At 59.5% G+C, this 134,618-nt stretch overlaps 5 protein-coding genes across 15 annotated transcripts; 2 read left to right on the forward strand and 3 right to left on the reverse strand.

Moving 5' to 3' along the window:
* The first annotated feature begins 4,963 nt into the window (after positions 1–4,963).
* On the forward strand, positions 4,964–13,309 carry PLD4 (phospholipase D family member 4). 2 transcript variants are annotated; one of them, XM_036841835.1, is made up of 10 exons: positions 4,964–5,666; positions 8,084–8,280; positions 9,031–9,214; positions 9,397–9,517; positions 9,957–10,084; positions 10,677–10,877; positions 11,565–11,704; positions 11,869–12,034; positions 12,109–12,205; positions 12,636–13,309. In XM_036841835.1, the coding sequence occupies exons 1-10, from the start codon at positions 5,640–5,642 to the stop codon at positions 12,836–12,838; spliced, it is 1,464 nt and encodes a 487-aa protein (XP_036697730.1). In that variant the 5' UTR covers positions 4,964–5,639; the 3' UTR covers positions 12,839–13,309. The 2 variants fall into 2 exon arrangements, with proteins under 2 accessions (XP_036697730.1, XP_036697731.1); XM_036841836.1 differs by lacking the exon at positions 4,964–5,666 and adding an exon at positions 7,374–7,717 and having other exon boundaries at positions 8,077–8,280.
* Positions 13,310–16,002: 2,693 nt separating this feature from the next.
* Positions 16,003–49,228, reverse strand: AHNAK2 (AHNAK nucleoprotein 2). Its single transcript, XM_036842075.1, is given in 13 exon segments — positions 16,003–22,341; positions 22,343–24,607; positions 24,610–24,923; positions 24,926–25,008; positions 25,010–27,006; positions 27,172–27,353; positions 27,742–27,892; positions 28,756–28,839; positions 29,604–29,702; positions 29,818–29,876; positions 45,386–45,752; positions 47,716–47,779; positions 48,744–49,228. Coding segments are annotated over 13 exon segments (12,015 nt in total). The 3' UTR covers positions 16,003–16,476.
* A 295-nt stretch (positions 49,229–49,523) lies between these two features.
* Positions 49,524–58,650, forward strand: CLBA1 (clathrin binding box of aftiphilin containing 1). Its single transcript, XM_036842076.1, has 9 exons — positions 49,524–49,562; positions 50,108–50,206; positions 50,294–50,347; positions 51,689–51,928; positions 52,242–53,021; positions 54,150–54,295; positions 55,791–55,920; positions 56,900–57,004; positions 57,912–58,650. Exons 1-9 carry the CDS (start codon positions 49,524–49,526, stop codon positions 58,074–58,076), a joined length of 1,758 nt encoding a protein of 585 aa, XP_036697971.1. The 3' UTR covers positions 58,077–58,650.
* Positions 58,651–59,890: 1,240 nt separating this feature from the next.
* On the reverse strand, positions 59,891–72,722 carry CDCA4 (cell division cycle associated 4). Of its 10 annotated transcripts, none has more exons than XM_036844092.1 (4): positions 72,668–72,683; positions 68,049–68,164; positions 65,809–65,868; positions 59,892–63,755 (listed from the first exon to the last, which is right to left on the reverse strand). In XM_036844092.1, exon 4 carries the CDS (start codon positions 63,747–63,749, stop codon positions 63,075–63,077), a length of 675 nt encoding a protein of 224 aa, XP_036699987.1. In that variant the 5' UTR covers positions 63,750–63,755; positions 65,809–65,868; positions 68,049–68,164; positions 72,668–72,683; the 3' UTR covers positions 59,892–63,074. The 10 variants fall into 10 exon arrangements, 9 of the variants coding, with proteins under 9 accessions (XP_036699985.1, XP_036699984.1, XP_036699986.1 ...); XM_036844084.1 differs by lacking the exon at positions 72,668–72,683 and adding an exon at positions 68,264–68,280; XM_036844086.1 differs by lacking the exon at positions 65,809–65,868 and having other exon boundaries at positions 72,668–72,699.
* Positions 72,723–72,842: 120 nt separating this feature from the next.
* GPR132 (G protein-coupled receptor 132) lies at positions 72,843–87,149 on the reverse strand. Its single transcript, XM_036842077.1, is given in 6 exon segments — positions 72,843–72,988; positions 81,633–81,810; positions 83,301–83,492; positions 83,839–84,002; positions 85,654–86,988; positions 87,146–87,149. Coding segments are annotated over 6 exon segments (2,019 nt in total).
* Positions 87,150–134,618: the final 47,469 nt, after the last annotated feature.

Below are 134,618 nucleotides of genomic sequence, written 5' to 3' on the forward strand. Positions count from 1 at the left end.
AAACCGCGACAAAGGCACTTCTGCACAGTTCGCCCCCTGCCTTGTGACCGGCCCAGCACCGCCCTGGGTGCCCCGCGGGGCAAGCTGTCCTCTCCCCGTGGAGCTGAGCACATAGGTGCAAACTACCAGGTATAAAATGAAACAGTTACAAAAATGTGATGTACAACACAGGGAATTATAATAACTTTATATGGAGTGTAATCTATACAGATATTGAATCACTATGTCGTACACCTAAAATTAATATAACATTGTAAGTCAACTACACCGCAGCGGGAAAAAAACAGGGAGACAGACCACATCCCTGAAGATCTCTATGCCCTCAGCGGGAGAGGGGGCAGACGCCGTCTGGGAGCTCCCACCGCAGGGCCTCCTGGCTGGGTAACAGACTCGTATTAAGAGTTTCTGGGTCCAGGACTCGATGTCAGCTTGTTCTTTCTTTAATCTAACTTGGAACTGTTGCGCCAGCATCTTCCAAACCTACAGAAAGAAAGAAGAGCCTTGAGGGCCACCCACGCGTGTCTCTTCTCAGTTTCCTTTGTGTCATGTGGGCCTGGGGCTCAAATTTATATATACAACCCCAGATGGGTGAAGAGCCTCCAGGACAAGTGATGTGTTCAAAGTGGTTCTAGGTTGATCGCGATCCTAGGTTCCCGCAGAAGCCAATGCAAATCATGTCTGGAGAAAGGCCTCTTCAGCCCAGGGCCCTCCACTGCCCCACAGTACGTCTAGCCCAGGACGAGTTCCTGGTCAAATGTCATGAAACACACCATGAGCGACACCAGCATGAAATAACAAATAAAATTGTATTGGAGGGCTTCCTTGGTGGCGCAGTGGTTAAGAATCCACCTGCCAATGCAGGGCACACGGGTTCGAGCCCTGGTCTGGGAAGATCCCACATGCCGCGGAGCAACTAAGCCCGTGCACCACAACTACTGAGCCTGTGCTCTAGAGCCTGCGAGCCACAACTACTGAGCCCGCGTGCCACAACTACTGAAGCCCGCGTGCCTAGAGCCTGTGCTCCACAACGAGAAGCCACTGCAATGAGAAGCCCGTGCACCGCAACGGAGAGTAGCCCCCGCTCACTGCAAGTAGAGAAAGCCCACGCCCAGCAACGAAGACCCAACACAGCCAAAAAGTAAATAAATAAAATAAATAAATTTATAAAACAAAACAAAAAAAAAAAATTTAAAAAAAAAAAAAAAAAAAAAAAATTGTATTGGAATTTCCCTGGCGGTCCAGTGGTTAAGACTCCGTGCTTCCAATGCAGGGGGCACGGGTCTGATCCCTGGTAGGGGAACTAAGATCCCACACGCCATGCAGAGTGGTCAAAAAAAACCAAAAAAAAGATTAGAAAGAGCAAAAGAATATAAACTATAGCCAGAGTTGGAAAAGCATCACACTGAGAATGATAATGACTCAAAAGAAAGCTTTGTAAAAACCTCAATAAGAGAATTAGGGGCTTCCCTGGTGGCGCAGCGGTTGAGAGTCTGCCTGCCAATGCAGGGGACACGGGTTCGAGCCCTAGTCTGGGAAGATCCCACATGCTGCGGAGCAACTGGGCCCGTGAGCCACAACTACTGAGCCTGTGTGTCTGGAGCCTGTGCTCCGCAACAAGAGAGGCCGCGACAGTGAGAGGCCCGCGCACCGCGATGAAGAGCGACCCCCGCTCGCCGCAACTAGAGAAGCCTGCGTGCAGCAAAGAAGACCCAACGCAGCCAAAAATAAATAAATAAACTTATAAGAAAAGAAAAGAATAAGTCAATGATGAGAAAGACGAGAGGAAGTTATCCAAATGCAATGCACAGGAACGTGGAAGTAGAAGCTATGAGATGGGTTGATGGCAGAGAGGATGGAGCGACAAACTGGAACATATCTACTTGGCGTTCCTGACAAGGGAAAGGGAAGAACAGGGGAGAGGACGTATTCACAGAGAGAACAGAGAGGAATTTTCCAGAACTGGGAAAGACATGTGCTGTGGGTTGAATTGTGTCCACCAAAACGATGTTAAAGTCCTAACACCCAGGACCTGCGAATGTGACCTTATTTGGAAATGGGGTCTTTGCAGATGATCAAATTAAGATGAGGTCATTGTGATGGACCCTAATCCAATATGACTGGTGTCCTTAGAAAAAGGGAAATGTGGACACAGAGACAGATGTGTGCAGAGGGAAGATGATGTGAAGACACAGGGAGAACGCCATAGACAGGCCAGGGAACCCCAGGGGCCACAGAAATTAGGGGAGAGTCTGGTCCAGGCTCTCCCTCCTGGCCTCAGAAGGAACCAACCCTGCCGACACGCTGATTTGGGTCTCCTAGACTTCAGAACTGGGAGACAGTCAATTTCTGTTGTTTAAGCTGCCCAGTCTGTGATACTTTGCTACAACGGCCCTAGCAAACTAATACAACATGTATCCACGGCTACAGGAAGCATAATGTATGCCAGGATAAAAGGAAGAAAAGAAAACTACACCTGGTTACATCATGGTAACACTAAAGGATAGACACAGACATCGACAGTGAGAATCTGTTAAAAACAAGCAGAGCAAAGGAGTCCTTACAAAGGTGTGACAGCAGGTCTCCCAACAATGATGGAACCCTAAAGATTTTGGGGTTCCAGAGAAAATGACTGTCAATTAAGAATTCTGTACCTAGAAAAGTTCTTTCAGTAATGAAGGAGAATTAGAGACATTTTCATGTTACTAAAAACTGAGCATTTGTCAACACGCTCCCAGTTCATGGAAAATAATTGGCAACTGAGAATTTTATCCCCCGCTGAACGATTAGTGAAGTCTGCTGACGAAAATTCAATAAACTATCAAGTTAAGAAGAAAAAAAGGGAACTTTATTCAAGCCAGCTGAGGATTCTAACTGGGGAAGCAGATTCTCAGAAGCTCTGAGCACGGTTCTGCCTGCTCGGAGTGGAAGACACAGCCACGCACGTTTTCGAGACAAAGGATCGTACATCACAATGACATGCGGTATTTTACCTTAAGGTCACCAAGGAGGCACAGCCCAGGGAAGCACGTACAAAGTGGGCAGCGGGTCACCGTGACCCCTACGGAGCTGGGAAGGAACGTTATTCTCGCGTCAGAAGAAAGGAAAAACCATCTTCCTGGGGTGGGGGGGCAGGCACGCCCACCTGTGAGGAGCTCTGGCTAAGGTGTGACGCAGATGCACCTGGCACACAGGGAGGGAGGAGGCCCAAACAAACACAGAGAGAGAACTTTACGTTTAATTTTTTTCTTGTCCTGCCTTAAAATAATCAATTTTATATCAAGTCCATTCTAAAAGATTATTTCAGGAGGAAGGACGGTGACCACAGAGGGAAGCTCTGAAATAAAAGAAGGAAAGATGAGTAGATAAAAATCCATAAAAGTGAGTAATTCTTAAACACCACCCTGAGTGCATAAAATAATTATAAAATGCATAATTTGGGGGGGGGGGTTCTTTTTTTTGTTGTTGTTGGCTGTGCCGCACGGCTTGTGGGATCTCAGTTCCCTGACCTTGGATTGAACCCGGGCCATGGCAGTGAAAAGCCTGGAATCCTAGCCAGTAGGCCACCAGGGAACTCCCTTTGGGGTTTTAAAATAATAATAATAATAGTATTACAAGCTGGAATTTTTTTAAAAAATGACAACAGCAGAATATAAGGGGGAGATCACTGGAGTTTGAAGTATTCAAACGCCCTCACATTATTCAGGAAGAGGGAAAGATGTTTATTATGTATATACCTTCTTATGTCTGTGGGGCAAAATTTTAAAGATAAGCTGAGTAGTGTGGAAGCACACCACCTCCTAACGTCAGTGGATCAACACAACCGAAGAATAGTTATGCTGATGGAAAGTCTGCTGCGGATCAAGCCCGAGGAGCTCTCCCATCGGGGCTGCATTGTCAGAGCCCAGAACAGACAGGAGGGAAGAGTGGTACTTCCTACACCCAAGATTAAAGCTTCAGAAGAGAACTGACATAACGCCCCTTCACTCACAGTGCATCGGTCAGGACCTGTCTGGTGACCGGCCGGACCGCAGGGTGGCCGGTGACCTGCCGGACCGCAGGGTGGCCGGTGACTGGCCGGACCGCAGGGTGGCCGGTGACCTGCCGGACCGCAGGGTGGCCGGTGACTGGACCGGCCGGACCGCAGGGTGGCCGGTGACCTGCCGGACCGCAGGGTGGCCGGTTGACTGGCCGGACCGCAGGGGTGGCCGGTGACCGGCCGGGACCGCAGGGTGGCCGGTGACCTGCCGGACCGCAGGGTGGCCGGGGCAGAGAATCCTCACCCTGCGTCGAGTGGTCTATGTGAGTGTCCATCACAAAGCATCATCCCCACAGCCTAGAATTCAGGGAACAGGAGAAAATGGAACAAGAAAAAAAATCCAGGGGCTTCCCTGGTGGTTCAGTGGTGAAGAATCCGCCTGCCAATGCAGGGGACACGGGTTCGAGCCCTGGTCTGGGAAAATCTCACATGCCGCAGAGCAACTAAGCCTGTGTGCCACAACTACTGAGCCTGCGCTCTAGAGCCCGCGAGCCACAGCTGCTGAGCCCACATGCCACACACTACTGAAGCCCGTGGCCTAGAGCCTGTGCTCCGCAATGAAGAGTAGGCCCCTGCTTGCCACAACTAGGGAAAGTCCGTGTGTAGCAATGACGACACAACACAGCCAAAAATAAAAAAAAATAAATAAATTTATTAAAAAAAAAAAAAAAAAAAGGAAGGAATGAAGAGAGCAGCCGAAGGGAGGAAAGAAAGCCAAATCCAAAACAAAAACAAAGAGAAGGGCTATTCTAAAGGCCACTGTCTGCGGGGGGGCAGGGGCATGGGTTAGGGCTGGGGGTGAAAGGGTCCTGTATTCAGAGAGTCCTGGTCCGGGGTGGTGGTGGGATGGGCAGGCGGAGGCAAGAAGTCCTTGCTGGGGACCCAGGCTGAGCACTAGCAAACTATAGCCAGGCCTGCCTTTTCAGGAAGCCCAGTAAGCCGCCCACCTGCATTCTCCAGGATGGGGGTCCTAGCTGCCTCCATTTCCCAGCCTCCCTTGCAGCTAGATGCAGCCATGTGACTAAGTTCTGAATCATGAGACATAAATGGAAGTGCCCTGTGGGACTTCCAGGATGTCTCCTCTGGGATATCCCTTATGCTCTGCTAGGAACATGAGGTGATGGCTGAGCTCCAGACAGCAATTATGGGGCCATGAGGCTGCCAGTCCAACCTAGGGATTGGGAGCTGAGAGCTGGAGGACTGGCTCCTGATGGCCGTGGAACCAATACCATCCCTAGGCTGCCAGCCCAGAATCTGGTCCGGTGTGTGATGGAGAAAAACAATGTTCAAGCCCTGGTTCCTTCAAGTCAAGAGTCCTCGGTGGTTTGCAACACAAACTAACTCAGATGCATAAGCCTGTGACTTGGGGTTGGATGGTGGAGAGGGATTTTTCTCTGGATGTGAAAAGTTTTCAGCCCCCACCCCCTGGCTGGCCCCACCCAGCTCCAGATGTCTGTCAAGGGCGCGGAGGGAGGTACTCAGGAAGAGAAAGGAAGTGGCCAGAAGGGGAAGCGAAAGCGGCAGGCTGCAGAGAGGAGGCAGGTGGGACCTGATCGGGCGCCTCGCTGGCGAGCTGAGGGCCTGCGTCTGTGGCAAAGCCAAGATGAACGCCAAGGCAGGACCCCCAGAGGTAAGTGCCAGTGAGGCCGGATGGGAGAGTCAGGCCAAAGGCCCTGAGAAGGGGACTTTGGTCCACTGCCCCCTGGCCCCGTGCTGCCAGCAGCCCTGGGCCCAAAGGGTCATAAAGTCTCCAGCTGGGCCTGCAGAGCACCCATTCCTCCTCCGGTTTGTGCAGCCAGGACCACCAGGGCCTCGGGGTCTCCTAGAGAGTCAGAGCAGGCCCTCCCTCCGCCCAGCCTGGGCCGGGCAGCTGTGCCACATGCCCTGCACGGCAGGAAGTCTCACCCTTCACCCATGACCTCCGATGCCTGCAGGGTCCCACGGCTGCCCAACACAGGGCTGGGGGGGAGCTCAGAGCTGTCGCATGGGAGTCTCCCAGCCCGTCACGGCCCTGAGATGCCAGCGCTAGTGGGTCATCCTCGCCCAACAGCCAGCCCCACCCCTGGACATACAGGGTCCCCAGGGCTGCAGCTGCCCAGAGCCCCCCTGGACGGCTGGCCTCCCCAGGCCCCTGTAGTTCCCAAGGGGATGGGTGGCCCGGCAGGTGCCTCGGCCGTGCTCCGAGTCCCAGATGGGGCCGTGGGGGCAGGGCTGCCGCGCTCCAACCTTCCTGTCTGCCTGGGGCCCCGGGTGGTGCAGCAGGGGCAGCGTCTGTCCAAGGATGGCCCTGGGGCCCCGCCCAGGACTGCATCCCGATTGCCTCTCCTGCGGGTCAGTGAAGGGGCCTGGGACCTGTTCACCGTGAAGGCCTGATGTGGCCCGGAGCCCTCCCTGGGCAGGGAGGGGAGTGGCAGGCCCCCAAGAGCTCCTCTGCGGCGTGCGGGTGGGGAAGCACCCTGACTCCCCTCTATGGGGGCTCCTGGCAGGGAGGGGTGCCGGGCCTCGGGCACTCTGCCTGAGTCCCCCCTCTCACTCTGCTTTCTGGGGCCCCCGCCACCCGGTAATGGTTCTGGCTCAGGGCAGACGCAGCCCCCGGGCCCAGCTCTTGTGGCCGCCCCTTCCCCACACTGAGGCGGGCCAGCGGTCCTGTGGAAGGACACCTGCTCCCTGGGCCCCAGTGCCTGGCCAAGCTGCACTCGCAGGCAGGCAGCGCAGCCCCAGGCCCCAGGCTGCAGGGGGCCACTTCCCACCAAGGCCAGGAGGGAGGGCTGCACCCACCCCTCACGGTTGGCTGGCCGGGCGGGGCGGGGGGGGATCTCTGTCGCTGCGCGTGGGCCCCTCCCTGCACTCCGGGGCGGGCGTGCTGAGATCGGGGGCATCCCCCTCACGGCGGCATTGGAGGTGCTTTGGGGAGGAGCCCAACTCCAGCCGGGGCCCAGCCGGCCTGGCTTCCAGACTCCTCGTGGAGTGACCACTCAGAGGGGACGAGACGCATCCTCCGTCCCCAGCTGGCTGCAGAGTCCTGCTTCACAGGGAGAGCCCCGCTGCCAGCATCAGGGGTCCCGACTCAGCCCCAGCCCCCTGAACAGCAACACTCTGTCAGTGCCGGGTCTCCCCAGCCAGGACAAGGGCTGCTGCCCGGCGCCCAGGAGGGGCTGCAAGGGGCCAGGCCGGGGGGGCCCAGCCCGGGAAGGGAAGCAGCTATTTATAGGCCAGCCTTGAGAGGGCCAAGCTGGAGAGCAGAAATGGCATCAGACTCGTTGAGGTGTGACTGAAACAAGGAACTGAGATTCAGACACCCACATGCCCGCCGAGAGGGGTCCAAGAGGGAGAACAGCGGGTCACGTGTGTCCCGGGAAACCGACCGGGGGCGCACACACACACACATGCACGCACACATGTACACGCACCAGTGATGGGCAAGGGACTCGCCAGCTTCAGGCCGGGCTGTGGTGAGGGTGCGACCGTGGGCAGGAGTGGTGGCTGTAGGGGTCCCCACGAGGTGGTGGCCCTGGTGCCCAGCTGCCCAGGCACCGTGGAGCCACTGCAGCCGGGCCTGGAGCTGTGGGTGACGCCAGGTCACCCCAAGCAGGTGCAGAGGCCTCTGCAGAGCGCATCGGTGACTCCTGCGTGGCCCCGATCCACGCCACCCCACAGCCCACGGGACAGGGAGGCCCGCACAGCAGGACTTGGGGACCTGACGGAGGGGGCTCAGCAGCCTCACAGGACCCCTGGGCCAGAGTGGCAAGGACAGAACTAGCCACGGGGGAACTGGGGCACCTTGACGGGTGGGCTGCTCGGCACCGGCCACATGCCCTGTCTCGGGGGACCTGGGAAGATGGCCAGTGACCGTGCGGGCCCGGGCTGGGCCCCGGCGGTGGGCTCGGGCCTGCGTGGCCCCATCCGCGCCAGCCCCGCCCGGCTGCAGGCCTGGCCTCCCTGGCAGCAGGGACGGCCTGTCTCAGCACTGGAGAGGCCGTCAGGCCCGCCCGGAAGAGCGCGGCCACGCCCCGGGGACCCCGTGGTGACGCCCTCCTCCGGTTGCAGGTGCGGGGGACTCTGGCCCTGCTGTGCCTGAGCGCTGTGACCCTCACCTACGTGCTGTGGCAAGTGCTCTCTTCCTCCACCTGGCGCCACGTGCGCCCCGAGGAAGGGCCCACCGCGTCTTGGGGCCTTGGCTCCAGCCTGGCCTGGGCGCCCCTGGGAGGGGAGGCCTGGCGGCGTCAGCAGAACGACTCCTGCCGGTGAGTGAGCCGCGAGGTCTCCAGGGTGGCCGGCGCGTCGCTGCTCCAGGCCGCCGCCTGCCTTCCCCCTGGGGCGCCCCACAGGGACCAGCATCGCCCTCTGCCACCTCCTGTTGGAAGAGGCAGGTTCTGGGGAGGGCGGGCTGTGAGGCAGGGGGCGTGGTCGGGGGAGGGGGAGAAGCCCCGAACTGTACGGGCCGGAGTCGGGGCGGGGGACGGGGACGACTTGGGGTGCTCTTTGCAGCAAACGCAGGCGGCCAGCCAGGGACTCCAACAAGGCCGCTAGCCCCGGTCCTACCTGGGCCGAGGTGGCACCATCGCAGCCCTTCCACCTGGGGTGGAGTCGCAGCGCCCGCCCCTCCCGCCCCGCTGTGGGGTCCTGGGATCCCAGCACACCCCCAGCCTACCCCCAACCCCCACTGGCCCAGCCCTCCCCTCTGGGCCAGCCCGGGCGTCTCCAAGGGCCTCCACAGCTGCAGGAGCCCAGACCCAACACCTCTGCCGGGCTCCGCAAGCGACAGCCCCGAGCAGACAGCGCCTGGGCTTGGGGGGGCCTGGGCCCCATCTGCCCTGCTCTCAGGCCCCCCACTCAGGCCCCTCCCCGGGGCGCTCCTGGGTGTCCGGCCTGCCCTGCCCGGTCTGGCCTGCGGCCCCCTCCCTGCACCCTCCCGCTTGGCTGGGCGGGGTGGAGCAGGTGATGCGAGGCTGGCTGGTGGCTCCCGCGCTCACACCTGGCACCTCCCTCCGCAGGCTTGTCCTCGTGGAAAGCATCCCCCAGGACCTGCCGCCTGCAGCAGGCAGCCCGTCTGCGCAGCCCCTGGCCCAGGCCTGGCTGCAGCTGCTGGACGCCGCCCGGGAGAGTGTCCACGTGGCCTCCTTCTACTGGTCCCTCACGGGGTCCGACACGGGGGTCAATGACTCGTCTTCCCAGCTGGTGCGCCACCCGTCCCCCGAGTCGGAGGCTGTGGGCCGTCCAGGGGCCAGGCACACAGCAAGCCCGGCGGGCAGCGCATCTGTCTGACCGAGCTGTGGGCAGTCAGAGGCGGCCTCCTGGGGAAGACTGGGCCCTTCCTGGTGGGATGGGGCTGGCCTCTCACCGCTGGCCTGCTCTCGCAGGGAGAGGCCCTTCTGCAGAAGCTGCAGCAGCTGCTGGACAGAAACGTTTCCCTGGCTGTGGCCACCAGCACCCCGACACTGGTCCGGAACTCCACCGACCTGCAGGTCCTGGTGGCCCGAGGTAGGTTCCTGCCGTCCTGGGCCTGGGGACGGGAGAGAGCAGTGGGGCTGCCCGGGAGGGGGAGTCCGGGAGCCCAGGGCTGCAAGCGCCTTCAAGTGGGCTTCCCCGGGGGCCAGTTCCAGGGAGCCGGACGTGTCATTTCCCAGGGGGCAGAGCACAGGGTGGTCTCCGGGCCTTGCTGAGCCCAGACGCTTCAGCCTGTGGGTGGCGGCTTGGCCTGGAGCCAGAGGCAGCAGGGACAATCCTCACAGAGCCGGGCTGCCTGGAGGGACCCCCAGCTGGTCAATGCCTCAGTTTTCCCACCTGTAAAATGGGAATAACAACATCAACTGAGTAGGACTGCTGTGAGGAGAAAGGAATCCACCCACCTGCAAAGAAAGAGCTGAGAATCTGGCTCAGCACGAAGCGAGTTCACCACACTGTCCTGCACCCTCGTCAGGCGCCCAGGTGCGACATGTGCCCATGGGAAGGCTCACCGGCGGCGTTTTGCACTCCAAGTTCTGGGTCGTGGATGGGCGGCACGTCTATGTGGGCAGTGCCAACATGGACTGGCGGTCACTGACACAGGTGAGTCCCCGAGCCCCGAGTGGGGAGGCCCCATGTCCCCATGCGGGCAGTCACCCTGGGGGAAGTGGCCATGTCTGTAACATCGCTGTGGTAGAAACACCCAGAGACTGGTTACCGGATTCAAACGGCACTGAACTCCTGCTGCGGAAGGCCATTTAACCGCCCGGAAAGATGCTCAGGTCACCTTATCCGGGAAATCATGCAGACAAAGCACGATCCCTTCTAGGGAAAGCAGTGCTTTAACCATGAGTCAAAACGGTGACAGCAGCTGTCATCTAGCAGTGGAGAATGATTTGTTTTTTCGTTCTTCTCTGGGCATTTATGCGTTTTCTATTGTCTTTTGGTAATAAACACGTATTGCCCTTGGAATACAATGTTCAAGGAAAACAGGGACCCGCAGGGCACCCCACCCCATGGCTTCCCCCAGCGCACCATCTGCCACGGATTCTCGCGGGGGGGGGGTGGGGGGGGGGTGTATGCTGCTGTGGGCCGGCTGCCGAGCCGGGGGCCGCACCTGCCCGGCACCCCCGGCCCGGGGGGCCCACACGGCCCCAGAGGGGCCCCTCCCGCAGCGCTGCCCCGGTCCCTGCAGGTGAAGGAGCTCGGCGCCATCATCTACAACTGCAGCCGCCTGGCCCAGGACCTGGAGAAGACCTTCCAGACCTACTGGGTGTTGGGGGTGCCGAAGGCTGTCCTCCCCAAACCCTGGCCTCGGAACTTCTCCTCCCACATCAACTGCTTCCAGCCCCTCCGGGACTACTTTGACGGGGTGCCCACCACTGCCTACTTCTCGGTAAGGGTGGTCACAGGGGCCGACTGGAGCCCCTGCTCTCCTGGCTGGCCAGAGGCACAGGGAGCCCCGCCCACCCTGGGCCTGGCCTGCAGACACCTCAGAGTCTGCTAGGTCCTCGGGGCCACGGCTCCGGGAGCCAGCGCCGTGGACGGCACTGCGGCCCCAGGGTGAGGGGCAGGCCCGGCCCCAGGAGAGGACGCGGTCATCATCATCCACGAGAGACAGGCAACCTGAGTGCTTGTGGGGGTCGTCCTGTGGCCCTGGGGGCCTCCAAGCACACTGTTGGATGGGGTCTGACTCAGGCCCAGGGAGGGTGGGGGGAGGACCCGTGCATCAGGCAATTCTGTCACTCTGCGGGGAGGAGAGGGGGACTGAGGGGCGGGCAGTCATGCCCACCAGCCACGACCCTCCCTCAGGGTACACGGCAGCTGCCCCAGTGCTGGGCTACAGTGGAGACCCTGCCTCGGAGGCAGGGACGCTTCCCCAGACGTGGGGGCCCAGGCTGAGCCGCGCGGGCAGCTTCCTCCGGAGTCAGGCCAGCCCGGGGCCCCTGTTCAGACCCGACGTCTTGTCTTCCTCCTGGTTCCCAGTGCTGGAGGGTGGGTGCACCGTGGCGTCACGGGTCCAAGAACCCAGTGGCTCAGAACCGGGTGGGCAGTGCCCTCAGGGACCTCTCTGCCCGCACAGGCATCGCCGCCCGCACTCTGCCCCCACGGCCGCACCCGGGACCTGGACGCGCTGCTGGCGGTGATGGGGGGCGCCCGGGAGTTCATCTATGCCTCGGTGATGGAGTATTTCCCCACCACACGCTTCACCCACCCCGCCAGGTAGGCCGGGCGGGAGCCGGGCAGCCCCGGACGGGGGAGGCCCCTCTGCCCGTGGGCAGCTCCTGGCCTGTCTCCTCGCCCGCCAGGACCCCTGCCCACTCGGGGCGTGTGGGCAGGGCCCGGTTGACCTGAGGACCCTGACCCTCCCCCGCACCCCTCCCCAGGTACTGGCCGGTGCTGGACACGGCGCTGCGGGCGGCGGCCGTCGGCAGGGGCGTGCGCGTGCACCTGCTGGTCAGCTGCTGGCTTAACACGGACCCCAGCATGTTCCCTTACCTGCGGTCCCTGCAAGCCCTCAGCAACCCCGCGGCCAACGTGTCCGTGGACGTGGTGAGGACCCACCCCCTGGCCGGGCCGGGAAGCAGCCTCCCTGTTGGCTGACACGCCCTCTCTGTTCCCCCAAGAAAGTCTTCATTGTGCCCGTGAGGAACCACTCCAACATCCCCTTCAGCAGGGTGAACCACAGCAAGTTCATGGTCACGGAGAAGGCGGCCTACATAGGTGAGCAGGGGTGAGGGCTGCGGGCAGGGGCTCGGGACCCGAGTCCTTGTGGGCTGCGGAGCGAGCGGACACCAGCAGAGGGCACACAGGCCCGCAGAAGGGATCGTGTCGCCCGGGCGGTGGCCAGGCCAGGGTGCTGAAGGGGGCGCTGTTCTCCGTCCAGCGCGGACCCCGGGCGGGGACCTGCTGACGGGCTCAGGCCTTCCCCCATGGAGGCAGGTGGGGACCCCTGGCACCGAGCCCCCCGAGCACTGAGTCCGTGGGCTGCTGGGGTGCAGTCCCTCACGTGAAGAGCGGGCTGCACTCGGCGCCAGAGAGGCTGCAGGGCTGGAGTCGGACCACGGCAGAGTGGCCGCTGGGGCCATCGGGCTGGGCCAGGCAGCAGAGGACCCCCCCGTGCGGCCCAGTAACCCAGCGTCTCCGCCCACAGGCACTTCCAACTGGTCCGAAGATTACTTCAGCAGCACCTCGGGTGTGGGCCTGGTGGTCAGCCAGAGGGCCCCCAGCACCCAGCCAGGGGTGACAACCGTGCAGGAGCAGCTGCGGCAACTCTTTGAGCGAGACTGGAGTTCCCGCTACGCTGTAGGCCTGGACGGACAGGCCCAGGGCCAGGACTGTGTTTGGCAGGGCTGACGTCCAGCCCTTCCTGGCTGCGGAGCCCCACTGCTCCCGACCAGGCTTCCCTGCCTGGCCCCCAGTCTGGACCCCGAGCAGCTCCATCCACACAAGCCCTGGTCAGGGACAGGACTGCCCAATGCAGGGCAGGCGCAAACTGTTTGCTCTCCAAATCTAGACCCTCTTAAAGCCCCACCTCCTCCAGGGAGCCCTCCAGGATGCCCTCCCTGGCTCCCACAGAGCCGCAATTCCTGCCCACACACGGAGCCTTTACAATACTGTGTGCCTCCCTGTTTCTCCTGTGAGTCCTGGGTCAGGTTGCGTCCCACCTTCTCAGCCCCAGGCTGGAGTTCAGCCTCTACCCACCTGCGAGGCGCCTGTGTCCACGAGGCCACATTGAGGCGGGGCTGGGCTTCCGCCATGCGAGCCCCTGACTCTTGCCAGCATCCAGCCTCCTGCCCACAGGAACCCAGAGACAGAGCAGGGGGCGGGGCTGGGCCTGGGGTGGGCCCAGGTCTGATGGGTGCGGGGCTAGTGCCTGGGGTGGGCCCAGGTCTGATGGGGGCGGGGCTGGTGCCTGGGCAGGGCATGGGGGCGTGGGGTCGGGGGGAGGCCTGATGGGGGCAGGGCTGGCGCCTGGGGTGGTGGGCCCAGACCTGTAGAGGCCAACCTGCTCGTGGCACCCAGTCCTGGTGTATAAGGGGCCAGGAACCGGGCGGTAGAGTTGTAGAGTGGAGAGGACCTGGGTTTGAGCTGGCAGGAGGGTGACACCAGCCAGGATGGGGTTTGGATGCAGCCCCATTGGAGCTCACCCTCTCTTGGGACTCGCCCAGCACCTGCCCTGCAGAGGCAGGAGCTGAATCCTGGTCTGACAACTTGGTTCTGCTAGGAATGCTGGGTCAGAAGCCTGTCTCGGCCCTGGCCTCGCCACTTCCTGGTTTCTGACCTCGGCTTCAGAGCCCACCTGCCCTCGCAGAGGCCCCCAGGGCACCCGAGGCTAGAGCTGGGGGCTGGCTCAATGTCCAAGAGACCCTGGCCGCTGAGGGAGCTGAGTGAGTGGACCCCAGGCCGCTGCTCCCCTGCCCCCACGTCATCTTGGCCCCAGAGAGACCTGGCTGGGTTACTGTTGGACGCCTTTGACATGAGTGTCCTCGTCTGCGAGGAAGATCCCCAAACCCAGCCTGTCTCCCTGCCCAGACCCGCGGGGATCTGGAGAGAGTGCCACGGCTCCAAGCGGCCTGAGAGGCGCCCAGGGCCTCTGGGAGCTGGTCTGTGCGTGAGCTGCCCCTGGCGGCACCCCGCTCCCACCGCAACTGTGCTGCAGGGCAGCACCCCAGCAGCAGCAGACCCCAGGCCCTCTGCTGCTTAGGCTGATCAGCCGTGGTCCAGGAGGGCTCTGTGCGCCAGGCTATGGCGGGGCAACAGGGCGAAAGGCCGCAGCCAGTGCAAGGCCCACTTCACACACTGTGGGTCTGGGGTCCACACCTCAGTGGCAGCCTCAAAGGCCTCCAAAGCAGACCCCCATCACAGGAGGCCCAGCTTGATGAGGCATGAGAGGCCCCAGGGACCCCTTCTGGGGTGTGGGGGACAGACCCTGCCTCCTGGGACCCTGGAACCCAGGCCCTTGTGTGACCCCTCCCTCGAGGGAGGGCACCAGCTACCTCGCCTGCGACAGGTAGAATGCAGAGGTGGTTATGTGACATGAGGTGGTAACAGCATCTTGCGGGGGGCCGACCCTTGCTGGTTTGATGAAGGAAACTCCCGTGAGCTGTCCTACGGAGAGGCCCGCAGGGCAGGGCCCCAGGAGTGGCCTCCAGCCTCCAGCCAGCAAGAAACAGGGCCCCAGGACGCACCCAGCCTGCACCCAGCAGCCTTGTGAGTTTGGGAAGTGGTTCCTTCCCCCGTTGAGTCTGGAGATGAGACGGCAGCCCGGCCAGTGCCTTGATGGCGGCCTCACAGGACCCGGCTAAGCTGTGCTTGGACTCCTGACCCACAGAGACTGGGGGATCATAAATGTGTGTTGTTTCAAGCCACTCATTTGCGGTGATGTTGGCACAGTGCAGGTGGCTCACGCACGTTGTCACACAGAGCAGGGGCCACATGGAAGGTGGAAGGGCCTGTGCTGTCAGCGGCTCCCCACGGGCTGACAGCTGCCTGCTCGGCCCCCAGCCGAGGCTACGGTATCTCATGCCTTGACTCTGGGTTCGGAGAGGAATGACACCCACGGAGCCAGGCGGACCCCCACCGCAGTGCTCCCAGGGGGCTGTGCTCCCCACGTCGCTCTGATGGGCAGGGCGAGGCTGGGGCTGCGAGAGGCTGCTGCGGCCTCCTTGACTGCGGGACCCAGTCCCCACTGAGCTTTCCCTCCCCCCGCCCCGCCTTCCAGAGGGTTCCACATCCCCTACCTCGGGGGACCCCCAGCCGGCCACGGGAGATGGGACTTCCCACGGTGGCCAGGGGGAAGGACCCAGCCTCCCAGGCTCTCTCAGGGCAGCACGGGGAGGGGGGTTGGGGGGGGCAGCCTTGGCAGCAGCAAGATGCCCTCTGGGCCCAGCGTCCCCCCCCCGCCGCCGCCCCCGCCCTGCTCTTCTTCCTGTAGCCTCAGCCATGAGGGCAGCCCCTCCTCTCCGAGCAGAAGGGAGGTGGGCCAGGCTCCAGCTCCCCCTCCGAGCGCCTCATGCCCACGGGCCCCTGAGGGGCGTCTGAAGGCAGCCGGGAGGAGATCTGACCCCTGGAAGTTTGTAGGAAACTCCTTCAACCTTGTTCTGAATCTGCTTCCCGTGGGCTGCTTGGGGAGGAGGGCCACCACGGCAAAGGAAGCCTCTGAGAGGGGCCCCCATCGTGGCCCAGGACCCAGCTACCCATCCCCCGCCCCCGAGGCCAAGGGCCCCTCTGCGTGCTGTCCCTGCTCTGCCCACCACCCACGCCTTGCGCTGCCTCCCAGCTGGGGGTGGGGGGGGGTGTCTGTGTCCCCGGCCACACTGTGGACTCCTGGGCCCTCGCCTTCTTCCTCTTGGTCTCTCGCAGCCGCTGGCTCAGAGGAGGGTCTGGACAGACAAACGGATGAGTGAGCCGCCCTTGACTCTGCTTTCCAGAGCAACCTAGGAGCGTTTAGGACAGAGCGCGTGGGGGGAGAGCGGGGCTGAATTCCAACGCAGAACAGAACACCTCGCAGTCATCACTGGGGAAGCAGCACTTCCTTTATTGCCCGTCCAGGGTCCAGGGAGCAGCCAAATAAGTCCCGTCTGCAGCCTGGCGGCGGCGGGTACACTGAGGGGCCGGGCACGTGGGGGGGTGCCGGCGGGCAAGCGGACGCCCACAGACGTCTCGTGGGAACTCACGGCCGTCTGAACGGCCTCTGCTGGCTCGCCCGCCCCCAGCCCAGGGCGCGTGCATCGTCACACAACCCATCCCAAAGCTTGCGCGGCGAGACATCCAACAGCAGAGTGAGCTGGTTCTAAGCGAGCAGGGAAGGGGGTTTCCTGGAATATGCCGGACTCCGCCGGAAACAGGGAAACTACCGTCCCCAGGAAGCAGCAGCAGGACAGGAGCTGAACCCCAAACGACTTCTGCACCCACAGCCGTCACAGCCCCTTCTGCAAGCAGCAGCTGTGTTCGCGAGGGCCTCGCGGGCCGGGATCTCGAGGAACACGTGTCTAATGAGGACCCTCAGGAGCACAGGGCCTCGTGGGGAGTCCGGACGCCGCCTCTGCTGCCGAGGTTCTGGGGCGCCGGCACGTTTGGGGCCCCGCTCTGGGAGGGCTGTGTGAGGGTGGGGCCCCGCCGCACTCAGGCACCTCTGCTCCGCTCTCGGTGCTGTGAATCAAGGTGGACACACGCGCCCTCACGGTGGCGGCTTCGCAGGGCCTCCTTTCGTCTGTCCGTCTGTCCTCACTTGGTGGTGGGCCCGGGTGCAGGTTCATCCCGCCCTCTGGGTCCTGCTCCAGCAGGCCCAGCTCCGTCCTTGCTGTGGACGTGGTCACCGCTCTGGCGCCTGGCCTGGCGCCCTCAGTCTCCGCCGGCTCCCCGGCCCCCTTGTCCTCTGGGGAGAAGCTTTCTGGGGCATCGAAGAACGTGACCGCTTGTTCTTGGAGTTTTTGCTCTGCCAGAGCTGCCTCGTCTTCAGAGCTTTTGCTTTTCTCGGTGTGAGAGGAGGAGAACCCTAATTTGGGAAATCGAAACCAGCCCGCCTTCTCGGGCTTCTTAGGTGGCTCTGCCTCGGGCCGTGCCCCAGGCTGTGTCTGGACGGGAGCCGACCAGCGGGCTTCATCTTTGGAATGAGCACGTGTCTCTTCTGCAGAGGAAGAAAACCCAGTGCTCGGAAGCCAGAACCTGAACAGCCCGGAAGATCTTTTACCCTCTGGTTTCTCTTCTGGAGCCCTGCCTTCCTCTGCCAGGGAGGCAGCTGCCTCCCGGCTCTCGTCTTCAGGGGGAAATTCGAGAATTTCTGCAGCCTCCTCGTCGTCCGAGCAGCTGTCGGCACCCTGGTGGCCAGAGTGCACTTTGGGCGTGAATGTTGGCCGTCCAGGCACGTTGACACTGGACGAGATCACTTCAAACGGTTCTCCGGTGTCCGGCTGCAGATCTCCAGAAGCGGGGTCTGCTCCCGGGGTAGCTTGTTTGGAAGCCTCCTGCAGGCCCTCCCTCAGCCGGGAGTCTCGGACACGCACCTGCATGCGGGGCTCCGGCATCGTCACCTTTAGCAACGAGAACCCATAAGAAGCCGTTTGGGTCTCGGAGGCGGGGATCTCCAATTGCCGCACGACCCGGGTGGAAATAGCCTCGGGTCCTGAGAGGTCAGCCAACTCTGCCGTCACCCCGCTGTGGACGGCGACCTCGGGGCTCTCGCCCTGCGCGTGCTGAGTGCGCATTCTGACCTTGGAAATGGGGGAAGCTTCCGGGGAGAAGTCAAGGGTCATGGGCTGCTCCCCGGGGGTCCCAGCACCTGCCTTCAGGATGCTGGCACCCCAGACTCCCGGGCTTTCCTCGTGCAGGGCGTGGGCAAGGCTGCTCGCTGGGCACCGCACTTCTGTCACGGCGGGGATAAAGATGTCAGCCTCGGAGCTGGGGTCAGGAAAGGCGAACCTTGGCACGCTTATCCTGGGCAGTTTGGCAGTTACCACGGAGCCTTCCCAGGGCTGACCCATGTTAACGACAGAAACCTGGGACGGCCCGTCGGTCCTTGACGCCTTCAGTTTAATGGGGCCTTCAGGCTGGGAGGACCGTTCCTCTGCCCTCCCCTCCCCCGCAGCAAGGTCCAGTCCTGCAGGCCCAGCAGGAGGAGCCGTGCCCATTTCTCCCAGTGGAGCCTGGGTTCCTGAAAGTCTGCCGCTGGGCATCTGAAGAGGCAGGGAGCCTTCGCCTGGACGGACCCTGACCTCGGAAGGGGAAAGGTCCGCAGCGGGCACCCCTGCAGCAGAGAGGTGCGGCTCTGAGCCTTTTTCCTCAAGGTTTCTCTTTAGAATGTCTGGGTCTGCGTAGGACACGAGCTCCGCAGCTGCCTCGTCTGCCCCTGCCTCTGGGGGCTGCAGGGACATAGCTTCTTCCACCTCTGACCCAGGAACCCCCTGACCCTTGACTGGAGCTGGCCTTTCTCCTTCCCTCAGTGCGCTGGCGGCAGGCGCGGGCACTGGCGCCCCCCGAGCCCCAGCCGCCCCCCTCTCCTTGGCGGGGCGCCGGATGCTGGGCAGGCGGAGCGCGGGCATCCTGAACCAGCCCCCAGGCGAGGCCGCGGTCTCCACCGCAGGAACGTCCACATTTGCTGGGCTGCAGGACGGCTGCTGGGGGTCTCCTACTGAGGGGGCCGTCGCCTCGCCGAGAGGCTGGCTTGCCGAGCCGTCCCGAAGCCCGTGCCCTTGGCTGCTGTGTCCCAGAGACGGAGGGCCACCAGCAGACGAGCTCACCCCCACCTTGGCCTTGCTGGGTCTGAGGTCGGGTCTGGCAAAGTCCAAAAGGGGAGCGGGGGCCTGTGGCAGATGGAGGTCCGCGCCCGCTCCTTCTGGGGGGCCGACCACCGTGCCGGTGCCCCCAGCACCAGCTGCACCACCAGCCCTCTCTGTGGCACGGGCGCCACCGCCCACCGGGGGCCTAGAGCGTGGAGCAGCGGGGTCTCCCCGTGGCAGGCCGGGCCCTCCCTCTGGAGCGGGCACTGTGGGAGGTGCGTGTTCCAGCACGGCGCAGCCAGGCGACTTCATGCCTCTCCCCTCTCCGTCCTTGTCTGGAAGCGCGTCCACTGCCACCTCCGCTGCAGACACAGGATGCCCAGGGGGCACGCCCTTGGGACCCGTGTCCACAGCCACGCCGAGCTCTGCGGCGTCCAGGCTGCGTTCAGGGTCCCCTGGGGGCACCGTCCCCTTCTTTGGGGACCACATGAATGACGGAAGCTTGATCCACGGCATTTTTAAGGGACTGTCTTTCCCTCCACGTTCAGTATCTTTAGCTGGGGTCTCACCTGCAGCCACTGCCGACGGCCCCGCGCTGCGCGGCACAGCTGTGGAGTCCAGGCCCCGGGCAGGGCCAGTAGTGGATAGAGAGGGGGCACAATCCCCGGCACTGGCCTCCACCTCTGCATCGGCTGCTTCTGGGACAGAAAACCCGAACTTTGGTGGATGAAACTTAGGAAAACTCACCCGACCGTACGATGCAAGAAACATGGGGTCCACAGGGCCTGCGGGACGGTCAGTCTGGGACACTGCAACTCTCTCCTGGGTTGGGAGACGGGCAGAACTTTCTGTGCTGGGAAGATGGGCATCGTTCTGGGAACAAGGGGCTGCTTCCAGAGGGAGCTCCGGGGGGACGGCGGCTCCGGGGAGAGTCACCTGGTATTTTGTGAGTATGATGCCCTCGGCAGGAGACAGAGAGGCAGGCTCGGCATGGGTACCACTGAGATCAAGGCTGCCAGAAAAACCAGGCCAACCCAACCAGGGAAGAGGCACGGACGGCTCCCTGGTGGCCGAATCCTGCGTCAAAGATCCACCACCACTAAATTCTGAGAAGGTGACAGAGGTACTTGGGGGCAGAGAAACCCCAAAATTAACATCTACTGGTGCAGAACTTTTGAAGGATTTGCCAGATGAAGAGAAGAATTTGGGAATTTTAAAATGTGATTTTTTGATTTGGATATTACCTCCGCCTTCCATTTTAATGTTTCTAACTCTGGCGGCCACCTCTTTGTCTCCAAGGGACACGTCGCCCTCCAGCTTGCTGCCCGCGGCCTGGGTGTCCACCTCCATGCTGGGCAGTGACACCTCCACGCCGGGGGCCGTCACCTCGCCCTTGTCATCCTTCAAGTCCACTTTGGGCCCCTTGATGTCCACCTGGGGGGCCTTGATGTCCACCTTGGGCACCTTGATGCTGGGCATCTGCACCCTGGGCAGGTGGCCCTTGAGCCCGATTCCCGTTGCTGCTTCCTTGGGCTCCGCTTCGGGAAGATGGCCCTCCGGGAGCTTCACGCCCACCTCAGCAGCCTTGACGTCCAGCTCGGCGGAGGGCTGCTCGATGCTGAGGTCACTGGTCTTCACGTCGGCCTGCAGAGAGGGCCGGGTCACTTCGGCCTGGGCCTTGGGCACGGACACCTCCACGGCGGCCTCGACGGACTTGCTGGGCGCTGACACCTCAAAGGACGGCATCTTGAACTTGGGCATTTTGAACTGGCTGTCTCTGGCGGCCACCTCCTTGTCCCCCATGGACACGTCGCCCTCCAGCTTGCTGCCCGCGGCCTGGGTGTCCACCTCCACGCTGGGCAGCGACATCTCCACATCAGGGGCCATCACCTCACCCTTGGCGTCCTTCAGGTCCAGTTTGGGCCCCTTGATGTCCACCTTGGGCACCTTGATACTGGGCATTTGCACCTTGGGCGGGTGGCCTTTGAGTCCAATTCCTGCTGCCGCTTCCTTGGGCTCCGCTTCGGGATGGTGGCCCTCGGGGAGTTTCACACCCACCTCGGCGACCTTGACCTCCAGCTCAGCGGAGGGCAGCTCGATGCTGAAGTCACTGGTCTTGACGTCGGCCTGCACCGAGGGCAGGGTCACCTCGGCCTGGGCTTTGGGCACAGACACCTCCACAGCGGCCTCGACGGACTTCCTGGGCGCCGACACCCCAAAGGACGGCACCTTGAACTTGGGCATTTTGAACTTGCTGTCTCTGGCGGCCACTTCCTTGTCCCCAAGGGACACGTCGCCCTCCAGCTTGGTGCCCGCAGCCTGGGTGTCCACCTCCACGCTGGGCAGTGACACCTCCATGTCGGGGGCTGTCACCTCACCTTTGGCCTCCTTCAGGTCTAGTTTGGGCCCCTTTATGTCCACCTTGGGCACCTTGATGCTGGGCTTCTGCACCTTGGGCATGTGGCCCTTCAGTCCAATTCCTGCTGCCGCTTCCTTGGGCTCTGCCTCGGCAATGTGGCCCTCTGGGAGCTTCATGCCCTCCTCGGCGGCCTTGACCTCCAGCTCGGCGGAGGGCAGCTCGATGTTGAGGTCACTGGTCTTGCCGTTGGCCTGCACCGAGGGCAGGGTCACTTCGGCTTGGGCCTTGGGCACGGACACCTCCACGGTGGCCTTGACTGACTTGCTGGGCGCTGACACCCCAAAGGACGGCATCTTGAACTTGGGCCTTTTGAACTTGCTGTCTCTGGCAGCCACCTCCTTGTCCCCAAGGGACACGTCGCCCGCGAGCTTGGTGCCCGTGGCCTGGGTGTCCACCTCCACGCTGGGCAGTGACACCACCACGTCGGGGGCCGTCACCTCGCCCTTGGTGTCCTTCAGGTCCAGTTTGGGCCCCTTGATGTCCACCTGGGGGGCCTTGATGTCCACCTTGGGCACCTTGATGCTGGGCATCTGCACCCTGGGCAGGTGGCCCTTGAGCCCGATTCCCGTTGCTGCTTCCTTGGGCTCCGCTTCGGGAAGATGGCCCTCCGGGAGCTTCACGCCCACCTCGGCAGCCTTGACGTCCAGCTCGGCGGAGGGCTGCTCGATGCTGAGGTCACTGGTCTTCACGTCGGCCTGCAGAGAGGGCCGGGTCACTTCGGCCTGGGCCTTGGGCACGGACACCTCCACGGCGGCCTCGATGGACTTGCTGGGCGCTGACACCCCGAAGGACGGCATCTTGAACTTGGGCATTTTGAACTGGCTGTCTCTGGCGGTCACCTCCTTGTCCCCCATGGACACGTCGCCCTCCAGCTTGCTGCCCAAGGCCTGGGTGTCCACCTTCACGCTGGGCAGCGACATCTCCACATCAGGGGCCGTCACCTCACCCTTGGCCTCCTTCAGATCCAGTTTGGGCCCTTTGATGTCCACCTTGGGCACCTTGATGCTGGGCATCTGCACCTTGGGCAGGTGGCCCTTCAGTCCAATTCCCGCTGCCACTTCCTTGGATTCTGCCTCGGCAATGTGGCCCTCTGGGAGCTTCACGCCCACCTCGGCGGCCTTGACCTCCAGCTCGGCGGAGGGCAGCTCGATGTTGAGGTCACTGGTCTTGCGGTCGGCCTGCACCGAGGGTAGGGTCACCTCGGACGGGGCCTTTGGGCATGGACACCTCCACGGTGGCCTTGACTGACTTGCTGGGCACCGACAACCCGAAGGATGGCATCTTGAACTTGGGCATTTTGAACTGGTTGTCTCTGGCGGCCACCTCCTTGTCCCCCATGGACACGTCGCCCTCCAGCTTGGTGCCCGCGGCCTGGGTGTCCACCTCCACGCTGGGCAGTGACACCTCCACGCCGGGGGCCATCACCTCGCCCTTGTCGTCCTTCAGGTCCACTTTGGGCCCCTTGATGTCCACCTGGGGGGCCTTGATGTCCACCTTGGGCACCTTGATGCTGGGCATCTGCACCCTGGGCAGGTGGCCCTTGAGCCCGATTCCCGTTGCTGCTTCCTTGGGCTCCGCTTCGGGAAGATGGCCCTCCGGGAGCTTCACGCCCACCTCAGCAGCCTTGACGTCCAGCTCGGCGGAGGGCTGCTCGATGCTGAGGTCACTGGTCTTCACGTCGGCCTGCAGAGAGGGCCGGGTCACTTCGGCCTGGGCCTTGGGCACGGACACCTCCACGGCGGCCTCGACGGACTTGCTGGGCGCTGACACCCCGAAGGACGGCATCTTGAACTTGGGCATTTTGAACTGGCTGTCTCTGGCGGTCACCTCCTTGTCCCCCATGGACACGTCGCCCTCCAGCTTGCTGCCCACGGCCTGGGTGTCCACCTTCACACTGGGCAGCGACATCTCCACGTCAGGGGCCGTCACCTCACCTTTGGCCTCCTTCAGATCCAGTTTGGGCCCTTTGATGTCCACCTTGGGCACCTTGATGCTGGGCATCTGCACCTTGGGCAGGTGGCCCTTCAGTCCAATTCCCGCTGCCGCTTCCTTGGGTTCTGCTTCTGCAATGTGGCCCTCTGGGAGCTTCACGCCCACCTCGGCGGCCTTGACCTCCAGCACGGCGGAGGGCAGCTCGATGCTGAGGTCACTGGTCTTGCCGTCGGCCTGCACCGAGGGCAGGGTCACCTCGGCCTGGGCCTTGGCCACGGACACCTCCACGGGGGCCTTAACGGACTTGCTGGGCGCCGACACCCCGAAGGACGGCATCTTGAACTTGGGCATTTTGAACTTGCTGTCTCTGGCGGCCACCTCCTTGTCCCCCATGGACATGTCGCCCTCCAGCTTGCTGCCCGCTACCTGGGTGTCCACCTCCACGCTGGGCAGTGACATCTCCACATCAGGGGCCGTCACCTCATCCTTGGCCTCCTTCAGATCCAGTTTGGGCCCCTTGATGTCCACCTTGGGCACCTTCATGCTGGGCATCTGCACCTTGGGCGGGTGGCCTTTGAGTCCGATTCCCGCTGCCGCTTCCTTGGGCTCCACTTCGGGAAGGTGGCCCTCTGGGAGCTTCACGCCCACCTCAGCGACCTTGACCTCCAGCTCAGCGGAGGGCAGCTCGATGCTGAGGTCACTGGTCTTCACGTCGGCCTGCACCGAGGGCAGAGTCACCTCGGCCTGGGCCTTGGGCACGGACACCTCCACGGCGGCCTTGACGGACTTGCTGGGCGCCGACACCCCGAAGGATGGCATCTTGAACTTGGGCATTTTGAACTTGCTGTCTCTGGCGGCCACCTCCTTGTCCCCCATGGACACGTCGCCCTCCAGCTTGCTGCCCACGGCCTGGGTGTCCACCTTCACGCTGGGCAGTGACATCTCCACGTCGGGGGCCGTCACCTCACCCTTGGCGTCCTTCAGGTCCAGTTTGGGCCCCTTGATGTCCACCTTGGGCACCTTCATGCTGGGCATCTGCACCCTGGGCAGGTGGCCTTTGAGTCCGATTCCCGCTGCCGCTTCCTTGGGCTCCGCTTCGGGAAGGTGGCCCTCCGGGAGCTTCACGCCCACCTCGGCGGCCTTGACCTCCAGCTCAGCGGAGGGCAGCTCGATGCTGAGGTCACTGGTCTTCACGTCGGCCTGCACCGAGGGCAGAGTCACCTCGGCCTGGGCCTTGGGCACGGACACCTCCACGGCGGCCTTGACGGACTTGCTGGGCGCCGACACCCCGAAGGATGGCATCTTGAACTTGGGCATTTTGAACTTGCTGTCTCTGATGGCCACCTCCTTGTCCCCCAGGAACACATCGCCCTCCAGCTTGCTGCCCGCGGCCTGGGTGTCCACCTCCACGCTGGGCAGTGACACCTCCACGTCGGGGGCCGTCACCTCACCCTTGTCGTACTGCAGGTCCAGTTTGGGCCCCTTGATGTCCACCTTGGGCACCTTGATGCTGGGCATCTGCCCCTTGGGCAGGTGGCTCTTGAGTCCATTCCCGTTGCTGCTTCCTTGGGCTCCGCTTCGGGAAGGTGGCCCTCTGGGAGCTTCACGCCCACCTCGGCGGCCTTGACCTCCAGCTCGGCGGAGGGCAGCTCGATGCTGAGGTCACTGGTCTTCACGTCGGCCTGCACCGAGGGCAGGGTCACTTCGGCCTGGGCCTTGGGCACGGACACGTCCACAGCGGCCTTGACGGACTTGCTGGGCGCCGACACCCCGAAGGACGGCATCTTGAACTTGGGCATTTTGAACTTGCTGTCTCTGACTGCCACCTCCTTGTCCCCAAGGGACACGTCGCCCCGCCAGCTTGGTGCCCATTGGCCTGGGTGTCCACCTCCACTCTGGACAGTGACACCTCCACTTCGGGGGCCGTCACCTCGCCCTTGGTGTCCTTCAATCCAGTTTGGGCCCCTGATGTCCATCTTGGGCACCTTCATGCTGGGCATCTGCACCTTGGGCGGGTGGCCTTTGAGTCCAATTCCCGCTGCCACTTCCTTGGATTCTGCTTCCGCCAATGTGGCCCTCTGGAGCTTCACGCCCCCCTCGGCGGCCTTGACCTCCAGCTCGGCAGAGGGCAGCTCAATGCTGAGGTCACTGGTCTTGACGTTGGCCTGCACCGAGGGCAGGGTCACTTCGGCCTGGACCTTGGGCACGGACACCTCCATGGCGGCCTCGTCGGACTTGCTGGGCGCTGACACCCCAAAGGACGGCATCTTGAACTTGGGCATTTTGAACTTGCTGTCTCTGGCGGCCACCTCCTTTTCCCCAAGGGACATGTCACTCTCCAGCTTGGTGCTCGCAGCCTGGGTGTCCACCTTCACGCTGGGCAGTGATACCTTCACTTCGGGGGCCGTCACCTCGCCCTTGGCATCCTTCAGGTCCACTTTGGGCCCCTTGATGTCTACCTGGGGTGCCTTGATGTCCCCCTTGGGCACCTTGATGCTGGGCACCTGCACCTTCGGCAGGTGGCCTTTGAGTCCGATTCCCGCGGCCGCTTCCTTGGGCTCCGCTTTGGGAATGTGGCCCTCTGGGAGCTTCACGCCCACCTCGGCGGCCTTGACCTCCAGCTCGGCAGAGGGCAGCTTGATACTGAGGTCACTGGTCTTGACGTTGGCCTGCACCGAGGGTAGGGTCACCTCGGCCTGGGCCTTGGGCACGGACACCTCCGCGGCGGCCTCGACAGACTTTCTGGGTGCTGACACCCCAAAGGACGGCATCCTGAACTTGGGCATTTTGAACTTGCTGTCTGTCTCTAGTCCATCTTTGCCTTTTACGTCTGTCTCTGATGTTACTACTGTGGTGCTGCTTTCCTTTTCCTTCTCCATTTCCTGGAGTTGTGTCACTTTGTCTCCTTTTGCCTCCTTCGCTGGTGACCACCCAAAGGAGGGCAGCTTGAGCTTTAGCATTTTCGTCTTTCCCTCCTTCTCCTCCGTGTGCGGGTCCCCCCCCTCGCTGTCCTCTTCTCCCTTCCGGGCTGCATCTTCCTCCGTGTCTCCTCCCGCTTGTGCTGGCAGAGCACCCTGATGGACTGGGGGTTGTCTGCTCCTGTGCGCTGCTGCTTCACCTGCGTCCTCCCCCTTGGCCTCCGCGTCCTCACCAGAGACCCTTCTCTGCCATGGTCCCCCCTGGAGAGCTGTCGTGGCCCCTTCTTTCTCGAGCGCTTCTTCTTTGTAAAGTCCAAACTTGGGTGGCTTTAAAACGGGTATGCGGACGTGGAATTCTGGCTGGTGGTTTTGGTGGCTGCCTCGGCCTGCTGAGTCTCGCAGAGACAGTCTGGCAATGCCGATCTCCAGCGCCTGCGTGCCTTCCCTGGGCCCCTCCCCGCTCTGTCTTGGGGCTGGGCCGGCCCCTTCCCCCGGGGCTCCCTCACTGGGGAGGCCGGGCTCCATGGTGGGCTCGGCCTCCTCTGGCACCCCTGCCGTCCTGTCCTCTCTCCCGCCATGTGCGGCAGCCCTGGCGGCCTTGTGCCCGGCATCCCAGGGCCCCGTCTCCACCAGGACCCCAGCCTGGACTGTCCCACCGTGGGCTCCCCTGCCCGACAGCCCCTTCCCTGAGCCCACCCGGAATCTCAGGTTTGGGAAGCTTCTCTTCCGCTGGCTGCCCGGCCCTGCTCCCGGCACCTGCTCCTCTTCCGTGAGCTGGGCCTCCGTGTCTGTGCTCGTGGGGGGCAGGTCAGGCACGTCCCCTCGCTCGTAGGCCTCCGAAGAGCTGTGTGACCTCCGGGGCCCTGGCCCACGCTTGCTCTTCAGAGCTTGGAATTTGGGCCAGGAGAGCCGCTCCCTCTGGGTCTGCCTGCCTCTGCCCTCCCTGGGCTTGGAGATGAGCCTCTCCTGGTCTCCGTCCTCCTGCAGCGTCTTCGTGGGGGTCTCCGTGCACCCGTCGGCGATATCCTGGTCCTGAAACAGGGAGAGAGAACCTTTTGGCCCCCCGTACAGGGAGTCGGAGGCAGGGGCTCGGGAGATGGGAGCGTGCAGTGGGGGTCCCACTGAGGCATCCCAGCCTCAGCCTGGGCACAGGAGCCCGGCCAGGGCCCAGCTTTGCGGGGCCACGCAAAACTCACCTGCCTCCTTGCTGTCCCTTGAGCCACGCTGAGCGCCGCCGGAAGCTCCCTCCTCGTCCTCCCTGGCAGGAAGTTTCCGTTTGATTGTGAACTGAACCTTGTAAGGCTCTGAGTACTGAAGGATTTTCAGAGCATCTTCATATTTAATGTCGTCAAAGAAGATGGTTGTGCTGAGCAACTGATCCCCTAGACAAAGACAGAGCGGCCCCCGCCCCTTAGTGTCCCGGACCTCGTCGGGCCTCACGGGAGGGGTCCACAGGGGTGCGTGACCGAGAAGGCGACCCCCGCTCGGGCTGCCCGGCCCCTTCCTCCTCTTGAGCCCCGGGTGGGAAGGAGCCCCCATTTCCAAGCAGAAAACCTGTTAGAGCGAGTGGCCCCAGCCTGGACACAGCTAAGCAGTCTCTAGGGGCTCATCTGAGTCCACTGTGGCCTGTCCCCCTCCAGGCCCCCCTAACCTGATGGGACCACGGGGACATGGGGATGGGGCCATGCTGAGTCCACTGTGGCTCGTCCCCCTCAGGCCCCCCCCCCATCCTGATGGGACCACGGGGACACGGGGATGGGGCCATGGCACCTTCTCTCAGGCTGAAGAGCTTGGCAGCTGAGGACTCCTTCAGCACTTGCTTGACAAAGATCCCCTGGTCCCCGCCGCCCGTGACAACGTAGCCACTGGCTCCGGCCTCCACCTTGGTCTTCAGTGTCCCACCCGTCGCCTCCTGCGTGGACTAGGGCGGAAGCACATCAGGCCTTAGTGAGCATACGCCTATCCCCCAGTGGACGTGGGTGCTGGGAGGCTGCCTCCCCTGCGGCCAGGGGCCCCAGAGTCCTCCCATCGTTGGGCAGCTGAGCCCGGGTGCAGGGTCCAGGCTCCGCGGGAAGCCAGCCGCAGCCGCCTCAGTTGGGAGCAGCCTCCCTTGTCCCCGTCCCCACCTGCCAGGACTCAGGAGTAGCCCGGCCCCGGCCATCCGGGCCCAGCGGGGCTTGGCAAGCAGAGGGGAGAGTCTTCTGCGTGCACGTGGCCAAAGCGTTCCTTTATCAGCTCCTGGTTCACCAGCACACTCACTCCAAGCACCCGTCACATACAAGGCAGCCGGCGCTCAGACCAAGGCGGCTCATAAATGCCGAGGAAAATACCGGAAACGGCAGGGCCAGCCTGACCTCGGACACGACAGCTCCTCTGGGTCTGGGAGAGCGTTAGAATTGCTGGGGCCGCCATGACAGCAGGCGGCGCACCCTCCTGGCTGGGAGCCTACAGGACGCAGCCCCTTCCGTGGCCTTGGATGCAGCAGACAGCAGCCGTACCCACTGTACAGCTGAGAACACTGAGGTCCGTGCACCCAGGTCCATCTGGTCAGCAGTCTGGGCCCTTCACCATGAGAGTAAAGGGGTCTGGGGGAGGCCTGGACCAGTGTTCTGGAGCCCCTACACACCCCCAGGCCTGATGAGGGAGGTGGCACGCCCTTCCCCAGGGCACAGGGGCACGCTGCCAGCTTTCCGGCTCCTCGCCTTCTCGCTCTGGCCCTGGCTTCCCCCGCTGGAGCCCGTGTGGACAGGCCGCCCCCCCCACATCAGCTCCCGGCACACCCACCTCCAGACGGCTCATCCTGGAATGCGTCTGTGAATCCCCCGAATCCCGCTTCCACCAGGACCTCCGCCTCCTTGGCGTGTCTTCCTGCAGCAGCGACAGACAGCGGGTCACCAACCTGCCCCAGCCCAGGGGACGGGAGGGACTCGGGGAGGCCCCAGCTCAGGGGCTAGATCCCCCAGAGTGCACTGTGTGCAGGGGGAGCTGAGTTCCTCCAGGGGGAAGGTGACTCTGGGCCTTGGTGAGTCCCACAGGGCCCAGTCCTCGTGTCCGCAAGTAGAGGGGGCAAAAAGAAACAGTACAAGAATGAGCCCTTTGGGACTTCCCTGGCCGTCCAGTGGGTTAGGACTCTGTGCTTCCACTGCAGGGGCCGCGGGTTCGATCCCTGGTCAGGGAACTAAGATCCCACATGCCGCACAGCATGGCCAAAAGAAGTAAGTACGTAAACAATTCTGAAAAAAGAATGAGGCCTTTAGTAAACACACCTGGTCCATGCTTTCCCCCAGGTGTCTCCAGAGGCGGCCGCAGGACCCTGTCTGTGTCTCCTTGTCAGAGAGGGCACATGTGTGCACGTATCCTGTGCCCCGTCGCACACAGGAGCACAAGGTCTGTTCCCCCCACACACACACGTGTGCCATCTCAAGTGTGTCCTGGCCAGCTGATGGGAGGGCTCCAGTGAAGGACCGAGGAGTCAGAGAAGACAGCCGAGTGGACACCGCCGTGGCAGGGCAGTGTGGCTGCACAGGTGCGTGCGTGAGTTGCCCACACAGGGGGACGCAGGAGGCGTGGTCACCTGTGGCCGCACACCTGAGCCTTCCCTAAGCCTGTGGGTGTCTGTAGAGCAGGCTTACCGGGAGGCCGAAGCTGGCACCCTCAGTCACGTACTCGTAGACAGGCGAGGACCCCTGTGGCCGGGGCCGAATGATCTCATCCACAGACCCTTCAGTCACCTGGCAGGAGGAGAGAATCAGGTCACCCTCAGCCACTCGGGCTCTGCTCAAGTCCAGGAAAGGAGGGGGGTGGGGGCTACGAGCGGGGCACACATGCTCCCTGGACCTCACTTACACAGTGGTCCTCCTCGGTTTCTGCATCTGGCTCCTCAGGCTGCAACTGCCGGCCAGACACTGCAAAGGGAGAGGATGAGTCAGTGGGGCCTTGCAGGTGGGCAGAGCAGAGGGCGGAGCTGGGGGTAGGGGCCCAGGAGAGGCTGGATACCGCAGCGGTGGTGTAACCCTGGACACTGGGTCTGGGAGCACATGCAGGGGTCGGGGGAGGACCCACAGCCACTGAGCCGCGGGGGCTGCGAGATCAGGTGTGATGGCAGTGAGCCAGGATTGGGGGGGGCCGGCTCAGACAAGGTAGATGACTTCACAGATTTAGTCAAAGAAAGTTACTAAACAAACACACAAATAAAACAATAACTACAACCCTAACGGGGAGTCAGAATCCAGAGTTACTATAATATATAAACTATAATGTCCAGCATTCAACAGAAAACTACATGACATGCAAAGAAACAAGAAAGTATGATCCACACTGAGGAACAGAGCAGTTAATGGAAACAATCTTTGAATGTCCACAGCTGTTGGATTTGGCACAGACTCCAAAGCAACATTCATAAATTTATTCAAAAAAGTGAAGGAGACCATGTTTAAAGAATTAATGAAAAATATGATGACAAGGGCCCAATGAAGAAAGAATGTCATAAAGAAACAGAAATTATATTAAGAAAAAGAAAAAAAAAAGCCAAATGGAAATTCTGAAGTTGAAAGTTTACTAGAGGGACTCAATAGCAGAGCTGAGATGCCAGTGGAAGGAAGCAAAAAACTTGTAGATTAGGGGAATTCCCTGGTGGTCCAGTGGTTAGGACTTGGCACTTTCACTGCCAGGGCGCAGGTTCAATCCCTGGTTGGGGAACTAAGATCCCTCAAGACACACAGTGCGCCAGAAAAAAAAAAAAAAAAGACCAAACAAAACAAAAAACCTGTAGATTGATAGAAATTGACCAATTTGAAGAACAAGGATTGAAGGAAAATGAATAAAGCCTCAGAGATCTGTGAGATGACATTAAGAACACCAATATATGTGTAGTTGAAGTCTCAGAAGGAAACGAGAGAGAGAGAGAGAGAGAGAGAGAGGGAGGCAGAAAAAATGTTTGAAAGAATAATGGCTAAAAACAATCTACGGATCTCAGAAGCTCAACAAACCCCAGTAGGATAAACACAGAGGGATCCAGACCTAGACAATCACATCAAAATGTTCAAGGGAAAGAGAAAATTTTGAAAGCAACAAGAGAGAAGTGGCCCATCACATTTAATAGTACAGCAATACAATTACTAGTCGACACCATGGAAACTAGAAAAAAGTGGAACAATATATTCAAATTGCTGAAAGAAAAACTTTGTTAACCATGAATTCTATATCTAGCGAACTGTCCTTCAAAAATAAAGGCAAGATAGGGACTTTCCTGGTGGCACAGTGGTTAAGAATCTGCCTGCCAATGCAGGGGACACAGGTTCAAGCCCTGGCCCAGGAAGATCCCACATGCCACAGAGCAACTAAGCCCATGTGCCACAACTACTGAGCCTGCGCTCTAGAGCCCACGTGCCACAACTACTGAAGCCCGCGCGCCTAGATCCCGTGCTCCACGACAAGAGAAGACACTGCAATGAGAAGCCCACGCACCACAATGAAGAGAGTAGCCCCCGCTCACCGCAACTAGAGAAAGCCCCTGAGCAGCAATGAAGACCCTACGTGGCCAAAAATAAGTAAATAAAATAAATAAATTTATTAAAAAAAAAAGATGAAAAAGATGTGTAGCTAATAAGCCAATAGTGGAAATAAAATGCAATACTAAAAATACACATTGTTTTTATACATATATATAATGTATATAAATAATTTACATTAATATATAAATTTAATATATAATTAATTATAACGTATACATCTATATTAGTTTATAAATACAAAATTTATATTTATATATGTAATGTATGTTATTAAGTAATTATATACCTGTGTATATATTTAATTAATTCTAAAACAAGATAAGGAACCAGGGAAAGAGGAGCAAAGGATGGATGGAATAAAATAGAAAGCAATTAGCAAGATGGTAGGATTTAAACCAGCCATTTTGACAATACATTAAATATAAAAGGACTTAAAATTCCAATCAAAAAGGTAGAGATTATCAGATTAAATTTAAAAAGCAAACCCTGACTACATGCTATCTAGGAGAAATGGACTATAAATATAAAGAAGTTTAAAAAAGGAAAGAAAAAAATACATACAGTGCAAAAACTAATCCTTTCATAATAATAAAGGGCACAATTCATAAAAAAAAATAACAAACCTAAGTCTGTATATACCTAATAACAGAGGCTAAAAGCACTGAAGTGAAAGCTGGCAAAAATGAAAGGACAAATAAGGCAAATCCATAATTACAATAGAGATTGTAACATTCCTCTCAGTAATCGATAACCTTACAAAACAGAATAGGTAAGAACAGTGATCCACCCATCAACCAATGAGACCACAGTGCAGATCACTCCTCCTGACAAGAGCAGAGTACACATTCGTCTTAAGTGCACATGGGACATTCACCAAGATAGATCATATGCTGGCTCATTTAAATGTCTCAGTAAATTTAAAATAATTAAGACCATTTCAAATCAAGTATGTATTTTCTCTGACTCTCAACGGAATCAAGACAGTATGGTATAACCACAAATATCAGTGAAAACGAATAGAAAGTCCAGAATAGTCCCACACTTTGTAAGATCAATTAATTTTTGACAAAGTAGCCAAATTATTTCAATAGAAAAATAATAGTCTTTTCAACAATGGTGCTGGGACAAGTGGATATTTATTTGGGGAAAAAAACCCTAGACCCTTACAACATAGCACATGTAAAAATTAACTCAAAATGAATCATAGAGCTAAATGTAAAACTTAAAACTATAAAACTTCTAGAAGAAAACAGAGGAGAAATTCTTCACCACCTTGGGGGAGGCAGTGTTTTCTTAGGCAGGATACAAAAGGTGTGAATCATAAAAGAAAATCTGATCAATCATATTTCATCATAATTAAATACTTCTCTTGAAAGACATTCTTTAGAAAATGAAAAGGCAATTCAGTATATCTGACAAAGAACTTGCATCCAGAAGAATTTCTGCAAATCAATAGAAAAAGACAAAAAATAAAAAAACCTCAATTAAAAGTGGGCAAAAGATTTAAACAGACACTTCACAAAAGAAGGTGTACCAGTAAGCACGGAAAAGATGGTCAACTTCTTTAGTCGTCAGGGAAATGCAAATTATTAATAAAACCAATGGCACAAAACAAAGGTCCCGGAACCAGACTCATACAGATATAGCGCTGTGGGAAAGTAATGATCTTTTCAGTCAGCAGTGTGAGGTCCACTGGAAATTCACAAGGAATAATATTGATCTCGACCCCTAGGTCAGACCCAGGAAGTATTAATTTCATGTGGATTGCAGATCCAAAGTTTAATGATACAGTTTCCAGAAGATAAACAGAAATGACACTGGGGATAGGGAAACAATTCTTAACCAGGACACAGACAACACTAGCCCTAAAGGAAACAACTGATTAATTGTTAAAATTATTAAATTAGGGGCTTCCCTGGTGGCGCAGTGGTTAAAAATCCGCCTGCCAATGCAGGGGACACGGGTTCGAGCCCTGGTCGGGAAGTAAGATCCCGCATGATGTGCAGCACCGCCAAAAAAACCAGTAGAATGAAAAAAACTTGGGAGTCTCTGTCCGATGAACTGCATCCACAGACAGTGTGGGGGAATTTCACAAACTTAGTGCGGCAGTAAAGCTAGACTCAAACAGAACCCGCTGCACGCGGTTCACAGGTGCACTGGTGTTGGAAGTCCTCTGGGAGGGGGCAGACCAGCGGGGAAGAGGCCTCTGGTGGGGGTAAGGGGTACTGGTTCCACCAGTGTGTCCACTTTGGGAAAATGCATCCAGCTACACACACATGATTTGTACCTTTCTCCCAAAATGTTTAAATTCTACATAAAATTGAAATGAGGAAATTATAAACTTTATGCCAAAAAAATCTGAAAATGTAGAGGAATTGGACATATTCCTAGAGAAACAACGCTGCAAGCACCGCACAAGGAGAAACAGGCTACGTAAATAGTCCTGTGATGGTTCAACAACCAAAGCCCTTCCTTAAAACCGGTCCACAAGCAACTCCAGGCCCAGCGCCCCCGGAACTGTACTCAGTACTCCAGGAGAAGCAGCCCAGGATCTCACACTAGGTCTGGCCCTGGGCTCAGCCTCAGCCTCTGTGGCTGTGACTGCATTGCTGGTGAGGAGGGGACACGGGTGCCCACTCCCAACCCACCGCAGCCAGCAGGGCTCAGAGCCGGGAGGGAGTCCCTGCCCCACAGGCCGGGCAGCCGGCATGGGCACCAGGCGCGTCCCTGTCCCCGTGCAGCACGCGGGGAGCCCAGTCCTGGCGGGAGTGCAGGGTTGGCTGCTCCTCTGGCCAGTTTGCTGTGTGACCCTGAGCAAGCCTGTCCCTTCTCTGAGCCTTGATTTCCCCACGGATGTCAGAGGGCTACTCTGCCCACCCGGAAGCCCAGAGGGACTGCGGGGAGTGGGGGGGCGGCGCGGAGAGGGGGTTGTGGAGGAGGCGGGGTGGGGGCGGAGCGCGGCGGGGAGGGGGGAGCGAGTCCCAGGCTGATCCAGGCCCCGCCCGCGGGAGCGGTGGAGATCAGAGCCTGTTCCCCACCGAGCCCGCTGCCCTGCGCGGGAGCCAAGGGCAAGGGCAGCTGACCCCACTCTCTCCGGCCGCAGTTTCCCTTCCAGTTCTGCCGAGACCCTCACCCCCATCCGCAAAGTGGGCGCGCTGTGGGTGAGCGACGAGGAACCTGAGGCTGGGGGAGGGGAAGCCACTGGCCCGAGGTGGCTCAGCCCGCGGGGCGGCGCGGGGACTAGACGCGGCGGGCGGAGTCCAGGGTGGCCGCGCTCCCACCCCGGCCAGCCCGGGACCGGTCATTGCGGGGCTGCCTCTCCCGCCCTGTGCCCGGCTGGGGGCGTCGGAGGGTCCCCACCGGCCTGGGCTCGGGGCTGCGGCAGCCGGCAGAGGGGCGGGGAGGTCTGCGGAGCTGCGGGGACGCGCCCAGAAAGGCAGCCCGGCCTCCCCTGAGCCCCGCAGCCTTCTCTGAGTCACAGCAAAACAAGGCCCGGACCGCCCTCCGCGCGGGGCAGGCAGGCGTGTCCCTGGGGGCGAGCGCGGCGGTCCGGGTCCGCCCAGACCTGGGGAGGCTCTGGACCGCGGCTGCTGGAGGAGGGGACCCCGAGCGGGTGTGCGGTCGGGCCAGCCAGCGGGGCCTTGGGCCGGGCGCTGTGTGCCAGGGGGGATGCGGTGGAAGGCCCCGAATTCGGGCGGGGACCCCCGGGCCCTGAGAAGCCGTACCCCCAGATCCGCTCCAGGGCAGGGGTGAGGAAAGGTGTTAACAGCCGGGAACCTGGGGGCGGGGGAGGCTCAGCCAGCCCTGCTCCAGCTGGACCACCGCTCCTGCCTCTGGGCCCCCACCCGGCCCAGTCCTGCCCTCCCAGCCACCCCCTTGGGTGCAAGAGCCCTACACCCAAGGTAGGAACAAAAAGCGGGGCTCAGGGAGGCGGGGACAGGCCTCGCCCAAGTTCAGACCGCTGGGAAGATGCCCGGCTGTGGTTTTAAGCTCAGGGTCCCTCTGCACCCTTAGGGCAGAACCCCAGGCTGGCTGGAGCCTGGCCCAGAGATGCACAAACAGGAAGGAGGAAATCCTGCCTGCCACGGGGCAAGGCCGCCAGCAGCCCTGCCAGCCTCAGACATGCCCCTGGGGAGGGAAAAGGAGGCACTCAAGTACCCCCCAGACCACTGGCCTGCGAGCCCCCATGTCCTGGGGCCCCACCCCGAGTGCACGGGAGGTGTCCCAACAGCCTGCCTGGCCTGGCCTTGGCCCCGCAGTCGCCTCGAAGAATGACTAATAAAATAAGGTCACCAAAGCCCCACTTTACAGAGAAGGATGTGGAGGTGACATGCTGAGCCAGGCCCAGCAGATCCCGCTGCTGGCACCTGGTACTTCGCCAAATGCCCTTCCCCCTCCTCCTCGAGGCTCAAGGCCCTGCTGTGGCCCCAGCCCCTCACCCTAACTCTTCCATGGCCTCAAACACTACCTAGCGGGGCACTTGGGGGAGGGGGGTTGGCACCACGTCAGCTGAAAAGCTTCACTCCCGGGAATTGTAATATTCCGGGGTGGGACCTCCGGGAAGTGAGTCTACGGAGGGGGCAGAGCCGAGGAGATGTGCGATGCTGGCTGAGGGGCACCAGGTGGAGGGGGACGCAGGAAGGGGGCATTTGCCTGGATGACTTCCCCATACTTACCTTGCCCTTTGGGCCCCGGGCTGAGTTGGGGCCTCTCCCGCCAGCCCACAGCCAAGTGCGGCTTCTTAGGGGGCCCAGAGCAGGGCCACTCGTGGGTGTGGCAGTTTTGCTTAAACAGAACCCAAGTTTGCATCCAAACTGGCCGCTGCCAGGGCCCAGCTCCAGCCTCCAAGTGGGGCCGGGTGTGGGCGCAAGTTGGGGTGTCACGAGGGCCACGGTGGGACTGGGGGCTGTGAGAGCGGTGGGGAGGAGAGCTGCGAACAAAGGAGGGCCCTAGGTAGCGGCCTGAGTGTCCAGCCTTGGGTGCGCGCGCGCCCGTGCGTGTGTGTGTTTATGAGCACGAGGGCCTCTGCTCACGGGGTGTTCGTGCTTGTGCTGGGTGTGTGTATGAATGTGCACAGCCGCAGCTGAGGCCCCCGGCCGGCCCAGGGAGCCGAGGGGGTGGGAGCCCCGGATGTAGGCTCCCTCCTCGGGGGACGCTGCCCTCGGGCTTGGAGCCCGGTGCCCACAGCACACGGGACGCTTGGCCTCACCCCATCCTGGAACCCCACGAGGAAAGTGCCGAGCTCTGCTGACTCGTCACGAGACTGTCAGACTTTCTGAAGCAACACCCACAGGCTCCTGCTCTGCCTCCAAGGCTTCGGGAAGCAGCCTCAGCCCGCCCGGGCCTGGGGGCCAGGACTCCCCACCCACCCCGCAGCCGCTGCCACTGCAGCCACCGCTGCGGCCAGGAGGTTTTCCCATCGCCCTCTCCGGCCTGTCGGTCTGCCTGGCCCGCCATCATCGGCAGCCTCCCCGGTCTGTGCCGCTGCTGCCTGGGCCCCAGACCTTCGGAGCTGACCTCCAGCGCAGGCTCTCGCCCGACCTCTGTCCCTTCCACACGCAGTTTCCTCCGCCATCTCACGGTCCAGCTTGGCCACCCTGTCATCACCTCTGGCCACTGCCTGGTCCCTGGTCCTTAGAACATTCTCACAAACGTTCAGAGCCCGGCACCCAGTAGGTGCATGCTAGTGCTGGGCATAGGTGGGCAGAGGAAGGGAAGGTGAGTCCCGCCCAGCCTGAGGGTGCAGCGGGGTCTCGAGGGCTGGGAGGGCCAGCAGGTGGGCCCGGCGCTTCTCCTCCTGCACCTGGAGACACCGAGACCTGAAGCAGGCACTCCAGTCCCCCACCTCCATGGGCCCGGCAGCCGAAAGGGGCGTCCCCACCTCCTGCCCACCCCAACAGGACCAGCGGGCCCGAGTCTCTTTCTGTCTGGGCTGAAAGGCCAGCACCTAGATGCCCAGCACAGTGTGACCCTGTGACAGGGCGGCCCACCACCACGGGCCCCCACCACCCACCTGGCACCTGCCCGTAAGCGTGTCTCAAGCGCCCTCCCGCCAACCCCCAGGGTTCCCAGTGCACCAAACGGCCATCTTCTGAGGACCCCCTGCAGGCCACACGGTCCAGCCTTGGGGATCTGCCTGTCCTGGGACTGAAATGGCCATGCTGGTGCCCTTGGGCACCCTCCAACATCGGCTGGAGCTGAAGCAGGGCAGAGTCAGGGAGATGCCCGGCCCAGCTCTGCCACCCCCCAACCCTGTGCCCCCACCCTCCACCTGCTGGGTGGTGAGGTGGTCAGGTGCCCCAGGGCTAAACCCAGGAAGAAGGCAGGCGACAGGGGGCAGAGGGTGGGTACAGAAGACAGCGCAGCCGCTTACCGAACCCGACGTCCTCCCAACTTGCCCCGAAGTGAAGATCCCAGGTTTGCAGCTCCCTCTGGCCGTCCTCCCCACTCCTCCCCTCCACGGCCCCTCCCTCCACTGCCCCGCCCACAGGCCCCCTTCTCCGCGGGGCCCAGAGCCCGCCAAGCCCCCTTCGCCCTACCAGAGGGACTGGGCGGGTCCCCTTACAGGCCCCCGCAGCGGGGCCAGGCCCCCACCCCTCCCCCAGAGCGCCCCCCCAGGCCGAGCAGCTGACTCGGGGAGGAAACACCGCCCAGCTCGGGGATGTGTGAGTCACTGCCACCGCCCCGCCCGGCCCGGTCCAGTCCAGTCCTGCTGTGTGGACAGGCTCAGATGTCACACAGGACCGTCCTGGCAAGCTGTGCACGAGCCTGGGACAGAGGCTGAGGGCTGTCGGGCTGGGGGTGCAGGGGAGGGATGTGGAGGCATAGCCCAAGGCAGGGACGGAGGCCCTTCCAGGAGGGACCCAGGATGGGCACAGGCTACTGCTGCCTCTGGAACCTCAGTGCTGCACGGCCCCTCAGGCTCTGCTGAGACCACTGCCCAGGGCACAGCCAGCCCCTTCCACAGCCAAGGCCACAAAGGCCAGAGCAGGGCCAGACCAAGCCCACCCATGTCCTGGGCCAGTGACCTTGGGGAAGGTGGCCTTGGCCACTGCCCCCCTGCCCATGCCCCTCGAGGGCAGCCTGACCCCAGCCACCTTCTAGCCCTCTCAGCCAAAACTCATCCCTCAAAGTTCCAGGGCATCTGATGAGCTGAGTGCGGTGGGTCCCCGGAACCAGCAGCTTTAACCAACCCCTCCCCAGTCGTTGGATATAAGTGGCAACTGAGGAACACGTGCTGAAGACCCCCAACTCCCCCGCTCCCCAGACGCCACCTGCCTGGCCTGCCCCCTCCTGTCACCTCACCCTTCTGCCCCCCAGGACTCCCAGCCCCTGCCCTGGGGGACGCCTGAGGGGGGCGGGAGAACGCGGATTCTGGCTCCAAGGCCCCTCCCAGCTTCAGGAGCCCGGGCAGGCCCGGCAGGCCCAGGCAGGACCACGGGCTGGCCTATCTGCAGATCTGCTGCTGGCCCTGGGGCGGCCCCGCCCTGCACCTCACAGCCCCGTGGGGTGGGGCCCAGCTGGCTGCGGGCACCTGCATCCCACGAGCAGGTCGGAGCAGGCCGGCACAGCTGAGGGGCCCAGGCTGGGGTTCAAGGGCGGCGATGGGTCAGCCCAAACCTACACCTACACCCCCACCAGACGCACCAGGCCTGCAATGGTGGCCGCAGAGCTGAGGGCTCCTTGCGTAACTGAGGGCAACAGGCACCAAAAGCAGATGCCGGGAGGCCGGGCCCCCACCGGGCAGCGGAAGCCCAGAGCGGCCTGAGGTGGGGTGACAGCAGGGGGAGGCCCCTGGCCGCTCAGAGGGCCCCCGGGTAGGCAGAGGGCTCCACCAGCTCGAGGCAGCCGGCACTGCTGGGAAAACTGGGTGAGAGGCCTGAAGGAGGAAAAGCACCAGGGCCCTCCCGGCCTGTCCCCCCTGAAAACCTAACGGTCATAAAAGACTCTAGTCACACTGAGACAGGAAAACCGGCCAGGCCTGCTGGTCAGTGGCCTCACCTACTCCACCGGCCCACACAGTTCTCACCTGGGAATTCTTTGTTTACTGCCCGACACCCCACCAGACTGTTACCGACACCCCCAAATCCCCCGCCCCCACCCCCCCGCAGGGCCGGGCGGCTGACTCAGCTGGGAGGCGGGGGTAGATGCTGGCACGCAGCAGGGTCACCCTGCCTCGTCCCCTCCTGAGCCTGGACGCTCCATCCCAATCAAGCCGTCCCCCATCCTCCTGAACCCTACGACCTCCCCCGCGGCCACCCACCGGGCCCCGGACCATTGTGACAGCCTGGCCGGGCTCCCACCTCCTGTGGCCAGACACCCCCCGCCCACTGGCTGGAGGGGGCCTCAGCCACACTCTCCCCGACACCCTGTGCTCTGACCCCGCCCCCCACAAGCCCTCTCCAGACTCCAACACCCCCCCGCCCCGGCTCAGACCCTGGACTCGCTCCCTCAGGAGCCCGGCGCCAGCAGCCCTTGCAGTGCTGTGCGGGGGCAGCTTCAGGGCGATGGGAAGTGGCTGGGAAGGGAAGGAGTCAGCTGCTGGCGCGGGGCTCCGGGTCGGGACCACTGAGATCCGGTAGCGGCGAGAGTCAGGCGGCCACTCCCCACCCCGCCCCTGGGCTGGCGTCAGTCCCGCAGGCGGGCACCTGGCTCCCCAGCAGATAAGGGCTCTGGGTGAGGAGGCCCTGTCCGCCCGCCTCGGCTCCCGGGGACCCCACCTGCCGGTCCCCTGGCTCCAGGCAGGTGGTGGGCCAGCTGAAGGGACGGTGGGCAGGGCAGCTGCTGAGCTGCCACACCTCCAGGCCTGGATGCCAGCTGTCCAGCACGTGTCCGCCGACCCCCGCTGCACAGGCAGCCGTAGCTCAGAGCCGCCTGGACTCCGGGCCCTTCCTTGGAGTCACCGTGGGAAAGGGCATGGCAGGGCCAGGGGCAGCTGATAGTGAATCAGCTGGCGAGGAGGTGGGGCAAGCGTGGCATTCTCAGGGGCTGTGTCACGGAGGAGCCCGCAGGTGCTTCTGCCACCCAGGAGCAAGGCCTGCCGGGGCGGGGGTGCGGGGGGAGCCGCCTGGAGGGGTCCCGCAGTCAGGTGCCTGGTGGGGGGCCATCCTCTTCCCGCCTGGAAAGGTCTGGCAGCGCTGGCAGCTCTTGGGAAACAAGGGCATCAGCCAGGGTCGGGGGAGGTGTAGGAGGAGCGGGGCACCCAGAGCCCAATGTGGGCCGCTCACGGTCTGACCCCCACCCTGGGGTGGGCAGCCAGCCGGAGGCTTGAGCCCCAAACAAAGTAGCCTTGACCTGGCCCAGTGGGGCCTCACCTCCGGGGCCTCCAGCCCACGCAGACACCGGCACCTGGGTGGACCCTCCAGTGGACAACGGGGCTGAGCGAGCCTGTCACCCCACTGTTGTGACAGGGAGGCCCAAATAAGAACCCCGCCCAGGTATCCTGGGCCGCTCCTTTCTGAGCCTCGGCCATCCTCTCGGCAATGGACACCCACATCCGGTGCTGTGTCCAGGCAGGAGTCCTTCTGGGACCTTCCCGGGACTCCTGGCGTTCAACCAGCTAAGAAGGTGGAAAGCCCGCCTCTGCTGGCGGCTGGGAGCCACAGCTCCGCCTACCGCTCCACCAGCAGCCCTGGGCGCGACACGCGGGCGAGTCTCTGCCACCAAGCTCTCTGGGGAGGGGCCCAACGTCGCCGCCCCTCACCCTCAGGTACACACACTGGGTCCTCCGGCTCCCCGCAGGGCAGGAACCAGGCAAGCAGTGGGCACAGTGGGACGCCATCTCCCACCCCGCCCCAGCCCCTCAGGCCTCCCGGGGCCAGCTCCATCTTTCCATTTTAGAAAGTGCTTCTGACTATTAAATATTTATCCCAGCGAGGTGGACCTTTAGCTCCCGGCCACCTGTGCCTCCAAAAAAAGAAAAACAAAGGGACACCTGGAGGAAGAGGCAGGGCGGGCAGGCAGGGCCTAGAGATGCCCCTGAAGGCACCCAGTGTGACCAGACCCCGGCCAAAAGGGGCAGCTGCCCTTAGAATGGGGAGGGGGCTCAGGGGCGCGTGGCCAGCTCTCGTGAGGCTCCCCGTCCACCCTCCCCGCTCTCAGCCTCAGCTCCTCCGGTGCCCCCTCCTCCGCCCGACTGGGCCTTATCCCTTCCCATGGGACCCGCCCTGAAGCCCTCTGAGGCTCCCCGGTGCCCTTGGAACACAGCCCTCCCTCCTAACAGCATGGTCCCCACCCCTCTCCACCCTTAACCCCCACCCCCAGCCCCAGACCCTCCCTGTTAAGCTACTTGCTGCTCCCCAGTCAACATTCTCTCCAGGCCTCTTGCACACGATGCCGCATCAGGCAGCCCTTCCTCCTGGAAGCCCTCCCTGACTTCCCTGTGCACCAAGGTGGCACTGATGGCAGAAGCCCTACCTGTCTCACCTTTGATGAATGAACACTGGTGAATCCCTGCTCCCCAATTTGTGAACATCTAAGGCCCGGGGCCCCTGGGATGCACAGATGGATGGGTGGGTGGACAGGCAACCCCGCTTCGCATTAGCCCTAAGCGTAGGGTCTGCCTCCTACTGCCCCTGTCCAGGCAGAGGGCCAAGCTGGGGAAATCTGGGCTTTTCACCCCTGAAATGGGTGGCGGGGGCCCCCAGATGGCCCATGCCCCACCCAACCTCCCTGGGGTTCTCCTCGCTGACACCTCCACTTCCCCACCCCCAGGCAAAGCAGCCCCAGGCTGAACCCGAAACACAGCCTTTCAGCAAAGGCAGTCACAAGAGAAGATACAGAGAGGGTCGGAGTCCGAAGGAGAACAATCCAGGGGGCTTCCAGGAAGAGGCAGCTCCTGGCTGGGCCCAGGATGGAAGAGATTGGCCAGAGGGAGAGAAGGCCGTGGCCTTCACAAGGGCAAGGCCTTGATGAGCCCCAGGTGGAGTGGGCACACAGGCGGAGGCAGGTGGTTTGGGGCACTGGACCCTCCTATCCACTCCTGGGCCCCACCCCGCTTCCTGAGGCTGGAGCTAGGCTATCCAGTGTTTCTCCACAAAGAGAAGGAGTGGGGGTGTTGTCGGCAACACGTATGCTGTCACCAGCGGTGGCTTTCAGAATCGTCCTCATTAAGGTGTCAGGAGGGTCGGTACTCCTGCCCAGGATGGCCTCTGAGGCCTCCTTCTCCGTGCCCGCCCCTGTGGGCCCCCTGCCTGGGGGGGCAGGGCAGCATCAAAGCGTGTGGCATGGCTGATCTGGCCCCTGTGGAGGCCAGAGAGGCTCCACTTTGGTTCGGGGCTCTGTCTCACTGCTCTGAAACTCAGTGTCCCTGTCTGCAAAATGGGGACACAGCCCTCCACCAGTGTGGACAACCCAGGCAAAGCCACCAGTCTGGACAGCTCACTGGAGCCACCCCTTGGCCTCCCTGGCTACACAGCTCTACCTCTCTGCCCTGCCTGGGCCGTGAGCAGCCATGGTCACTCCTGTTCATAGATTCGAGATCGAGCCCATAGCCCAGAGTCCAGGCCTGTGCAGAGGCCACTGGCCCTGTTCAGAAGGGTGAGGCCACCACAGGGGATGCCCGACATTGCATTGCTTTCGGGAGAGGCCCCAGTGTTGCCGCGGCCCCCTGCCAGGGAGAGACCACCCAGATACCCCTCATGGTGCCATCTGCACCTGGGGCTCTCTGACCCTTGTGGGGGCTTCTCAGGGTGGGTGTGGGAGGGGCCTCAGGCCAAGCCAGGGGCTTGAAGCTGCAGCGCAGAGCCCCAGGTGGGGAGCTGGGGGCTCCCTATCAGTAGTCTAGCTGCCTAGGACCCAGCTCTGCCTCGGGAAGGAACCAGCTGCCCCTGGGATAGGAAGGGGGGGGGCCCATTCCAGGTGGAGTGGTTGGTGCCTGCATGAGGGCGGTGCGCCCAGACGGAGATCCCTTCCCCCGCGGGAACGGGGAGGTCGCCTGGGAAGGCAGTAGTGGGGTGGGGGTGAGCGGGTGCTACTCAGACTGGCCAGGCACAGGGAGGCTAGGCGGGTCCTGTGCTGGTGTGTTCCCAGCACAGCCACCAGGGGGCAGCCTCCGAGTGCAGGCTGGACCAGACCTGGCTCCCTCCCCCTGGCCCCTGTCTGGGGCACCGACAGGATGTGGGAGGGGTCTTCAGAGGACCTGGAGGGGCTGGTCCAAGAGGGCAGGTGTGGGCTGGGCAGAAACATGAGGGACGGGGAGGGCCTGCCCACCTCTGGCCTGCTAGGAGGGAACTGCAGCTGGAAAATGCCTGGACTGAATCCCCATGGTTCTTTATTAGGAATGCATGTTCCCTGGCCTCCTCAGAAGGATGGGAAGGGCCTGGGAATCTGCATGTTGGACACAACCCCCAGGGCCGGGTCTCCTGCCAACGCCCCGTGAAAGCCACTGATCTTGTTCCCTAAGAGGGGATGGTTTTGCAGGCTGGACACAAGGAGGAACTGCCCCAGAGGTCAGAGAACCACACGTCAGAGTAAGAATGAGGGCCTCGGCTGGGGAGGTGCTCCCAGCACAGGCTTCTGCAAGGCAGGAGGGTGGAGAAGGTGGCCCGAGACCCTGCAGCTTGGGAGTCTCCAGGCGGCGGCTGAGAGAGGAGAAGGCCATTGTGGGATGCGAGGCAGAGCAACAGCCACAAGTCCTTTGGGCCCTGCTCCTCTCCCTGTGACGCGGCAGATTCCCAGGGATGTGGGCCAGGCCCGCCACAGTCAGGAGGAGGGGGTTGGGGACCCATCATTCTCCCGTTGGCTGTCCAGGGAGAATCGGGGTGCCTTGGGTTCCCACCTGGGCAAGGGAGCCCGAAACAGGAGGTCAGCTGGGCTTCAGTGCTAACCAGATGAATGGGCAACAGGAGGGACCATGGGGGCTCCTGCTGCAGCTGAAGGGGAGCCCCACCCCCTCTGCATCAGCAGTGCCATCATCATCGATCTCTGCTTTCCCCAGGGAGTGGGGTTCCGCCTGTGCTAATGCAGTGTGGCCCCAGCCCCCCTTGCCGGCAGCTGGCCAGGTGTCCTGGGTGTGGCCAGGCTGCGGCATTACTGACCCTGGGCTGGAAAGACTGTCCCTGCCCTCCACGATGCTGAGACACCCAGGCCCTGGAGCCAGGCCCAGTGCAGGGACAGACAGATGACAGACAGACAGAGCACCTGGTTCTCATTCTGCGGCCAGAGGTGCAGAGGGAGGGGGTCCTGCCCCATGGGGAACCCCCACCTACCCTTGCTCAGAACTGGGGGAGCTCTGACCCCACTCAGGCCCCTCACCAAGCCCCAGACCTCAGCCACCACCTAGCCAGGGAGCCAGCACACAGCAGCCGCACGCTGGACCCAGCCCAGCCCAGCCTAGCAGTCCTGGACCAAAGCCAACAACCCTAACTCCTGGTCCAGCCAGGCTGCTCTCCCCAAAAGCAGATCAGAGGGCAGTCCTGGCGGCAAGTTCCCACCGCCTGGTGACCCACGGCAGTCATGCCCCACTTACACGTGCGGCCCTCCCAAGGCGGCTGCCTCTAGGGACAGCACACGTCCCAGAGGGCTACAGCAGGGGTACAGTTGACAGAGAGGGAGAGACAGACAGACAGTGAGTGACAGAGAGAGAGGCGAGGAGTGACAGAGTGGTAGAGACGAGTCAGCGACCCAGAGAAACAAAGTGAGCGGCAGGGATGGAGAGGGGTGGGAGGCCGAGCGACAGGGACAGGTAAGAGGCGAGACGCAGGAGGAGGGACGCACAGACCCGAGCAGCCCCCGAGGCGCAGAAACGCGCTCGAGACCGCGGGCCGGTCCCGGAGGCACCCCAACCCCGGCCGGCGCCGCAGCCCACCCGCACTGCGCGCCCCAGGACCCGCCCGGCGCGCGCCCCGCGCGGAGCCCACCCGCCCCGAGGGGAGCGGGCTGCAGGCGGGGAGGAGGCGCACCGCTGCCGGGGGCTCCGGGCCAGGTGGGCAGCACCATGTGGAAGCAGTCGCACATCTTGGCGGCCGGGCGGTGCTGGCCGGCGGCGGCCCGTCGCGTCCAGTCGCAGATCCCGGCTCCGCCGCGCGGGCGGCCAGGGGGTCGGGCGAGCGCAACGCTCTGCCTCCGCAGCCCCGCGATGCCGCTGGCTGCAGACCTCGGACTGCGGGCGGAGCCCGCGCCCCCAACCCCGCCACCGCCAGGACCCCGCCCCGGCCAGCCCAGCCCAAGCCCAGCCACTGCGGAGCGAGCGCGGGCGGCGCCGCCGGCCTCATTCAGCCCATTGGCTGCTGCCCGCCAGGCCCCGCCCTTAGTGGCCACGCCACGCCCCTGTCCAGCCGGGAACCGGCGTGACCCAGGCCCTGCCCCCTAAGGCCCCGCCTCTCAGTCCCGACCCAGCCAACGTCCCACCTCCAGTCTGATCACCGGCACAGGCTCCGCGGCAGGCCCGCCCCGCCGCTAGATGGGCCCCGCCCCGCGCCCCAACGGAGTCCTGAGGATTGACTTTGGACGCCTGCCAGGGAGGGGTCCCCGGACGCCGCGCCAAGACTCCCGGACTTGACCTGCGCGCCGCAGTCTTGCCTCCCAGTCCGGAGACAAGACATTTCAGTCACAAGCTGGGGAGCGGGGCACCCTGGGCGAGGGCGTGGGGGCAGCGGGAGCCCAGGGAGGCCACGGCATGTGATCTGACCCCCACTAGCCCGGCCCTGGGGGCTCCTGGTCTGGAGGTGTGCGCAGCGGGGTAGCATGGTGCCACGGTGGGGGTGGGTGGGGAGGGGTCCTGGAAGGCTCCGGGCGGACAGTCTAAGCTCCGACTTCAGGAGTAGGGAACAGCGTTCTGGACCGAAGCAACGCAGTAGTGTGTGTGCAGAGGACGGACGGAGTAAGAGAGCCGAAGCTGGTTCACGCCGCTGAAAGTTAGGCTCAGTGGGGTTGGGGGCAGGGGGCAGCAGGACTGACTACCAGGTGGCTGGGGGATGTCCCTAGGGGCGCAGTGCTGGAGGTCAGGAGCCCCGCAAGAGGGTGGGGGCTGGACCAGGGCGGGATTGTGATGAGGGAGGAGGGTCCTGGATGTTCTGGAAGCTGGCAGAGGGAACTTGGAAGACCACTGGGGAGGTTTAGGGGCCACCCTGGGCTCCAGCTTGGGTGTCGTTCAGCGGGTGGCACGTCTGGGGGGTGTGGGCAGGGAGTGGGGATGCCTGGTAGAGTTCTGTTTCTGAGAAAGTAGGGGGTTACCTGAGGCCCAGCCTGGTGTAAACCTGAGGAAGGGCCCCTTGGGGAGTGCGGGTCCTGCAGGGGTTGGGGGTGAGGAGCCGGGGCCACAGCATTCCTGGGGGCTGCCCTGGAATGGTGCCGGTGGTGCTGGGACAGATGAAACACACACAAACAACTTTTCCTGGGGCAGAAAGGGGCCAGGCTGAAACAGGAGGACCACACAGACACACAGACTTGACACAGACACAGAAACACACATAGACACACACATGACACAGACACACAATCGCTTGCAGATGAGATGTCACACACTGACACCAATACACAGACACAGGTCTACTTGGATATGTCCGCATGCACTCAGAGACAGGCACACACACGCGCGCACACACACACACAAATGCTTGGGAACACGCTCATACACATGCACCCACTCAGGCCCACATGCCGGGCTGTGCACAACAGGATGCAGACACACACAGGTGCACACACAGAGCACACCACTTACTCCTGGGCTCACTCAGGGATACGCACAGCCGGCAGGGCCCAGGTGAGCCTGCCCAGCGGGACGGCTCATGCCCGGCAGTTCCCGTTAGCTGGGCTGCAGCCGGGCGGCCTTCCAGCAGACGGTCAGACAGACACACACATCACTGCCGGGAAGAGGCCCTGGCAGCCTCCCGTCTCTCGAGCCCATGGCGTGACGGGGCACAGCCCTGTCCTTTAGGTGGGGACACTGGGGCTTGGGTCTCACCCCTCCTGCCCTGGTGTCTTCTCTCGGGCCAGGCAGCGTTGCCCTGGGGCCTGAGACCCTGGCCTGCTCTGTCCGGATGGGAATCAGTTACTTGTGGGCACAGGGAGACAGCTGTATGTGTCCCTGGGTGTGTCTGGCATCTGCTCGGGCCTGTCGGGGGGCTCAGCCTGCCTGTCCTCTGTGTGTGTGACTCTGGCCTTGCGGGCCTGGGAACAAGGGGCAGTCTGTGCAGTCAGCACAAGCTCTCTGTCCCCCTGCCCTATTAGGCATGGGAACTTGGATAAGTCGTGTGGATCCTGGGCCCCCGTTCAGCTGAAGTGGCCTCACCCTGTGCGACATATCCTGATTGTCCAGCATGGTGCACACAGGGCTGTGGTGGCTCCTGTCAGCTCTGTGGGGAGGGGGAGGATGGCGCCTTGGGTGGGGAGGCCAGGGGGCTGCCCCACCTAAACAGAGGCCAGGAGGAGGGGGTCTCACGTGGCCACTGAGGGAGAGTGGAGGCGGGCACCGCTGGCCCCTCTGGGGACAGTCCCTGGGCAATTGGGGGCTCCCTGGGAATCCTGGCCAGCCGGGGCCTGGGGGAGGCTGAGGCAGGGACCCTCCCTGGGGCCACTTCTGCCTTTGGGCTTGGTGAGGGTTGGGTGGGCTTACATTTTCCTGCTGGGGCCGAGCTCGCTCTGCAGCCAGGGAGTTGACTCAGCACTGGCTCAGGGCCCCAGATTCAGGATGAGGGTAGGCAGGGACTGCCCCCCACCCCCAGCCAAGGGGTTGCCCCTTCCCCTCTCCTGTCTCCCCTGAGGCAGAGGGCTGGCCTCACCCGCTGTGCGCACCTGTGCGCACCCCCACGTACCACCTGGGGCCCTGTAGGCCCATTTCATCTCCGGAAGGGTGTGGTCCCTCAGGCAGTATACCCCACACACGGCGGACTGCAGCTGTGTAGAGTGAGACTGCCCATGAGTCCGCCCCCAGGCCAGCCAGGCTGGGCCCTGCCTCCTCCTACCAATCCCTCCCCCAACCCGTGGGGGCCTTGGAACCCCAGCCTGGCCCCGGGGTCACAGCGCCTGATGGGGAGAAGGCTGCCCGGGTAGGACCTGTGAGGCCCATCTGTGCCTGACCCCTGCCCTCCCTACCACCCAGCCGAAGCCTGGCCAGGCGCCTGCCGCAGAGCCCTGCGCAGCCAGGAGCTCCTGCCGTCACGCTCCGCTCCAGCCCCGTCCTGAGGTCCCCCTCTGGGGACAGACGCCCCGCTGGCGGAGGCCACAGCAGCTGGCATGGCTCAGGAATAGCTGCCCCTCAAGAAGCATGGAGACGCGGGCTGACTCACAGCCACCCTTGGCACACACGAGGCCCCGCACCGTTTCTGAGGGTCACCCCTGCGGGGGGCAGCCTGTAGGGGCTGTGAGCGGCCCGCGCTCTCTCCTGCTGGCCCGCACTTGCTCAACCTCCTCCCTAGGACCACCGTGCTAGGGAGGCTGGCGCCACACCCCAGCCCTGGCCCGGCCCGCTGGTCGCGGGTCTCAGGCTGGGTTCCCAGGTGCTGGGGCTGGCGGTGCAGTGCACTGGTGGGGACAGCGTGAGGAGCCAGGGCTGCCGGCGGCCGTAGCTCCTCGGGCCCCAGCTCCTCAGCAGAGCCCCAGGCCTGCCCCACCCGCCTGGCTGGCTGCTGTCCGTGCCACTCCGGGCAGGCAGGGATGCCCAGAGCATCAATGATTGATGCCTCCTTGCAGCAGCCGCGGCAGCATAAGCAAAAATAGCTCTGCCACTGTCCCTGCCGTAGCCCAGCCCAGCTGGAGGGGCACACCAGGGTGCTGGGGGCACCTGGGACGTCCTCCACTGCCATCTGCCCTCGCACCCAGTCCTCTGCACAGAGGCGGGGGGAAGGGCTCCACGTCTGCTGGACCCCGGCCTCTAACTGCCTCACTCTCCCCCAAGCTGAGTGCCCACTCCAGGCCTGGGGACTCACCCTAAGGACTCGGGGCTGAGGAGCGGAAAGCTAGGTGCTTCCTGGAGCGGGTGACCCCTCCCCATGGCTCACCAGGCGATGTGCACAGTTGCTAGGATACTGCGGGGCTCCAGGCGGAGTGGCAGCCGGCCCCTTCTTCCTGAGGCTGTGTCAAGGGAGGCTCGGCTGGGCAATGGCAGAGGAGAAGCTGCCCCCACCGCCGTTCCGCAGGGCTGGGGCTCAGGGGCTCAGGGCTGGACCGAGGTGTCGAGAGAGGAGTAGCCTGGGAGGGCCACATGGGCTCTTTCTCCTGACCACACTGTGCCCACCCCGCACAGCACCTCGGGGAGTCGTGGCTTGTGTGCCCTGCGCCCCCACTTTAATGGGGACCTGCCCCCTCTGGCCAGTCTCCCCCAGCACGTGAAGCCTTTTAAACTTCAACAGCTGCCTGCCCTGCCCACCCGCCTGGAGGCCTGGCCCTCGGCTTCTGCCCACGTCATGCCCAGAGCCCCCAGATGCCGGCCTGAGGAGCCAGGGGCCACCTGTCAGCTCCTTGGGCTTCCCCCACCCACTCCTGCGTCCAGGGCACGGCACCCAATGTCGGGGTCACCTCTGCTGCCTCCTCTGAGTCTTGGCTCCCCCAAGGCAGCACCTCCTTAGAGGGGTAGCCAGGGGTCAGCCAGGTGTAACCACACTCACACACACACACACACACACACACACACACACACACGCAGAGGCAGTGGCTTAAACCAACTCTCATTTATTCCCTTACAGTTCCGGGTGTCGGCAGGGCTGCATTCCTCCCGGGGATCTGTTTCAGGGCAGATCCATGTCCTGGCCTTCTTCAGCTTCCAAGGCCACCTGCGCTCCTTGGTTGGTGGCCCTGCATCACTCTGACCTCTGCTTCCGTCCTGCCATCTTCTCTCTCAGACTCTGACCCTCCCTCCTCCCTCTTGTAAGGACCCTTGGGATTACATCGAATTCAACGGCGTAACCCGGGACCCTCTTCCCATCGTGAGAGGTGTAACTTGATCATGTCTGTAGAGTCCCTTCTGCCTTGTAAGACATCAAATTCACAGGTTCTGGGGATCAGCAGGGGCTCCTGCAGGAGGCTTTACTCAGCTACCACACCACATAACGCAGAGCAACCCACCCGCGGGCCTGTGTCTTGTCGGGTCACCTCATTCTGTCCCCTGAGGGTCACAGTGCCATCCTCACTCTTCACTGAGGTCCAGACAGCGCGTGGGGAGCTGCCGAGGGTCTGGAGAGCCGGCTCCAGCCCCAGCAACACTTCTTACTCAGGCCTTCGTGCCTGGGCGTCAGTTTCCTCACCGGGACACGAGGACAACACCCCTCCTACCCCTTTCCAGCCCCTGGACTGTAGGGATGGCAAGGACAGTGGATGAGGGGGTCCGAGCAGTGGGTGGACAGCACGGGACCGTTCTCCCTGGGTGACGTCGAGGCAGGAGAGAGCCGGTGTCTGGTCACCTTCCTGCAGGGTCACCCCGGTGTCTGCCCAGCACTGGGCAGTCTGACTGCATTGCTCCAACACTGCATTGCTGGCCGTTGTGCCCCTCGGGAAGCAGGGGACGGGGCAGATGGCTACGGTCCAGGGTTCAGAGAACGATCTCATCTGGTAATTTTTAAAATTGAAATTTTCGGTAGCTTAGCTGTGAAGGACCATTAAGAGAGCAGGTGATTCATGCAAACCGGACAGGGCCCAGGGAGATCCCCAGGAGGTCCCAGGGTGGAGAAATCTGAGCACGGAAGTAGACTGGGAGACCGCATATGGATCAGGGCTTCAGCCGGGGCCTGATGGCCGCATCTGTGGAGGGCTGATTTAGGCAGATGGGGAAAGGCCTGGAGCGCCTGGGAAGGGAGCTAGCAGGAGGGCAGGGCTAGCCCATGAGTGACCCTTGTCCTGGGGCAGGTGGCAGCAGGAGGGGCTGGTGGTCCATGGCCCAGACTGGCCCTGCTCTGCCTTGGGGCTGGCTGGTGACCAGGCCGAGAATCAGGGCACTACGTGGGACCCGAGAGGGAGGGGGTCGCGCCCCCGCTCCTGCCTGCCAGGAGACCCACGCTTGGAAGTACTAGCTTCTGGGGATTCAGGATTTGGCAAGACAGATGGCACAGCTACAGACATCCCCACTGCGGCGGGGCAGGGGCACGAGAGGGCATCCAGGGCGGCCCGGGTCGGAGGGCTGCAGCTGGCCGCCGGGGTCGGGGGGAAGGACGTTGGCGGCAGCACGCGCCTGCTCACTCCCGGCCGCGGGGAGTGTAGGGCGCCCGCTCCACGTTGGGGGGCAGCACGAGGAGTCGTCTAATTAACCAGAGCCTCTTCGCGCGGCGGCTGAGAGGCGCGGCGGTGACGGGTGCCAGCAGGCCAGTCCGTTCCCTCCGCGCACAGAACTTCGCCGGCGCGGGGGCGGGGCCTGGCGCTGCCACGCCCCGCGCGGCGCCGGCGCACTGACGCCAGGGCGGCAGACGACGGAAGCTGGACAGTCGCGCGTCGTTGCCGGGCAACTTTCCGGCGCAGGCCGAGGAGACCCCCGGCAGCCTGCTGCGCCCGCGGGCGGAGGCGGAGACGTGGCCGAGGTGGGTGCGGGCCCGAGCCCGACGCCGGGGCCCCAGCGCGCCCCAAGTCCGCCCCTCGGGAGCCGTAGGCCAGGCCCGATCGTGGTCCTCAGCGGCCGCCTCGGACCCCCGCCCGCCCCGCGAGGGGACTACCCGAGCCCCCGACCCAACTCTCGGGGACCCCCGGGCGCCGCCCTCCCGCGGGCGCCCGGACTCTCCCCGGCTCTGCCAGACTGGGCCTCGCAGACCCCTGCCCACCGCGGCCGAGGCAGGACCCCGCAGTTCGTCCACCCTCCCAGGCAGTGCTGAGCCCCAGCACCTGGTTGGTCTCTAGGACACGCCCCTGTGCTGGACCGTTCGCCCAGACGCGTGGAGGAAGAAGCCGGGCAGCGGCTCCGGTCACTTTTCCCTGGGTGACCAGGCTGTGTATGCGGTCTGTGTCCGTTCCACAGCGACAGTGGACCCACACCAGGCCATCCGTACTCCCGAGGGAGCCGCCGGCAGCTGCTGGGCAGTGGGCGAGCAGGCAACCCCCTCGGGCCCTGTCCAGCCCCGGGCAGCTCGCGCCCAGCAGTGTGCATGTCTCCTGAACATCTTCCCATCGCGTCTATGCGGGCTTGGCGGCACCAACATGCAAGGCCAGCGGGAGCTGGGGGGAGCACCTGGCCACATGCCCCCTCGCTGCGCGTTTCTGAGTGACCTCGCAGAGCAAGCAGGCGGGGTTTCCTTCTGCCGGGTTTCTAAAGACAGCGGTGCAGGCTCGGCACCTGGGAGACAGAGCGGTGACGCTGTCGAGTGGGCGAGTCCCCGCTCCCTCCTTCCCCCGCCGGATGGCGATGGGGAAGCCAGGATCTCTGGGCGCAGCGGAGAGGGCTTGTCTGCCTCCGCCAGTGGTCCAGACCTAGGGGAACACAGCGGTGCCTGGGGGGAGTTTGAAGGCTTTCGGGAATCCTCAGCCAGGTCTGAACAATTCTCTCAGTCCTTTGAGCTCCCGGAGAGGCCCACAGAACCTCAGCCGCCGAGAACCATTTCTGCCCAGGAGGAGCGTGGTTCTCGCCAATCTCACCAGGGTGGACCTGGGGTGACAGGAACCAGCGCCATCACACCTTCTGAGGTACTTCTAAAGTACTCGTCTTTGCCATGTTGCACAGGAAGTGTCTCCTATGTTTTGGTGGGCTGGCCAGGGAGGGGGTCTGCTTCTCTCCGGGTCTTCATCCCACCCCCGCCTTCCTTTCCCTCCACCTTCCTGAGGGGAGCGTCTGCCCACTCTCCATCAACCAGGCTGTGTTTTCCTGGCCCCAGTTTAGGGCATGGGGTGAAAGAGCATTTCGTCTGAGTTGTCAATCTACTTATTTAGAAAACCTCACCAAGAGTCACATTTCAGTGTGCGTGCACTGACCGGGCACTGGAGGTGGCCTGGAGAGCCCAGGACTCGCCCCCTTGCTCCGCCCACCCTTCCTGCCCTGACCTCCAGGGTTTCCCTTCAGTGTGGCTTCCTCTCAGCCTCCTCTTTCTCTGCCTTCTCTTCCCAAACGGTTTCCTCCGAACACCGAAAGTGAGACAGACAAGGGAGGAGACGATGTGCTGGTTCTAAGGATGGACCGTTTGTTTTCTAAACCAGGACCTCTGACAAGATCCAGTCTTCGTACAGTTAGCTCTGCTTTAATGCTTGTTTTGAAGGCAGGACTGTCTTCCAATGCGATTATTGTATCGGGAACAATTGAAGCATAATGTGAACTTTGCAGGAAACCCCAGGTGAATGCAGAAAACCACACCTGCTGAACTGAGGCCCATGTGAATATACACCACGCACACGCCCACCTCTCCCAGCCACCTCGGTCTACCAACACCCACCCTGACGTCAGACAACCCACCTTCCAGCACTTCACACTAATTCACAACCTGCAAACCTCTTTTCCAGGAAGGGCCATGTTTATTGTAATAGGAATGGATTTCTCAACCAATTAACACGTGGGAAACAGTGCTCATATTTTTATTGTGTGCATATCTTTTTTCCATGTGCCACCGATGAAGTTTATGACTATTGTCCCCTAATCACACTTTTCCACACACACTGGTTTCCACTGCACGATGCACAGTGCAGTGATTTTTAAGAACAAACATGTCATGTTTTAGTAGCAGTAACGGTATATAATCATTTACAAATTTCATTTGTACCAAAATTATAAATTTGGAATAAGGTGACATGATGTGTGTATTTCTCCTAATTCTTCTTTTTCAGCCTATTGTCAACTATGAGAAGATTTTTAGGTTCGCTTTTCAAGAAGTACCAGTCCCACAGGCAACTGAAGATGTTTCCACCTTCGACCATTTCTTAGAAACAAGCAATGAAGAAAAACTTGGCCTTGAATCTGTGCATAAACTGTGGTAATGAACTTGAATTGGTACTCACATTTCTTCTGGCAGCTCCGCATTTATGCCTTTGGTTGATATGGTGGACGCATGGGGTCTTCCGTTTTTACCTCTATAGAGAGCTTTATCCCTCCCGAGGTTCCGTCACCTGTGGTCCAAGGGTCGAAGGACCGGGTGGCACAGGTGCAGCGGCTCCTCCTTTTGGAACCATGTCCAGCCCCCCCCCTCGCCCCCCACCAGCTCACCCGGAGCAAAGTGGGCCAGGGAGTGCCAGCTCCTCGGGTCTTGGTGAGAGTGCTGGGGGTGAGGGAGGGACCAGTGGGCTTGGGTGGCGGGCACAGGGGCTCCTGGGGACTGGACCGAGGGACCCCCTAGTACCCTGGAGACACCCCAGCGCCCTGGAGACATTCTAGGCCCACCACAGGGTCAGCCCACCACTGCTTCTGGGGCTGCCAGCAAGGCTGACACTCCCAGGGCAAGGTCCCTAAGGGAGATCGCAAAGGCACTTGTTTGTGGATGGCCATTTTCTAAGACACCCTTTCACTGAGCACTGAGTGAAAAACCAGTTTAGCTCGAATGGATAAAATAGCAGCTGAGCAGGCTGGGACCTGCTGGACCTAGGCCGCAGAGGGAGGAGGTGGAGGTGTGTGGGGGCTGACTTCCCTGGTCCCTGTGCGCTGCCGGGCAGGCGGGCAGGCGGAGACTTTGTCAGACAGCTCTGCAGGTGGGCTCTCCTAGGCTCTGGCGGGGGTCCGAGCTGGGGTCCCAGCCAGCGCCTGCCCAGAGCACTCTCCCCCCACCCCAGCAGAGGCCTGGGGACAGAAGCCAGAGCCTGGATGACCAGGACAGCCCAGGTGGCTGGTGTGCCCTCTGGGCATGCTGCTTCCCCAGGTCGTGGTCCAGGGCAGAAGGCGGGCCGTGTGATCCTGGGGCACCCGCAGGCACAGGTGGTCCTGAGTGTCGGGACCGGGCCGGGCTGGACGCTGTGGTGACACAGAGGGTCAGGGTTACTCTGGGGTGGTCTGGAAGCGACTCGGCACTTGGCGAGTCCGTCTCCCTGTAGCCATTTGCGCGCCTGCCACGCCTCCTCTCCTGGAGGCCAGGCTGAGCAGCAGGGCGGGGCTGCGGCTCACACTCGTGTTTATCCCTCTGGGCATCTGCTCCTCTCAGTTTCTGGACATCTCTGTGGTACCTGGCATGGTTCTAGGCACCTGAGATCATCAGGAAACAAGACTGCGTAATATCTGGCCTCCCAGAGCTTCTGCCCTCGGAGGAGACACGGGATGGTGAAATTGGTCATTCAGGCCAGGGCTGTGCTCTGTGGAGAGAAATAAAGCCGGGAGGAGGGGGCAGTGCTGGGCACTTGCAGGACAGTAGATGCTTGAGTAAACGAACAAAGTGGTGAGAAGCCGGGGCTCTGTTGTCAGAGTTCTGAAGGGTCAGGTGCCCTCTTTGCCTCCCTTCTGAAGGCCTTCTGGGCTAGTTTGTAATTAATGCCGCTCTTTTCCAGTTCTGAATCCAGAAAACTCTGGAGAGCTCTTCAGAACACCAGGACCGTGATGACTTCCCGATGCCTCTGGAGCGAGTCCCGTTGCCGGGAAAACTTCCTTCTTGTTCTCGGAATAGACGCTGCTCAGAAGGTGAAATGACCTGGGTGGAGGTGGGCTCCTGGGGGCCGGCTGGACCTTGAGCATCTCTGCCAGCCACGCGGTGCGCCGCTCCCGGACGGGGCAGGGGTCGGGCGCGCACCTGCAGCCGGGACGCTGCCGTCTCAGAAGGCGGGAAGGGCGAGCCAGGGCGCCCTCGTCTGGCTCCGGCAGCTCCTCGACGGGCCGTCAGGTGCAGCCCTGCCCTCGGCGCCTGGTGAAGGAGGTGCCCTGGCAGCGCGGTGATGTAGCGGCGCACTCCGCTGGGGGCCGCAGGGCGCAGACACGCCACAGGTGCTACTGGAGGCGGTGGGCTTGGGGGCCGGGGCTCCGGCGGGGCCGGCTCACTGTGAGGGCCGCAGGCGGGGGGTGCAGGGGAGGTGTGGGGTCCACCGCCAGCCAAGCCGGAGCAGAGCGGTGGCCGGGGACGCGCTCGGGAAGGCCACGGCCAGAGGCCACGTGTCTCACTGAGACCCAACTCACAGCCACTTACACGCCATAGGGCTCATGAGTCATCAAAGAAACGCAAATTGTAAGGATGGTCGTCTTTCAGGCACCAAGTTGGCAAAGATCTTTTTCCATTTTTTAAGTATTATGGAAATTTTCAAAAGTGGAAAACACAGAAGGGGCTGGCAGGCAGGCCCCGGTGAACACGGGGCACAGGAAGGGTGGCCGTGGCCACACTGGCCTGGAGGGGGCCTGCGGGGCTGGAGAGTCTCTGCGGGAGGGAGACAGTGGGGGGACGGGGGAGGAGAGGCGGCGAGGACCTCGGCTGAGAAGGGCACCGCGGTCCTTGGCCGGAGGGCCGCGTGAGCCGGGGTGGGCGGCTGGCAGCCCCCAGCGGAGCCCGAGTCGGGGCCACGTTGCCATTTTCCAGGGAGACGTGCCGCAGGGCCCAGGTGAAAAAAAGAAAACGGGAGAAAACGACCTTTTAATCTTCCTTCCCTCCGCTGACACTGGTTTACTTCCTCAGAGCCTTTCGGAGGGCCCGGGCCGCACTCTGGGAGACCCTGGCCTCCACGAGCCCGAAGAGCTCGGCTTCCGCCTGCACCGCTGCACAGCCCTGATCCAGACCAAGGTGAGCGCCCGGGACGCCTGGGGCCTGGGTCTCGGGTTCCAGTCGCTTCGATCCTTTAACTCTCATGGGCTCGTGAGAGTCAGAGGGGCGGCAGGCGGGAGGAAGGCAGGCGGCCTCCGTCCTGCAGCCCCTCTGGAGGAAAAGCCTCTTCCGGGAACGGGGTCTCCCGCCCACCCTGGGACCACGTGTTGGGAGGGGTGTGCCGTAAGCAGCCCAGCTCCCGCGGGGCGCGTCCCCACCCCCGCGCCCCAGGACCCCGTGCTGCCCGGATGTGGAGCTGGCTCTGCGCGCCCCCCGCCCCCAGGGAGAAGGCGGGATGGCACAGCGTGGAGTGCGGGGTGCCACGCAGGGGGCGCTGAGGCCAAGGGCCTGATCCGGAGCTGGGGCGGCAGGAGGGCGTGGAGGGAGGGGGCTCCGGTGTGAGCTGGCGCCGCCCGGCTGGCGGGAGACGGGCACAGGGGCCACCCCTCTGCTCTGCGAAACCGCGGGGCAGGAGGCGGAACCTTCTAGAGGCACGTGCCTGGGGCCGTCTTAGAGCAGCAAGACAGAAACGTCCCCAGCAAGCACCCCACCCCCACCCCGGGCAGCCCCTGCGGGGCCCGCGGCCACGGCAGCCGTTCGTTGGGAATGTCCCTGGGGCCACCGGCCGGGTGGGAGGAGGACAGGAGGCCGACACGGCCCCGGGGCAGAGCGGGCCCTGCTCACGGCGAAGTCCCGTTTGCTCCGGGAGAAGCTGTGGCTTCTGTCCCCGCGCGTCTCTGTGGTGGCAGCGCGTGGGGAGGGGCGCAAGATGAGGGGAAGGAGACGCCGCCAGAGACGGGCCGGGGGCCCAGGGCAGGCGCGGGCGGCCGGGGGCGTCTCTGGGGGCGCGCGTGCTCTCCCCGACCTGTCCCTCCTCTCTTGCCAGCTCTCAGGGACGCCGGGCGGCAGACAGGGCAGGCTGATCACATACAGCCTCTTCCTCAAGACCCCCGTACGCGGAAATGGGCAATACATCACAATTCCAAGGAAAAAGAAGATTTTCACTCCTCGTAACCTAAAGATGACATTGTTTAACAGTGACGTTTGCTAAAGCGGGAGGACTTTGTGTCTTGATGAGGGATTTTACGGTTTCTTACCGGTTTGGTTTGGTACTGGAAACCAGAGCTATTTTGGTGGAGGGGTGGTCCATATCAGGGCTGACGCTTTGATGGGGGGTGTGTCCCTCGGCAGAGCCAGTCACCAGGAAGGGGGCACCCGGGTCCCCAGGAGCCCCACCCCAGCCTGGCTCCAGGGACCCTCCCCTGGGAAGGTGTTGCCAGCCGCTGGGGGCACCTGTGCGGGACCCCAGGCCTGGCTGCCTGGGACCCCAGGGTGGCTTCGCACGTGGCTGGAACTGTCCGTCACCGGGAGCAGCCGTTCAGGGACCCGGGAGGCCCTGCGTGCGTTGCTGCCACACTGGCCCCTGGCCTGGGTGTCCACGTGGCAGGGCACTCACAAGGGTATGTGCTGTTTCCGCAAAGCAAGTGTGCTCGCCTGCCCGGTGCCTGGGTGCCTACCCAGTGGTGATGTCTGCCTGCCGGCCGGATTCAGCTGAGGGAACCTCTTATGACCACAGAGCCCAGCAGTTGGCACTGACTTTTGTAAAATTTTATTAAATAACAACAGCCTGGACAAGCTGTGTTCTTGCTGAATCACCGGCTCTGTGGGGACTGGTGCTGGAAACCCTGGCAGGCAGCCCTTCCAGTGCCTCAGGGAGGTCTGGGGATTGAAGACTGGCGGGGCCCGGCACACGCACAGCAGGCCCCCGGCGTCACTGTCCCTCCGAGGCCACTGTCGAGTCTGGGAGACCACAGCCGGGGGCAGCCTCAGACGCCAGCTCCATCGATGGAGGTGTCAGGCCCAGACAGAGGCCAAGTGGGGTCACAGTGACCAGCAGATGTCACCTGTCACATGGGAGAAGGAGGCGGCTGGCTGTCACCTGCACCCCAGCACCCTCGGCCACTCCACAGACCACCTGTGGATCTGAGCCTTTGTTAAGAGGTAACAGATTTTGGGGGGCTGTATGTTTGGGAAATCTGCCTAATTTCCATTTTCAGCCAGAAAGAGGTGGGAATTTGGAAACTGCTTTCTGCCATGCTGCTTCCGTCAAAGGGGAGCATCCACTCTGGGGTCTCCCAGGACCCCACCGGCAGAGATCACCTGGGCCGTGCCATCATTTCCCAGCCTTTGGTTAAAGTTAGACGTGACAACCCAAAATATGCCATTCTGCCTCCCCCCCCGAGATTCAAACTCAGATGCTGTCATTTTACTGTCCTCACAGCTGCCCTCCCTGCCCCCTGGCTGCAAGCCGAGCTCTCCCCTCCCCTCGCCGGCCCAGCGTCCAGCTGGGTCTCCAGCTTCTCCTCACGGGAGTCCCAGACTCCACAGGCCCCAAATCCGAACTCTTCCCCGACCCCGCTCTGCTCTTCCGCCACCCACCCAGCTCCTCAAGCCAGAAACCACTGCTCCCCTCCCCCTCACTCCCCGTCTAATAAGACATCAAGTCTGCCTCTGATTCTGTGTCCTCATGTCCAGCCCATGTGCTTGAGGAGGGGGCTTCTTGAATTGGGAGAGACAGGCTGGCACACGGTTAAGTGCTGACTGGTCACCTGATTCAGACGTACAGGGTGTAGGAGGCGGTCACTCACACCCTGAGCAGAACAAGCCCAATCAATCAGCTACCAAACCGTGGTTGAAAATAAACACGGTTAAGACTACAAAGAAGTCTAAAATACTTACTGAAATTAGGCAACAGAAGAGGCCCACAGCCGCTCTCATCACCCCAGCGGCGAGCGAGGAGACTTTCAGCTCCACGCTGGGCCAGCAGAGTCCAGTCCCGAGCAGCCCCAGCGGCGGGCAGGTCTGGGCCCATCCTCCAGCCCAGGCGTGAGGGGGAGAGCTGCAAGAAATCCCCCCCGAGCAGAGGCAGCTCTCGCAGAAGTGGGGGTCGGAGAGCAGAGAGAAAGCCCCTCTGGCGGGCACTCTGGGGTTTCTGCCACCAAGTCTCAATCAGCGTCACAGAGCTGGGTTCAGAGACACAGGCCTGGAGAGACCTTGGCCATTGTGTAAAAAGGAGCCTGGCTTCCCTGATCTGATGCCTCCACGCTAGGGAAGGGGTCCTGAGTGACCACACAGACGGAAGCCGAGAGATGCCCAGGGACCCAGTGTTGGAGTCTGCCAGCCCAGGAACCAGCCACATGGGGGAGGAAGCAACAGACAGCCAGGACACGTGACAACGTTTATTCTAAAAATGAATGACGAGGAAAACACAACATCAAAATATGGAGGGAAGCAACGCAAGCAGTGCTTAGAGTGGAATTCACAAACTCCAGAAAAGTAACCGAACTGGGATTCATCGCTGCCTGACACGTCTCAGTACTTCAACCTGCATTGCCTACGAGCTTTTTAATCACCTTCTCGTGTGATGACTATCTCACATCACTTACTGTCCATAAAGATAACTCGATGTATGTTTATTAGCGACGGTTCAGAAGTTTCAGCGTGAGGACCTGCCACTGGCCAAGGCTTGTACCTTGAACTGCCCTCAGGCTGGGGACCCTCCGCAGTCTTTGCTTTCGAGGGCTGGCTGCTGCCTCCCTCCACGAAGCCCCACTTCCCCTCCCTCCACGTGCTCCCGGGACACCGGGCCCTGCGGACAGCAGCAAGCGAACTCCAAGTCCTTCCGGGGGAGGCGCTGGCCGGAGCTCAGCTGTGCTCAGAAGCAACTGCAAACACACACCAGGACTCGCTCCCCACAAACCCAGCTTCCTGACCCGGAGCCCAGGACCAGCCCAGGAGAGGTGGTGGGGTGAAGGCGGCAGCCTTCCTTTTCCAAAGTTTACAGACACGTGACCACACGCACACGGGGGTTTAAAGCCCCGCCCCGCCCCGTCCTTCCATATTCAATTCAAATCCATCGCCAGCAACTGGCCACCTGCCTCTGCTCCTCTCTGGAGAAACTCTGATGCTTCCAGAGGAATCGGTGTCCAGCAGGGCCCCACCTCGCCCTGCCCAGGACGTCTAGGCCATCAGCACCTCAAGGGAGCTGCCGAAATGAGTGGGTGGCTGGAAAGAACCCGAGGAGCAAAGGGAGGAAGGAGGGGTCACTAGCAGGGGCAGAAAGGAGGCTGGGGTCTCAGCCTCTCAGGGGTTGGGGACCCTAAAGCCGAAGCCTGGCTATAGGCGCTGCCCGCTCCCCACCCTGAGCCCTGCCTGTGTCATACTGTGGAAGGCTGCCAGATAAGACACTGTAGCTACCCTGAAACTGAGCAAATGTTTTAAAAAGATAGAAATGCCATAAAGACACAAAATACCTCTTTAGGTTTGTTGCTTATAAAACATACACTTAAGCTACTTTCCACAAGGAAATACTTTCAAACTCTGAAGGAAGCAACCCTTGGATGTTGAGAGCCACAGCCTGCCTCTCACCCACAGCTTCCTGACCAGGCTAGGCTCCCACCATCGGCCCAAATCCAAGGGCGCTGTCCCTCACCTGTCTTCTGCCACAAGAGCTGGGGTGGGGAGAGTTGCCTCAGAGCCCTGCGAGGTCAGGTGATGAAGTCGTCCCACAGCCTGCCTGTCAACAACCCACGGGGAATCCCTTCGCAGCCCCACAGTCTCCCTTAGATAATCTGGCTGAGCTCAACTAGGGTAAAAAGACCCACTCGAGGACTACGACATGGTAGATAATTGACAACACATTTCCACTTTGTTGGATAATTTTTTAATAAAATGAGGTGCACACCACTGACACTAAGAATGGCATATGCGCAAAAGAAAACAACCCTTTTTGGCTAAGGGCTGGAGAAGGAAGAAAAAGCACGAGAAACGGGAAACGTGGGGTGGGTGTGCAGAGAGTGCAGTCTCACTTGCAAACAAGTGAAAAAGATCTAAAAGTCGCGGGCGGTCTCGGTGCCTGGGGCAGGGTCACAGGGCACACACACCACCCAGCCAACCCCACCGTCAACGACCCTCAAGATCGAGGGCCCACAGATGACATGTGTACAGACTTCTTTAACCCTAGACTTAAATTTATGCCACCACTCTCCAATCCAGTGGTGCACGGACACGCGCCTTCCCCAAACACACTGGCACACTGGCCCTGCTGACGCGGGTCCAGCAGCCCGGCCAGGCAGGGGCACGCGGAGGGCAGCATCTTCGGGAGGAAGGTCAGCTGTGCTGGGAACCCGCGCAGGAGGGGCCCCGAGTCACAGACCCTCTGGAGGCACCGCCCAAGACACCTCAGGGCGCGCATGATCTCCAGGTAGACCGTACCTGACCGTCGGCTCTGAAGACACTTATACATAAATAGGCATAAATAAAACCCTCCAAAATCTACACTGAAGTCTAACTGAGACGTGGCTCGCACAGCAGATCTGGTAAAGGCACCACCGTGCAAGGCCTTCAACTCTGACCTCGCTCTGACCGCAGCAGTGGGTATGGGCAAGGCTCACACCCGAGTCTAAAGTGGAAATCACAATGTGTGGACACTGCAGACTCAGGGCAGTGACGCTTGTTGGAAAAAGAACAGTGTGTGTTAAACCTTAAAAAAAATGAAATACACCAACTGCAACTGTTTAGGTTATAAAAGTTTCTAATGTAGCAGCAGAGAATGTTTATAGAAAAAATATATTTTTAAGAAAATAGCTAAAAAAATCTAAAGTGATAAAAGTATTAAAAGTTTAAAAATATATCTTAAGACAAAATATTGCCCAAAACATATAAAACTTAATTTTAGAAAATTCACCTATCTAAAGTTGGATGAGGCTGGATGCGGAAGGGGGCTGGCATCCTCCAGCGGGGCTGTAGCAGGACACAGACGAGGGCCCAGGGCAGCCGCGATGACCGGCCTGCGGGAAAGCAGCCCAGCCCTGGGAGGGAGGGAGAGAGGGGGGAGCGGGCGGACCGGATGCTGTTCTGGGTCGGTCTCCTAATCGCAGACAAACCAGAGGCCAGCCCCGGCTGCAGGGCAGCGGGCACCCACACCCCCAGCGCGCCGGCTGCTTTCGTGGGCCTCGCAAACACATCTGCTGTGTGCCGCGGCCGCGGCTCAGGTCTCCACCAGGATCTCCACCACGTGGTCCAGCTCGCCCAGGTCCGACTTGCAGCCGGCACTGGGGGACGGGGCAGCCGTGGCGGCAAAGGCCTCCAGCCCGTCCTGGCCCGACTTGGCACCGCCCACCATGCCGGTCAGCACGGCGTCCAGGTCGTAGTAGGAGCCGTCCACGTCGGAAAACAGCTCCTGCACCGCACCGGGGCTTTGACTCTCCAGTGTCTCAAATATCTGATCGAGCGACTTGTGAAAGCTTCCTCTGTTTTCTCGAGGACCGTCCCCGTCCCAAACGCCACCGGGAGGGGCCCCGGGAGCCTGCGCTGCTGGGACCACTTGGAGCTCAGAGGCCGGGTCTCCGGGGTCATGGGCTGGGCGCGCCCCCTCCCGCGCCGAGCGGCACAGGATCTCCGTGGACACCAGGCGGTCGCGTGACGCCCGCCCCGCGGTCTGGGGCACCGGCACGCACCAGCTCCCGTCCTGGGTCATCTCCTCTTGGATCTGCCGGACCGTGTTGGCGATGAGGACCGAACGGCACAGGTTGGGCTCCACCAGCATGTGGCACAGCTGGAGCTTGACCAGCGACATGTCCAGGAGCGACTGGCGCTGCAGACTGTACGCGGGCGCGGCCTCCTCGTCCTCCGCGCACTTCCTCTTCAGCCCTCGCGCAAACATCGTGCCCTGCGGAAACCGAGAAAGATGCCGTTGAGCCCACTTCCGGGTCCCCGCAGACTCTGCCCCAGGTTCAGTCTCAACGTCAGGAGTGACCCACGCAGACAGGGGCGCGGGACGGGGCTGAGGGGCAACTCCAGGCGGCTGCAGCCCCTGCGCGCCTCTGGCTCAAACCCAGCCACAGAGACCCTGTAAAGGCTGTTCTAGACGCCACCTCTAAATCGCAGCGCAACCGTCTCCATCAGAAAAGATAAATGGGGCTTCCCTTGTGGCGCAGCGGTTAAGAATCTGCCTGCCAGTGCAGGAGACAAGGGTTCAAGCCCTGGTCCGGGAAGATCTCACATGCCGCGGAGCAACTAAGCCCGTGCGCCACAACTACTGAGCCTGCACTCTAGAGCCCGGGAGCCACAACTACTAAAGGCCGCGGGCCCTAGAGCCCGTGCTCCGCAACAAGAGAAGCCACCGCAATGAATCCTGCGCACCGCAATGAAGAGTAGGCCCTGCTCACCGCAACTAGAGAAAGCCCGCGCGCAGCAACGAAGACCCAACGCAGCCAAAAATAAATAAAATAAATTTTAAAAAATAATAAATGGACCAAAAATAGCATAAATGCATTTTAAAGAGCTCGGCTGAACGGGAACACCGACTTTCCGAGTGTTGGCGCCTGGGAGGGAGGAGTTTGGGCACAGCACGGGGGCCGCGGGCAGGGCGGGGGCCTCGGCTCGCTGGTCGCTGGCGCTGGCGGGCTGAGTGACGCGCAGCCGGCCGACTGAGGGGTCCTGGCCACCAACAGCCGTTCCTGCACGCAGGCGCAGGCTCCTCAGTGCTTTCACCAGCAGGGGGCCCCCACGCGTGCCACACAGCCCCCCTGAAAAGCTGTGCCCCAGAAGTTTCAGGGGAGATGCCGGACCTGCAGGGAGCCCCCGGGGCACTGGCGGAGCAAGCCGGGACGAGCGCTCTCCCGCCAAGGGCGGGCTCCGCCAGGCTGGGCTCTGCCTGCTCGCCTAGGCCACCCGCCCCGCTTCCAACTCCTCCCCTCCCTCCGTGTCTGGAAGGCCCAGGCCCAGGGGCGGGGTCCTCACCAGGGCTTGGGGCAGCCTACGGCCACCCTGGCGGCATCACTCAGAGTGGACTCCGTACCAGCACCACGGCGTGACGCTGCTGGCTGGTTCCTGAGCCTCACCCGGGCCGATGCCAACCGGACGCAGCCAGCTCGCTGCACCTCAGCTCCCAGAGGCAAAAGTACAAGGAAGCTGTCCCTCTGAACAGACTCCAAGTTGGGAGACCTTCGGGGAATTAAAAAGCGGAGCAAGAAAGGGCCCCAGCATTCCCCCCACAAGCACCCTGGCGAGGTCTGTCCTTCCAAGCACAAAGTTAAGTTATAATGCATGAACTGTCTCTCTTTTCAAGTTCATAAAGTAGATAAACATTTTTATTTCAGATAATCCATTTGAGTTATTCATCAAGAGGGTTAGAATTTTTTTTTTTAATAAATTTATTTATTTATGGCTGCATTGGGTCTTCACTGCTGGGTGTGGGCTTTTCTCTAGTTGCGGCGAGCGGGGGCCTCTCTTTATTGCGGTGCGCGGGCTTCTCATCGCGGTGGCTTCTCTTGCTGCGGAGCACGGGCTCTAGGCGCGCGGGCTTCAGTAGATGTGGCACGCAGGCTTAGTAGTTGTGGCTCGCGGGCTCTAGAGCACAGGCTCAGTAGTTGCGGCGCACGGGCTTAGTTGCTCCGCGGCATGTGGGATCTTCCTGGACCAGGGCTCGAACCCATGTCCCCTGCGTTGACAGGCGGATTCCTAACCACTGTGCCAACCAGGGAAGTCCCAAGAGAGTTAGAATCTTTTAAATACGCTAATTTTTGGATTTCCTTCTTTAAAAAAAACCAAAACCATCCCGTGGCCCCCTGTGGCTGCTGCTGGCCTATGACTGCGGCGTGGCCAGGGGCTCTGGGACCGGGTGGCAGCGCCTGTGCTGACCGGCTGATGGGAAGCTCTGTGGTGAAGGAAGAAGCGGCCCTGCCCCCACCTGCCCCCAGCCCCGCCAGCCGCAGCCTTACACAGACGGAAAAAGGTCCCCTGTCGTCTGAATCTCCTTTCAAGGTCGTAGCTCTCACCTCCTGTGTATTTAACATTTAAAAAACTTTTTAAAAGTGACTTCTTGGGCATTTATCCCAAAGAAATGAAAACCAATGTTTGTACAAAAATATGTCCAAGAATGTCCACAGCAGCTCCACTCGTAAGAGCCCCATACTGGAAACCAAGCCCTTCAAGCGGGGAGAGGCTGCCACTCAGGTGCCAGCACACAGCACGGAGGAGTGACCAGTGGCTGGGGGACTCGGATGGGTCTCAAGGGGGTCATGCAGAGCGAGAAAGCCAATCTCAGAAGGCTGCCCAGGGCAGTCTCCACCTCTGTAAGGACCCTAACACAACAGATGGGTGCGCGGCCAAGGGTGAGCCCACGGGGCTCTCTGGGGCGAGGACATGGCTCCGTGTGGGGACCACGGTGGGGGGTCCAGGAAGTGCTACGTGAGCTCCGACTGCACAGAACCGCACACAAGCGCGCACGCACGCACGCACACACACACACACACACACGAATCAGCTCCGTGGCTGCTCGGAAGCCAGTTTCCTGGTGGGGATGCGTGTCTGGGCATCTCACGCAGACGCCCACGCTGGGTGGCAGGGCAAGGATGCACCTCCAGGACGCTTCTTTACACCTGCCCCTGGACCCGTAACCATTGATATTTCAAAACAAAAAGTTTAAAAACTAAGTGACTATAGCTCATTCCCCTCAAGACTAATTTCCCCAGAACAGCAAACAGGTCTAACTTATCAACATAACCCCGAGGCCACAGCCAATCGTAACACTTGCACACACCCGCTTATTAACTGTCTTTAAGTGAATGACAGTGCAACCGGGCAGGACACCATGGGGGCCTTCCCGGTACAGGCCTTCCCCCACAGCCTCTGCTTTAGCTCCTCTCCGAAGTACCCAGATGATAGTAATTGATGCACATTTCCTGAAGTTGTTTTGCAGATGTGAAAACCTCCCCCACCAAATGGAAGACGTTAACCACTTGATGGCCAGGAGCGAGCGCGTAGCCCCAGGCCTCCCGGAGCCTGAGGACTGGTCCTGCGAACCCCTGTGACAGCGCCCTGTTCCCTCAGCCATCAGCCAATCAGAAAATCGTGCACGACCTGATCGCGTACCCTGCGACCTCCCCCCCCCACCCCCGCCCCTTCCCTCGCCTGGCCTTTAAAAATGCTTTGCCGAAACCCTTCGGGGAGCTCGAGGCTTTTCAGGGCAGGAGCCACCTCGTCTCCGTGCAGGGCCTGCAATAAGCCTTTCTCTGCTCCAGTCTCTGGTGTTTCAGTTTGTTTGGCCTCAGTGTGCATCCGGCACACGAACTTGCGTTTACAAAAGCAGCAGCTTACCACCAAAATACAGGAAAAATACTTCAGTGACTTCTAGTAATAAGGGATTCAGGTTTTTTGTCTTGGCTACAAATTCAACTTTTACAGTCTTTTTCCCCCCAGTTACTTGTGTAAAAGTCACTGGCTTAAATTGTCTAAGCATATTGAGAATTACTATAAATTATGTCAATAAAGACGTAATTTATTTATAATATAAATTAATTTATAATTAACTATAATTAATTTATAATTCATATGAATTATGTCTATAAAGAGACACCCTGTGTTGGGGTGAAAAAAATTAAGTTTCAAGGGTTCCTCTGTGGCAAGTTAATCACCTCTGGCTTTTAGCATCTTTTCGACCAAACCTAAAATCCTGACTCTGCACAGCGACCAATTTAATTTAGGGCCCAGGGACTTCCCCGGTGGTCCAGTGGTTAAGACTCCGCGCTTTCACCGCCAAGGGCCCAGGTTCCATCCCTGGTCAGGGAACTAAGATCCCATAAGCCCTGCAGCGTGGCCAAAAAAAAAAAAAAAAAAAAAGATTATTTAAGGCCCAAACCAAACTCCCTCGAATAACACAATTAAGCCTGAGTTTACCGACAGAGGCAGTCGAGCCACCCTCCACGGGCCCCATGCAGCTCAGGTCAGCGGCCACTCAGGCTGGCGGGGTCGGGCCGGAGACCACAGCTGACCCACAGCCAGGAAACCCTGGGACCCCACCTCCCTTTCCGCGAGGGGTCCTCAGAACGCCCAGCCCACGAATTCACGAGTGGTCAACCCAGGGGGAGCCCCAGGGGCTGAGCTCAGGGCCGGCTGCAGCCCGGTGTAGTCAACACCTGGGGCAGCACTGCCAGGAAAGAAGGGCAGAGGGCAGGCTTACGGCTATTCGCTCTGAGAGCCGGAAGGGACACAGCGATGACACCCGATCCGCCTGGGACACCCAGCCACCATCACAGGAACCAGCCCAGGAAGCAGCCCGCTCCCTCCGCGCCAGACCTGCAAGAAGTCAGACCTCCATCTCTAGTGACAGCCCACGAAGCCCTACAATTGCCCTGTGACATCCCCCCCAATGGCCTGGCTTGATCAATAACCCACGGCTTCCACGGTCTTTGTCCTCGCTTCCGACTGAGGACCAACCGGAGAAAACCAGACGTGCCCCAGCCGTCACAGTGGCGCCCGGGTCTCGCCGGCCGTCCAGCTTCCCCAGCCCCGCAGCCCCCATCAGGACCCCCGAGCCCCCTCTCCCCTGCTGCCCGAGTCCCTGCTCAGCCCGGTGGTGGTAGTGGTGGCGGCGGCTCCCTGGCCGCAGCAGCTTGGAATAAACAGCCTCTGCTCTCCTCGCGAGGCAGCCTTCGTTCACCTCCACAGTCACTGCAGATAATCGGGAAAGAAGCAGAAAGCACAACACAAAGACACTCGGGAAGCAGTCACCACGCCGGCTCCCAGCGCTTCCCGAGCACGTTCTCCTCTGCGTGTTTGAGTCTCGGCAAGTCCTGCTTTCCTTGCTCACCACACCTTCCCTGTTACTCAGAACTTTACCACCACTTCTGACAGCCGCGAGTCTGTCCCAACATACAACGCCCTGATCATACTGACGGCTTACCCAGGGCTCTGCCCTCCCAGCCTTCCAGGCGGGTGGAGGCGGCCCTCCCAGCTCCAGAGCTGACTCCTCAGCGCATCTGCAGGGCGAGGGGCAGCGCGACTTTACCAAGCTGTCTTCAAGGAAGGAAGAACCAATTCTCCCTCCGCCATTTCTCCTGCACTGATGTGTCACAGCTGCTGGTGAGCTCCCCCTGCGCTTCACCGACGGTCCCAGCCCCAGCTAGACCCCCCCGACCACATCCCTACCCCTCCCACCCCACACAGCACTTCTGCCTGCTCGGGCCCCCCCACCAGCCGGTTTCACCACCCGACATAACATTACTTAAGACTGAAAATCAGCCAGTTGAATGGGTGAAGTGTGGTGTATCTGACAACGGGACACCACTTGGCAAACAAAACCCACCATGAGACGCAAGGACACGCCACGATGGATCTCAAAACACCACGTGAATATGAGTAACAAAGCAAGAACAGGAACACAGGGACCGTACTGCTATGTATATGAACTCACTGAACAGGCAAAGCTAACCCAAGTTGTTGCCACTGATGAGTCACGACTGGCGGGAACTCCCTGGGACGGTGGGAATACAGCCCCTCCAGATGGGCGCCTGGGTCACACGAGAGGATGCATTTGTCAGAATTCACTGAACTGCACAACTAACATCTGTTCGTTTCATTGCATCAAACTATACCTTCATAATAAACAAAAATGCATCAATAACCAATGTGATGGGGGTGGCTACCACATTAAATCTAAACACTTTAGATACTGCCCCCCCCCCGGCGCCCCGATGGGCAGGCCAGAACACATACAGGCTCCAAGTCAGCCCAAACTACTCCCCACAAACGTTCCAAAGCCTAAGCGCCTGTTACTTTGTGCCACACTCCACAAAGAAGATGCTGGCCGACTTCCATCTACGGAAGGGGGCGGCCCGTGGACAGTGCCCGCCATCCAGAGGCTGGGTGAGTGGGTGGGGTCACGATGACCTCAGAAGGTGGCCTGCGAGGGTGCCCCCTCCTCAGACATCTGTGTCTGGGACAAAGTCAGAACAGAGCACGGTTCAGAAGGGACCCTGAGAGATGCTCAGGGCAGAGGTGGGGACCCAGAACCCCTAGGCTGGCCTGGTGGAGCACAGCTCCCTGCCCAGCAGCGATTGTGGCCGGAGGGCACTGAACCCTTCCAACACGGGGTGACACAAGGCCCTACGCCTCCGAGGCTGTCCTAACTGCAGAGCCTGACTCACCGCTGAGTGCTGAACAAAAAAATGTTAGGCATTAGCCACCTCCGTCACCTCCACAGTCGTCTCGCCACGTAGCTGGTTAAACACCCGAGGCCCACCGAGTCCCCACAGTTAGCATGTGCCACACAAAACCCTCCAACATCCCCGGACAGCCGGCCGCCAGGGTTGACCCCCGTGGCCGCACAGCACCGCCCTCAGACCTCCTCCAGACCAGGCGCAGGCCGGACAGAGGAACATGAAGACGGACAGACAGGTCAGGAGTTCCACGTGGCGGTGAAGCCGGGGGGGCACTGCGCCCGCCCACCCCGAGCACTCCCAGCAGAGGGGACCCCAGTCACAGCCAGGTCCCCGTTCCTGAGCAGCTCTCACGCCACGTGGCCACCATCCCAAGAGCCGGTGGAAAATGCAGATCCCCAGATCCAGAGCAGCAGGGCTGGGGGCGCTGGGGATAGACTCGTCACCATGACCTTCAGCCACGGCCAAGCACTCTCGTGAGTTTCAGGTTTCTAAGGCAAATCAACGTGAACACTCTCAGTTTCTGTCTCACTATCAGATTGGCTTTGAAATACTCATCAAAGAAACCCGAAGGCAGAGCCGGCAAAACAAAATTCTGAGAAGGCTGCTTCTGACTTGTGTGGCGGTCACCCCTCCACTATCGCCTGTCTGCAGCTTTCATAAGCTAGCACTAAAAAGTTGTTTTCAAGGACTTTTTTTTTTTGGCTGTGCCGTGCAGCTTGTGAGATCTTAGTTCCCCGACCAGGGACTGAACCCGGGCGCACAGCAGTGAAAGCGCAGAGTCCTAACCACTGGACCTCCAGGGAATTCCCTCAAGTACTTCTGTTACTTGGAATAAAATACACAAACCTTCTCTGCCTGGGAATCCGTTCTCCTAGCAAGTTGAGGGAAACTTCCAGCCCTCCTTCCAAGATAAAACCTGTCATTCTCTCTCTCCAAAAAAAAGAAAAAAAAAAAAAAGGTCGTAACTGATTTTTTTATTCTGAATTTCTACTTTAATTATAATACATGGTGAAACTTGAAAATAAAGAGCAATTGTATGTAGGAAGTTCATACAATATTTAACTTAATTTTGTAAGTGGACAGTATCTTCTTTGGCTCATTTTAACCTAACAGTAAACTCAGTCTGGCTGTTCTGTGTAAGCAACACAGGGCCCCACAAGAGGAAACACGGCGATTTCCAGCAGAGGGAAACCCTCTACTTGGACCACAGCTTCTCCCAGCAAACAGTTACCTGGTGGATGCTTTTCCTGGGAATCCTGCTTTGGGGACAATAAGCTTTTGAAAATGTAGAGCTGTGCTTGCCTCTGACTTGTGGAAGTGAGTGCCTGGTACATTTCCTAGTCCTCTGACTGCAGCAGGATGTGGCGGAACAAGGAGCCCACTGAAGACAGCTCCCTTAGCAGCCAGGGTCTGGGAGTCCTCCTCCCCCCATATCCTGCTCCCCTCCCTGATGTCTGTCTCCACTGGACTGGGCAGCTTAGGCCAGCCTGCAGGGGAAGCAGACAGAGCGCCAGCTTCAGGCCACCCAAGGCTGGCATTCCTTGCTCCCTGATACCCCCTTGACCAGCTTAGAGAGAAGCTGGGTCTCCTACAGTATGGGGAGGGAAGCTATTGCAAAATATCCTTAACATTCCTTTTCAAAGCAATTAAAACTGAGACACAAAGTAAAAGAACCCAAACTGAACACTCGCAGGCATGCAGCCTACTACAGGGAGGCAGCCCTGCCCTCCGGGGTTCCAGAGAAAGGTGCCCCTGGCCGGGCCATTTCTGGAAGGCAGTATATAGTATTGCAAATCCCAGTTCTGCTAAAAGGACCTAGGATGAAATTCAAGTGTTCCATCGCTAACACTCACCACCCACTCCTCGCTCTACAAGGAATGCAGATTAGGAAGGAAACCTAGAAACATGGACAGATGGGTGGATAAAAGGATGGACGAATGGATGATGGATTGGTGGACGGGTGGGTAGATGGGTGGATGATGGATGGAAGGATCGACCGGTGGGTGGAAGGAGGCGTAGAATGAGGGATGGATGAGTGACAGAGGAGCGGCAACTTGGTGGCACTGTGGTCAGGGCTGTAAATCCAAGTCGGCCACACAAGTGGCTCCCCAGGGTCCCTACAGGTCTCCCAGGAGGGTCTTCGTGGGAACCAGGAGGAGCAGGAGGGCCTGCACTGACCCCTTCCAAGTCACAGGTAAGAAGACAATGTAGGGACTTCCCTGCGGAGGAGCCCAACAGACCCATCGTAACTGTTTCTCCTCTTAAAAAGAGCCCCCAATTAGGTTAAAGGCAAGGCTATATATTACTTTTGACTTGAAATGGTGCGGAACAGCCAAAGTTTAGTCTGCGGTAGCAGAGGGGGAATCCCAGGAGGCCGGTCACTCGTCGAGCTGGCGGGGGGCGCCGGTCATTGCGACTGCGCCCCCTTCTCCGACGCGCCCCCGGACCCCCAAGCCGCCCCCTCCCCCGGACTACCCCCAGCCACCCCCAACTCCCCAGGCTGTCCTCAGCCCTCCGGGTCCCCCGCCCCAGGCCGCCCCCCAAGGACCCCACAGGCTCCCAGGGTCCCCGACCACGCCCGAGCCCTCCCGGGAACCCCGCCGCCGCACAAAGGCCCGCGCCCCGCCGAGAAGCTCACCTGGCAGCCCGCGTCCGCGCCGCCCGCGCCACCGCCGAGGGAGGGGCCGCCGGGAGGGGCGGAGCCGCCGGGGAGGGGCCGCCGGGGGCGGTGCCGCGCAGCGCCCACAATGGGTCGCCGTGGCGCCGGCCGCCCCGCCCGCTGATTGGCCGGGCGCGGGGGCGGAGCCTCTGGTTCAAACCATGGGCGGGGCCTGGCGCCTGAGTTCCCGCGCGGCCGCGTTGGCCGTTGGGCCCGCGCCCTCGGCCGCCCCGCCCCCGGCGGCTCCCAGGTCTCCGCGCGCGGCCCCAGTGCGCCTGCGCTGGCCTCCGGAGGGTGGGGCTGGTAGGGCCGGAGAGGACGGGGTGGGGGAGGGGGAGAGGACGGGGTGGGGGAGGGGGAGAGGACGGGGTGGGGGAGGGGGAGAGGACGGGGTGGGGGAGGGGGAGAGGACGGGGTGGGGGAGGGGGAGAGGACGGGGTGGGGGAGGGGAGAGGACGGGGTGGAGGAGGGAAGCCCTGCGTCTGTGCTCCCTGGACTGCTCGTCCCTCCAGGGGCTTCAGGTTTACCTGTAAGAAATGAAATCACAAAAGTCGAAAGGAGGGACTTCCGTGGTGGCTCAGTAGTTAAGAATCCGCCTGCCAATGCAGGGGACACGGGTTCGTGCCCTGGTCCGGGAATATCCCACATGCCACGGAGCAACTAAGCCCGTGCGCCACAACTATTGAGCCTACGCTCGAGAGCCCGCGCACCACAACGAAAAGCAGCCCCCGCTCGCCGCAACTAGAGAAAGCCTGCACGCAGCAACGAAGACCCAACGCAGCCAAAAATAAATTAATTAATTAAAAAGAAATGGAAAGGAGAGGAGGTTTCTTTAAAAAATAACTTCTTAATGGAGAGGTCCTAAATAGGATACACAGAAGGACTCACAAAACTAGATGAAAACTGTCATTGTCATGGTTTATTACTGCGAAAGGATGCAGAGATAAAGATTACATCTTCCGTGTGTCGGGCTGGAGGCTGGAGCCAGGAGGATCCGTGCTCGCTCGGGGCTTCCACACCCCCACCCTAACTCTCAACTTAGACTATGTGGTGTGGCCCCAGGCCCCCAGCAAAACACTACTAGCTGGCAGGACATCCCCTCCCAGGACCCGAGGGCAAAGACCACACCTCTCCTTGGGCAACTTTCCTTTCTTTACTACACAACAAGGGAAATCCCCAAGCTCAACGAAGATCTTATTTCTGTCATCTACTTTTAAATTATGACTGATGACATTATATCAGGACATATCAGAATTTTGGGAATTTCATACAATTTTGGAATAGTTATATTAATACATACGTATACAAATATAAAGTTAAAAGGTTTAGTATTCCTTCTTCTTTAACAAGTGTCCCATGTAATTTAACATCAAATAAGCCTGATTAGTTTAACATTTTACCGGGTGAGAGACAAATCCTTTGAGCTTTTCCAAAGGCCTGCTGGAAGAGCCCAGAGTTACTTCAAGGTCAGAAAGACTTCACTTAGAACCCAACTTTTGGAAAGTTTGTCAAAAATATCAAAAGATTTTGGACATTTGCTCAAACAGGACAATGGACCATTAAGAAATGATGCTTAATTATCTATTTGACTGAAGTAATGATAAAAGATTTCAAAGATAAATTAAAAAGTTACATAGTTGTAAGCAAAATGTAGCTATTTTAATATTGAGAAGATTCAGTTTTCGTAAGTAATCAAATACCTGATTAAGACAACCTGAAACACAGGAAATAATCTGGGTAAAACACAATTTTGGTTTTCTAAGCAGATTACTAAAAGGTAAGGAAAAACCTTTCACAATCTCTTATCAGAAGCAGGCAACAATTCAAGAAAACCTCGTCCTGTTAGCATATGAAACTTAGGTTTTAGTTTTACATAAGTACACTACTGATTTTAAAGCTTTTTTTTTTTTTAATTTATTTATTTTTTAAAGCTTATTTTTAAAACCCTTGTAATAGCAATTCAATTTTAGCCATCTTGACCACACATAAATTTCCTTTTTTTAAGATTCCTTTTCCACAAACCTACAACTTAGTATTACCATCCAGCTTCTGTCCTGTCTTTCCTTTTTCCTATTCTGAAACAATCAGATTCACTTTAGAACAAAAGTACTTTCTTTCCCTCAACAAAGTGCATTTCCATTCCTCATACCTTTTCTTACCAAAAACACACATCCTACTTTCCTTGTATAGAGTTGTTTTCTTTTATTATTTCTACTAGTTTTAAACAATTATGAATGGTCTGTTACTAGAAATTTATCAATAAAATTCATAATTCTTAAAAGCATATTATCCTTGTAGTAAATTTTACAATGCGGCATGTTTACCAATAGACCCAAATATCTTTATTTCCTTTGTAAAGGAAGCCAAAAGTGAATGAAACTATTTTTAGTTATGTTTCAGTATTTTATCTTATTTGGGAATAATCTAGATATTTAATGACTACCCATCATTTAATTTAACTTAGCAAAACTGTAAGGTTTCAGGTTACCAAAAAGGTCTGAGGAACCTATTTAAAAGGTTTACCTACAAACTTGTATCTCATCCACATCCATTCAATTCATTTGTTTTCAACAGTCATATTTAGATCACTCATGAAAAATTTTATCATACCCAGTTATTTTTCTTGCTGACAAATTATTTAACAAAGATAACATGAACTTGTCTTGTCTGACCAACAAACCCAGGTAGGGGACTTTCATGCTGGTCCAGTGGGTAGGACTCTGGGCTCCCAAAGCAGGGGGCCCGGGTTTGATCCCTGGTCATCGGGGAACTAGATCTCACATGCATGCGCAACTAAAAAAGATCCCACGTGCCACAACTAAGACCCAGAGCAGCCTAAATAAATAAACAAATATTAATAAATAAATAAATAACTCAGGTAGAATGCCTGCTTTTTTTTTTTAATTTTTAAATCTTTTATTGTAGTTTGAGCATATTCATTTCTTTTTTTTTTTTAACATCTTTGTTGGAGTATAATTGCTTTACAACGGTGTGTTAGTTACTGCTTTATAACAAAGTGAATCAGCTATACATATACATATATCCCCATATCCCCTCCCTCTTGCATCTCCCTCCCACCCTCCCTATCCCATCCCTCTAGGTGGTCACAAAGCACCGAGCTGATCTCCCTGTGCTATGCGGCTGCTTCCCACTAGCTATCTATTTTACGTTTGGTAGTGTATATATGTCAATGCCACTCTCTCACTTCTTCCCAGCTTACCCTTCCCCCTCTCCGTCTCCTTAAGTCCATTCTCTACGTCTGCATCTTTATTCCTGTCCTGCCCCTAGGTTCTTCAGACCCTTTTTTTTTTTTTAGATTCCATACATATGTGTTAGCATATGGTATTTGTTTTTCTCTTTCTGACTTACTTCACTCTGTATGACAGACTCTAGGTCCATCCACCTCACTACAAATAACTCAATTTCGTTTCTTTTTATGGTTGAGTAATATTCCATTGTCTATATGTGCCACATCTTCTTTATCCATTCATCTGTTGATGGACACTTAGGTTGCTTCCATGTCCTGGCTATTGTAACTAGTGCTGCAATGAACATTGTGGTACATATCTTTTTTTTTTTTTTTTAATAGCTACTTTTTTTTTTTTGCCTGTGTTGGGTCTTCGTTTCGTGCGAGGGCTTCCTCTAGTTGCGGCAAGCGGGGGCCACTCTTCATCGCGGTGCGCGGGCCTCTCACTATCGCGGCCCCTCCCGCTGCGGGACACAGGCTCCAGACGCGCAGGCTCAGTAGTTGTGGCGCACGGGCCCAGCCGCTCCGCGGCATGTGGGATCTTCCCAGACCAGGGCTCAAACCCGTGTCCCCTGCACTGGCAGGCAGATTCTCAACCACTGCGCCACCAGGGAAGCCCCTGTAGATTTTTAGATGATGGCCATTCTGACTGGTGTGAGATGATATCTCATTGTAGTTTTGATTTGCTTTTCTCTAATGATTAATGATGTTGAGCATTCTTTCATGTGTTTGTTGGCAATCTGTATATCCTCTTTGGAAAAATGTCTATTTAGGTCTTAGAATGGCTGCCTTCTTTTCAGAGTTGATAACTCCAGAGATATGTTTATTTTAATTAAACCAACAACTCCAAGTTAGCTTTAATTCACCAAATTAATCCCAGATCACATAAACCCCAAAAGCACCTAGGCCAGTCTGTTATATTTTAATTCATATAATGACTTGTTTGTTTTTAAACCACTTAATTAGAGCCCTTTTACAAATTAATGTTAACAATAACAACCAGAGATAGAAGAGAAAAATAATACCACACAACTACAACACATATATAGACACACATGAAAATACAGATAGATGCAAACAGGGACCTTACAGTTTCATTTAAAATTCTAGCCATGTCTTAGATATAAGCTCAAAAGAATAGTTAGATCCAAACTGTGCTGTAAGGATCCTCTTAGAGCTGTTTATGAAGTCAATTTGTCTTTTAGAAGCTTCTGCATACCAATCAAAGAACGCATTACATGGTCTCCAGAGACGTTTGGAATCCTCTCTTTTAAGGGTGCCCCTTAAGGTGGACTTATTTCAAACAAAGTTTCCGCCTTTAGAACAGGATGGTGACTTACCGAAAAGCTTCAACAAACAGAAACAGAAAGCAAGTTTTCTCCTAGAAGTTTTGGAGTATATTTGTCTATAATCAAAAACCTAGGGCAATTGCTATTTAAATCTTTCCTTCTAGTTGTTATTTGCTCCAGTTAAGGTAGAAACAGTAATTAAAGGTTTAGCATTTGGATCCAATTTTAAAGGGGCAGGTTTTTGCTGAGGAGGAGAGAGGGAGATGGTGCTAAGGGCTGAAGCTGAGACAAAGGGGGTGGGGTCTGAGTCAAGGGGATGGGGCCTGAGACAAAGGGGTGGGATCTGAAACAAAGGGGTGGAGTCTGAGACAAGGGGGTGGGGCCTGAGACAAAGGGGTGGAGTCTGAGACAAAGCAGGCAGGGAAGACAAGCAAGACAAAGAAGCTGGGGGAGGGTAACACAAGGAGCCCCAGGCTTCATAAGCCATTTTGTTCTTTTCTAGGTTTTGTTGTTGTTTTGGCCAAATTTACAAACGGTACCTTGCAAAGAGGCAATTTTAGAGTTTTGTGCACATTTGGAAGCTTTTAGGTGCCAATAAAAATAAATCTACCATTCATTTTGTTTAATTTTAGGACCACGGTCCTCCAATGTAATCCTAACAAAAATGAGTTTGAGATTAAAGTTCCCCATAATGTGCACTGTAATTCCGGATTACTTTTAATTTGTTTGGCCCACTTAGTTAAAATGTGCATATGGGGGTCCATAGTTTTGAATATGAAACTGGCCAGAGTCCTGAAGGCGGGCTGCCCTCAGAGAATTTAGGAGACTGGGATGCCATTTCCCTCAGTTCTGAAACCAAGATAGTTGCTAGAGTCCGAGCCCAGATTCCAAAGGGAATAAAGGTCCCGGTTAGCGTGATCCCCAAAAGAGAACTCTGCTGCCGCACTCCAGAAAACAACTGAGCACTTACCAAGGACAACGCCTTGAACCAGAAAGGACAAAACCTTTCCAGGTCCCATGTAAAGTCTGAGAGCTCAACACACAAAAGAGCGGGGCGTGGAATCCAAGAGGAGACGCACCAAACCGAAAGCAGGTGGCAACTCACAGACGTGATGAGCACGAGGGGCTCAGTGTGGGCACGTCGCTGCATTCCACGAGCTGTCATCTCTCGGGGTTTGCCTCCTTTGGACCCCACTTCTGACACCAAATATGTCAACTTTAATAATATAGTAGCCAGTTATTTTACCAGCAAAAGTGAGTTTATTCAGGAATAGCCAGAGGAACAGCAATTCTGCGTATGTGAATTATGGTGGACCCCAGGCAAATCCAGGGGACAAGGAGGAGGAACTTGCTTTTATAGGGAAAAGAAGGGAGTTGGGAGGGGCTGTGATACCCAAAGGGTGGGAGCGAGCCCAGAGCCCCGAGTATGAAGGCTTCTCATTGGTTGGGCTGTTACAGCCCCTGACTGGGCTGTCGTGGGGCAGAGAGAGGTTTTCTTCTTCCTGTTGGATTGTAATTGGAGGCGCCTTTTGTGGGAGATGTAGGTAAACGTCGTTCCTGTTTGGGGTAATTGATAATGCATAGTAGGCATGAGAGCTTCCCCTACAGGCCTGTCCCAGCTCCTACTTTAGTCTCTTTAATTCCACAAAACTGTGTGTGCTGCTTTTCTGTAAACTGGAAATTATTTCAAAACTAAAAGTTGGATAAAAGTATATACACAAAATAATTCTATATAGTTTCCATGGGTACCTATATAGGCAAGCAAACGTTTAGGAAAAGTGCAACTTCTATAAGTATACATGGATATAATAATAAAGGAAAGAAAACGGTGTCTTTGTGAAACTGAAGAGACACGGCAGGGGAGGCAGCGTGAGAGAGCTGAAGGAAGTAAAAGGGGTCGATCAGTGTGTGGCTGGCACACCTTCTGATGTGGAGCAGGCCCTGGGCACAGGAGCTGTGGTGGACTGGAGGCAAATGCCACTAACCCTGAAGAGGCCAAGGAGCAGGATGGGCAGGTGCAGAGCACAAAGGTCCTCCCCTGTGTGTGGGCTTCCTGCTCAGATGGCTTTGCCCCCAGAGTCTCAGAGTGGCTGCAGCAGCACCAGACCTTGCACCCAGTCTCACAGGAGTTCTGGGGAAAGAGAGAGCCTTTCCTCCAGGACGCAAACTGAAGTTCTGGCCCACCTCTCACTGGCCAGAATTGAACACATGCCTTTCCAACGGTGTTTGGCTTAGGGCAGAGGTTCTCCAGGTGTAGGCCTGCACCCCCCAGCAGCAATATCTTCTGGGAACTTGTTATGGATGCAAATTCTCCAACCCAGAAGCTCTGGGGCTAGGCTCTGTCTGTCTGTGTTTCAACAGGCCCACCAGGGCATTCTGATGTAGGCTGAAACTTGAGAAGCAATCAGAGCCCACCCAGAGCCCAAACCCAGCAGTGGAGGGGCGGGCAGGGCAGGGTGGGCTGTCATCTCCAGGCGGGTCAGGAATGGTCATGATGGAGGAAGGTGATTATCTCCTGAGCATCAGAAACAACAGGTACCCTGCTTACCTCACCTGACACCCTGGGGTGAGGCTGGGAGGTGGTCTGGCAGGGCTGAGGGCAGAGCCCACTGGGGACCCTCAGCCACCCTGCCCACCCTGCCTGCCCATTGCCTGAAACCTAGGCCTCTGTCACTAGGGGGCTGTGGAGCCCCAGAGCCATGAGTGGGGGATACATAGGGGCCACTGGGGCTGAGGCCTCTCAGCCCACCCTCCTTTGAGCCGTGGTGGCCCCAGAATGTCCCTTCAGGGGCCTTGGGGCTGCAGGCTGGATGAAGGGGGTCTGATGTGTCTTTTTTTACAAAACAGCTTTATTGAGATGTGACCACATACCATACAGCTCACCCTTTTAAAGTGTACAAACCAGTGTTTTTAGTGTATCCACAGATAGTCAATGTTAGAACACTTTCATGCCCTCAGAAAAAGCCCCCTGCCCTTTAGCTATCACGCCCTACTGCCCCGCCCCCAGCCCCAGGCGACCACTCATCTCCCCTCTGTCTCTATGGATTTCCCTATTCTGGACACCTCTTAGAAATGGCATCATGCTTTATGTGGCCTTTTGTGTCTGGCCTCTCACTTAGCATGTTTTTGAGGCTCATCCACACTGTAACACCTGTCAGAACTTCATTCCTTTTCGTGGCCGAGTAACAGTCCGTCGTGTGATAGACCACGTTTTGCTATGGACACCTGGCTACTGGGGATAATGCTGCTTCCAGCATTTGTGTACACGGATGCTTTCAACGCTCTTGGCTACGCCCTCGGAGTGGCGTTGCTGGGTCACGTGTAAACGTGAGGCACCGGCAGACCGTGTCCACAGCAGCTGCCCCGGCTGGTGGCGGGTGCGCTCTGGGTGCCTCCCGGGAGGGCCTCCCTGCTGCGCGGCCCTGGCCACCTCCGCTCTGCCCGGCGCCCAGTGACAGGGCCACCGCCGGCCCTGCTGGTCCCCGCCCTCCCCGCCCCAGGGGTGTGTTCCCATCCCCCGGGGCCCAGCACCGAAGCCCCGTGACCCTGCAGTTTCTCCGGATTCGCACGAGGCCGGGAGCACAGGTTGATGTCACCGTCAACCATCACGTCACTGTCACTTGTCACCGGGCGCAGGGCCTCTCTCGGCTTCTCTTCCCCTTCTCAGACCGGGCTTTGGGCCCGCCTCCGCACGCCCTGCCTGCGTGGCCCCTTGCGGTTTCTCCCGTTAGAACCGCTCTAAGGGGTCCGGATCCGGCGAGGAAGGGGCGCTGAGACCCAGGCCGCGGTGGGGCCGCCTAGTCCGCCGCCGCCGCCTCCTCGGGTGGTGCTGCCCCCTGGCGGCCGCGGGCCGGACATGCACGGTGCGCTCAGCCTCGCGGGCGCCCTCTAGGGGCCGTCACTGGGACGGGCGGGCCTTGGTCATCAAGAACTTGGGTCTTCGCAGGACCCCGGGGAAAGACCACCCAGGAAGCTGAAACGAGGCTCTAAGTCTTGAGCGCCCACTCGGTGTCAGGCACAGCTTAAGCGGGGGACAGACAAGATGTCAGTGAACGTCCCCAACAGCCCTACGGGCAGGTCCTGTGGCCATTCCCAGATCACAGGTGACGACGCTGGGCTGGTGGGGGTGAAATACCTCGTCCAAAGCGAGCTGTCCTCCGACGTCCGGGGTTTCCGGAAGGTCTTAGAGTAACACGGGGAGCGCGGCTGTTTCCCCGCTAGGACCGAGCGCTCCCACGAATGTCAGCGTGCTTTCCTGTCCGCTCAGGAGGGCCTCCCCGGCAGGTCCCTCTCGCTGGGTCAGGAGGCTTTGGGCAGCAGTGTGCCTTCCTGGGGCTGTGCCGCCCCTTCTAGACCAACTCCAGACCACGTGACCCCAGGATTCCCAGCCAAACCGTTCAGAACTCACCTCCTCCGCCGCTGCCGTGGCTTCTCCTTGGGCCTGTCCCCACGGGGTCCGCCCGGTGGGCACACCTGTGGGCTGCGGCCACTCGCGAGCCCGGCGGAGTGAGGGTGGGCCCCCGAGGGGGCCTGACCCTGCACCGGATGTGCGGGTGTATCTGGCAGGGCTGGGAGCCGGGGTGTGTCTGGTGGGACGGGGCTGTTAGGTTGTTGGTTTTTCAAATATTTGGACACATGTGAGTGCTGAAGTGTCGGGAGAGCCTGGGTGGGTCTCCCCAGCTGGCAGGGTGCTCGCCCACGCACACGACCATCGGTCCCTCAGGGAACAGCAACGGGCCCTGTCCAGGGAGCTGGGAATACATCAGTGAACAAATAGCAGGGTGTCCCTCCAGGGAGCGCTGGTCTGGGACACACTTGAGGAGAGAGCCCAGGAGTGTAGACTGGGCTGCTCGAGGTGGCCGGGCAGCCCCGAGGGGTCTCGGGGCTCCCCTCCTCAGCCCCTGCCTCCTTCCATGGACCCCAGGACAGCAAGGGTGGGCCTCACTGTGCCTGGCTCCCTCCCCACCTCGCGGAACCGCGGGGAGCACTTTGTGGAGGGGTGGGTGGCAGAGGGAGGAGGGAGGGAGGGAGGGGGTGGGCGGAAGAGGGGGAGGGAGGGTCAGAGGGAGGGGGGTGATGGAGGGAGGGGAGGCTGTCTGGCCAGCTCTCAGGCTCTGTAACCCCACTATGAAAGTGAGAAGTTTCCCTGAGCAGCGTGAGTCAGACGAAGGAGAAAGGTTGTGGTCTGTGAAGGAAGGTTCAGCCAAGATAAGACTGCCCTGGGGGGAGGGGAGGTGTGCCTCCGGGAAGACTGTGCCTCGGGCCAAGGTGGGCCCTTGACCACCGCCTCCCCAGCTGCTCCCCAGGGTCTCGGCCGCAAGAGCAGGGCCACCTCACGCCCTGGGTGGCCCTGTGTCCAGCACGGAGCTGGCAGGTGACTGGAGCCCAGCCCCTCCCTCGGGGCCCCTCTGGGCAGCCCCTCCACTAAGGGCTGTGGATGGCGGATTGGGACCTGGCTGGGCCCTGAGCACGGAGCCTGCCCTCCCCAGCGGTGACAGCCCCTGCACGCAGCCACCTTCTAATTTCATGTGGCCCCACGTCTCCTGCAGGCACCCTCTGAGACTCCCGGGGGCGGAGACCCTCCAGGCCACCCCTCCCGGCAAAGTCCTGGCAGCCCCTCTCCTGAGCCAGCGGCTCCGGGGCCTGAGCCCTGCCTCCACCACAGTGGGGAGCTGGTGGGCCGGGCAGCGCTTGATGGGACCCTGCCCGGGAAGAAAGGGGCCGTTTATTGGTTGCATCATGTCAGCAAAAGATGGAAAAGTAGGCAGTTCCCAGCCTGGGTGTGAAGAGGTGGTGGTGAACTAACGGGGAAGCCCCTTCGCTGGAGGCTGGGGGCTGGGGGCTTGCGTCCAGGGTCACATGACACACACACACACACACACACACACACACACACACACACACACACAGGCGGTCCTCTGAGACAGTCCCGTGAGAGGACAGAGGGAGAGACGAGGGGCAGGGGGGACAGGCCGGGTCCACCGCTAAGGTTCCCGCACCCGCTACGCCCGGACCAGTGCGGATGAAGCCCCACGGCCAAGGGTGGAGGGTGCGGACCGTCGGGCACAGTTCTCACCCAGCCCCCATCCGATTCCCCTGCGCCTTGCCCAGCCTGGGCTCCCTGGTGCGGGCAAGGCAGGCTCTGAGCTCCCCGGGGAGAGCGGACAGAAAGCAGTGCCCCGCCACAGAGCCGCTGGGCCAGGATGACTGCGGACCCGGCAGGGCCAGCGCCGGGCGTCCAGACGGCCACTGGGGCCCACCACGCGGCCTTGAGACGGAAGGGGCAACCCGGAGGGACACAAAAGGGGGCACGTGAAGACAGAAGCAGAGACTGGGGTGATGCAGCCACAAGCCCAGGGACCCCTAGAGCCACCAGAGGCTGAAAAAGTCAGGAAGGACTGTCCTCTGGAGCCTCTGGAGGGAGCGCAGCCCGGCCGACACCTTGATTTTGGACTTGGGGCCTCGGAGCTGTGAAAGGGTAAATTCCTGTTTTAAGACATTTCGTCCTGGTTTGTGATCACTTGTTTCGGCAGCCCCGGACTCTCATGGACGCGGAGGTGGGGACCCTGCTCACAAGGCCCTGCGGCTCCCCTCGGTGGGAGCACGAGCTTTACCTCCGTGACTGAAATTGAGGCGTAAGATGCCGAAACCCCAGGGCCAGTGACGCTGCCCGAGAGGCTAGGGTGCAAGGACGGTCCTGGGGGGCGGTTTGCCAGGTGAGGGGGCTGGAGGGAGAGCCCCAGGCTGGGATTTCGGATGCCAGGAACTTTTCCTAAAACTGCCAAGGAAGCGGCATGAGGCTGCCAAGAAAGGGTATTAATGAAAAAGACAGACTGGCATCATTCTTTTTCTTGTACAGCAGGTTTTCGCAGCAACTGGGAGGCCAGAGCACAGCCGTGGGGTGCTTGCGCGGTAACCGTGTCTTCCCACGTTTGTCACGGTCACCGCCAAGTGGACGGTGACAGGTGCGGAGCGACGAGGGGTGGGCGGTGGGTCTGGGGGCCGCTCCTCCCCTGGGAGCCTCAGAGCAGGATTCTTGCTCCTTCCTGCCATTCGTAGTGGATAGACTGGTGGCCCCCGTAGTGGATAGACTGGTGGCCCCCGGAAGGATCCGCCTCGACCTACTCCTCGGAATCTGGGGGCGGGGCCTTATTTGGAAATAGGCTTTGGCTAAGGATGCAGCGCTGAGCTCACCCTGGATTATCCAGGGGAGCCCTAAGTCCAAAGAGACAGAAGAGAGACAGAGAGGAGGGTGAACCTGGGGGGGGGCAGCGCGGCAGCACCAGAGGCCGAGAGCGAGACATGGAACCGGCTCCCCTGAGAGCCGCCAGAAGGAGCCCTGCCCACGCCTTGATCTCCGACCTCCAGCCCCCAGAAGGCTGAGAGAATCCTGTTTGCTTTACGCCCCCCAGTTTGCAGTAATTAGTACAGCAGCCCCGGGAAGTCATATGTCAGATGTTGTTGAAACGTCCTGTGATCCCGGCCCTGAATACTCCAGACTGTTCTAGAAGCCGGCCCATCACCTGGAGAGCCCAGGTGCACGCCCCTCCCCCCAGGGCTTGGCCCTCCAAGAGGTCCCTAAGGGGAAACGTTTGCCTGAGAAGATAAAATGACATTACCCCAGGTTAGGAAGTTGGCACCGACGTGTATTCTTGCGCTTTTTTTTTTTTTTTTTTTTTTTTTTTCTTGCGCTTTTATTTCTAAACGTATTTTCTGAATCACATATCCTCTCAGGCTCTCTCACAATGCAAAACATCGATCGCTGCCTTAGGGAAATGCGAACATAAGCGGTGGGTGTGGTCAGCCCCCAAGGCCGCCCGCTGAGGTAGGTGTCACTGGCCCTGTCACGGATGGGGGAACGGAGGTAGCGCTGTGACCTGGCCTGGCCCTCGGCGGCTTCTCCCCGAGAGCGGGGCTGGGAAGCCTCGGTGCGGAGGACTCACCGCCGTCCTCGGAGCCCGTTGGCGGCGTGTCACCCTGCCTGGGGTGCCCCCCGGCCCTCCCGGCTGATGGGCATTGCTGCCACGAGCACCTGGGGCTCCCTCCGGAGGCCACGTGAGTGCACCCCGCCCCCCGGCTCCCCTCAGGGTCTGCGGCACAGAGAGGCCCCAGCCAAGGCCCCGTGAGCAGTCACCGCAGGAAGGGGCACAGTTTGCACCGACGATCTGGGGCAGAAGAACAAAGGCCCCGCCACGTACTGTCACAGTCATCCAAGCAACGCTTGCAGAAAAGCACGGAAAATAAAGCCATCACGCGGAGGCTGACAGGCACCTGCCGCACACACGGCCTGTGCCGGCTGCCAGCAGCACTACGCGGTCACACGGCCTCTGCCTGCGACCCTGCGGTGCGCTCACAGCCGAGAGCGCCAGCCAGAACAAGCCCTCCTGCCTGCCACGGGCTCTCCCTGCAGCTGGCAGACTCGCCCTTACCCTCGGCGTCCTGCCTCCTCCCTTGTGGGGCTTCCGCTCCCAGTGGAAAAGCCTGGGGGGCTGGGACCCCCCAAGGGGCAGAAGCTCCAAGAACGAGAAATCTGTGGCGTGTCATCCAGAGGGGGCTCCGCAGCCGGCGCTGTGGACACTGGCGGGCAGGCTCCGTGGGGAGCCGAGCGATCGGCCCTGGACTCCCATGCTGGGTTCGGCAGGGCTCCTCAGTCGGGCCCTCCAGGGTGCATGGCGAGGCCCACGCGCCCGGCGGTGGCCCTGGTGGGCGGACAGGCTTGGGGAAGGCGTAGCCGTTTGTGAGCTATGTGGGCGATCGTGCCTCCTCTGAATCCTTCGAATACGTGAGCTTGGCGACGTCTGTCTTCATGGACCACTTTTTCCACCCCCTGTGGATTCTGGACACTTCTTGGCGTGAAACTTCCGTGGCCAGCACATATATGATGGGGTCAGCCACGCTGTTCACCGTGGCCAGGCTCAGGAACACCACGGAGACCGTGTACAGGTTGATTTCGAAGGCGCACACAGGGCCTGTGTCTCCTTTGTAGTAGGAAAAGGCTATGGCTTTGCCCAGGAGCACCAGGTGGTAGGGAGCGAAGCAGAACAGGAAGATGGTCACGACCGCGATGGCCAGGCGCTTCACCTTGGCCTTCTGGGCGGCACTCAAGCTGGTGCTCAGCTTGATGCTCCTGAAGATGCGCTGGTTGGTGAAGGCGATGACGGACAGAGGGACCGCGAAGCCCACGGCGAAGCGCGTGTAGTAGTACCCGGCGATCTCGCGGTCCATCGGCAGCGTCTCGAAGCAGGTTTCCTTCTCCTCCATCTGAAACACCGGGTAGTGGACGAGCCCCACGAGAACGAAGACAGACACGGAGACGAGGATGGCGGTCTTCCGGTGGCGGCGGCCTCGTGTCTCCAGCGCGTACACCACTGCCAGGAAGCGGTCGCAGGAGATGCAGCACAGGAAGAGGATGCTGACGTAGAGGTTGCAGAAAAAAACGTAGGCGGTCACCTTGCAGGCCCGCGGGCCCAGGGGCCAGCGGTGCCCGTTCTGGATGTAGACGACCCAGAGCGGCAGCGTGCTGATGTAGAGCAGCTCGCACAGCGCCAGGCAGAAGAGGTAGACGGCCAGCACGTGGCCCTGGCGCGCCTGCAGCAGCGTCAACCAGGCCGTCAGGCAGTTGGCTGGCAGGCCCAGCGTGCACACGGTGCTGTACACAGTCACCAGGAACACCCTGCTGTCGTTGAAGGGCACCGTGCAGTTCTGGGGAGATACGCCAGTCGACAGGGCCCCTGGCAGAGGGCTGGTCACCGGCGTGGCGTTTCCTGTGGGGCAGAGACAGCGTGAGGGCGGGTGTCGCTGGGAACCCCCTGAATCAGATGTAATAGCGCAAGAAGGGGCAAGAAGGCTCTTGTCAGCTGCGGACTGGACGCGCCAGGGTTAAAGTTTTCCAGATGGTTTCCTAATGTGACCCTAAATCACCCATCCCCCAGCCGATGGCCTCGAGGATACAAGGTTGGCAATACCGCGTCCTGCATCCTGGTCACTAACCGAGTCATTTTCCAAAGTGTTGCTTGTGGACTTGAAGAGAGTTTATTCTCTATTCGCCTTCTGTTATGAGTTGAATTGTGTGTCCCCAACCGCCAAAAAAAAGATATGTGGAGTCCTAACCCCCAGGACCTCAAAACGTGACTGGATTTGGAGATGGGATCTTTACAGAGGTGATCAAGTCAAAATGAGATCTTTAGGGTGGGTCCTAATCCAGTATGACTGTGTCCTTATAAAAAGGGGACATTTAGGGACTCTCCTGGTGGCGCAGTGGTTGAGAATCTGCCTGCCAATGCAGGGGACACGGGTTCGAGCCCTGGTCTGGGAAGATCCCACATGCCGCGGAGCGGCTGGGCCCGTGAGCCACAATTACTGAGCCTGCGCGTCTGGAGCCTGTGCTCCGCAACAAGAGAGGCCGCGATAGTGAGAGGCCCACACACCGCGATGAAGAGTGGCCCCTGCTCGCCACAACTAGAGAAAGCCCTTGCACAGAAACGAAGACCCAACGCAGCCAAAAAATAAAGTAAAAAAATAAATCACCTGGTCTGTGGTCCTTTGTTACAGCAGCCCTAGCAAACAGTACATCTTTTGGATTTATTGAGTTTAGTTTTTAGTCTATTTCTCCCTTTATTGGTTTGGAGATTATTAAGCCATTTTTAATCTTTTCGAGAGTACCCTGGATGTTTTAATGTGCATATTTAGTAGTGTCTAAAGTGAGAAAACCTTCACCTCCTGGTGGGCACAAAACCCTGGGACACTGCTGCTCTCATGGCCCCACGTTGGCTGACGTGCAATTCTGTCCCAGTTATGGGAGTCGTGGGGGTTCTTTGCCTGTTTAACCCCGTAGGTCGGATGGTTATTATTATTACTATTCCTGCCGTGGTTGTTGTTGTGACTTCCACATGTCCATCCCTGTTCACAGCTGCCCACATGTCGGCCAGTCTTCTGCCCGCTCCCTTGCCTTCATCTGCTGCATTTCCGAGGTCATTCCCTCCTTTCCCTGAAGACAGCCCTCGCAAGCCCTGTGGACGAGAGCCTGCCCCAGCTTCGGTTCATCTGAAATGCACTTTTACCCCGATTCTGGAGGACGGTTCCCCCAGAGGTCTGATTTAGCTCCGCCCCGCTGCAGCCCGTCTTCTGGCTTCTGAAGCTGCGACGGCGGCCCGCCTGCTGTCTAGTTGCCGTGCCCTCGGACCCCTGAATCTGAGACTCTGTACACCCCAGCTCTCCGGATGCCCCTCTGTTTGCTTCCTGGGGCTCTGGTCAGGCACGTGCTGGACCTCTCGCCCTGTCCTCACCTCGCTCTGCACCCCCCCCCCGCCCCCATCCTGCAGGACCGTCCTTCTGTCCAGGCAACCTACTGACATTGAACTTGAGTTTGTGAGCTCTTTGTATCTGTGTCTAATTGGCGGGTTTTTTTTACTCATTCTCTGCGTTAAAATTCAGGGATCATGTCTTTCATTTCTAGACACTCCATCTGGCTCCCTTTCGAGTCTCTTGTTCTCTGCTCATGTTTTTCCTTCCGTCTCTGATCTCCTTACATTCACCCAACGTACTGATGTCACTGTGCGTGACCCTCCCAGCACCTGCAGTCTTGGAGGCAGGACCCCCGCCACGGCACAGTGCCTGCACACCCTCCCACGGGCCGGCTCCCTCGCACGTCTTGTGGCGGTTGTGAGCTCACGCCTGATGGGGCGTTATCCGTGGGCGTTTCCTGAGTGGGAGGGGCTGTCCTGCCAGGGGTTGTGGGCTGGCTGGAGCCGGCCGCCTGGGACCTCTGCCCCAGCTCGGGTGGCCGGAGGGCAGGAGTGCTTGGATTTACTCCAGGGCTGGTTTCCATCCAGGCCTCATAGCGGGGCTGAACTTTGCGGTCCCTGTGCAGGTGTCCCAATTCAGAGCCCACGCCCTCCCCACGTGGGAGCCAGGGCTCACCTGCTGTGCCCTCAAGAAACAAACGATAAGGAATCCGTCCATAAGTTTGAAATGAGCCCTGAAACCTTAGGCCTGTCAGCGTCCCTCTGTTGATTCTAGGCGTCAGTTACACGGGCCAGTCGCCACCGTCAGCCATCATATGAAGCCCAGCTCAGAGGGACCTCGGCATCACACAACCCAGGGCTCCCCACAGCCCACGGCCCGCTGCCCGCTCCGGACTTTCCTCCACCCCCGTGGGCTCAGCCAAGCTTTCACGTCGCTCTTCAGATGTGTCAGCTGGGCTTTGCGGGGTTCTCACTGGGACCATGCAGAGCCGGGCTGCCAGGCCACAGCGTGGGAAGTGGAAGCTCACCAGGGCTTTGGGGTCCCTGCTGGGATGGGGGGCTGGGAAGAACCACAGACTGGCACTGGGGGTGCCTCCAAGCTCCAGTGCCTGCTTGTCATGGAGGACCCAGGAGGAAGGCGGGACCTGGATGCCCACCTGCCCTCCCCTTAAGCCCCGCCTGGGACGCCAGTTACCACCCCTCTCAACAGGGGGAAAGAAGCCAGTGCGGAGGGGTGCTCCAGGCCCCAGGCACCTGCGAGGTGGTCCCCTCACCTGCCTCCCCACCAGGTGTTTCCGAGGGGACAAGGAATGAGTCACAGGACAAAGGGCCCTGCTGTAGGGGTGAGCCCCCTGCCCCCCGTCTAAGGATCCACGGACACTGCGGTGACTCACACCGGGGGCTCCCCAGGCTGAGGGACCCCACACGACGTGGGGAAGGAAGCCAGCGTGTCCCAGGCGCCCTCCCTCTCCCGCCCAGCCTGCCTCTCCTGGGTCCCTCTCGTGGCGATGACCCCAGCACCCACTGCCTGACCTGTGCCTGGAGCCTCCTGGACCCTCTCCCTCCTGACCCGCCCCTGGGACCTGCCATGCGACAGGAACATCTGGGTGGCCGTGGGGGGACACGCACCTCCCAGAGCCTGTGCCCTGGCCTCGGGAGATGCTGTCCCGTTTAGGCCCTGTGCATGTCCGACAGCAGGCTGTGGACGGAGCAGCCCCTCGAGGTCAGCGGGAGCCGCAGGCGGCGCCCGGACGCAGGTGGAGCTTCGCGCTGCCGCTCGGCTGCAGCAGCCTCTGGCGGTGATGGCCCCGTGATCCGGCCAGGGGAGTGGCCAGCAGGCTGGACAGGCCTGGGGTGGCCTCAGTGACAGCGGAGAACGTGGCCCTTGCTTCCGCAGCCCAGTGACCCCTGAGGCCTGGAAGCTCTTTAGGTGCTTAGGTTGAAGACCCCTGGACCTTTCCACATGCACATCCAACAGCCAAGGAAACCTCAGTGCATCCCAACGCTGACATGGCCGTGGGGTCGCGGGCAGCCGTCCGGGATCCCTCGGGCTTCGAGGGCCCTCCCGAGGGACTCAGCCCCAGTGCCCATGCATGGTTTTCAGCACCCCCCGCCCCCCACAGGGCGACCTGATGCAGAAATTAGCGGCAGGACAGTGAAGGCGGGCAGAGAGCAGTGCTTGTTCTTCAGCTGAAGGCTCGCTGTGAAGGTCCCCAGGGTGATGGAGCTGTCGGCCCCCCAGTGTGCTCCCGACACCCTTTTGTGCCACTCACTTGTTTTTCCCAATTTTTAAAATTCTGGTAAAATATACATAAGATAAAAGCGACCAACTTAACCATTTTAAGTGTCCACTTCTGTGGCATTAAGTACATTCACATTGTTGTGCAACCGTCACCATATCCATTTCCAGAATTTTTCATCTTGCAAAACTGAAACTCTGTCCCCATTAAACACTCACTGCCCACCCCTCCCCCAGCCCTTCCTGTGAGTGGATCGTAAAGAGTGTGTCCTTCTGTGACTGGCCTATTTCGCCTTGCGTCATATCCTCAGGGTCCGTGTGTCAGAGCACCCTTCCTCTTTAGCACAGAGTAATAGCCCACTGTGCGGATGGACCACATTAGGGTTTTCCACTCATCTGTCTGTGGACACTAGGGCTACATCCACATCTTGGCTATTGTGAGTAGTGCTGCCATGAACATGGGTGTGCAAATACCTCTTCCACACCTGTGTTCACTTCTTATTTATTTATTTATTTATTTATTTTTGGCTGCGTTGGGTCTTAGTTGCCACACGCAGGCTCTTTGTTGTGGCGCGTGGGCTTAGTTGCCCTGTGGCGTGTAGGACCTTAGTTCCCTGACCAGGGATCGAACCCGAGTCGCCTGCATTGGAAGGCAGATTCTTAACCACTGGACCGCCAGGGAAGACCCAAGTTCACTTCTTTTTTGTGGATTGCTGGATCGTATGGCGATTCTCTTTTTTAGCTTTTTGAGGAGCCGCCATCCTGTTTTCCCCAGCAGCTGCTCCATTTTCCGTTCCCGCCGACAGCGCACGGGGGTTCCCATTTCTCCACATCCTCGCTAGCCCTTGGTATTTTGGTTTTGACAGTGGCCACCCCGATGGGAGCGAGGCGGTGCCTTCTCTGGGCCCCCACCCATGGCCCTAAGCTCCGGGACGTGGGCTTCATTCCACGTGCAGACGGAGGGCGTCTGGGAGTCATCAGACCCGGCTGTCAGCTCTCCACACAAGAGCTGGGCTGCACCAAGCGGAGGGGCCGACGGTGCGCAGGGGAGCACCGGGCCGTGGAGGGCGGTTCTCGGGTGGGAGAAAGGTGACACCTGTCTGCCCAGGCTGGCCCTGCTTGGACGGCTCGTCCCTCCCAGCCATGCGAGTCCTCCAAGGCGCCAGCCCAACGCCCTGGACCCCAGCACCGCCCTGGCTCCATCCCAGCACCGACCCTGTCTTGCCACACGCTGGGGGGCAGAGCGCAGGGAACCCAGAACCCAAGTGGAGGCCCAGGTGAGGCCTGTGGGCCCCTCGCTGCTCCCAGCCACCCCCACCAGCACTGCCCACCCCCCCCCCAGGGTGCCGACTGGACTCAGTATAGCTGGTGCAGCCACATGCCACCTGCTGGGGCCACAAGGCTGGCACGTGGCCTCCCGTCTTCACCTGCCCACGCCCAGTCCCCTCCCCCAAGCCGTCTGGTGACCAGCACTCGGCACACAGGTGAGAGCCTGCCCCTCCCACCACAGGGCACTCAGAGGACCCTGACTGCTTGGGAAAGGAGTCTCCCGGGCTGGGGGCACACAAGCCCCCAGGAGGGGAAGGAGGCGCTGTGGGGCATCTGTGGCTCGGCACGGGGTCTCTCACAAGAAGTGGGCAGGATACGAGGCCCAGGTGGACCCCAGAGCCTCCACTTCTCCTTCAGTCCTGTTCTTGGTTCTTTTCTAGCACTTCAAGAGAATTAAGAAGTGGGTGCTTCCTGATGTCTTGGTGGAAAGCCTCTGGCTGTATTGTTTCTGAGTTAGTTTTTATTTCCAGAAGTCTACTTTTTTTTTTTTTTTTTTTAATTTATTTGGCTGCCTCAGGTCTTAGTTGCGGCATGCGGGATCTTTTTAGTGGCGGCATGCGAACTCTTAGTTGCAGCATGTGGGATCTAGCTCCCTGACTAGGGATCGAACCCGGGTCCCCTGCATTGGGAGCGCAGAGTCTCAGCCACTGCGCCACCAGGAAAGTCCCTCGAGAAGTCTACTTTTGCATGCTAATTTTTGAAGTAATTTTCCCTGTTACGAGACAAAGTACATTGGTAGGAAAATTCTCACGGGCTCCCTCCTAAATGTTCCAAGTCAAAGGAGGCATGGCGTGGGGCTCTCACCTGTCATGTCTGCCAGCTCTGGGCTCGCGATAGGGCTTCGGTGTAGGTCATATGACACTCCTGTTGAGACGGTTCCTCCAAGTTTCACGTGACCTGGAGAAAGGGTGGGTTGAAATTGCTTTAGGGAAATCAGATTAAATCACAAATTAAGTTATTTGACAAATGGTTGGTGAGCATTTGTTAAGTGCCAAGTCTTGTATTCATCCTGTGGGATACAATAGCCGAGGCTTAATATAAAAAGGACTCCCACAAATCAACAGAAATAAGTGTCAAAGCCGATCATTCACAGAAGAAGTAAAAGTACTTCCTACAAATTGGAAAACGCTCAACTTCACTTATATGGTCAAAGAAATGCGAACGTAAACAACCAAACAGTGGTCTTTTTCTTGCCTATCAGGTTGGCAAAAATAAAGAACTTTAATTCTTAGTGTTGGCAAGAGAGTGAGGCAGTGGGATCCTTCACTGTGTTGGGAGCATACATGGGCACAGATGTTTTCTAGCAGAGTTTGGTAACATGCCTCAAAAATCTTCAATGTGGGCTTCCCTGGTGGTGCAGTGGTTAAGAATCCGGCTGCCAATGCTGGGGACATGGGTTCGAGCCCTGGTCCGGGAAGATCCCACATGCCGCGGAGCAACTGAGCCCGTGCACCACAACTACTGAGCCTGCGCTCTAGAGCCCGCGAGTCACGACTACTGAGCCCACGTGCCACAACTACTGAAGCCTGCATGCCTAGAGCCCGTGCTCAGAAACAAGAGAAGCCACCGCAATGAGCAGCCCGTGCACCACAAGGAAGAGTAGCCCCCGCTCGCCGCAACTAGAGAAAACCCGCGCTCAGCAACAAAGACCCAACACAGCAAAAAATAAAATAAATAAATTAATTAATTATTTTAAAGTCTTCAATGTGCTTCACTTTTTTTTTTAAAATAAATTTATTTATTTTGGGGCCACCAGGGAAGTCCTGTGCTTCACTTTTGAGCAGATAAAATCCTTTCTAGGAATTTTTCCTGGTGAAAGAATTACCTGAGATGCAAAGTGCATGGACATTGCTCCTGTGAAAGGGACCGGGACCCCTGGGAGACCGCCCACGACAGAGGTGGACAGGCTCGAGGGTGCTGGCAGATGGGGCAGAATCCTGGCTCCCCCACCCCCCACCCCCCCCCCCCCCTGTCTCTCTGCTTCCTTCCTGAACCAGAGGTGCCCCTAACGTAAGCTCCATCCTGTCAGCCAGAGAGGGTCTGAGGGAGGCGGGCTCTCTAAACCCTTCCTCAGCCAGCCTGGAGCCAGGCCCAGACCCCACCCACAGCCCCTGTCAGGCGGAGCCCCCAGCCCCGTGGGGCATCGGCAGGTGCAGGCCCCGCCCCCCAACACTGGGCGGGCCGGCTGTACTGACAACAGGTGAACCACCGGGAAATAACAGGAAGCCGAGGTGTTTACCTGAAACTGCAGGGAGTTCATCGACTGAGAATTTGTAAGCAAGACCTCGAAAATACAAAGGTAAGGCGCTGAGGCAACAAAGAATCAAGAAACGCATTGACCTTTCGAAACTAACTGACGTCCTGACGGACTGGTGGGCATGGGCCTGGAGGGTCAATGGGCCTCCCCCATCCATCCCTGCACCTCCTTGCTCAGTCAGCCCCCTGCAAGTGAGGAAGTGAGGCAGGGGGCCACCCAGGGGTGCTCTGGCCGAGGTCTACGCCCGGCCCTGAGACCCGCACGCAGAGCGGGCGTCCTGCCCTCTGAGGAGATGGCCCAAGGTGCCCAGGGCAGCCACCAGCGGGCTCAGCGTGGCACATGGGGCTGTGGCCCGCTCAGCTCGGGGGTGAGGGAGGGCTGAGCCTGAGGAAGGGGGGTCCAGGAGGGCCTCCAACTGTGAGGGGGGCCCTGAGCTGCAGGGGGGCCAGCCCACCTGGGAGCTGTCCAGACGCCCCTGAGCCCCGTGAGCCCGGGAGGGACACAACAAGCCTCACCCTGGGCCCGATTCCTTTGTCAGAATGGAGATTCTGGAAAACTGGGAGGTGGTCCCTTCCCCCAAGGGCTGCACCACCCGGCTCTTCCCTGATGCAGATGGCAGCAGAAAGGGGACCACTGTCTCTAGAAGTCACTTCTGCAAAAGCCAGAGGAAGCGGCCCAACTGACACTGTGCGGTCCTGGGGCCCCTGCTCGGCCCCCCCCGCGCTGTGCAGCCTGTGCAGAGCAGAGCACTGATTCCAGATCCGGGGCCGCGTCCCCGACTGTCGGGCGCCCACAGTCTGCCAGCACTGGCGGGGTGCGGGGGGCACACTGAGAGGACCGGGGGCCACAGGAGGCCCAGGCCGGAGCAGCCAGGCACTGGGACCGCCCCACGCCCCGGGGTGCGGTCCCGCCCTGCCCATGCCCACAGGCCCGGGCACCTGCCCCCGTGCCCACCCCCGGCCTTTTGCCCAGCAGAGCTCGGCCCAGCCTTGGGCTTCGTCCTGGCCTTTCCCTGCCCAATGCACACATGGCTTCAGGTCTCCGCCCCGGCCTCCTCCCCGGGTGGCCGTGGACTGTCCCCTCCTGGTGTCCCCACCCCGCCAGCCCCAGAGTGCCCGTGGCCCCTCCCCACTGGCAGCTGGGGCTCTTGCCGGCCAGGAGCCGGTAGGCCTGGGTGCCACCTTGTCCTCTCCCGGGGTCGGGTGCCAAGACGGATGCATCTTCCACGCCAGCAGCCTCACCGCCCTTCCTGCCCAGCATGCCAACCAGGTGGGCTCAGGGCCTCCGTCCCTGCTCTGCGCTCCAGGGGGGCTGTGACAGCCACAGGCCATGGGGTGGGTGGCCCAGGTCAGCCTGAAGCCCCTACGCACCCACCCCTGGGCTCGAGCGGCCCCTGCCTCTCGCCCCCACCCCCTCTGGCCCTGGGCACCACCCTGGTGCCTGCACATCCCCAAAGGGCCCACGGAAGCCCCACAGGAAGCACTGCGTCCAGATGGACGCTCACATGACATGGTAAAGAGTGACCTGGCCCCCAGCGCTGGCCCCCGGCGCCCTACGCCCTGCGTGTGCAGTGGGTCCCTCCCGTCATTTAAGATACACTTTCAGACGTTTCACTCTGGAGCTTTTCAAACAAACGACTGCCCTCCCCCCACCCCCCCCCCCGGTGCCCCACCGCGCGCCGCGGGACCTGGTCCCCAGCTGCGGAGCGTCGCGGTGGGTCTGCTAGGACGTCTTCACCCTTTCACTACGGCTGGAACTTCCAGGTTATTTCCAGCCTCTCACTCCCGCCTCCTCACACTCAGAGCTTTGACTTTACTTCTGTCCCTGTGCGTAGGTTACACTTTGGGGAGGGAGCTCCTGACTTACCAGCCCCTGCAGCCCCTGAGCGCCTTGCTCTCAGGCAGCTGAACCGAGGCCCCCATCTCACCAGCACAGCGGGAGTCCATCTCCATTTCTCCCGTTTAGATAGATTTTTTATAGTGTGCCTTCTAAAACGCACCTCCCTTTCTTTGATGGCTAGGGAGGTGGAACACCCGCATCTTGTCCCTCCGTCGCCAGAGGCACTTCCGTCCTCTCCCTTCCACCTGGAGGAACCCCTAAAACATCACCTTGTCGCCGTCCAGGCAGAGACGCCAGGAAGCACCCCTTCCTCAGCGCCCAGCCCCTGCCCACCGTTCTCGGCAGACACCTACGGGAGCCCCCCCCCAGCGCCTGGCGCTGGACACCGTCCCAAGAAACCTGCGAGCTGCCCGGCCTCAGGACCGGGCTGGCTGCCCACCCCAGCAGAGACCCCCTGGCCTTCCGTCCCTCCTCTCGCCCACGTGCCTCTGGCCCCACCAGCCCCTGGAGGCCAGGGTGGCCGCATGTTATACGCACCCCGACAGCCTCCCCACCACTTCCGAGAGCCAGCGACAAGCACGCAGCCCCTGGGAAGTCCCCGAGTGCCTGGGCACGGGGCAAGGAGCGCTTCCCGGGCGGATAAGCCCCGGCTCCCGGCTCCGAGCCGGCCCAGCCCTGCGGCCGGGGGGGCGGGGGACTCTGCAGAGGGGCATCTCAGCAGCTCGGAAGGGGCAGCAGAGGGGCTGTCCCTCCCCCCAGTCCCCCGCCCTCCCACCGCATTTGTGGTGCCCTGGGGTCTCTCTCGGTGAAGGAGCCCAGGTTAAGACCCTCCACCAAGGCCCCACCTTTATGCCAACGATCACTCTGCTTTCAGACCCCCACCCCGACTGCTCCCCGCACAGGGCCCGGGACTTACTCAGGGCCCAGCGGGCGCCAGCCTCGCGCTCCCTCCCTGCAGGCGCAGTTCAGAGCTTTCAGGAAGTAGCAGGAGTGCCTCTAAAACTCCCCAAACCGCAAACAGAGTGAGACCTGGGGTTGGCCAGCCCGGCGGGGCGTCTTCTCAGTGGAGGTGAGACTGTGGCCTCATCTCTTGCCTGAAAGCGGCCTCAGTGCCCCTTCTCCTCGTGGTTCTGGCAACACGCAGGCCTGCCTTCCCTCAGGACCTTCCCAGGCAGCTCGGGCCGAACGTGGGACCCGCTCGCGTGAGCTGCTGGTCCCTAGTGTTCCCAGACAGCTGCGGCTGGACACCCAGGGGCAGGGATCCCCGGGGAGACGGACCCCAGCTCCTCAGGCTCAGGCCTGGCATGGCCCCTCACAGGCTGGTGAGCACAGAGCAGGGCCGCCTGCAAGAGGCCTTGCCTTCCCAGGGACACCCGTGGGGCACTGGGAACAGAGATGCTGCCGGCCCTGCCCACTGTGGCCCCGGCACAGCACCTATCCCCAGCGCCCAGACACCTCACACAGAGCCCGCCCTCCCCGCTGCCCGTCCTGGGGTGGGTCAGCACACCCCGTCTGGGTGGTGTCTCTGAGCCCCTAAAGCCGATTCCAGCCAGGCCAGGTGGCCTCTGAGGGTGGGTTTCTCTTGAGAGGCCGCGTGGGATCCCCCGGGGACCCAGTGTCCACGCTGGCCATGGGGGGTCTGTGTGTCTCTCTCCGGCTTGCAGGATCACAGCCTAAAGCACACGGCCATTGTCCTCGGAAGATGCGGGGGTGCTGCAGGTGACCGCCACCTTGCCTGACCACCCTGGGCTGGTTCTGGGTTTCGGGGTGAGACGGAGGCACTGTGGGCCCCTCCCTGCGTCCCCACTGCAGACCTGGCTCTTCAGCCCAGGGCAGGGCTGGGCCCACCAACATTTGTGGGTGATCTGTGTCCAGCACCACAGCAGGGGCGGTAGGCGGCGTTGGAACCGAGGCCACCGCCCCCCTCACGTCCAGGGCCAGGGGAGCCCGGGAGGGCGGGCCCCCACTCTGCACTTTCCCTCGGGACGTTCGTCTGGTGGCTGGAGACTGCCTCCCTCTCGGTCCCCCCACCTCCGCGGCAGCTTCTCAGGGTGGGTGGGGGCGTGGAACACCTGGGGAGCTGGGTGCAGAGCACGTGGGTCTGAGCACAGGCCCCCCTCAGCCTTCCCGGAGCACCTGCCCAGGGCAGCTCTTCCCCGATGAGCAGTGGCAGGGAGAGCTGAGGTCTGGGTGGGCCGGGTGGCACCCCCACCCCTGGGGCCCGAGTGAGGCAGGGCCTCAGCCGGGGCAGAGCCCACGTCCGGCCAGTGGGCCAGGCACCCTCAGGGATGGCGGGGGACAGCTGTCATCATGGGGGCGGCCCAGGCCCTCCCTGGGACTGTTCCCTTCTGCACGCCCACCTAGAGGTCCGCGTATTCCCGGGCCGCCCCGCACCCAGCTGATGGGCTCGGGCGTGGAACCCTGGCCACCGTCACCCTCTGTGCCGCGGCTGTCGGGTCAGGGGTGGCAGCCGAATCCTCCCCTTGGGGTCTTCAGGGGGGTCTGGGAAGGGAAGCCTGGGCCCCTGGGGTGGGAGTGGAGGGCTGTGAGCTGGGGGGTGGCAGCTGTGCCCACCCCACCCCCTTCCGAGCACAATTCCTGACCAGCAAAGCAGGTGTGGGGAAGGGGTTTTGGGGGGTGAGGGGGCTGGGTGCTTTTCCTGGAGGCTGAGTGTCTTTCAGGCAGGACAAAGGGGGACCCTGTAGCCCCCTCTTGACAATGTCCCGGGGGCCCCCTTGAGAAGAGGCCACTAGCTTCCGTGGTCCCACTTCCACCAGGCAGGTGTCTGTGAACCCAGAAGGGTTTCCTCACTGATCCTGTCTGCAACCTCACTTTCATCACCTCGTGACAGGGGAACATTATTCACCGTTTTAAGTGGGTCGAATATTCATGGATTCAAACTCGAGAAGAGGTAAGAGGGCGGGCGGTGGTGACCCTCTCCGGGCATCTGCCGGGCACCCTGCACCTCCGGCTGACGTCTCCACTCTCCTCACTGCTCCTAAAGGTTTTATAGGGGACGGGGGGGACCACCGCCCACGTTCAACAGGCACGAAGATCCACTGAGATGGGCTTCGTGTTTGTGAGCAGAATCGGGCCCCTGGCTCGGCACCCAGACCCTCCGAGTTCACCTCCAGAGCCATGTGCGTGTCCTGCCCGCCCTCCACACCCCTCGGCCCCCAACAGCCAGCCTGGTTGTCCCCAGGTGTTTACAGCAGGGATGGCGCAGCTGGTTGACGTCAGGCCTCTTGGTCTCCTCACTCGGAAGCAGCGCCCCGACCCCTTGCGCCCATGACATTCGCTTTCCGAAGGGGCCTGTCTCCTAAAATGTCGCACATTCTAGATTTGCTTGATTGGGTCCTCCCGGGGTCGTTGTACGTGGTTCTCCATCACGGGCTTCCCGTGACTGGGAAGTGGTTCTAAAGCCCCGGCAGGTTCAGTTCGACGTTTCTGGCACCGGGATCACGGCGACAACAACCACTCCTTCGACAGGGCCGGTGATGGGTGGTGGGGTGGACCCCCCCCCGGCACCCTGGCCGCCCCTCCTGGCGCTGTACCCCCCACTCCCCATCCCAGGGCAGCCACCTTGCTTGGTCGGCTAAGTGGTGACTTTCCCATTATGTGATGTTTCCACCTGTGTCCTCCAGCAGGTTCCGGGGAGAAATGAGCTGCCCCCCCCCCTCTTCTCCCAACCGACAGGCAACGGTCGCCTCCTGCTGTAGCCCAGGTCTGGGACTCTCTCTCACTCTCTCCCCGAGTATCATTAAGGACTCGGGGATTTTTATTGTGGTAAATTATACATAACGTAAAATTTACCATTTTAACCACTTCTAAGTCAACAGCTCAGTGATAAATATACTCACATAGTCGTGCGACCACCACTACCGTCATCCCTGGGACTCTTCACCTCCCCAGACAGAAACTCCGTCCCCATTAAACACTCACTCCCCATCCCCTCCTCCAGCCCCTGCCCCCAGCATCCTACTTCCGTCTCTAGGACTGTCTGCTCTAGGGGCCTCATATGAGTGGGATCACACAGGATCTGTCCTTTCGTGACTGGTTTATTTCACTCAGCATGAAGTCCTGGAGGTCCACCCATGTTGGAGCAGGTGTCAGAACTTCACTCCTCATTACGGCTGAGTCCTATTCCACTGTGTGCATGGGCCACATCTGTTTATCCATCATCCGTCCATGGACATGTGGGTTGCTTCCCCCTTTTGGCTGCCATGTGTAACGCTGCTGTGAACACGGGTGTGCAGGACCCGTGGGTTTTTGTATCTTCAGTGTGTTTCCGTCGACCACAGTCGTTACTCTCGAGGACACTCAAATTATCCCAAACTCGATGAACCATCCGCCTTGCCTCTGTGGGGATGATTACATGGTCTGTCTCTTTAGCTTTGTTATTATGGTAAATTTTGTCCATCGATCACCAAACACCACGAGCCTGGAGTGAGCCCTACTCCGTCGTGTGTGTCAGTCCGTTTGTGCGACGCCGGATCCCATTGGCTGAGATGATCGTTTTTTTCCTTCTTCCAGTAAGTCTGCCAGGCTTCCCTGACTGCTGACCTCTCCCCCCTTCCCCCACTTTTGAGCCTCAGTGGTGCTGAGTCACTGAATCGGGCTGGAGGAGGGGGAGGCAGGGGCTTCCGGGGGTTTCCATGGGACTCAGTGCTCTCATAAGAGGGCAGGAGTTCCCCGGCACCAGCCAGGGAAGGGGCTTTCAGGGTAGTTTCAGAGAGAGTTTTCCTGAGAGAGAAGAGGCTGGGAATGGAAAGGGGCTTTTGAGGAGCTGTCACCCCAAGAGCTTGGTGATTCTGAAACTCATACCAGCCCGTGTTCCTCTGACCAGGGCACACTCTGAGTGTGAATCATGGGTCATGGTTTCAACAAAGTTATAGTGTGACCTAGATCAGCCCAGGACAGGCTACCCATCACCTCAGAAACCCCAGACAACCATGCTGAACACACAGGGGTTTTCTCTCTCTCTCTCTCTCTCTCTCTCTCTCTCTTTCTCTCTCTCTCTCTCTCTCTCTCTCTCTCTCGGGGCTGGTCCGACAGCTTCCATGGCCTTGGGAAACCAGGTGCCTTGTCTCTTGGTCAAAAATGGCCACTTGAGCTCCAGCCTTCACATCTACATTCCAGGTGTTAGGAAGGAAGGAAGTGGAGGACGATGGGGCCCCTCTCCTTTGAGGAGACATCCCAGAATCCCCACCCAATGCTTCTGGTCTTGCCTCCTCAGGAATTCAGTCCTGTGGCCACACCCAGCTGCAGGGGCGGCTGGGAAATGTGGTCTTTGATTTCACTGTGTCCACTGACCCTGGGTGCTCTTCCTAAGCAAGAAGGGGCATTTGGGTATTGGGGGTGTGCTGCCTTGGGCACACGTGGTCACCAGCTTCCCTTCCACCTGGCGAGGGCAGGTCCCAGACTGGTGGGTGAGGCGCACAGTGCCTAGGCCCAGGGATGAAACTGCCCCCAGATGAGAAAAGCGTCCAGAGGGGGGTTGATCTGGGAGGAGGAGGACCCCAGAGACCAGAGAAACTGGGAGAGGGGGTTTGGGGGAGGGACGACGAGGGGAGACGGAGGGGAGAAGGCCCCGACGTAGAGGCTGGATCAGCTCCTCTAAAGGTGGCTTTCTCCCCTCAGAAACCCCAGGAGACCCACCACCCCCAAGCCTGGGAAGCAGGACCCACATGGAGAACCGAAACCATGAACCCACGTGGCTTCTGGCCCACGTGGCTCTGGCCCACCAGCATGAACAGGATTTGCTACACCCGCCTCCACTGACAGAACTGTGCTCCTCCCAGGGAAGCTAAATATGGCAAATAACCTTATTGTTCATTCCAGAATTTCCAGAAGGACCCATCAACTCTTCAGTAGAAAGCATCAGGGGACTTCCCTGGTGGCGCAGTGGTTAAGAATCCGCCTGCCAATGCAGGGGACATGGGTTCAAGTCCTAGTCCGGGAAGATCCCACATGCCGCGGAGCAGCTAAGCCCGTGGGCCACAACTACTGAGCCTGCGCTCTAGAGCCTGCGAGCCACAACTTCTGAGCCCACGTGCCACAACTACTGAAGCCCACGTGCTTAGAGCCCATGCTCCGCACAAAGAGAAGCCCGCGCACCGCAGTGAAGAGTAGCCCCCGCTCACTGCAACTAGAGAAAAGCCCGCGCGCAGCAACGAAGACCCAACACAGTCAAAAATAAATTAATTAATTAATTTTAAAAAAGAGGGCTTCCCTGGTGGTGCAGTGGTTGAGAATCTGCCTGCCAATACAGGGGACACGGGTTTGAGCCCTGGTCTGGGAAGATCCCACATGCCACGGAGCAACTGGGCCCGTGAGCCACAGCTACTGAGCCTGCGCGTCTGGAGCCTGTGCTCCGCAACAAGAGAGGCCGCGACAGTGAGAGGCCTGCGCACCGCGATGAAGAGTGGCCCCCGCTTGCCGCAACTAGAGAAAGCCCTCGCACAGAAACGAAGACCCAACACAAGCAAAAATAAATTAATAAATTAATAAATTAAAAAAAGAAAAAAGAAAGCATCAAGTGACACTTTGGGTGATATTTTGGGGACCCACGATCACCAGTGTCTGTTGGGGGCACCAGCGGGCTCCAGACATAGGACAGGGTCACCGTCACACCGAGTCCTGCTCGTATGACAGGGCCTCCCCCTCTGTCTGTCCCTCTAGTCCGAGGGGATGCCTGCACCAAGTTAACGCACGAAGACAGAACAGGAGAGCACAGGTGCTACAATTAACAAGAATTAATACTGAAGGTGTGCGAGGAGCTTCTGCAGGTGGAGACGTGCAGGGGAGAGGCACCGGCATCTGCGTGGACACGGCCCACGGCCCCCCAGCCACAGCGGGTCCACGAGCCCCCAGGGCGGTCCCTGGCCTCCCCAGGGAGGGAGCCTCAGCAGGCAGACACTCGGTGGACAGTGTCCACGGTTCCCAGCACGCCTGGCCGGCGACCCCGAGCCAGCCTGGCCAGCAGCGCTCACCCTGTCCAGGGCTACCCGCCGAGGACTCGGGAAGGCGCCGGCTGAGTGAGCCTCTCTGCAAGACAGGATGTGCACAGGGCCACACAGGAGGCCATTCACTCGGCCAACAGCTGTTTTATTAAGCACCTACTGTGTGCCAGGCCCAAAGCAGGGGCAAGATAGTCTCCCCACCCCAGGTAAGGGACCCCTGCCCTCCCTCAGCCCTGCTGCCCTCCCAGGAGTGTGGCCCTCGGGCCCTTGCGGTCCAGCCTCAGCGGCCTTTGGGAGCTGCTTGTTTTGCCCTACGGATCCCATGACACAGGAAGGGTCCCAAAGACCAGGGCCACCCCAGGCCACCCCCAGAGGGACGGCAGAACAGCCTCTGCCCAGCAGAAGTGCAGGTGTGTGCAGCGCTTCACCTGCCCTGCCCCGGGAGCTTTGGAAAGCTCGGTCCAGCGAGAGCTGGGGCAGAAGCGGAGAGGCAGCCAGGAGCAGCCCGCGTGGCAGGGTGGCGCGGCTCACAGACGTCGGGTCCGAGCGTCTGCCTTCTTTCCAGTCTGCCTCCCGGCTCAGCTGTCCAAGGTCGGCCGCAGATGGCAGGTCGGGAGTGAAAGCAGAAGCCTTCCCACTGGATCCCCTGCCTCTGAGGCCCCGAGGGCCTCACTTCCTTGCAACCCATCCAGGCCCAGGACCTTGCCCGGGGTCCCCAGCTGGGGCGATTTCGTCCCCAGGGGACACTGAGCCTTTCTGGAGACAGTTTTGGGTTTCACAGCTGGGGTGGAGGTGCTGCTAGCATCGGGTGGGGGAGGCTAGGCACGATGCCAGACAACCCCTAATGCCCAGGACCGCCCTCTTCCACCACAAAGAATTTTCCAGCCCCAAATGTCGGCACTGCCTTCGGGGTAGGGAGCCCCGAAGGCCTGTGGGCGGGTTTAAAGCAGGCCCCCTGTTAGGACTTGCTCTGATGCCCCCGTGGGAGGAGGGTGGGCGGGGACACAGGCTGCCTGGTAGCCCTGCCAAGAGGGGCTGCCCCTGACCCACCACCGACCCAGACCCGGGAAGCCCGAAGCTGCCGAGGTGCCAGGAGGGCGGGGCGAGAACGTGCTTCGAGGTTTGTAGCTGCCCAGTAGGGTCTGAGGCGCTGTGCCCTCCCCCACCTGTCATCCGCGGCCACTGAGTAGAAAGCAGAAGTGACCTGGGGAGGAAAACTGCCAGGGGTGGGGCTGTCGAGGCTGTGGGCTGAGGCTCCCCCCACCTCTCGCTCCCTTCTCCCCCCACCTCTCGCTCCCTTCTCCCCCCACCCCGCTCCCTTCTGCCCCCACCTCTCGCTCCCTTCTCCCCCCACCTCTCGCTCCCTTCTCCCCCCACCCCTCGCTCCCTTCTCCCCCCCCCCCCGCTCCCTTCTCCCCCCCCCCCCGCTCCCTTCTCCCCCCACCCCTCGCTCCCTTCTCCCCCCACCCCGCTCCCTTCTCCCCCCACCTCTCGCTCCCTTCTCCCCCCACCCCGCTCCCTTCTGCCCCCACCTCTCGCTCCCTTCTGCCCCCACCTCTCGCTCCCTTCTCCCCCCACCTCTCGCTCCCCAGACGGACGAGGCGGAGGCAGCAGCCCCACGTGGAAGACACCCCGGCTGACACGGGAGCCCATTGCTTGCTCCGGAAGCAATCGGTTTCCTCTGCAGGGTGCTGGAGCTCCGGCCAACCTCCTTACAGCAGTTTGGGTAACACCCAGGGGGGCTGCTGGGCTGGGGGAACTAGGGCTGGTCTGGCCATCAGCTCAACCCAGTGAGCATTTGCTGAGCACCTGCTGTGTGCACTGCCCCGCGGAAGGTCCTGGAAGGCAGGGATCACGGCTCTCCAGGAACCCACAGCTGGAGGAGGGGGTCCCTCAAGTCAGCAGGCACCGGAAGAGGCACTGTGGCTGCCCTGGAAGCGTGACCACAACCCTGGCGGGTGGCCAGAAGCATTGCAGAGGGACCTGGGGCCTGAGGGGGGCGGGCGCAGCCGCGGGCGGGAGGACACGGTCGGGGGGGGGGGGCGGGGGGGGGGCGAGGACCAGGCCTGCAGCTGGTCTCCCGGGGTAACCAGGTGGGGGGTACAGCCAACCCACTGAAGGGGCTTTGCTCAGGGCTGGGGAGAGTCCAGGTGGGAGAGGCGTGTGCGTGTGCGTGTGCGCGTGCGCGTGCGTGTGCAGCCATCTCTTCCACTCCAACCGCGTAGGCTCCTCCCACCTCAGAAAATTCAGGTCAGTGGCAGAGCTGCTCCCTCCCACTTCCTGCCGCTCGCCCGAAGCTCCGCACCCGTGACCTGTCGCTGCCCTCACCCACCTGGACGGGCCTCTTCCACCCCAGCCCTGCTGGCACCCCATCTGCCTCCTCACCACCTGCGACACCAAGGCTCGCTGGTTTACCCACACACGAGTGAACCCGGGGCACGCGCGTGCGGCACGTAGGCTCACCTGCACTCACTCGCACGCACACGCACGCCGTCGCACACGGACGCGCAGGAACCCTGGCAAGGGCCCCAGGCGACCAGGAGGAGCTGGAGCGCTTGGAATCCACCCCCACCCCCCGCCCACCCCCGGCCCATTTTCCTCCCTGTGCGGGTCAGGTGGCCTGGCTCCCCCGGTTAGGATGGGGTGCGGACAGGACCCCGGGAGGGGCGTTAGCACCTGCAAGGTGTGGGGCAGAGCCGCCCCCGGCTGAGCTGGGACACTGACATCAGGCCCCGGCCTGGCTCCCCGTCTGTCTGGCTTCCTTCCCCGGCGCGGCCCGTCCCTCCTGCACCCGCCCCCTTGTTCCTGTGCCCTCTCCCTCGGTCTCTGCCGGCCAGGCTCGGGGGAGGTGGGGAGGCGTCCATCTCTGCCCCAGGAGGGTTAATTCCCTGGGCTGTTTGGGGCCCCTGAGGCTCCATATGAATTTTAAGATGGATATTTCTGGGGGGAAAAATGCACATCACTGGGATTCGGGTGGGTTTGCGGTGACTCTGCAGATCACGTTGTAAGAACGGTGAGTCCTCTGGTCCTTGCGCGTGGGATGTGGGCCCTTCACTTGTGTCTTTCTTCACTTCTCCCACTTCACTTCTCTGTGGCTTCCATTGTACAAGGCTTTTCTCTCCTTGGGTCAGTTCATTCCTAAGTATTTTATTATTATTTTTTAAAATTTATTTATTTATTTATTTTTGCTGTGTTGGGTCTTTGTTTCTGTGCGAGGACTTTCTCCAGTTGTGGCAAGCGGGGGCCACTCTTCATCGCGGTGCGCGGGCCTCTCACTGTCGTGGCCTCTCTTGTTGCGGAGCACAGGCTCCAGACACGCAGGCTCAGTAGTTGTGGCTCACGGGCCTAGTTGCTCTGCGGCATGTGGGATCTTCCCAGACCAGCGCTCGAACCCGTGTCCCCTGCATTGGCAGGCAGATTCTCAACCACTGCGCCACCAGGGAAGCCCCTATTTTATTATTTTTGATGCCACTGAAAATGGAACTGGTTTTCTACCCCCAGACAGCCACATCAGCATCCCTAGGGAACTTGGTAGAAATGCAAATTCTTGGGACCCATGGTAGGAAAAAAAGAAAAGAAAACGGAACTGATCTCTTTATTTCCTTTCCAGTTTCTTTGCTGTTAGTGAATAGAAACACAGCTGATTTCCAGGTTCACTTTGTATCCTGCTACTAAGCTGACATCATCTCTTTGTCCTAACAGGTTTTTTTGTGGAATCTTTAGGATTTTCTACATCTCAGATCACACCACCTACCAACAGAGGTCATTTTACTTCTTCCTTTCCCAGCTGGATGCCTTTTGGGGTCAGTGCCCCGGGGACGGCCCATTCTACTGGTTCTGCACAGAGAGCCCTCTTCGTCCCGTTTACATCAGTGTGACTGCGTAGGAAACTTGTATTTCCTACTTTATTCTGCAAAAAGGCCCCGGGCTCCACCGTGAACTTCCCGTTATCGCTGGCGGCTGTGTGCTGGCCCCTGAGGCCTTCCTGCGGGCAGAAGTGACAGGGCCCTTCTAGAAGCGCGAGTGCTACTGCTACCTTCAGCCTTCACGTGTCCTATCTTGCCTTCAGGTGCCACAGTGGCATCTGTGGCCCCAGGCTGAGCCCCAGAAACCCCGCTCAGCGTCGGGGAGACAGTGGGCAGACTTCCGTCCCCTGCTGTGGCCATAGGCTACCGCTTCCGCCTGCGTGCCAGGCTCCCCACCCCCCCAGCCCCTCCCTGCCCGTCAGAGCCAAGAGTCGCCTGTCAACGTGGTCAAGGGAGCTGACCCTGGCTTTGGGTCCCCGTCCTCCACCCTTTGTGTCTTCACTTCCAGCCCCAAGTGTCCGCATGTGAAGACTTTTGAATACTGCTTCAATGGATTTGCTAGTCATAGGGCCATTCAAGATTTTTATTTCTTCTAGCCCATTCTATTTTTCTAACGATTTGTCCATTTCATTTATGTTTTCAGAAATGGTGACATATGGTTGTTTACAGTACTCTCTAATTACCTCTCTTTTTAAATTGATGTGTTTGCACTTCAAAAAATTTAAATGTATATACAGTAAGATTCACTCTGCAGTGTTCGGCTCTGTAGGTTTTGACAAATGCATACGGTTGTGTATCCACCAGAGTGATGCCACAGAACAGCTCCATCACCCCAAATTCCCTCCTGCTGCCCTTGCGAGACAATCCTTCCCTGACCCCCAACCCATAGCAACCACTGATCTATCTCCCTCTCTCTCAATGTGTCTCTTCCAGAATGTCATGTGAAGGGAATTGTGCAGCCTTTTGGGTCTGGTGTCTTTCCCACAGAAAAGGCACTGGAGGTTCATCCCTGCTGGGCCCGCGGAGAGCCCCTTCCTCTCACGGCATCTCGTGGACGGACCTCAGAGGTCACCTCCTCACCAGCTGGAGGACACCTGCTTTGTTTCCAGTCTGGGGTGATCATAAATAAAGCTGCTATAAAGATTCACACATAGGCTTTTGTGTGAACATAAGTTTTCATTTCTTTGAGGAAATACTGGGAGTAGAAATCCTGGGTCACCAGATGGTGAGAAGTGACCGCACTTTTCCACGGGGTTGCACCACTTTGCATTCTCACCTGTGATATGTAAGAAATTTTTGCTTCACAATTTCATCAGCATGTGGTGTTGCCATTTTATTCATGTCACTAGTTTCCGCCATTCTCATGGGTATGCGGTGGCATTGCACCGTGGTTTTAATTTGCATTCCCCTAATGACAAAGGACGGGGAGCATCTTTTCATGTACTTATTTGCCATCATCCATGCTGTGTTCAGATCTTTGGCGCTTTTTTTTTTTGAGGGGGGCTGCATTGGGTCTCCATTGCTGCGCGTGGGGTTTCTCTAGTTGAGGTGAGCGGGGGCTACTCTTCGTTGTGGTGCGTGGGCTTCTCATTGCGGTGGTTTCTCTTGTTGTAGAGCACGGGCTCTAGGCGCACGGGCTTCAGTAGTTGTGGCACGTGGGCTCAGTAGTTGTGGCTCGCGGGCTCTAGAGCGCAGGCTCAGCAGTTGTGGCGCATGGGCTTCGTTGCTCTGTGGCATGTGGGATCTTCCCGGACCAGGGCTCGAACCCGTGTCCCCTGCACTGGCAGGTGGATTCTCAACCACTGTGCCACCAGGGAAGTCCCTGGTCCATTTTTAAATCAGGTTACTTGTTCCTTTACTGTTGAGTTCTGGAAGTTCTTTATAATTCTGAGTACAAGTCCTTTATCTGATACACGGTTTGCAACCATTTTCCAGCAGTCTGTGGCTTCTCATTTCCTTTTAAATCTAAAATTGTATCTTCTTTTTGATTCACGTTTTTTAATTTGTGTTTTTTCTTTCCTTTTTTTGTGTGTTTATTTTTCTCAGAAGTTGGTCTGTTTCATTGGTTGATTCTTTTCCAAGAACTAACTTTGTCTCCACGGACCTTCTCCATCACACCTTTGCTTCCTATTTCATCCATTCCCAAGCTTATTTTTATCTCTGTTTTCAAACTTTCTTTGGGCTTATTCTGTCCTACCCCGCAAAATCTTCTTTTTTCCCCCCAACATCTTCTTTTTATTTGATTTACAAAATTCAGGGATACCTTGCATTCAGTGTAAAATCTTCCCTCCTGCCCCTTTGCTCCCCCCACCCCACGCCCCCTGAACTTCCTAAGACGGGGACGCGGCTCACAAACCCTGCGGCTTCCTTCTTTTCCACGCATGCAGCTGGATATGCAGTGTTTTATATTCTCATTCAGTGCTAGGTATTTAAAAATTTCTATTATGATCTCTTCTTTAGCTCACGAGTTTTTAGCAGCGTGTGTACGTGTGTTACAGTGCTTGTCTATAAACATATCCCCTACATTGTATTATATTTTCAAACACACAGCACAGTTAAAAGAATTGTACAGGGAAACCCCACATACCCACCACCTACGTTTTACAGTGCACAACTCACTGTCTCTTTCATTCATCTCTCCATCCATCCATCCACCCATCCACCCCTCTGTTCCTCCCTCCTTCCCTCCATCCACCCTTCCATCCACCCCTCTGTTCCTCCCTCCTTCCTCCATCCATCCATCCATCTGCCCACCTCTCTATCCATCCACTGTGCCCCCTCCCTTTTCCCTAGAAGTCCCACTTTCTTATCTTGAGAGCCTGACTACAACTGGGGGTGCTTCTTCCACACCCTGTGCCCTGGTAAACGGGAAACCAGGACAAAGACCTGATGGCTGGACTCTTGGGGCTGCTGCCTGCCCACCACCCACCCAAGGGTCTACTGTGGGCTCAGGACAGGGGTCTCAGACATTCCAGGGGCTCAGAGGTTGCCTCCTAGGAGCCAGGCAAAGGCTGAACCTTTCTCTGGACTGTGCAGGGTGTGGACAACCCTGGCCTGTGGGGTTAATCCTGTACTGCACAGGCTCTGAAAAGGGTCCTCTGAGGGTGACAGTGAAGCCAAGCCTTGCAGGGTGAGTTCAGGGAAGGGCTCAGGAAAGGCTGAACCCTCGGCGACTGGGACACGGGGTGGGAGTGAGGTGGGCGGGGGAGGGGCAGGTGGGCAGGCCCTGGGCATTGCAGGGAGTGATGGCCGGGCTCGGGCAACGCCACAGCTAGAAGTGGGCTATCCACCCGACTTGCTCCTCCCTCCGTGGGGCTGGACCCGGGGAAGGCAGGTGTCTGGGGAGGGGTCCCAGGGCTGGAGGTTGGCAGCGCCCACCAGAGGGAGAAGGCTGCTTTGAATGCAGGGCTGGTTCCTGCAGCTGAGCTTTGGTACAGGGTGGGGGGCACTGCTCTAGGCTGGGCTCCCCCCACCTCCTCCCCCGCTGTTCCCCAGAGTGGCCAGGTCCTGGTGACAGACGTGCCCTCCCAGCTGTCCAGCCCCAGGCCCAGGCCCCCACGGCCCCCAGGCTCAGGGCAGGGTCCTCTGGTCCCAGATGACCTCTCCTGGCTCTGCCACTTCCCCAGCTGAGCCTGGGGCCCACCTTCCCCTCCTCCAGCTGGGCCAGCTGTCCGCCCTCTCCGCCCTCCAGAGGCCCAGCGTCCCCACAGCCTGTTTCTCTTCGGAACAAGGTGGACCAGCACCCAGGGAATGCTCTTCTCTCCCCGCCCCCTCCTCCATTTCCATAGGGGAGACAAAGGCATAGCCTGGGCCAGGTGCTTAAGGTCACCTCACAGAGACACAGCTGGGGACCCCAAGTTTCATCCACCTAATGCCCCAAATAGCCGCCTCCCTGTCCCCCTCTCGCACAGAAACTCCAAAATGAGGCGAGGCGTCCGCATCTCGGGAAGCCGCGGGCCGGCCTGGGGAACCGTATCTGCTCCGCTCCGCCGGCCCCATCGCGCCGCTTGGTGGCCATGGCCGGCACTGCGCCCCCCGGGCCTCGCTCCCGAGCTCCCTCTCGGCCGCCGGCGGGCGCGGGCGCCTCCCTCGCCTCGCGGCCCAGAGCCCCTGTCCGGGAGGCGCCGGTGAGGGCAGAGGAAGGCGGAGGTGAGGTCCGAGACCACCGACTCGGCCAGTGCTCAGGGCTTGCTTCTCCCCCCAGCGCCGCCAGCGTTCCCATCAGCAACCCAGGGGGTACCCCTCAGCACCCCGGGCGCAGGGACACAAAACCCCACCCCCGCCAGATGCGCTGCAGACCTGTACCCTTCGTTTCCCCCGCAGTGAAACGGGCGTGCGGCGCCTAGGGGCCCGGGAAGGGCCGGGGCATCCACCGGCGGGAGTTGAGGGTTCCGGGTTCTCAGCCGTCCCGCAGCCCCCTCCCCCGTGGGGGATCCCGAGATGCCCTTCTCCCTCCCCTCCTCCCCTCACCCCGTCTAGACCCTGAGCCTGCTCGCTTCTCCCCCGGCCCCCGTCGCCCTGAGCTTCCTTGCCCCCTCTACCCCGGCCCCCGCCCGGACCCTCCCAGCCCCTACCCCCAACTCCCTGCCCCTTTCGCCCCGACCCCTCCACCCCTACCCCCTCCCATCCCCTCCCCCGGCCTAGAGCCGCCGCTGCCCACTCCGATCCCCGGCTCGCCCCGTGCCCGCCGGCGGGGTAGCCAGGCTGCGGCGCGCACCCACCCTCGCCCGGCGGCGGGCCTGAGCGCGCCGGGGCCTGTTGAGACCGCCGGCAAAGCAGCGCCGGGGCGGGCCTGGGGCGAGCGAGGAGATTTCGGTCTTGGCGGCCCGGAGGGAGCCAGGCGGACAGAGCGGAGGCGCGGGGCAAGCGGGCGTCCTGGGTCCCCGCGCGAACGCGCGCCGGAGAGGACCGCGACCGGGTTCCCAGGCAGGACCCCATCCCGGGCACAGACGGGGTTCCCCGTGGTGTCTTTTATTTGCACAGTACTCTGCGAGGTAGGTACTGCTATGGTTCCCATATTCCAGATGCGAAAACCGAGGCACAACTGGGCTTCGCACCCAAGATCCAGACGCCGCCCCAAACTCACGTAGAGGTTTGCACAGAAACAGTTGGAGGGTCATGACCTGGGGGATCGTCACCGAGCCCCAGGGTCTCACCTGTCTGTCGGGCAGGACCCGCCCCCCCCCCGCCAAGGTGGTGAGAATTCCCGGCGCACGTGCCGGCACCCAGGGCCAGGGGAGTCCACTTCCGCAGCCAGGGTCCTCCTGTGCCAGCCCTCCCCGCCCGTCCCCGGGGGAGCGGCGACCCCTCGGGGCGCGGAAACTGGGAGGCGGCGGAGGGGAGACCGGCTCCTGCCAGGGACGCTCTGGGGGTGCAGGGCTGGGCCCCCGACCCCGCCCTAGGCCCGGGGGCCTCCCCCGCCCCATCGGGAATCCAGCTCTCCGCGGGGGCCGAGGGGGCCGAGGAGGTGGCGAAGCCGAGCGCGCTGACACACGCGCCCGGAATTCCCGGGGGGGCCGCCGGCCTCGGCGACCCCTCCGAACCGGGCCGGCCCCAGCCCGCGGGGGTAAGAGGAGGCCGGCTCCCCGACGGGGCGGGGCGCGCACCGAGCTCCTCCTCCCCTCAGGGCCGCCAGGCCCGGTTCCTCCAGGTGCTGCAGCCCTGCCGCCCTGCGCGTCCCCGCCCGCACCTCACAGCCCCCGCGCCACTGGTGTGAATCCCAGCTGCCTCGGTTGCCCGCTCTGTGCCAGGGGCGTTGCTTCCATCACTGGAGGGTTCATCAGGGTCTGGGAGTTGATACATAAACGGTGCCTGGAACAGTGTCTGGTGAACCCCCAGTGAGGGGGGCTTGTTACAGCTGCCGTGGAGGAGAGACAGGCCGCGGGACCCAGCCAAGGAGCCCCGTCCCCACCGCTTCGGGTCGGCTCACACGTGCGTGTGTGGGCATGGGTCATACAAGGGTGCGTGCCCTGTGCTCCTTTGTGTGTGACGGTGTGGGCCTGTGAGTGCGTGCTGGCGTGAATGTGTGCTATGGTGCGTGGAGCCCCTCCCTGGGGGATGCCGGGAGTGCCCCTGAGGTGAGGGGGCGAGCTGAGGGCCACTCCCCGCACAGGGCCACACCGGTGTCTGTCCTGCCCCGCACCCACTGGTAGTGGAAGGAGCAGGGGCCACAGGCTACAAGCCAAGACTTGTTCTTTTACCCTGTGCCCAGAGGCCAGGCAGGTGTCCCTGAACCCCAGCCCAGCCCTTTACCCAAAGGCCAGCGCGGCCCCATGGACTGGCCCGGCCCCTCTTCGGCCTGTGACCCCCGCCCTTCAAGGCTCCTCTCTGTGCTCCCCCCTGGGGTTTTGGGGGCCGGTGGATGACCCTGAGTTCCGTCCACCCCCAGCCTCGTCCCTCCTGCCCCCGACCATCACAGTCTGCTGGCTCTGACCAGACAGGCAGCATGGTGCCTGTGGCTGGACCCCAGGCGGGGGCGGGGAGGCAAGAGGGGAGCCCGGGGGGACTGGGAGCCCCTCCATCCATTCACTCACCAAAGTCCCGTTCAACAAGCACGGTGGGCCTCCCAGGCCAGCGCGCTGCTGGCTGCTCAGGGACAAGTTAGGGTCAGGGTGGGCCTCTGAGGGTGGAGGAGCGGGGAAGGCCTCCCGAGATGACACGCACTCGGGTCTGAAAGGGAGTGGGCGTTGCAATCTCCCGAAGACCTCGGGAGCCTGGCCAGCACTTCTCCCAGCCGGACTGGTGGAGGCCTCAGACTGACCACACCCCACAGCTGAGCGCCCCCAGCGCGTCTGCACCCCCATAGCTGGGGCCGCCCTCCTCTCAGGTGCAGGCCCAGCCCTGGTCCCTGCTTCCCCTGCGGCCATCCTCCAGGGGACAGTGTGCCTCGGCCCTAATGGCCTTCAGCTACCCACAGGACCCGCTCCAAACCCCTGAGCGGTCGTTTGCAGCCTCCCCTGCACGGACCAGCCCCCAGGGACGCTGCTCCGGCCCAGCAGCCCCACTGCCTGTGGCCCCCACAGCGCTGTCCCCGGGGCCTGCCCTCTCCCCTGCCCCTCTCCCCTTCCCCTCTTCAGGTCCTTTCTCACCCACCTGGCAAAGGCTCTTCCCTCACCCAAGGGCAGAGGTCGGGTGGGCTCATGCCACCAGCGGCCACCAGGGGGCGCCATGTTTTGGATGTGGAGTTGGGGTGCATCAGAGCCTCTTACCTGGGATCTGGGAGTGGGGACTAGGGGCAGAAGAGACTGACTGTTGGCTGCCACCTTCTGGGCTTCTTGAGAGCTCTGCCAGGTGGTTACTGTGAGCCCACTCCCCAGGTGAGGAAACTGAGGCCAGAGACAGGGATGCCACCCAGCCTGGCTCTTGGGAAAGTAAGGTTCGGGTCTCTAAGGGTTCTCCAAGTCCACCTTGTATCTGCTGTGTTGCCCCCACCTTGCTGTGTGACTTTGGAAAAGTCACCTGACCTCTCTGGGCCTCAGTTTCTCCACCTGTAAAGTGGGGGTGGGAAGGCATTGCCTTGGCTGGGCAGGGCTAACTCCTAGTCAGAGCACTGGGCTCTGGCCTCCAGCCCGTGCCAGGCTGGTCTCCGTCCCCCTCCTCTGGAGCAGGGCTCCACCCCCCACTCCCCCAGCACGGGTGCCTCTGAAGGCCGCGACCTCAGCAGGCCAGGCCTTGTGCCCATAGGGTGGGGGTCTGCAGGGCAGTTCAGCTCTGCTCCAGCCAGCAGGGAACAGCCTCTTCCACGGTGCTTCTGGGGCTGCAACCAGGACAGGCGAGGCCGCCTTCCTGCCAGCGAGCAAGTCGCCGCAGGCTGAGTGCGTACGTGTGTGAGCACATCTGAGTGCGCCAGGATCCTGTCCCTCAGCGTGACCCCTACCAGGGCGGCCCACCAATACCCTCTGCCTTCCGAGGCCGCTGTTTGGCCAGACGGGGCAGGCTCTGCGCCTCCCCTGGGTGGTGAGAGTGACCCTGCCGTGAGCAGAAGAGACCCAGGCCCCACCCACTGCCTTGCACCCTGGACCCCACTTTGGCCCCGCAGAGGCCCTGACCCCAGGCCAGCAGAGGGTGCCGCCTGCCCAGGTGCTGGCAGCGGCAGGGTTCCCACGCTCCCTGGTGCCAGCCTTGGCACTCCAGCCCTGCCCCACCCTTGCCTTGTGGCGACCAGGGCACCCGGAATGTGGCTGTGGATTCCGTCCCCCGGGGCCACAAATTCCTGTCTCAGTGGGCGAGGGTGGAGGACGGCTTTCCACCCTTTGATCCTTGCCAATTCCAGGGAGCTGGGCGCGCCCAGGCCTTGCCAGCCAGGCCACAGGGGAGGCTGGGAGGGGGGCAGGGGGCAGGTCTCAAGCCCCTGCTCCCCCAGGCTCTGAACCCCAGCTCCCAGAGCCCAGCCCTGCTCCCCGGACGCCCCAGGGAATTCCTGCCCGCCGGGAGGTGGTCCCTGCCTCTCACCTGGGGGCCCAGATCTGCTCCCCACCTTCGGCCTGTGAGTCTCCAACACCAGCCCTGCCCCTCCCCCAGCCCACCCTGGGGTGTCCAGAGGCCCACTCCCCCCTGCCAGCTGGGCCTTGCCCTGCTCACCTCCACCCTCACGCCCCTGCCACAGCTGACCCATTCTGAGACCCCAGGATGCCCTGGCCTCACCCTGGACCGCAGTGGAGCTGATCCTGGGCTCGTCACCCCCAAATGTGCTTCTTTCCTGCCCTTCCCCCACATTCTCTCTGAGCGGCTGACAGTTGCTACTCACTCGGTACAGTGGGTCACCTACCCCACGTGCCAGTGCCACTGAGCACCCTCGACCCCGGGACAAGGGGCGCCCTCTGAGCCTGGGTTGGGGGACAGAATCTCAAAACCCCAAGCGGGAGGGCTGGCGGCGGGGTCTCTTCGGGAGCTCGGGGAGGCGCGGGGCTGGGGCTGGAGAGGCGCCTCAGCTCTGCCTCCTCAGCCAGCCGTCCCTGGGTTTCCGCACCTGCAGATGTTAATTACCGTTAATTAGCACCCCTCCCAGAGGCCAGCGGGCCCTGGAGCTGGCCTGGGACATGCTCATTCAGCCTCAGCCACGTGCCCCCAGCCAAGGAGAAGGGAATCAAGGAGGGCTCCACAGAGGAAGGGGAGGGCCCGGCCTCAGAGCCACGCCGCAGGGCTCGCGGGGAACCTTCGGTGTCAGTCACTCTCCTGCCCACCTGCTGTGTGCACACCCTCTCCACCCGGTCAGGCCTTGCCCCCGACCCCTACCCGGCCACGGGACTGCCAGAGACTTGGGGTGTCCTTTCCCAGCCGGGTGCCGCCCTCTGGGGACACGGAGAGGGACGGGGCCAGGCCCTCAGAGTCTGCATGCAGTGGCTGAGGAGGAGGCATCCTGCGACCGGAGCAGCCAGGGACGCTTCCTGGAGGAGGGGGCACGGCGAGGTCCCTTAGGTGCAGGAACGCATTCTTGAGCAAAACCTCCACCCAAGGTGGAAAGATGGAGCGCGGCGGGGCCCACGGAGAGGCCAGGGCCTTCCACGTGGCCGCGCACCTCATCCCAGCACAGCGGCTGGGCCGGCTGGGCCTGCGGATTCCTGCGCCACCGTCGGGCACTTGGCTGGAGCGGAGGAGGGGCGGGAGGACGGGACCCCGATCCCCCAGCACCTGCCCGGCCCGGGGACGGCACGGCCCCTTGGCCAGACGGGGCGGCTCGGGGCGCCGGGCGGCGGCACAGCGCGGCGTCCCCTAGCGTGTCGCGGCGGGCCCGGCACACCGCACTCCAGCGCCCGCCCTCGGCCCGCGCCCCGGCCCCGTGCGCATTCCTGGCGAGGCCAGGCGCCACCGGCAGGAAGGCGGAAGGCACCCCCCGGGAAGAGGTGAATTCCGCCTCCGACAGCGGGGACCCGAGGCGTCCGAGGCCGTGTCCCCCTCAGGCCTGGGCCCCGGGCACGCTGGGGGTGGTGACGGGCCGAGGGATGGTCCCCAGAGGGGTGGAGTGACGGCGCCAGGTGGCAGCCGGTGGGGACGGGCGCTGCTGAGCCCGGGCAGCCTGTCTCGACGCTTCCCAGCCGGCGGGGCTCGGGCAAAGAGCGAAGCGAGAGCAGAGGCCGAAGCGCGGGCGGCCTGTGTGGTCGCGCAGGGAGTGGCAGGGGTGGGAGGTCCGAGCAGGAGCTGGGAGGCTTGCTGCCGCTGGTGTCATCCCTTCAGCCGCGCCCCCGCGCCCCCGCTCGCTCACTCCACACGCACCTGCTGGGCGCCAGCGTCCTGCCGTGAGCTGGGCCGAAACATCCGCCACGACCAGGGAGATGCGCGCCTTCAAGGGCGGGGCAGTCTCCACGAGGTCCGCAGGGGCCGCCAATAGCCGGGTGCAGAGTGCGGCAGGGCGTCCTGGGGCCCTGCTGGAAGGGGGGGCCCACCAGGGAGGGCTGGGCCCTGGGGACCAGCTGGAGGGCCGGCTGGGCTGCAAGGCTGCTTCCCCCAAGCGACCAGGTCCTTTCTCACTCCCATGTGCTCAGCTCACCTGCAATGACCACCGCACCCCCAGGCCCAGGTTGGGCATTGGACACACTCGCAGGCCCCAGAGGGAGGGGATAACAGAGGAGGGGTTGGGGGAGAGCATGAGAATGGTGGCACAGAGGCGAGAGAGGCCAGAAGTGCTGAGAGGGCAGGAGAGTCGGGGTGAGTCTTGAGGGGTACAGGCAGGGGCCCCAAGGAGTGAAGGTCGACCCCTGAGAAATGCCTGGTGTGGTGCACAGGGCAAAGGTTGAATGCCAGCTTGCAGGTGAGGCTGGATGGAGAGGCCTGGGCTGCAGCACACTCGTGAGGGCAGCAGGGGCCGTGGGAGGTGCTTGAGCAGGCGAGTGATATGGTCAGATGCGAGCTTTGGAAAGATCACCCCAACAGACACCGTGAAAGCACGAGGCACGGGATTGTAGAATAATCCGTCTCTCAGGCGGGACCCACGTTTATTGAATAAATCCCCTAATATTGGATATTAATTAAGATGGTTTCCAGATTTCCAGTTAGAGGTAGTTCTGCGTGGGGCATCACTGTCGCGTTCTGACTCACGAAGACAGATTTCTAGAAATAAGTAAGGACTCCCGATGGTCACCACCTGCTGGCTGGCGAAGCTGGGCCAGCTTCACACCCCTCCAGTGGCATGTCATAGGGCTTCCCCTGCCTCTCTGCCTGCCATGCCTCGATCCTCCCCCCAAGCCTCTTCTCTGGCACTAGGACCTGACACACCCTCCTGGGCGACTTCCAGGAACCCCCAGCTCTGATCTCCCTTATGTGCCAGGGACCCTGCCCTCTGTCCCCAGCCCAGACTCCTTCTGAGCACCGATGGGGGTGCCAGCTGGCCTTGGGACCCTCCCTGATCCCCCCCCCACTTCAGATGCACCCCTCCCCTGGCTGCTCAGGCCGGAACCTGGTGGGAGTCATCCCTTCCTGTCCAGCCTCCTAACCCTCCATCCACTCCAGCACACCCCAGGTAGTCCTCACCTGCCCCCTCCCTGCCCTATTCCAGCTGCCAACACAGGCACGCATGTGACAGGACCCTCTCCTGCTTTAAAGCCCACCATGGCTCTCCAGTGCCCACAGGAACAAACCTGCGCGCCCATTAAGCCCCTGCTCAGCTGTTTGCACACACCCCTCCTATGTCCATCCCCCATGCTGGGGGACACAGAGTCTGACCTAGACTCGGGGGTGGGATGTGAAGATGTTGAGGGCCCTGGGGCCAAACTGAGGAAGCTCTAAGAGGCAAGGGCTCAAACATGGCCAATTTTGCAGACCCTGTCCTGATGCTGCCCCTCTCCTCCCCCACTCCGGACTCACGCAGCCATGGCACGCTCCGCCCACAGCCCCATACCTCCTCCCTGCCCCTGGCCCTTGCCTCTGCCCTTCCCAGGGCCCCAAACCTCTTCACATGTCACCCCTGAGCCTGAGTCAGACCCTGTGTCCCCAGCTGTGGCAGGGAAAGCCCTCACCAAGGGTCCGCAGAATGAGACCCTCAACCAAGGCCAAGGCCCGTGGCTGGGACTCACATCCCAGAGAGATCAGGTGACTGGCTTGGCATCATGCAGCCAACCTAGGGTCCAGGTGGCTGGGCAGAGGGGAGATCCCCTGGCTTGCCCCCTCCAGGCTCAGGGAGGAGCTGACTCCAGATCTCCTGCAGGGTCCAGGCCAAGGCCCCACACCCAACATGCACACACACACAGGAAGCAGCTCTGCTGAGCCAGATGGCAGACAGGCATGCCCCAGCACGCCCCGGCATTCCTGGCCGGATGGTCTGGGAAGAACCAGTCAGGCTTGGTCACACCACAATGTCTCTCTCAGGAGCTCAGACCATGGAGGGCTGAGCAGAAAACACCAACATGGGCCACTGACCTGTGACCAATTGTGTGGGGCAGAGGGGCCAGGACGTCCTGTCCCAAGAGACACAAAGCCCAGCATGGGATGGGCAGCCTTGGAGAAGGCCAGGTCCCAGCACCATGGATTAGGAGACTAGAGCACAGCCCATGGATGCAAGTGCTGGGGGCCGGGGCAGCTCCATCCAGTCGTGGGCCAGCTGGGATCAAAGGCAGACCCAGAGGGGCCATGATGCCTACAGAGCAGTGACCCACCCCACCGCTCAGAGCCTCCTGCAGGTCTCCAAACCCACAGAAATTTGGGCACCAGAACCGGCAAGTGTGGCCAAGGCGACAGCAGCCTGAGGGCAGCAGCCTCACCCTCACATCCGGGTCCCAACCCACAAGCATGGCAGAAAAGTGTCATCTATTCCAGTGTTCTGTTAAAGCTTGGAAAGATATTTCAGGGCTTTTTGCCCCCATAAAGGACTTGTGGATTTCAAGATTAACTCCTGAATATTTTACAATTTTTGTTCTTTTTGAAAATAACATCTTTCCTGTTATATATGTATTTTTCAGTGACTTAAAGGAATACTATTGACTTTTGTATTGGGCAGCTCTGTTAAACTCTTATTAGTACTAATAGTTAGTTTGCTGATTATTTTGGCATTTCAGTGTAAGTTAACATGTTATTTGAAAAGACATGATGATACAATTTTATCTCCCTTCATCTAGTTCCTAAACTACTGATTTCTTTTTCTTGTCTTGTTGCATTGGCCAGGACTTCCAGAATAATATTGAACAGTAAATGTGAGAATGAACATTCTTATGTTATTACCAACCCCAAAGGGAATGCATGCAAAGTGTCTCTGTTAAGCCTGCCACAGATTTGAGGGAAATAGTCCTTATTAGTTAGGAAAAGACCATTTAGCTTCTATTTCCTACGTTTTTGTTTGTTTGTTTGTTTGTCTGTTTTAAATCATGGGTATGTGTTAAACTTTGTCAAATGCTTTATTCTGCATCAGTGTAATGATTATATTTCTTTTCTTCTTTAACCTGGTGAATTGCTGTGTTAAAATTTCTGATATGAACTATCCTTATATTACTGAGAGAAACTTTGTTACTTTAAATATGGTTGGATTTTAGTTAGCTAAAATACTTTAAGATTTTAAAAATTCATGATCATAAATAAAACTGGTTTAGAATTTACTTACCACGTGCTTTTTTTTTTTTTTTTTTAATCTCTATACTAGCTTCATAAAATGGGTTGGACCATTTTCCCTCCATTTCTCTTTTTCTGGAACAACTTATACATCACATGGGTTATCTGTTCCCTGAGGGTTTGGTAGATATAACCTGTGATAACTGCTGGGTTAGGAGCTTTGGGGAGTGTGTGTGCATGTGCATGCTGGGAGAGAGGTTTGGTTACTATTTTAATTTTTTAAACAATTATTAAGCTCTTGTGGTTTTCTCTTCCTTCTTGTTTGGATTTCAGTATTTTCAATTTTCTATGCATCTATGCATTTTGCCTAGGTTTTCAAACTTATTGGTGTATACTTAAAAAAAACACCTCCTGTGCTTAGAATAATGATCATATGGCAAGAGTTATTTACCCTCTTTGTCCTATATTTTGTTTTACCTCTTTTTTCCCCTTAATCACTCTTTTTTCTAAATATTTATTTATTTATTTATTTGGCTGTGCTGGGTCTTAGTTGCGGCATGCAGGATCTTTGTTGCAGCATGGGAACTCTTAGTTGCAGCATGTGGGATCCAGTTCCCTGACCAGGGATGGAACCTGGGCCCGCTACATTGGGAGCGTGGAGTCTTAGCTACTGGACCACCAGGGAAGTCCCTCCCTTAAGCACTCTTGAAATAAACTATTTAGAGAGCCAATTTTGACTTTTGTCATCATTTCTACTCTTCATTTTTGTTCCCTCTTGGTTTATGTTTTTATTATTTCCTTCCTTCTTCTTAATTTCTTTGGATTTATTCTGTGCTATTTTTATAGATCCTTGACTTAGTTGATTTTTTTCAGTCTTTTTTACTTTCAGATAAACATATTCAAAGGTATACAATTGTCTCTAATATTGTTTTAAATGTGTCCCACAAATGTTAACTTGTAAAGGTTCCATTATTGTTAAATTCTAAGTATTTTGTAATTTATCTTATGAATTCCTCTTTATTCCAAATGTTATTTTAAAACATAACATAACATGTTATGGGAGGAGAAGGGAATGGGGGGAGGGGGAGGGGAGGGAGAGAAGACCCATCAAGCCAAGGTGGACAGCACAGGAGGACAGACCTTGCTGGACCTCCTCGCTCCCCTCCATTTCCAGATCAGAGGGCACTTGGCTTTGAACTGCTGCTGTGAGGGACTCCGCTCTCCCTCCCGCGTTCTATGCCCCTAGAGGCTGACTGGCCCTGGGACCTGGGAAGTTCTGCCCTGAGAAAATTGTTGCCGTGTGGCTGCACTGAAATAATCAGGTTGAACAGCATGAAATCATTGTTATGTGTCTGATTTGACCTATAAAAGGCAATTTCACAGGATTCAATCTAATGGGGAAAAGGCCGCGTGGCGTGGAGCGCGGACGGGATGGATAGATCGGCAGGGCAGGGATAGATGTGCCACCCACAGCGGGTGAAGACACGGGGGTGGGGGCGGGGGGGCTTCCCCTCCGTCTCTCGCTGCAGCCCCGCCATCAGCGATCACACCGCTCCCGTGCTCGGGTTTAGAGACCCATTTAAAAATGGAGCTTCGGGGGCTTCCCTGGTGGCGCAGTGGTTAAGAATCCACCTGCCAATGCTGGGGACGCGCGTTCGAGCCCTGGTCCAGGAAGATCCCACATGCCACGGAGCAACTAAGCCCGTGCGCCACAACTACTGAGCCCGTGTGCCACAACCACTGAAGCCCGTGCACCTAGAGCCCGTGCTCCGCAACAAGAGAAGCCACCGCAGTGAGAAGCCCGAGCACTGCAACGAAGAGTAGCCCCCGCTCGCCGCAACTAGAGAAAGCCCGCGCGCAGCAACAAAGACCCAATGCAGCCAAAAATAAATAAATAAATAAATTTATAAAAAAACAAAAAAACGGAGCTTCGTGCCTGCAGCTGCGGACGCCCACAGGGAGCGGGCAGCGCGTCCAGGGCAAGGGCCACTTCCCCCTCCCCACTCAAGCAGCGGCTCTGCCCACTCCCACCCTGCACACCTGTGACCATCAGCATCTCTTCTTCAGAACCCCACCCGCCCTGGGACCCCGCCGCTTAACATCTGGAAATTTAACCGGTGGATCCTCTGGGATGACTCAGCGCCTCATCACCAACGGAGCTGTGTCAGATCCTAAGTGGTAAAGAGGCGGGGCTAGGACAGAGAAGCAAATGTGTCAAGGTTGCAGGCCACATGATCCTTAAACAAAGCTCAATTATATTTTTATATTCTAGCAAGAAACAATCAGAAACTGAAACTTAAAAATACCATTTACAAAGGCATCACCTAATAGGAAATACTTAGGATAAATCTGACAAAAGATGTGCCAGAGCTGTAAACGGAAAACCACAGTGTGAACTACACACTTAAAAACAGTTAAGATGGTAAATTACATGTTATGTGTATTTTACAATTACATATAATAAAAGGACAGAAAATCAAAAAAAGTCCCAAAATATTAACAGTGGTTGTTTTCTGGGTAGTGAGATTGTGAAAGTTTTCCCTTCATTTCTATGTTTTTCTATATTGTCCACATTCTCTCTAATCAACAAGTATCACTTATACGTGGAGAAAAGTAAAATTAATTTTTAAATTTAAAAAAAACTACAAAGCTTTGCCAAGAGAAATTCATGAAGGGAATTCCCTGATGGTGCAGTGGTTAAGAATCTGTCTGCCAATGCAGGGGACACGGGTTCAAGCCCTGGTCCGCAAAGATCCCACATGCCGTGGAGCAACTAAGCCTGTGCACCACAACTACTGAGCCTGCGCTCTAGAGCCCGCGAGCCACAATTACTGAGCCCGCATGCCACAACTACTGAAGCCTGCACACCTAGAGCCCGTGCTCCACAGCAAGAGAAGCCACCGCAATGAGAAGCCCACGCACCGCAACGAAGAGTAGCCCCCGCTCACTGCAACTAGAGAAAGCCCGCGCGCAGCAACGAACACCCAACGCAGCCAAAAATAAATAAATAAATATAAAGAAATTCACCAAGACCTAAATCAATGGAAAGGTACACTACAGGGATGGGTGAGAAGATCCAATTTTGTTAAGACGCGGAATCTCTCCAAATTCAACACAGCTCCAATCAAAATCCCAGCAGGAGTGGTAGGGCCATTCCTTAAATCAGTCAGACAGTTTCTTAAAAAGCTCAACATACACTTAACCTACAACCCGGCATTTGCACTCTTGGGCGTTTATCCCAGAGAAGTGAAAGCCTCCATTCACACCAGTGCCTGAACACCAACGTCTATGGAGCTTTCTGTGTAACAGCCCAGACTGGAAACAGCCCAAACGTCCTTCAGCAGGTAAACAGCTGGACAAATCTTGGGGCATCCATGCACTGGGGCGGAGCTCAGCGATACGTGGGAACAGACTGTCCATCATCAGCTCGATGGATACAGAGGAGGTGCTGCTGCGGGAGGAAAGCCCATCTCAAATGTTGCAGGGTGTGTAGTTCAACTCACACAACATTCCTGAAATGACAAAATTGCATTGGTGGAGAGCAGATTAGTGGCTGTCAGATTAGTGGCTGTCAGGGGCGGGGAGGGAGGGGGACTAGGAAAGGGCAGCAGGGTGGGTGTCTTTGTGGTGGTGGTGATCTTGGTTGTATCTAACTTGCGGCGGTGGTTGCAGGAATCTACGTTTATGATAAAGTATCGAGGAGCGATACGCAAAGACACACACAAAAAGGAGTCTGCAGCAACTGGCAATGTCTGAGGAAGGTCTGTGAGCTGGTTCGTCATATCGTGTAGGTCAGCGTGCCGCCTTTGGTAACACACCACAGTTATGGAAGATGCTGCCGGAGGGGGATGCAGAGTGATGGGCATGCAGGACCCCCTGTACTAGTTTTTGCTACGTCTTGTGATTTTATAATTACTTCAAAGTAAAAAGTTAAAAAACAGAACAGAATCTCAGCAGGGTTTTTGGGGGGGAGGGGTAGAAATTGACAAACTGATTCTAAAATTCAGATAGAAATGCAAAGGACCTAGAATGGCCAAAAGAACTTTGAAAAAGAAGAACAGAGTTGGAGGAAATTCCCTGGTGGTCCAGTGGTTAGGACTCGGTATTTTCGCTGCTCGGGCCCAGGTTTGATCCTTGGTGGGGGAACTAAGATCCTGTGAGCTTCGCAGCACAGCCAAAAAAGGAAAAAGAAAAACAGAGTTGGAGAACTAATACTACCTGATTTCAAGACCTATTATAAAGCTATAGGAATCCAAAAACTGGAAACATTCCAGATGTCCACCAACGGGTACTAATGGATTAACCAATGGTGGTACATCCATACAATGGAAAACTACACAGTAATAAAAAGGAATAAGCTACTGACTCGTACAACAGGGAATGACCCCAAAATAATTAAGCTGAGGGAAAGAAACCAAGTCAAAAAAGATTACATCCTGTATGATTCCATTTGCACGAAATTCCAGGCAATGCAAAGTAACCCATCATGAAAGAAAGCTGATGAGAGGTTGCCTGGGGCTGGGGGTGGGGGTCACAGAGGGGCACAGGGACACTTTGAGGATGATGGCCGAGTTCACTCTCGATTGTTGCCATGATTTTGCAGGTGTATACTCACGTGAGAACTTATCAAGTGTGTACTTTAAGCGTGTGCCATTTATTGTATGTCAAGTACACTTCAATAAAACTACTTTTTAAAGTAAGGAATATGTGATGGTAACTGTAAATTTTTCTCCACAGTTGAGCACATATTCTGTTCCTTGGGAGAAGCCATGGTTCTTACAGCAGGAGTGTGCATGTAGAAAGCACCTGGGGCATTTATGTCCCTGAAACCTAAGGTCACTGTTGTCCAGTTTGGGGAATGCCTGTGAGGTCATATTATATGCACATAATGCACATAGATGGATATGCATGTATGACACAGATAGTCATGATTTATTTTTTTTAATTATTTACTTATTTATTTAATTTTAGGCTGCGTCGGGTCTTAGCTGCGGCATGCGGGATCTTTCATTGCGGCGTGCGGGCTTCCTCTCTAGTTGTGGCGCTTGGGCTCCAGAGCGCGTGGGCTCTGTAGTTTGCGGCACGTGGGCTCTCTAGTTGAGGCGTGGGCTTAGTTTGCCCAGAGGCATGTGGGATCTTAGTTCTCCGACCAGGGATCGAACCCATGTCCCCTGCATTCTTAACCACTGGACCACCAGGGAAGTCCCGTCATGATTTCTTTTAAAAGAACACACATAGATCATCTCAATATCACTAATCATTAAATAAATGCAAATCAAAACCACACTGGGACACCACATCACACCCATTAGGATGACTACTATAAAAAAAAAAAGACAAAATATTGAGTGTTGGCAAGGGTGTGGAGAAATTGGAATCCTTGTGCACTGTGGATGGGAATGTAAACTGGTGCAGTCACTGTGGAGAACAGTATGATGGTTCCTCAAAAAACTAAAAAATAGAACTACCATATGACCCAGCAATCCCGGTGTGGCTATTTATCCAAACAAATTGAAAGTAGGATCTCAAAGAGAGATCTGCGTTCCCATGTTGACAGCAGCGTTATCACAACAGCCAAGAGCTAGAAGCAATCTGAGGTCTACGGACAGATGAAAGGATGAACAAGATGTGATCCATTCGGACGACAGAATATCGTTCAGCCTTACAAAGGAAGGAAATTCTGACATGGGCTACAACAAGGATGGCCCTTGAGGACATCATGCTGAGTGAAATAAACCAGTCACAAAAAGACAAATACTGCATGATTCCACTTGTATGAGGTACCTAAAGTAGTCAGATTCCTAGAATTTGAAGCCGGGGCTCCAGGGAGGAGAAAATGCAGAGGTGCTGTTTAATGGGGACCAAGTTTCAGGTTTGCAAGATGAAAAAGCTCTGGAGAGCTGTTGCACAACATTGTGAATATACTTAACATTACTGAAGCATACACCCAAAAACGGTTAGGATGGAAGTTTTACATTGTGTTTTTTGCCACAATTGAAAAAATTTTTAAATAAATCATGATGGTTACACAGCAGTGTGAATGTACTTAATTCCACAGAACTGCATGCTTTAAATGGCTAAGGTGGTAAATTATTTTATGTCTATTTTACCACAATTTCTTAAAATGGAATTAAAAAAAGAACACAGAATAGATATCATGACTCCTTTTCTGGATCTTTCTTTTCCAACTCAGCCATCCAGTGGGGCAAGCTTCCCAAGGCTGCGTGCGGACAGCGCTTCAGTGCGCTCTTTGTAAACCTCGCCACGTCCCACACCGCATAGGCTGTCGCAGCTTAGGTGGCCCTCCCCGACAGGTGGCGTGGTTTGGGCTCTGGTTCTTGGTGACTACTGGCCACGCGCTATAAACAGCGCAGCCTTAGGACCCTAATGCTCGGTGCTCTCAGGCTGCACCAAGGGGCCAAGCACGGGGCGCTCGTCCAAGTGCCAGGTGCTTTCCCGACGGCTGCGGCTCTTCCCCCTTCTCGGCCACCAACCGTCCGCTCCTGCCACCCCCAGCTTCCCTCCACCAGCCGGGTGTGCGATCCTGATGAGGCCAAGGTGCTATTTCACTCTGAACTTAACTCGCATGTCTCAGATGGTTATGAAAGTGGAACGGCTTTTCTATGTTAGTTTCCTAACACAACAAATCACCACAAACTTCACGACTTAGAACAAGACAAATTGATGATCGCGCAGTCCTGGAGGTCAGAATTCCAACCTGGGTCTTGCTGGGCTAGGATTAGGGTGTCAGCAGGGCTTTGTTCCTCCCGGAGCCTCCAGGGGAGAATCTGTTCCTCACCTTTTCCAGCTTCTGGAGGCGCTGCGTTTCCTCGGCTCGCGTCCCCTCCTCTGTCTTCGGCAGCTCTCAGTGGACGTGTCTCTGCCCTTTCCCGGCACATCGTCTCCCCAGCTGCACTCTCTCCCCAGCCACCAAGGTTTTCTAAGGACTCATGAGAAGACCTTGGCCCCTCCCGCATCTCCCAGGACCATCTCCCCATCTCAGATCCCCACTTAGTCGCACCCACAAAGCCCCTTTGCTCAGGTACGGTCCCATCTTCACAGGTTCCAGGGATCAGGACACGGAGCTGCCCACCACACTTTTTCCTTTGTTGCCGTTTGATTTTCTCTTCCAAGAATTCTTTCCTCGCCTTCCTCACCTAGTTTTCTATTAGGCATATTTGTTTTCCTGCTCGTCTGTAGAGGCTCTTTGAATATAATAGATATTAGCGCTTTGTCAGCGTTATATTTAAGTCCTTATGAATTTTGTTGTATAGAAGGTGGAGCCATGTGTGCGAACTCCACTTACTAAACGATCGATCCATCAAATCCCACTTTGTCACGTGGGTTCTCTTTATATCGGCGTCTAATTTTAGACTGTCTTCCGCTGAGGAGTCAACGTGAGCGCCTGGGAGCCCGATGAGCACACAAAAGTGGGAGCACGGCTGGGTTCGCTGGGCCGGGAGCCGGAATGGCAGGACTCACCGCGTCTCTCTCCTCCTGTGCTCTGCCCCTCCTGGCTCCTCTTCTTCCTGCTCTGGATTCCGGGGATGTGACGCCCCTGCTGTTCCCTCCTTATCTCCCTGTTCACGGGAAGTTCTGCTCTCCCATCCCTCTCATCCCCCCTGTGAGTGGAGACTTACCTGCTTTTCTGTTCAGACATGACTCTCCTGCTGTTAGCAGCTGGGCAGCCAAACACCTGTGATCTGACCTGCTTCCCGCCACCCCACACAGCAAGGATGAGCCTGTGGGATCACACTCTCCCCACCCCTCCCCTCCCCCCCACCCCTCCATGGGGTGAGATGTGGACACGCCCACCGCCCCGCCCATCCCCCACCCCTCCATGGGATGAGATGTGCACACGCCCACCGACCCCTCCTCTCCCCATGAGGTCCTCACCCTGACTCTGGCCGAGCTTCCCTTCATGACACCTTCCCCTCCTCACCCTGTGGTTGCCGGCAGCGTGGCCACTCCCGCGGGGCCCTGTCCCCTCTCCAGCCGCCCAGCTGCTCCCACCTGCGCCCCACCACCGAGGGCAGCGGCCAGGCTGCAGGGTCCCTCGTGTGCTCTACACTCATCAAGCCCCCCACACCCTCTCATACCCCCACCTCGGGCGTCCACACCGAGGATTCCTGCAGCTGGGCAGGCCCCCAGCCAGGGCGAGGGGCGGGCTCCCTCCTCCAGGCGCCCCCATCTCTCCTCACAAGACCCCGGGGTCGACCCCCACTCCTCTCCCCGAGGGATGGGGAGGGGAAAAGCCACCTGCCCTCAGGACTCCCTGCAAGGAAGGCAGGTGTCTCTCCAGCCCCCGCCCCCCAGGCCTGCAGCCTGCACCCGGGCCTCGGCCTCGGGAGGGAGGTGCCCTCCAGCCTGGCGCTCCAGGTGGGGCCTGGGAGCCCACTGCTCTGACTCGGGGGCCCAGCTGGCTGGGGAGCCCCACCCCACGCCCGGGCAGCCTCTCCTCCTTCCCTCTATCGGGTGACAGGTGCGGGAGGGAGACAGCCGTCCAGCGTCCTCCGCATCTGCTCGTCCGGGGCTGGCCTGGCTCTCTGTTCTGGACACTTCCCTCCTCTGTGTGGGTCGTGAGGCACTCTCGGGGCCCCCGGACCCCGGGTCTCTCCCGCGCCGGCTGCAGTGGGGTCCCCGCGCCGGTCCCCCTCCCTCAGAAGCCTGCAGGGGTCTGGGCGCCCGGGGTGGCGCTGGACGTCTGGTGCCCCGTGCGCGTGTCAGGTCGGGTCAAGGGGGCGGCCGGCGGCGCTTTTAAATATGTTGTGAGTCCTCCCCCCTCGGGTGTGGGCCGGACGCCCAGGTGGAGCTGTTGCAGCGACGGCACTGGCAGGTCAGTCATCCAAGCCTCGCAGCTTCTGTCCTGCGGGTCCCGGCCCCCCTGTGAGGACGCTGTGGGGGCCGCCGGGCGAGGCGCTCAGGCCCCACCAGGAGCCACGTGGGGGAGCTTGGAGGCAGAACCCCTGGTTCCGGCCAAGTCTTCAGAGGACGCGGCCCTGGCCGACACTTTGACCGTGACCTCGGGAGACCCCGGGCCAGGACTGTCCCACGAAGCTGCTCCCAGACCCCTGACCCACAGAAACTGTGAGATGATAAAGGTTTGTCATTTTAAGCCACTACGTTTGGGGTAACTTCTCACGCAACAGCAGATAACCAATCCTAGCACAGACAGACCCTGGAGACGTTGCAGTTCAGGTCCAGACAACCCTGATAAAGCAAATATTGCAAGAAAGTGAGTCACATGAATTTTTTTGGTTTCCCAGTGCATATAGAAGTTATGTTTACACTATACGGTAGTCTATTAAGTGTGCAATAGCATGACGTCTAAAAAAAAACTGTACAGACCTTCATTTTAAAATAATGCTGTTGAATGTACTGAGCCTGCGCTCTAGAGCCCACAAGCCACGACTACTGAGCCCACGTGCCACAACTACTGAAGCCTGCGCCCCTAGAGCCCCATGCTCCGCAACAAGAGAAGCCACAGCAACGAGAAGCCCATGCACCGCAAGGAAAGAGTAGCTCCCGCTCGCCGCAACTAGAGAAAGCCCACGCGCAGCAGTGAGACCCAACACAGTCAAAAATTAATTAATTAATTAATTCAAAAATAAACAAATAAAATAAAATAATGCTGTTGGATGAATGGCGCTGATGGCCTTGCTCGACACAGGCGTGCCACAAACCTTCAATTTGCAAAAACGCAGTGTCTGCGAAGTGCAGTGAGGCGAGGGTGCCTGCACGGACGGGACGTCCAGGGCCCTGTGCGCGTCGGGCTGGGAGAGGAGGTGCCGCAGGAAGCAGCAGCCCCCAGTCTCGGGGTTTAACACACACGTGGGCTTCTTGCTCCCACTGGGGCCGGCTGCGGGCTGGCCCGGCGCCCAGGTCTCAGCTGGTGGCGCGTCCCAGTCACCACGGGGCTCGGTGGGGTTGGAGGGCAGAGAACCAGGGTGACAGGTCACTCATGCGTGTCACCTGCCTGGGGAGGGAAAGTACCGGAAACGCGGGGGGCATCAGTGCTGCCTGCTGCGCACTCCACCTCACTCTTGCCCTTCATGGGTTGGGCTCATCTCCCTGGATCCATGTGAGCCTCCTTCGCTTCCAAGAGAACTTCCCGGCGCCTGCTGAGGCACGGCCTGGGACAGGGCCCTTCCCTCGGAGCCAGGGCTCTCACTTTGTGTCTGCTTCTCCCGCCTGCTCCTGTCTCTCTTCCTGGAGCTCCTGTGACTCACGTCACCTCCCCTGAATCTCTACCCAAGAATTTCATCTTTTCCCTTGTGATCTTCAAGGCACTACTTTGCATCTCAGCACTGACCACCTGTTCTTTCGATTCTGCTGTTGAATCTCTCGCTGGGACCTCATGTTTTAGCTGCAGAGCCATTTCGAGCCATCCTTTGATCTCCTGCAATGCTTTCTCTGTCTCTCTCTCTCTCTCTCTCTGTCTCTCGCTTTGATAATTAGCTCTGTGGCCGTTTCTCCTGCAACCGTTGTCTCATGGGGCAGGTCCTGGGGGTCCTGACGGGGCCTCCCTCTAGATACCGACCCCCCCGAGGGCTATTTTTGTGTCTGGTTCTGGGGGCCTGGGGGGCCCGTGGTAGCAGAAGGCACAGCAGCTCTACCTACAGCTGGAGGGGAGGGTGCAACAGCCCCCAGCCCCATGGGGACCTGGGAGGATGCAGGAAGGGCTGGGATGTGAGGCGTGGCTGCCACAGGGCCTCTCGGAGGTTTTCTCCCAGGTGCAGGTGTGGGGTGGGGGGGTGGCCTAAGCGTGAAGAGTTCGACATTCGGGAGCTCGGGGGTGCAGGACCCCCACGTGGCGCACCTCTGCTTGATGAGCGGTCTCTCCCACCTGAGCAGACACCCGCCCCCCGCCCCCCGCCCAGCTCAGAGCCCGTTTCCTGACCTTGTCTGAGCATCACCAGCCCCGTCCTTGCCGGCTCTCATGCTCAGGCACCGCCCAGCTGGCACCCTGGCCTCGTTGCTGGCCCTGAGCCTGGTCGAATGTCAGCAGGGCTCCGGTGAGCCCTCCGTGGCCCCATGGCAGGCTTCCAGAATCCGCCAGGGCCAGGGAGACCACAGACTGTTGTAGCCAGGTCCTTCCTCTCAGGCCTCAGTTTCCCTTTTGTATAGTGGTCTCCACGCCCCTGGCACCCAGATGCTGTCAGTTGGAGACCCTCACAGGTCCCTGGCGACCCAGCACCTTGGAAGATCTGGGTCTGGGGGGTCTGATGAAGGAGGGGCAAGCCGGGCTGGGTCCCAGGATAGCTGCAGCTGGGCCACCACGAGGCCAACACCAGCCCGGCCCGCAGGGGTTAATGGGCCCGGCCGCCCTGGGGACGAGTGTGGAATCTCCTCCCCGCTCCCCAGGGCCCGGTTTCTTCGGAGACTCGGCAGTCAGAGCTGTCGCCAAGCAGAGCCAGCTGCTGCAGTCCCTGGGGCCGAGCACTGAGGAAGCAGCGGGCAGCCCTGGGGTGGCGGGTACGAGCGGCCCCGATCCTGGCCTCGGAGCTGCTCCACGCCTGCAGTGGAGGCTGGGTCGTGACACGGCCCTTGGTCCAGGCCCGGCAGTGATGGGGCACTGCTCCCTGCTCTGACCACGTGGGGATGAGGGGGTGGGAGAGGCTGATCTGACCCCAGCCTGAAGGAGACAGTGTCGCCATGGGTGGGCGCACCGGTGCCGCTCCGCCCGTGCCGTGGAACGTGCGGCGACGACCGCCGTGCACTGGCCACTCTTCACCAGGGGGCACACCGAGGCTCCCGGGCCTGGGTCCCCTGCCCATGGAGAGAGTGCCCACTGCCCGGGGCAGCTCCAGTCTCCAGCACCTCCCCCAGCACAGCCCGGCCAGGCTCCCACCTGAGGCCTCGGACGCCGCCTGGACCCACCCCATCCCCAGGCCAGCGCCTCAGCGCACGGCTGAAGCCCACCGACCTCCCTCCCGACGGCTGCCCTGACCCCACCAGCATCCTCTCTCGACTGGACAGCACTGCGGTCATAGATGCAAATGAGGGGGACACGGAGACCCTGCTGGGCCCACTCAGCCTCCCCCAGACCCCAGCTGGGAGCAAACCAAAGCTCCTGGCCGGGCTGTCCTCTCAGGGAGCCCCCGGCCCCCAAGGCCTACACCCCTGAGCCTCCCGCTGCCCCAAAGCCCACTGCCCACCCGGCTCCGGGGAGGTCCAGACCTTACCGTGGTGACACGCACCTCAAGGACAGGGAAGAGACCCCCTCAGCCCCTCCCGTCTGGTTCCCCCAGACCCATCGACCAGGAAGGGGAAGAGGTGGGGCCGCTGGGAGGAGGCCCGCAGGTGCTCAGAGCGAGGCGGCTGCAGAGGGGACCCGGGGACCCCTCACTGCTCCTAGACTTCACGTCCACTCCCAGCTGCCACAGCTGGACGCTGCTGCGTCACACAGGCAAACGGGGGAGCCTCAGTCTGGGGGCCAACTGTCCCACGGCCACAGCTTCCTGCTGTGCCGGGGGAGTCGCAGGGGCCCAGCCCCAGCCTCGGGGAGACGCGGGGCAGCCTCGGGGACAGCGCCGGCGCCCGTGAGCGTGCGTTGTCTGAACTTCCTAATCAAGCGGCTGTCCCTCTGGGGGGTCAACTGCCCACCTACCCACCCAGGAGAGGACAAGGTGCTGGCAGGGGTGGGACAGAGGTGCCTGACCCTTGCCGTGGGGGCCGGCCTCTGTGTAGCCAGCCTAAGAGAGGGCAGAGGCCGGCATGGCGAGCGGCGCCCTGGGGGCCGAGGGGCTGCAATCCCACCCACCCTTCGCGGTCTCACCAAGAGCGGGGGAGGGGGCCGTGCTGGAAGCGAGAACGAGCCCCACCAGCCAGGGGCACACCAGCAGGAGACGGCGGAGCATGGGACGCGCCATTGCAGCCGGCAGTGAGCTGGGCCTGGGGAGGCACCTGGACGGCCCTGTCCCCGCCCCTGCCGGGCACGGGGTCACCCAGGCCAGGCCTGAGGTGGGCTCAGGATGCTGGCGGCAGGCTGGGAGGGAGGGCCAGGCTACACGTGAAGGTGCACACGTGGGCATGGCGTGCACAGTGGCCTGCGACAGCCAGCCTCCCCCCGAGCAGGAAGTGTCCGGTGAGCCCCCCAGGCCAGGCCCACCCCCTCGAGGTCACGGGGGCTTGCCCGGAATGTGGGGGACCCGCTGGCGTCGCCCGCGGCACATGTCCTGAGGAAGGGACTCAAGCGGCCCAGCCGCTGCTGCCTCTGCCCCCTCTCTGCTCGCCCCACACCCGCCAGGCTCCGCTCGCCTCGGGACACCCCACCGGCCCCCCAGCCACGCCAGCCGCTCACAATCTTCCCACCTTCTGCCTCTGGGCTGCCTCGGGACCCCTTTCTTCTGACCTCTTTTTCACTAATTCTTTCTTCAGCAGCATCTCAAAATGACTGTTTAGTTTTCAGTTTAGGGGATGGCGCTTTGTCATTTCTAGAAATTCCACTCTTTTTTTCTTCAAACCCACTTGGTTATTTTCCAGCTCCCATCCGGCCTGTTGGCATTGCTCAGCTCTCTTGTTTGAGCACGGCCAGCAAACACTTTTTTTAATATTTATTTATTTGGCTGCACCAGGTCTTGGTTGGGGCACACAGGATCTTCGTTGCTGTGTGCGGGATCTTTAGTTGTGGCATGCAGGTTCTAGTTCTCTGACCAGGGACCGAACCCGGGCCCCCTGCATTGGGAGCGTGGCGTCTTAGCCACTGGACCACCAGGGGAGCCCCAGCAAACGCATTTCATACTCTGGGTCCGAGCATCCGACGGGCACCTGCAGCCTGGCACGGTTCTGATGGCTGTTGCCCCTGGTGCTGGGGTTCCCTTCGTGCTGGGTCTGGACTGTGGTCTGTTCACTGACTTTGGAAAATCACGAGGCGTAGACAGTTCCAGGACAAAGGCCATTGGCATTTGTTTCTCCCAGCCGCCTGGGGGCTCAAGTTAGGTAAACATGGCTTAAAAGGAAACCGGAAGCTCAGGATCTTTCTGGCTGACCGGCGGTGGCAGCATGAGCTCCACATGTGCGCGAGGCTGGCATAAACCGTGACTTAGTTAGCGACCACCTGGTCTTCTCAGCGACCTGTGCACAAACCGACAGGTGCCAGAGCCTTCAACGGCCGCCCCGAGGCCACCACGCTGAGTCCCAATTTGCCCAACCCACGGGAGCCAAGAGCCACTCACGGTGCAGCGTCTCACACTCTCAAGTTTTGACCTAATTCCTTGAAACCTTGAGAGCTCTTCATTGCTAAG

This window comes from Balaenoptera musculus, chromosome 2, assembly GCF_009873245.2.
Source record: "Balaenoptera musculus isolate JJ_BM4_2016_0621 chromosome 2, mBalMus1.pri.v3, whole genome shotgun sequence".
In the NCBI taxonomy this organism is placed as follows: Eukaryota; Metazoa; Chordata; class Mammalia; order Artiodactyla; family Balaenopteridae; genus Balaenoptera; species Balaenoptera musculus.

Excerpts from the sequence above, each read along its gene's own strand:
- CLBA1 (XM_036842076.1), top strand. The coding sequence starts at position 49,524 with ATGGCAGAGGAGAAGCTGCCCCCACCGCCGTTCCGCAGG. Across the intron at positions 50,207-50,293 it reads AAGGCCACCTGCGCTCCTTG|GACCCTTGGGATTACATCGA; the intron begins GTTGGTGGCCCT and ends CCCTCTTGTAAG. Across the intron at positions 54,296-55,790 it reads GAATCTGTGCATAAACTGTG|TTCTGAATCCAGAAAACTCT; the intron begins GTAATGAACTTG and ends GCTCTTTTCCAG.
- CDCA4 (XM_036844090.1), bottom strand. The coding sequence starts at position 63,749 with ATGTTTGCGCGAGGGCTGAAGAGGAAGTGCGCGGAGGACGAGGAGGCC.
- PLD4 (XM_036841836.1), top strand. The coding sequence starts at position 7,452 with ATGGGCAAGGGACTCGCCAGCTTCAGGCCGGGCTGTGGTGAGGGTGCG. Across the intron at positions 8,281-9,030 it reads CAGCAGAACGACTCCTGCCG|GCTTGTCCTCGTGGAAAGCA; the intron begins GTGAGTGAGCCG and ends CTCCCTCCGCAG. Across the intron at positions 10,085-10,676 it reads ACTGGCGGTCACTGACACAG|GTGAAGGAGCTCGGCGCCAT; the intron begins GTGAGTCCCCGA and ends CGGTCCCTGCAG.